Source organism: Suncus etruscus, chromosome 13 (genome assembly GCF_024139225.1).
Source record: "Suncus etruscus isolate mSunEtr1 chromosome 13, mSunEtr1.pri.cur, whole genome shotgun sequence".
NCBI classification, from domain to species: domain Eukaryota; kingdom Metazoa; phylum Chordata; class Mammalia; order Eulipotyphla; family Soricidae; genus Suncus; species Suncus etruscus.
Window position 1 is genome coordinate 44,476,950 of NC_064860.1, and position 144,179 is coordinate 44,621,128.

General features: G+C 44.3%; 3 protein-coding genes and 1 pseudogene across 4 annotated transcripts; 3 read left to right on the top strand and 1 right to left on the bottom strand.

The window, feature by feature from the left end:
* The first annotated feature begins 9,885 nt into the window (after positions 1 to 9,885).
* On the top strand, positions 9,886 to 10,285 carry LOC126026120 (ribonuclease P protein subunit p14-like; annotated as a pseudogene).
* Positions 10,286 to 10,414: 129 nt separating this feature from the next.
* Positions 10,415 to 11,161, top strand: LOC126026117 (hydroxyacyl-thioester dehydratase type 2, mitochondrial-like). The gene is given in 2 exon segments (XM_049785830.1): positions 10,415 to 10,507; positions 10,510 to 11,161. Coding segments are annotated over 2 exon segments (408 nt in total). The 5' UTR covers positions 10,415 to 10,462; the 3' UTR covers positions 10,873 to 11,161.
* A 32,183-nt stretch (positions 11,162 to 43,344) lies between these two features.
* Positions 43,345 to 106,741, top strand: SCAF4 (SR-related CTD associated factor 4). Of its 2 annotated transcripts, none has more exons than XM_049785748.1 (20): positions 43,345 to 43,392; positions 60,177 to 60,260; positions 60,725 to 60,769; positions 63,210 to 63,371; positions 65,558 to 65,693; positions 66,640 to 66,779; positions 68,059 to 68,235; positions 71,538 to 71,707; positions 72,693 to 72,814; positions 76,173 to 76,327; positions 77,008 to 77,093; positions 78,223 to 78,413; positions 80,912 to 81,012; positions 81,422 to 81,535; positions 82,261 to 82,417; positions 84,219 to 84,376; positions 86,494 to 86,659; positions 86,745 to 86,831; positions 86,984 to 87,175; positions 105,407 to 106,741. In XM_049785748.1, the coding sequence occupies exons 1-20, from the start codon at positions 43,363 to 43,365 to the stop codon at positions 106,396 to 106,398; spliced, it is 3,465 nt and encodes a 1,154-aa protein (XP_049641705.1). In that variant the 5' UTR covers positions 43,345 to 43,362; the 3' UTR covers positions 106,399 to 106,741. The 2 variants fall into 2 exon arrangements, with proteins under 2 accessions (XP_049641705.1, XP_049641706.1); XM_049785749.1 differs by having other exon boundaries at positions 77,008 to 77,081.
* A 2,329-nt stretch (positions 106,742 to 109,070) lies between these two features.
* SOD1 (superoxide dismutase 1) lies at positions 109,071 to 118,417 on the bottom strand. Its single transcript, XM_049785829.1, has 5 exons — positions 118,252 to 118,417; positions 113,790 to 113,883; positions 111,018 to 111,087; positions 110,170 to 110,287; positions 109,071 to 109,269 (listed from the first exon to the last, which is right to left on the bottom strand). The coding sequence occupies exons 1-5, from the start codon at positions 118,321 to 118,323 to the stop codon at positions 109,162 to 109,164; spliced, it is 462 nt and encodes a 153-aa protein (XP_049641786.1). The 5' UTR covers positions 118,324 to 118,417; the 3' UTR covers positions 109,071 to 109,161.
* Positions 118,418 to 144,179: the final 25,762 nt, after the last annotated feature.

Here is a 144,179-nt window from a genome sequence, read left to right on the forward strand (position 1 = left end):
GATTTGAACCACTAATCTTCTGCATAAAAGGCAAATGCCTTACCTCCATGCTATCTCTCCGGCCCCAGAAGCAATTTCTGAGCACATAGCCAGGAGTAACCCCAAAGCATCACTGGGTGTGGCCAAAAAGCAAAAAAAATAGAGTAACCCTTGAGCACTGCTGAGTGTGGCCCCAAATAAAACTAAACTAAACTAAACTAAACTAAAAGATGCATAGAAAGGGCAGAACCATAGTACAGCAAGTAAGGAACTTGCTTTGCAGGTGACCTGGGCTCCATCCTTGGCATTCCATATGCAGTGATCCCACACTAGGGGTGATTCCAAAGCACAAAAGCAGGAAGAACCCCTAAGCATCATCAGGTGAGGTATTAAAAAAAAAAAAAAAAAGCAGGGCTAGAACAATTTCACAGCAGTAGGAAGTTTGCCTTGCACACGGCTGACCAGGGCTGGATTGGTTTTGATCCCTGGCATCCCATATGGTCCCCTAGCCTGCCAGAAGCAATTTTTCAGCACAGAGCCAGGAATAACTAACCCCTGAGCACTGCCAGATGTGGCCCAAAAATTCAAAACTAATAAACAAGTTTCTGGAGCAATGGCACAACCAGGTAGGGCGTTTGCCTTGTACACAGGCAACCCAGGTTCGATACCCAGCATCCTATAGGATCCCTACAGTCTGCCAGGAGTAATTTCTGAATGCAGAACCAGGAGTAACCCTAAGTGCCACCGTTGTGACCCTAAAATAATTTAAAACAATTTTTTTAAAAGATGCACAGGCAATATAGGAACATGATCTAGGAACAGACCAAGCAGAAAAGAGACAGAAAGGAGGGAAGCAAGAACCTTCTAGAAAAAAACAACACCTTGGTGTAGAAAGTGGACCAAACTTCCCCCCTGCAACGCAGCTAGGCCAGTCCACGCTCTGCCGCCCTGTGACCTCCTCTGGGTCTTGACTGTGGTCTGCAGGCCCCCAACTAGTTCAAGGGCATTGGGAAGAATATGGGGCCGGTAGGGCTGCATATGGGTGTTGGATTTGTGGTTTCGTCTTATTTTTAAAAGCCTGCGCTGCACAAGCTCGGGCTTCTGCAAACATGAGCTAATTAGGCTGTACTCAGAAGTGGGTGCGTAGAAGAATCATTACCACTTAAGCTTGCAGAACCGCTTAGCTTTGTCACACTTCTTGTAGCAACACGCAAAGGAATCGCGAAAAAAACCTCTCTGGGTTTAAAATACCTGCGTTTCAAGAAATAGTGCCGAGTCTCAAGGAAGCCACGTGCGCTTCATGCAAATAAGAATGCTCGCTCTCTGGTGCTTGCTCTTCCTGGCTAGTCCTATGTTGCTTGCTCTACGCTGCTTCCTCTCCCAGGTTCCCTCTCCCCTGCTGGATCCTGGAGACCATCTGGTTCCAGACTTCCCCATCCACTCACTTGCCTCTTACATCTGCAGTGCCATATCCAGGTGACCCTGCTCAGTAATTGATTCTTCCCAAAAATAACCAACTTCTCCTCTTGCCCATGGCTGTCTCTATTTTTGTTTTCTCTTTGTTTGTTTGTTTTGTTATTTGGAGGGCACACCTGGTAGTCCTGAAGGGTTACTTCTGGCTTTGTGTTCAGGAATTTTCTTCAGTCATGTGCAAGACAAGCACCCTTTCAACTGTCTGTCTCTTCAGTCCCAATACTTATGGTTTCCATGTACACAATCACCACACGTCACAATCACCAAACTGCCCAACCCTCCACCGTAATCTTTATGTAACTTCTAATTTGACTCTTCACCAACCTTCCCCAGCTCTGTCCCAAGATAGCTGTTCAAAATTTAAAAAAAAAGGAAAAAAAGTCTGTTTTTTTTAACCAGGGCTGCATGGGGGAAAAGATGTCTCATTTTCTCCTTTATCTTTTGACCAGGGATTATACACATATGTTGTGGTGTGTGCACACTTGGTTGCAGTACTCTGGAGATGGCAATTCTGATGTGGCTCTGGGGAGACCAAAAACAGCACTGGCACTGGGATCACAATTTGCATGTGAGGGGGGGCGGGGGGGGGGCGGGGAATCAATCTCACAATCTCACACCTACAAGGCAAGCCTAAGTCTAACTAAAGATCTTGTCTTCATATCCTGGCTGGGCAGTGACTATTTTGATAACCAAGAAGCACTGGTCGACTTTATCTCTTTCAATGCCACCTTTTTAGACAAAATAAGACATCTAAAAGATTCTAGTCTCCAAAGGCCAGAGTCATTGCTGAGTTGTTTTGTTTTGTTTTGCTTTGGGGGAGTTGTTTGTTTTTGGTGTTTGGGCCACACCCAGCTATACTCAGGAGTTACCCCTGGCTCTGCATTCAGAAATTACTCCTGGCAGGCTTGGGGGACCATATGAAATGCCCGGGATTGAACCTAGGTTAGTCATGTGCAAGGCAAATGACCTACCCACTGTGCTATCACTCCAGACCCTAATGTCTTTATTGTTTTTGGAAGCTTCCCTAGCAATGCTCAGAAGACCTAAGGTTCTCTCCCAGCTACTGGCAGCCAACCCAACCTATGTAACCATCCTAATCACTATACTATCTCTAGCCCCCTGAAAAATATCTTGGGACTACAGTCGACAATGTTGAATGACTGGAGCAACCCTTCTCAGAGTATCTCTAGGATGTTTGCTAAAATGTAGATTCTTGAGTCCTGCACAAGTCAAGACATCAGTGCCCCCTGGTAACAAGAAAATAAGTGCTATGGAGACCAGAGTGATAGTACAGCAGGTAGGACACTTACCTTGCTCATGGCTGACCTAAATTTGATCTCCAGCACCCCAAATAGTGAAGAGTAGAGTCAGGAGTAAGCCCTGTGCACAGCCAAGTGTGGGGAACACACACACACACACACACACACACACACACACACACACACACACACAGATTCTTACTGAATCAACCCTAGTTTGATTCCTGGTATTGCATCTGGTTCTGCAAGCACTCCTGAACACTACTGGATGTGAGCCCAAACCCAACTATGAGCTCAACTGGGTGTGGCCCAAAACCCACCAAAAAAATGTTTTTATTATACTAGAAAATGAAGGGACCGGAGCAGTAATGAAGTAGGTAAGGGCTTTTGCCTTGCATGTGGCCGACCCAGGTGCTGACCCTGCACAATATACATACCCTAAGTCCCACCAGGAGTCATCCCTGAGCACTGCTAGGCGTGACTCTCCCCCAAATAAATAAACAAAAAATAAATAGGACCAGAGTGATAGAGCAAGTAAGGCTTTTGCTTTGCACACTGCCAACACGGGTTCAATCTCTGGCACTATATATGGTCCCCCTGGACACTGTCAAGAGTAAACCCTGAGTGCAGAGCTAGGAGTAAAACCTGAGTACCTCCAGGAGTGATCCCCGAGTTAGGTTTAAGACCTAAGCACTGTTGGTGTGGTCCTCATATCAAAAAGTGCTCTAAGATACTTAGGCTGTTGACTATGTCTCAGGCTGGAGAGTTGAACTTGGAAAATCAGTAACAAGGAGGTTTGGGGAAGTGTGGGATAGGCATCTAAAACAGTGTCGAGGGGCCAGGAAGGTGGCGCTAGAGGTAAGGTGTCTGCCTTGCAAGCGCTAGTGTAGGATGGACCATGGTTCGATCCCCCGGTGTCCCATATGGTCCCCCCAAGCCAGGGGCGATTTCTGAGCACATAGCCAGGAGTAACCCCTGAGTGTCAAACGGGTGTGGCCCAAAAACAAAAACAAAAACAAAAACAAAAAAACAGTGTCCAAAGGGAATTCACCAAAGGATCCTCACTCCACAGAGAAAGGCGTTCAAAGAACCAGGAGACAAGGTGTATCAACCCTTATAACTATCAGCCAGTTTCCTTCCCAGAAACCCCACTGACTGCCCAATAGATTCCCGAGCAAACTCTCAAAGACATGAACTTCCCTTCAACAAGGCTAATCTGACTTTTTCTTGCTCTGAGGCCCAATTTGCAAGCAGGTGGCCCTAGTCTTTATTTGATGGATCAGTCTGCCCCCTGGTGGCAAATTGTGTTAAATATTTTGTTTTGATCTTCAGCACGAGATACTGCATCAAGAATGTAGATACTTTTTTCTTTTTTTTTTTTTTTTTGGAGTATAAATACTTCTATTTTTAAATTTAATTTCTGTTTTTGCTATTCTTTAATCAGCATTAACATCTGCCATATATATATGTATGTATGTATGTATATATATATATATATATATATCAACCACTTTCCAAAGGAAAAAAAATGTCCACATATGTAATTCATTAACCCTACATTATACATTTTTATCCAAAAGTGACTTTGCAAACAGACCCCTCACCAAAGAAAAATAGTGGGAAGTGGTTGGAGAGGTAATATAGTGGGTAGAATATTGGCCTTGCAATTATCCAACTCAGGTTTGTTCCCTGACATCCCATATAGTCTCTCGAGCTTTACCACAAGAGCCAAAAGTAACCTGTAAGCATCATGGGGTGTGGCCCCCAAACAAACAAACAAAAAAAAAACCCAAAAAGTGGAAGAAAGGTGTATTATTGGGGAGATCTGATTGTTTCTGACTAAGAGAAATTGAGCTGCATGCATTACTATACCTGGATCTTTGAACTGTTTCCTTATTTTACTCCAAGCAAAGCTAACATCAGTGAAAGACAATAACAACCCTATTCAGGCATGGCCATAAAGTGTAGAGCCAGAGGCCAGAAAAATAGCATGCAGAAGGACAGTGGTTTGAATCCCAGCATTCTATATGGTCCCCCAAGCCTGCCAGGAACAATTTCTGAGAGTAGAGCCAAAAGTAACCCTTAAGCGCTGCTGGGTGTGACCCAAAAAACAAAAAGAAAAAAAAAAGTGTAGAGCCAGGAGTAAGCCCTAAGCAATGCTAGGTGTGCATTCCTCCTGACCCCTCAAAAAAAAAAAAAAAAAGAATTTACAATAGGGGGGCTGGTGAGGTGGTGCTGGAGGTAAGTTGTCTGCCTTGCAAGCGCTAGCCAAGGAAGGACCACGGTCCCCCCAAGCCAAGGGCAATTTCTGAGTGCTTAGCCAGGAGTAACCCCTGAGCATCAAACGGGTGTGGCCCGAAACCCTCCCACCCCCCAAAAAAAAGACCACAAAAAAAAAAGAATTTACAATAGAAACATTGATTTTAGCCCAGTAAGAGTCATTTCCCACCTCCACCCTTCAGAAGTGTAAGATTCTTTTGTGTTGTTGGTACAGATGCAATAGATGTTTGTACCCATGGATACCTCTGCGACAGTTTTAACTAGAAGCAGTCACCTCTGCACCAGGTGGCATTCACCAGCACATTCTCACACTTCAGTAATCACACTCAAATGCATTGTCCCACTCACACTCTTCTCTACACACCTTTGGTGTATTGAAGAGACACACACAAACCCACACTCACATCCACTGACAAGTGTGCACATAGCTGCACAAGGGGTCATATAACAAACATACATGCAACTACACATGTGCCTTTTGCTGAACTGATCCATTCAACAATTCTGGATTTGAGGACCACCAGAATAATATGCATGGATTTGTGAGTGCCCCCCAACAGAAACCTTCCAACACCTTCTAAATGTTCCAAGAAATAACTTGCGACAAAATAAAATATGAAGTATGATTTTTTATTTTGCTTTGCTTTGTTTGGGGTGGTGCTCAGGATTTACTCCTGGCTCTTCACTCAGGAATCAACTTGGTGATGCTCAGTGGACCCTGTGGAATGCTTTTTATCTAAATGAAATGAAATCCAAATGAGAAATGAAATCCAAATGAGTCGGCCAGGTACAAGGCAAGCAGCCTACTCCCAGCTGTACTATCTCTCAGCCCCCCAACTATTGAATTTAAGAGTATCTCTGACAAGCCCAATTACCTCCGACCACACACACACACACACACACACACACACACACACACACACACACACACACACACACACACACGTTCTAGACAACCTTGCCCTCTTCCCTGAATTTCAGCTCTTTTCCTTAGGCTTGACCCAGGCTCCCTCCGTTAGTTCTAGAAGGAAGCATTGCCCTGCCTCTCAACCTAGTGGACAGTGAAGAGGAGACAGTGTCCAGGCCAGAAAACACTGGTTGCAGCAATGTCCCCTCTGTCACTCTTTCCTCTTCCCACAGGCTTCCAGCACGACCTGACCTTTCAGCACCCAGCACCGGGTGGTGATCTAAGACAGCAGTTGGGGTGGTGGCGGGTGGGGTGGCAAGTGTTGTCAAGGAGAAGGGACAGGAAAACACTGAGCGGGGAGTCGAGTGTTTGCTGGGCAAGTCCTGGCATATCCTGTTATTTTGTGGTCACTTAATCACACTATATGTTCCTGGCCGCAAAGTCAGTCAGGCAGCTTTGACTTTCCAGCAGGGTTGTTTCCGCGTTATTCGTGTTTGTGTTCTGTGGGAACATTCCACCACCCCCCCTCCGAAATGAAAAGCTCCTTCTGGGCAGGAGTCAAGCCTCTCTTTATTTTTGACTCCCTCCCACACCTAGTTAAATGCATCCTGTGGGGATCCAGGAAACAGGGGTGGGGGCTTGATGGTGGGGTGCAGAAGCAACAAGCTTGATGTGGGGCAAATACCACAGATTGTGAACCCGCAAGGAAGAGAGAGCGCTCTGAAGCTCAAGTTTGGGGCTCCTGTGTCTGTCTGACTGTAGGTCTCGGGATGATCATTATAATGATCTGGATCTATGAACTGGGGCTAGAGTGATAGTACAATGGGGAGGACGCTTGTCTTGCATATGGCCCCAGGATTGATCTCTGGAACCCCAGGAGTAATTTCTGAGTATATAGTTAGGAGTAAACCCTGAGCACGGCCAGATATGCTCCACCCCAAAAGAGAGAAATATAGGGGCCGGAGCAATAGCGCAGCAATAGGGCATTTGCCTTGCACGTGGCTGACCCAGGATGGACCTAGGTTCAATCCCCCGGTGTCCTATATGGTCCCCCAAACCAGGAACGATTTCTTGAGTGCATAGCCAGAAGAATCCCTGAGCATTACCAGGTGTGCCCAAAAACAAAAAATAAAAATAAAAAAGGTAAAAAAAAAAAAAAAAAAAAAGAGAGAGAGAGAGAAATATATGTGTGGGAGACCTAACTTTCAGCATGTTACAAAAGTATTAGAATCATCCTATAATTATACTTCAAATCCATTTTTTTGGGCATCAACCCAAGAATACAAAGACACTCATTCATAAAGATACATGCACATATCTGTCCATGGCAACACTACTAACAACAAAGTTCTAGAAATAAGCCAAGAGCCAATGGCAGATGAATGGATAAAGAAGACATGAAAACTTGGGCATAAAGCCTTTATCTTTGTTTTCAGGCTGCTCTATCAGTATACTGTGTGGGACAGGTGGCTTACCAACAGCTGAAATTTTATTTCTCATAGTACTAGAGGCCGGGAGGTCCAAGATCAAGGCACTAGCCTGCCCACATTGGCTGAAAACCTGCTTCCTAGACAACTATTCTTTTGCACCATCTTTCTGAGGCAGAGGGGTTCTCTAAAGCAGTGTTTTTCAACCTTTTTGTGCAAAGGCACACTTTTTTTATGGAAAAAAATCATGAGGCACACCACCATTAGAAAATGTTAAAAAAAAATTTAACTCTGTGCCTATATTGACTATATATAAAGTAATTCTCTTGAATAGGAATCAAATAAACACAAAGAAATTATTTTCTAATTACTTTATTATGAAATAAATCATTAGAATCTAATGATTGGTCTATTTGTGAGCTGAAGCCGCATGTTACGGATGAAATTGGAATTTTTCCCATGGCACACCAGACAATATTTCACGATACACTAGTCTGCCGAGGCACAGTAGTTGAAAAACGCTGCTCTAAAGTGTCTGATAGAAGGGCACTAATCCCTTTTATAAAGGCCCCACACTCTGACCTAGTTACCTCCAAACACTAGTCTCTTAGGGGTTGAACATCAACTTAAGGGCCAGATAGAGAGTACAGTGGTAGGGCATTGGCCTTGAACGCAGCCAACACAGGACAGACGGTGGTTCGATTCTCAGTTTACCATATGGTGCCCCACGCCTGCCAGGAGCGACTTCTGAGCACAGAGCCAGCAGCAACCCCTGAGCGCTGCTGGGTGTGACTCAAAAACAAAACAAAAAAAAATCAATTTAAGAATTGGGTAGGGGTCTGAGTGCTAGTACAGCAGGGAGAACATTTTCCCTGTAAACAGCCAAGTAGGGTTCCATCCCGGGCTTCCAATATGGTCCCCCAAGCACCTCCAGGAATTAATGCTGAATGCAGAGTCAGAAGTAACTCCTGAGCATCACCAGGTCTGCCTCCCCCCAAAAAAAGAAAGAATTGAGTAGCACATCAGTCCACTTAAGTCTCTAATCTTTTCTTCAATCCAATTGAGGAAGGGAGTTTTTAAGACCAGATGCTTGACTTGTCTTAATGAGTTTCAAAGATGACATGACGAGCTAACATCTATGTAGTTCAACCTGGCTGCATTGTAGAAGATATCAGTAAGTAGCAAGTGATCTCAAGTGTGTTTCAAGTGTGAAACTCCAACATCAAAACAGCGTCCACTGCTAAGTGGTGGTGTTTCAGCTCAAATCCATTGACCAGGGCTGCCAGGGGAGATGGGAAGGGTAAAGCAACTCCTGGTCACATTCTCATAGAGTGAAGTCTTGTGTCATTTCAGGGTATGTGATTATTTTCCAGCTAGGATTCAAAGCCAATGAAAATTATAGTAAGACACAATCATGCCAATGCTGCATTTGGTGTTAATTAAATCTCATTCAAGAGTGCATGTCTATGCCAGTATTATAAAAACATTTGTGTTCCCTAGAAAGTAGAACTGAATTATATCACTATAAAGAGATCTCAGCCCACTATAAAGTGGTCTAGAATTAGATTGCTATGCATTAAATTATTCTCCTATGAGAATGGCCAAAGGCACAGTCACAGGCTCAGTGATCTTGCCTGCACCAGTTGCCCTATGCCAGAGAAATGTGCTCAGGCCACATGGCCAAGTAACTCAGACTCTGACAGCCCAAAGCCAAGATTCAAATCAAGCTCAGACCAACTCAACACCAACTCAAACTTCCAGTGGTACCTGGGTTCCATACAAAGGCTCCAGAATAAAGGCTCCTGTCTGCTAATGTGAGGATGAAAAGACAGGTTACCCCATCTTCATGGGACTACAGTCTTCCCGTGAAATTTGTACAAATAAATCTTAGGCAGGATATATTCAAAAAATTATAATTTTGTTTTGTTTTGTTTTTGGGCCACACCTAGAGGTGCTCAGAGCTTACTTTTAGGCTCAGTGTTCAAGGATTACTTCTGGCAGGACTCAGGGGATCGTATGGGAAGCAGAAGTCAGGGGTTCGGCCTGCATCTGCCATGTGCCAAGCAAACATCCTACCTGCTGTACTTTGACACCCATAAAAAATCTTTGTTGTTCTTTGAATTACACTCAGGTCACTCCTGGCTCTGCACTCAGGGAACACTCTTGGTGGTATTTGGGGACCATATCAGATGCCAGGGGTTGATCCAAGGTCAGCTACATAAAAGGCAAAGGCCCAATCCACTGTACCATCTCTCTGCCCCTAAAAAAAATTTTAACAAAGAGAAATATGGGGCCCGAGAGATAGCACAGTGTAGGGCATTTGCCTTGCATGCAGAAGGACGATGGTTCAAATCCTGGCATCCTTTATGGTCCCCTGAGCCTGCTGGGGGCGATTTCTGAGCGTAGAGCCAGGAGTAGCCCCTGAGTGCTGCCGGGTGTGACCCAAAAACTGAAGGAAAAAAAAAGAAAGATAAAGAATACTAAAATCAAAAATTAAAATAGTTTTGGCTAGAAAAATCACAGTTCGCTCGATGGAGCCTCTGGGGCTGCATTCCTGGGCTGAGTCAATGGCTGAGGTGTGATCAGCATTGAAAAATGTCAGTCCCAGCCACCACATATGAAAGAATAGTTTCCAAAAATTCCTCTGATTACCACTACATGAAATTCTACCTAGAATTTCAAGAGCCTGGTGTTGGACTGCATGTTACACAATTCAAACAGCTGCTTATTTCAGCCTGAGGGACCTTTTTGGCGAGGTTGGGGCTGCCTTACCCTCACCTATGAAGCCATCTTGAGAATCTGTAGCAGTGGTCTCGTCAAATTGTGGAGCTCTTTGACCTTACTAGTATCTTACAAAGGCAAGAAATGTGCTTTCAGAGTCATTCAAGTGTCTCCGTTTCTCCTGGCCTTAACTGGTAATAGCAGGGAACTGGTCTTGGATTGAACCGTTTCTTCGGATTCAGACCTTCTACCTTCTGATGCGAGTATAATGTTATAAGACTGAAGTCAGCTCAGCTCCTGCTGGTGGAGCTCGAGGTGCTGACGTGAAGATGTTCGCGGTAGTTTCGCCGGGTAGGCTTCAGATGAGAGTCTGCTGGAAGCACGCAGGCCTCCTCAGCACACCACACTCTCGGCTCATGCACGTGAAAGTCGGAGATCGGGCTGAGCTCAGCAGGGCCTTCACACACAGAGGGACGTGGCCACCTTCTCAGAGCTCACGGGGGATGTCAATCCTTGGCACTTAAATGAAGATTTTGCAAAACACACCAAGTTTGGAAGGACAGTTGTGCATGGAGTTTTGATTAATGGGCTTATTTCAGCTCTCCTGGGCACTGAAATGCTGGGACCCGGCTGTATTCTTATTTCCCAGGAAATTAACTTTCCGGCTCCTTTATATACCAGAGAAGTGGTTTTCGCAACCGCAGAAGTCAAAAAATTGAAACGATTCATTGCTGTCATGGCAGTCTCCTGCTTCGTTCTAGAAAGTAATAAGACTGTCATGGAAGGCTGGGTTAAAGTGATGGTCACAGAAGCTCCTAAATCCTGAACTGCGTTCAAACATGCATGTTCAGGGGCGGAGAGAGAGCTCAGTGGACTGAGCATCTGGACTGCTCCATATGGCCCCCAAGTACAGCAGAGCTGGGTAATCCATTAGCAGCACCAGGTGTGGCAAAAAAAGAGATGCAAGGCCAAGAGCTATAGTACAGCTGGTAGATTGTTTGCCTTACAGGCTGCCCACCTGGGTTTGATCCCTGGCATCTCATGGTCCTTTGAGTTCTACCAGGAGGGATCCTTGCGTGTAGATCCAGGAATAAACCCTGAGTAACACTGGATGTAGCCCCAAAACAAAAATGTTACTAAAAAAATAAAGACGAGGAGCCGGAGAGATAGCACAGCAGCGTTTGCCTTGCAAGCAGCCAATCCAGGACCTAAGGTGGTTGGTTCGAATCCGGCGTCCCATATGGTCCCCTGTGCCTGCCAGGAGCTATTTCTGAGCAGACAGCCAGGAGTAACACCTGAGCACCGCCGGGTGTGGCCCAAAAACCAAAAAAAAATAAAATAAAATAAAGATGCACACAAAAAAAAAAAAAAACAAAGAAAAGAAAAATCACAGTTCACTTACATCAATCTCCTCTTACTCATATTTCATAAAACATTTCATAATTTAGAGCCAAGAAGAAAGCATTGGATTTAAATATTCAAAACTATATAATTTTCACTGATCAAGAAAATTTCCTGTGACAGAGGAGGAAAAACAAAATGGCTCAGTAGACATAGAAGGCTACATGTGGGGGACTAGTCTGGAGGATTTACACAGGCTACACCAAAATTCTAAAATCATGTCAAAATTAACTTGAATTCCATTTTTCTTTCATAGCCTGCCCTCTGGTGATGGTCATACGCAGTAAACTCAGCAGAGGTTGAGTTAACTCAAGAAGAGAACATACGGGAATGAGTCAAGCTGCTGCCCTAAGACCTTCTAGTGATAGAGGAGGAAGCGGTGGCTTCTGCTGATGGTGATGCTGATAGGGAGGAGGAGGAGAATGGCAATGACACTTATGAAGTCAATGAAAAGGCTGATAGTGGTGATGAGTGGAGATAATAATGATGTGATGACAGTGATGATAGTGATGATAGTGGTTGTGGAATGGTCATGGTGATAATGAGGGTGGTGAAGATGAGAATAATGGTTGTGGTGGTGATGGTAATGGTTGTAGTTATGGCGATATTAATTGATGGTGGTAATGACAGTGATAATGGTGATGATGGTGATGGTAATAGTGATGAAGATGGTGACGATGCTAGTGATGGTCATGGTGTAATGGTGGTAGTAATAGTGGTGGTAACAACACAACAGTAATGATGGTGGTGAAAGGTAAGAACAGTGGTGACGGTGGTTATGGTGGTGACAACAGTGGTAGTGACGGTGGTGACAGTGATGGTAATGATGGTGGTGATAAGGACAGTTTGATGGTGATGATGGTGCTAGTTGTGGTCAAGGCAATTCTGTAATGGTTGCTGGTGGTTACAGTAGCTAACACAAACATCTTATTTCTCTTTACTTGGATTTTTTAATACTTTACACATATTAATTTATTTTATCTTCCTAACAATCTCTGCAGTTGTTTTTAATGACCCCTGTCTACTGATATATGAAAGAGATTATGTCACTTGCCCATGGAAACCCAGATGGTATGATAAAAAATGGAGAGTCCCCAACATCCTGCTCTAAAACATGTGAAGCAGTGCCTTAACTCTCTGATACACCTCTCTGATTCCTTCATTTCATTTTTATATTTTAGAAGAACCATTTGAAACAAGAGTACAGCAAAATGAAATACACTTCAAAAGTTAAATATATGGGGGCCGGAGACATAGCATGGAGTAAGGTGTTTGCCTTGCATGCAGAAAGACGGTGGTTTGAATTCCAGCATTCCATATGGTCCTTGGAGCCTGCCAGGGACGATTTCTGAGCATAGAGCCAGGAGTAACCCCTGAGTACTGCTGGGTGTGACCCAAAAAAACAAACAAAAAAAAAAGTTAAATATATAGACTATTATATTCAAATCCAAATGCTGATATTTTCCCTGAGGAAATAAGAGGAAAGGAGAGGAGAGAAGAAGGGATGGGAGGGGAAAAGAAAAGAGGAGAGAAGAGAAGAGAAGAAAGGAGAGAAGAGAAGAAAGGAGAGAAGAGGGGAGAGGAGTGGAGTGGGAAAGAGGGAAGGGAATAGAGGGAAGGGGAAGGAAAGAAGAGAAAAGAAAAGAAGAGTGAAGAATGGAGAGGAGAAGCGTGGAGAGGAGGGGAGAAGAGAGGAAGGAAGAGAAGAGGAGAGGTAAGGATGGGAGAGGAGAGAGAAAGAGAATATATCTATCTGTCCACAAGAAGAAACTGACCGACACAAACTACCACATAAAATGTTTCAGGTAATGGGCCAGAGAGATAGTACAGTGGTAGGGTGTTTGCCTTGCACACAGCTGATTTGAACCGATGGTAGTTTGAATCCTGGCATCCCATATGGTCCCCTGTGCCGCCTGCCACAAGTGATTTCTGAGTGTAGAGCCAGGAGTTAACCCTGAGTGCCACGAGGTATGGCCCAAAAACAAAAAAACAAACAAAAAATATTCCAGATAAGGCTGAAAAAATAGTACAGTGAATAGGAACTGGCATCTGGTCAACCCAGTTCCATCTCCTAAAACTCATAAGGTTCAGCCCTGAGCCCACCTGGAGTGATCCCTGAGTGTAGAGCCAGGTATATGCCCTGCTGAGTTTAGCCCCAAGCCAAAAATAAATAAAATAAAGTGTAGCTGGAGTGAAAGCACAGCAGATAAGGCATTTGCCTTGCATGTGGCCAACCCAGGTTTGATTCTCCAGCATACCATATGATCTCTCATCCCTCGAGCCTGCCAAGTGTGTTTTCTTAGTGGAAAGTCAGGAGTAATCCCTGAGCACCGGACACCAATAAAATAAAATAAAATAAAATAAAATAAAATAAAATAAAATAAAATATTTTATATAAAGCCCAAGAAATAGTACAGCTGCTTGTTTTGCATGCTGGCTCTAGGTATGTTTTGGAGCTAGCAAAAGGCTGACAAAGGACTCTCTTCACTCAGCCTTTTACCCCTTAACCCTCCTGTCTGTGTGGATTATTTGCTGTGGATAAATATTACCAAGATCTCCCCCAAAAGGGACAGGAGGATGGGAATCAATTTCTCATTCTGGGAGCTCTTTGCGGATACTCAGTCAACAAGGGAGTAAACAGGATCCAACAAATGGGGCAACAAATGGCACCCTAAATATGGATCTGAACTCTGGACCAAAGAATACAGCAATCATGGTGAGATTTCTGTTCTTGTGCTTGATTTTGGTTCTTTTCAGCTGGAGTGAGCCCAAAACTTTGGGCCACCACACGGAGCCATTTTCAAAGATGGCCGAGACCCTTTCTGGGGGCAGAAGGGCCAGTGAAACATGGAAGTTGAAAACTTGGATCACCCCCATCCGAGGCCCAAGACTGAGACTTTGTTGCAGAAAAATCCTTTTTCTAAAGACCTCGGCCTCCTCAAAGATTGATGGATGGCTTTGATTGGAAACAGACCAGGAAGAAAAAGTTCATCTAAATGGACTGATTTTCTGAATCATGACCTTCAGATCGAACTTGGATTTTGAATTTTGAAACTTCGGACTTTGGCTTAGATGACCTTAGCTTTGGACACCCAGATACACCCGGTGGAGAAACTGCAGCGGCAGCAGCAAAATCTGCTTCCAGAAAACTGCCCCGGAGGGCATAAGTGGCGGAAAGCTCCTGGTCAGGCCCAAAGCAGCGGGCTCCTACTGGGACCCGCCCTCCACATCAGGATAGTGAAACGAGACCAGGGGGCCAAGATCCCCCCAAACCTGGTGGGTCTTCAGGGCCACGCCTGGTTAATCGGGCCCTGGGGGGAGGGGGGGAGAAATCCCGCCCTATGCATCCCAAAACTGCAGAGGCACGGCTGGGCTCAGACCACTCCACATGCCAGGATTTCTGGGTCTTTGACTGGTATGGTGGGGGCTCTGGGCAGGACAGCTAGCCACAGGTCCCCTGGGCTGAACTCCTAGACCAGGGGCCAAGATCCCCCCAAACCTGGTGGGTCTTCAGGGCCACGCCTGGTTAATCGGGCCCTGGGGGGAGGGGGGGAGAAATCCCGCCCTATGCATCCCAAAACTACAGAGGCATCCCAAAACTACAGAGAGTAAGAGTATTCCTTACTGTTATGTTATGTTTTACGAATCCAGAATCTTTATTTTGTATCGTGCCCTTTCCCACATCCCTACAAAGCTCTTTTTTATTCCTTTACTCTCTATCCCCCCCAAACATCTCTAATCTACATTACTCTTTTTTTTTTTTTTTTTTTTTTTTTTGTTTTTGGGCCACACCCAGTAACGCTCAGGGGTTACTCCTGGCTATGTGCTCAGAAGTTGCTCCTGGCTTGGGGGACCATATGGGACACCGGGGGATCGAACCGCGGTCCGTCCAAGGTTAGCGCAGGCAAGGCAGGCACCTTACCTTTAGCGCCACCGCCCGGCCCCCTACATTACTCTTTTTAATCAGTAGTGTACAAGCCTTATCACAGACCAAAGCCGTGTATTGTGTGTAACAACCCCAAATTTTTTCAAGATACATAAAATGGACACGTATTTCTTTAGAATATTTTTTTTCTCTGACAGCTATAATTCTTACTAAATGTTGTCTTATATAGTGACGATTCTAACCGCTTTTCATCTTCTCTTTTTGAGCTGTTTAACAAGGAAACTTAGTGAAAGAGTCCCCCAGATTAATGCTTATGATTGAACCATAATTGTTCTTATCACCCCCTTATGGGCCAAGAACACCACGTGGCATTGCTCCTTTTTTGCATAGGCACATTAAAATGGGAAAATACTATACATATAAATAAGATCCTATCTAATAGAGATTGGTACAGACAAATCTTATAGTGCAAAGGGACCTTACACCCTGAACATTGACATAACGACCTGGCACAGACCTCAGAAGAAAGGACATTTCCCTGAACCAGGGAAGCCATCCACAAAACATCCAGGCTGGTCTATAGCATCACCTGGAAGCAATCCTCTACCAAGGAAGACTCTACACTGCTCAGACATTGTCCTGCTCAAAAGAGACTTCCATTAACACTGAGAAGACTTAACAACAACAACGATTTGCTTACAGGACAGGGCTCCCTGCATTGCCCTTTGATTGTAAGGTGAAACCAGAGGACGCTCCACATCCTGACTTCAATGTTGGATATACAGATTCCAGGATCTTAAATACAGAAGCTTGATACCAACAACAGAGACTGTGTGAAAAATATAAGTGTGTTGGCACTACAGACAATGTCTTGGATTGGACGATCTAGCTTGCCTGGAGCCTAGAGTTGGTCTTGTGCCAGGAACCTTCAGGGGTCGGGTCTTTTTGTATTTAGGCCAAGGTTATTTCTTTCCATGTCCCTCATATTTTGGTGGGCCTATGCAAACAACAATTGCCACTCTAACACCATTTTTGCTGTGCTCCTTTGATTCTAATCCTTAAAAAGAACCCAGTTAAGATTTGAGGTTAACTTAAGCTAATATGCATGAATATGGAAATGTAAAAAAATGCTATGCCTGTAATGTTTAAGGAGTTATGTAAGTTTTATGGCTTTAGATTGCCTGTGTGCTGTTAAGAAATATTATAGTGTGTTACAATCTTAATGTTCTTTGGATGAAATTTCAAAGTTGGGATATCAGCAAGGGGACTTCTGAGAATTATGTTATGTATTGTCCTTCCACTGTAACTTTACCTTGTCCTCTTTCTTTGCATCCTTGTTCTCATAATTAAAAATAAAAAAAAATAAAAGAGGATAGTGAAACGGCAGAAACGGACTCAGCTGCGGGGGCTGGGACCCCATAGAAGTGAAGCCACGTGGGAGAAGACCAGCATCTGGACAAATGGCTTAGGTGAAGGGATAAAATAGGAAGCCCACACATTTTACACGTCTGGACCATTGGTGTTGGTGATGGAATAAAATTAGGTAGCGGTGTAAAAATTTTAAAAAGGGGGAGAAATAACAGTGAAGCCCAACTGAGAAATTTCATTTCAAACAGCCTGCATCTAACTTTGCTTCAGGTGTATCTCTTGATCTATCTAAGTTATTTTCTTGCTTATTTAAATGTGCTTTATTGTTTTCCATAGTTAATGTTTCCAATGGCATAATGTTTTACTGTGTATTTTAATGTACTAGCCTGTTTTCAAAATGTATGTTCTGTATATATGCTTTTGTACTTTGTGTGTAGAGAAAGATTAATAGGAACATAAAAGTTCCAGGAAAATGGGTAAATGGCATAATAGGAACTTGAAAGTTCCAGGATAAAATGCTTGATTTTAAATAGCATTAAGAGGTATAGGAACTAGGAAGTTCCAGGATAGTGCTTGGTAGAAAGCATTAAGAAAATTTTAAGTTACGGGTGTATGGTGTATTTTGAAGAAAAGTTATGTTTTTGAAAAAGGCTGATATGTTAATTTTCACTTTAAACCTTGCTGCTTTGGAAATATTACCGACCTTTGGCTATAGGCGGAAGCCAGGAAAACAAAGGCTAACTTATGCTCTTTTGTTTTTATTTTAAAAAGGGGGAGAAGATGTAACCCTACTCTGCATTCTTCGTATTACCTTACCAAAAGACCCTTCTATTTCTGGGAGGGGTCTTGGGGAGGTTACAAAAGGTTTAGCCTCAGGAGCAAAAGGGAATTTACATGGATGCAGGATGGAGGAGGAAGCAGGAGGAGATCTCTGAGGGACAAGGTACAATGCAGGGCTGAATAGGAATCCAGTGTAAATGGTTATGATATAGGCTACACATGTTGGTCAAGGAAAATAAAGATGTTATCTCCTGAAGAAGCCTGCCTGTGAGTGAGTTTTCTACCCACCGCTCTCCTGAACTTGCAGACCTTCCGGCTGATGTTGGTTGAAGCCATGTGTCCTAGGCTGAAGGAGAAAGGCCTCCATCTCCATCCACTACCATCCAGCTCCATCCAAAGGGCCTTTTAATTATTTTATTCTACACAACCAACACTGGTTCAATCCCCAGAACTGAAAATGATCCCCTTAGCTCTATCAGGAGGGATTCCTGATCAGAGAGCTTGGAGAAGTCCTTGAAACCACCAGGTGTGTCACCCTCCCAAAAGAAAACACTCCAAAAGAGAAAATAAAATGTTCCTTGCAAATGCCTACCAGTTATATTATGTTTTAATAGAGGACTGTGTAGAGATGGGAGGGGAGGCAAGCCACAGGCACATGACTGTGGGATGACTGTGGGAGAGCTGACATTCGCCACATCTGGCAGAGCCAACACACAATAATTATTTGCAGTTAATATATAAAGGTCCAAGCACATAAACCATGCCAGGGCTGGCTCTAACGTGAAATCTGATTCAACACTGGCAATATTACCAATTTTGTCATTTCCTTGAATAACACAATCAGAATCACCTTTGGCATGGATTTTGGTTTTATGTTCAGAATTATTTTAGGAACAACATTAAAAGTATTATAGAGGGCCCGGAGAGAGAGCACAGCGGTGTTTGCCTTGCAATCAGCCGATCCAGGACCAAAGGTGGTTGGTTCGAATCCTGGTGTCCCATATGGTCCCCCGTGCTTGCCAGGAACTATTTCTGAGCAGACAGCCAGGAGTAACCCCTGAGTACTGCCGGGTGTGGCCCAAAAACCAAAAAAAAAAAAAATTATAGAGTATTATAGAGAATTTTTTAGTGGGGGACACATGTAGCAGTGCTCAGGGGTTATTCCTGGCTCTGCACTCAGGAATCTCTTCTGGCAGTGCTCAGAAGACCAAACCCAGGTGTGCCACATGCAGGGCAAGTAAGTGTCTTACCTACTGTACTGTCTCCCCAGGTACTGTGGAGGAATCATCCATTACATAAAATATAATGCTTTTGTTATCAAACTTTGGGGTTTTGATCACACTTGGGCAGTGCTCAGGAGGTACCCCTGGTTATCAGGCTGTACTGAAAGACAGTACTGGGAATTGAGCCTGGACTCACCCATGCAAAGCATGTGCTCCAGTCCTTTGAGTTATCTCCCTGACTAAACACTTTTGCCTTAAAAAGAAAACACTTTGGGCCTGGAGAGATAATACAATGCCCTGCATTGCCTTGCATGAACTTGACCTGGGTTCAATACCCAGCACCCCACCTAGTTCCCTGCGATCTACTAGATGTAATCCCTGAGCACAGAGCCAGGAGTAAACTTGGAGCACAGCTTGGGGTGTAAAAATATAATAAAACAAATTTTAGAAAGAAAACACTTTACCTACATTCTGTAACTTGAGAAGTCTAGTCCACCACTTTAGTGATACAGGGCATGGGAATATGCAATTCGAATCCTGATTGATTGGATTTGAATGTGAATGTTTTATTCAGGAGAGGATATGCCATGTGATATGTTCATCACTTAAGATTGGGGCAGAGGGCCCGGAGAGATAGCACAGTGGCGTTTGCCTTGCAAGCAGCTGATCCAGAACCAAAGGTGGATGGTTCGAATCCCGGTGTCCCATATGGTCCCCGGTGCCTGCCAGGAGCTATTTCTGAGCAGACAGCCAGGAGTAACCCCTGAACACCACCGGGTGTGGCCCAAAAACAAAAAACAAAAAAGAAATTACAAAAAAAAAAGATTGGGGCAGAGAGATTCTTCCCAGGGTGTTGAGAATCAGATGCATCAAAGGATCATGAGATGCTGAGAGAAAACAATTGGAACAATGACTCAAAGGGCTGAAGCACATACAGGATGCCAGGGTTCAATCTCCAGCACTGGTTGATCCCCTGAGCACCGTTGAGCTTAATCCCCAAACACTGAGTCAAGAATACCACTGAGTACCACTGGGTATTGGCCCCAAAACAATAACCTCCAAAAAAAGCTATGGGGGCCAGAGTGATAGCACAGCCAGTAAGGCATTTGTTTGTTTTGGATACTGTCAACAAGTATTTGATTCCCAGTATTCCATATGGTCCCCTGAGCATATTCCTGGTGAGGAGGAATTCCTACACACAGAACCCAGAGTAACCCTTGAGCACGTCCAGGCGTGGCCCAAAATAAATAAGAAAGCTATGGGTCAGAGAGATAGTACCAAGGTTGCACCTGCCTTGAGTATGGTTGACCCTAGTTCTATCTCTAGTCCAATAAACAGACTTCCCAAACACCACCTGGTATGATGCCTGAGCACAGAACTAGGAAAAGATTCTTACTTAGTACTGCTAGATATGATTTAGAGCTCTCCCCCTTCAAGAAAGAGAGAGAAAGAGAGAGACCTACATACAGAGTCCATGGAACAGGGGCAGAGGGGATGTCTAAGCAAGGTTGTTGAATGTCTAATCTTGGCTGTTGGCAGAGCAATGGAGAGGCCTTTGAGTGGAAGAAGGCTGGTTTAAGCCACGAAATGACACCATGCTATTTGTACTTAAAGAACATGCTGCCTGCAGAAATGGTTCAAAAAGACAAGAGTGGAGGACAAGGAGGAGGCTCCTGCAGGAGACTAGCCCAAAAGTCCAGCAGCAGAAGACACTATGCGGTGTTTGAGAGGGGAGCAGACAAAACTGGAGCAGGGAGAAAACAGCTGCCAGAGAGATCCAGGGATGAAAATCACGGAGACCCAGGATACACCATGGGCTCTTCCTCTTTGGGAAACAAGGAATGGTCAGCAAGCTCTGTTCCAGCCCAATGCAGTTGTAAATGCCTGTCAAGCAGAGCATTGGAAATGCAAGCCTGAAATTCCAGGGAGGGACTGGGCCTGCAGAAATACCTAGCGCCCCAGGCATACATGGCCCAGACAAGGGGCCTGTGTACAACCTCTGCTGGCCCCAGGCACTTTCTGGAGTCTCCCTATCTTGGCTCCAACAGTTCCCGTTGATGTTCTAGGGAAACAATGCTTTACATGGGTACCTGCTCCAAGTTACTTCCCCAAAGTAACTTTTAGCTCCTTTCCACAAAGCTGGGAAACGGAAAGAGCAAGTGGAAGGTGGCCAGGAAGTCAGTCGCCACCACTGAGGGCAGGTGGACCTAGAGAGCCACTTCCCACTGGCACTGGAAGGCTCTTTACAAGCAGGTAAAATGTTTTGTGATGTATATAAGAGCCCTCTGCTGTTCAGAGGGGGGTTATTCATTCCTAGGGATTTTGCTTTGAGTTGGTGTTTCAGGTTTTGCCCAAAGACTGTTGACGAGAAAGTCAGTTTGAAAAAATATTGACGGTTATGTATGGTCCCTCTGGGATGTGGCTTTCTGATCTCAGATTAAGGAATCGGAGCCAGTGGTTTTAATTGGAGTCAGTATAGTGATTTTTAACACCTGCATATTTGGAGAATCCAGTATGGTAGTACTGAGCCAAGAGAACAAAATTCTTTTCATAATTCAGATTGATTATTTTCCTCCACCATCAAGGACCCCCCTATCCAGATTTGATTCTCAAACTACAGTGGTCAAAGTCAAGGCAGACCATGGGGCTGGAGAGATAATACAGAATGAAGGGTATTTACCTTGCACACAGCCAACCTGGCTTTGGTCCTGGTCCCCCAAGCCCACTAGGAGTAAGTCCTGAGTGCAGATCCAGGAGTAAGCACTGAGAAATGCCAGGTCTGCCCACCCCACCCCCCAAAAAAACATAGTAGACTTAAGATGAAAAGCATCTGAATTTTGGAGGTACATAGGAAAGGAATACCCCAAGTTTTTCATAATACAATGTCTCTAATAAAAAATAGAGAAGTTTTGGGGCCAGAGAGACAATACAGTGGGTAGGGTGTTTCCTGTTGCATATGGCCAACCCAGGTTGAATCCCTGGCACCACATAAGATCCCCAAGCACCACCAGGAGTGGTCCCTAAACACAGAGTCAGAAGGAAGTTCATCAAAGAGGCCATGCCATATTTCCCAGCATGTTCTCCTCACTCACTAAGAAGCCAGTTCTTGAAGACTGCAGGGCATAGAGAGAAGGAGCAAAGCAGTCCTTTCCCCTTTCCTTAAATCCTCCCCTCTGAGGCGGGAGCTATGGTGCAAGTGGTAGGGCATTTGCCTTGCACATGCTAACCTAGGACAGACCTCAGTTCGACTCCCAAGCATCCCATATGGTCCCCCAAGCCAGGAGCAATGTCTGAGTGCATAGCCAGGAGTAGCCACTGAGCACTGCCAGGTGTGACCCAAAAACAACAACAAAAAAGTGTTCTACTCTTAGCTTCACTCCTGAGACATAATCTAGCTCCAACCAAACCCCTGGACCCACCTGGTGTGCTCTTCAGGATCAACTTATTTCTCTCTCTCTCTTTCTCTCTCTCTTCTCTCTCTCCCTCTTCCCCTTCTTCTCCTTCTCCTTGCCACTCTCCCTCTCCCCCACATACTCTCTCTCCACATCAGTGTTGTTCAGGGCTTACTCTTGGTTCCAGGGACCATATTAGATGCCAGGGATGGAACCTGGTTCAGTGCAAAGCAAGGTGAACCCTGTAATCATTGTACTATCTCTACAACCCTCCAACCTTATTCTCATCTACTTTATTAGTCTTGGCTGGAGAAAAGCCTGCCCAGGAGGGGTCCTGAGTGGCTGCTGAACTAATGGGGTTCTATTGGCCCCCTCATGCTAAAACCTCACTGATGAGAGCTGTAAAAAAAAGGATGGGAAAAAGAAGCTGTCCCTGAGTCTCAGTGTCTGGAAGCCAAAAACAGAGAAGAGCAGGAAGTGTCTAGAAATCAAATGCCAGCAGCTAAGAGACACTCGAAGGAACATGTTCCCAGGTCAAAGTGATAGCACAGTGGGTTAAAGCACTTTCTTTGCAGGAGACCAGCCCAAGTTCCATCCCCAGCATCCCAAAAGATCCCTCAAACCAGCCAGGAGTAATTCCTGGCTGCAGAGCCAGGGTAACCCCTGAGCACTGCTGTGTGTGGCCCAAACAAACAAATAAAAACAAAAAAAGAAGAAATAAAAGATGGGGAGCAGACAATCCCTGGAGGAAATAAACCCTCAGAAAGAACAGAACTGGGAATTAAGAAGGCAGTGGTGGTGGTGGGGTCATGGAACAGATGGAGAAATCTTGACACTGAGGTGGAGGAACTTACTCCTGGCTCTACACTCAGGTATCACTCCTAGTGGTGCTGAGGGGACTATATGGGGTGCTGGGATTGAACTCAAGTCTAAAATCCTACCCACTATACTATATCAGTCAATATATATATGCTGTATATACTCTCTTTATGTATTATATTATAAGATAATACCCAGCTATTAACCCCAAACAAAGGTGTTCCCTGACTTCCTCTTCATGGTAACCTCTATCTTTTTTTTTTTTTTTTTTTTGGCTTTTGGGCCACACCTGGTGATGCTCAGTAACTTTCTGGCTATGCACTCAGAAATCGCTCCTGGCTTGGGGGACCATATGGGATGCTGGGGGATCGAACCATGGTCCATCCTAGGCTAGCGTGCAAGGCAGACACCTTACTTCTAGCGCCACCTCTCCAGCCTCTGAAATACACATACACAAACACACACACATATTGTTTGATTATTTGTTTTTGTTTTTGGGTCACACCTGGCAGCGCTCAAGGGTTGCTCCTGGCTCTACACTCAGAAATTGCTCCTGGCAGGCTCTACGGAGGCATCTACATGGGATGCCGGGATTCGAACCATCGTCCTTCTGCATGCAAAGCAAACACCTTACCTCCATGCTATCTCTCCAGTCCCTGGATATTTTTTTTATTTTATACTATATAAACACAGTATATAACTGCTGGTGATGATTTCACCGGGGCTTTAGCATGCAAAATCTATGTGCTCTAGCACTCTGAGCCATTTACTGGCCCTAGAGCTTTCTGGCAAATCCCAGAACCAGAAACCTCAGAAGTTAACCACAGCCCATACCTGTTACCTTCCCAGCAGAAAAACCACCCAGCTCCTCCACCAAGCTCCAAAAGGAAATAATGGCCTCTGACTCTTCCCAGGTAGTCTTGTCTGAACTGATCCCTTTGGGGCCTCCTCAGAATGGGTGGGAGGCAGACTCCTCTTTTTTCATGAACCACAGCAGCCCAGCAACACACCCTGCACACCCCCACAGAAAAGGTCCAGCTCCACAACTTAACCTTTGTTTCAGATCTGTAGATCCAGGACCAAGCAACATCAAGCAGCCATGAGACATCTCAGTTTTTTTTATAGTAGTGACAGCCCAGTAGTACAACAGGAAATCTGATGGGAAAGTTACAGAGCTTAGTGAACCTGAACAGTAACACAAGAAGGCTCAGTCAGTACCAATCATAGCTCAGGAAATCCCTAGACTCAGACTAACATCATGGAAAGATAAATTATTTCAAATTTCAAATTGGCCTTTGTTGATTTAAGTTTTAATAATTCTATTTGCCTTTGTGTTGCAACAAGCAATTGCAACAATATCAACAAGCAAATTGATTTGTGCCTGCATGCTAGGATGGTGAGTGGGAGATTGCGGACACAGGTGAAGGGAACTTCACACTGGTGATGGGATTGGTGTTGGAACATCTAAGGCCTGAAAGGACTATATTACAAACAACTTGGTAAATCACCATGCTACAATAAAATTTTTGTTTCTTTGTTTGTTTTTGGGTCACACCCGGCAGCGCTCAGGGGTTACTCCTGACTCTGCTCTCAGAAGTCGCTCCTGGCGACTCGGGTATCATATGGGATGCCAGGATTCAAACCAGGATCCGTTCTGTGTTGGCCGCATGCAAGACAAATGCCTTACCACTATACTATCGCCAATAATAAAATTTGTTTAATTTACCTAATTTGAGAAAAAAAATCTTTTTTTGTTTTGGTTTTTGGGCCACACCCGGCAGTGCTCAGGGGTTACTCCTGGCTATCTGCTCAGAAATAGCTCCTGGCAGGCACGGGGGACCATATGGGACACCGGGATTCGAACCAACCACCTTTGGTCCTGGATCGGCTGCTTGCAAGGCAAACACGGCTGTGCTATCTCTCCGGGCCCGAAAAAAAATCTTGATATAGATGTCTATATATGTTATCCTCTCTCTCAATTCCTTCCTTGATTCAAATCATCTTCCTTCATTTTCTGGCTGTTTGCTCCAATTTTCTCACATGTAGACTCATATATCCTGCCCCTTAAATCTTGCCAGCACCCAGATATACTTTCTACAAAGGGTTCCACATCCTCTTTTGGTTCAGGGGTTCAGGCGGGAGACACTTGCAAGGTGCAAAAGCACATTTGCCTCTCACTCGCATCACAGAGCAAAAGCCGGGAGGGGAGTAACTGTTATAAACAAATAATTGGAGGGTAGAAGCACTTTGCAAAAAGAGAAGAGAAAATGCTCCCAAACACCTCTAAATATAGATCCAACAACTTGTACTGTTGAGGGGCAGAATACAGACCAGAGGTATTTAAGACACAATTCAGAGGACTGAGGTCATGCTTTGCAAGCCTCAGCTGAGATTTTTTTTTTTTTTTTTTTTTTTGGTTTTTGGGCCACACCCGGTGACGCTCAGGGGTTACTCCTGGCTATGCGCTCAGAAGTCGCTCCTGGCTTGGGGGACCATATGGGACGCCGGGGGATCGAACCGCGGTCCGTCTCCTAGGCTAGCGCAGGTAAGGCAGGCACCTTACCTCGAGCGCCACCGCCCGGCCAGCTGAGATTTGATCCCTGGCATCGCATGGGGCCCCTAAACACTGTCTCTCTACCACCAACAAAGAAAAGAAAATTCTTTGCAATCCTCTTTAAGACATAAGAGAAAAAGCCTCTGAGCATATACCCCCCCACCCCCCCCTTAACAGCTGGAGAGCTGAGAACCCCGGGAGGAGAAATCACACCCCAGGTCAGGTGGCTGTTAAGTGCTGGCTTCATCTCTGCCAACCAGCCAAGGCTCTTTCAGCTACCCAGTCTGTTTCCCCTATATTCCCCTCCTGCTCCCCAACCCTCTCCCTCCACACACACATTCAAGAAGGGCCAGACAACAACAACAACAGAAGCTTTCCCAACACTTCCCCTCAGGCAAATTAAGACTGCTCAGAGGAACAGAAACTTGATTTAAGATTTGCCCATTTACAAACAAGGTGGGGGAAAAAGTTTAAACCTCCCTTGTAGCAGAAGAATATGACCTCTCTCTCTTTCTCTCTCTCTCTGTCTCTGTCTCTCTCTCTATCTATCTCTCCCCTCTTACCAACCTTTATCTCTATTACTCTCTCTGTGTCTTCTCTCTTTCTCTGTCATTGTCTCTCTCTGTCTCTGTCTCTGTCTGTCCTTGTCTATCAGTATGTCTCTCTCTCCTCCAGCCTCTGTCTCTGTCTTTGTCTATCAATATGTCTCTCTCGGGGCCGGGCTGTGGCGCTAAAGGTAAGGTGCCTGCCTTGCCTGCACTAGCCTTGGACGGACCTCGGTTCGATCCCCCAGTGTCCCATATGGTCCCCTAAGCCAGAAGCAACTTCTGAGCACATAGACAGGAGTAACCCCTGAGCGTTACCTGGTGTGGCCCAAAAACCAAAAAAAAAAAAAAAAAAAATGTCTCTCTCCTCCAGCCTCTGTCTCTATCACTCTGTGTCTCCATCTCTTCTCTCCATCTCCTCTCTGTCTCTGTCTTTGTCTACAGTCTGTCCTTTTTTGTTTGTTGGTTTTTTGAGTCACATCCAGCAATGCTCAGGGGTTGCTCCTGGCGACAGGAGAGATAGCATGGAGGTAAGGCATTTGCCTTGCATGCAGAAGGTTGGTGATTTGAATCCCGGCATCCCATGTCCCATGTGGTCCTCTGAGATGCTAGGAGCGATTTCTGAGCATATAGCCAGGAGTAACCCGAGCACTGCCGGGTGTACCCAAAAACCAAAAAAAAAAAAAAAAAGGAAATTGCTCTTGGCAGGAATGGGATGCTGGGATTCAAACCACGGTCCATCCTGGATCAGCTGCGTGCAAGGCAAATGCCCTACCATTGTGCTATCTCTCCAGCCCCCTGTCTTTTTTTAAATAAATTTATTTAAAAAATTCATCACATAGTTGACATAACTGATCATAACACATTTGTTTCAAGATGACCAAAAGCAAAGTTATTTAAAAAAAAGAAAAAAGAAAAGAAAATAGGGGCCAGAGAGATAGCATGGAGGTAAGGCATTTATTTGCCTTGCATGCAGAAGGTCTGTGGTTAGAATCCTAGCTTCCTATATGGTCCCCTGAGCCTGTCAGGAGTATTTCTGAGCATAGAGCCAGGAGTAACCCCTGAGCACTACCAGGTGTGACCCCCCCTCAAAAAAAAAAAAGAAATAGAAAATAGAAAAACTAAAACAAAAATGGAAGAGAAAGGAAAGAAGAAAAAGTTCAGTAGCAAGTATATTTGTGAAAAATCTGTCTGTCTTTATCTTTCTCTCTCCAGCCTGTCTGTCTCTATCACACTCTTTGTGTCTCCACCTCCTCTCTGTCTCTGTCTTTGTCTATCAGTCTGTCTGTCTTTGTATGTTTGTCTTTCTCTTCCCATCCCAGCTTGGGAGCTGGCTTTAAGAGCTGGAGTACAGGGGCTGGAGAGATAGCATGGAGATAAGGTGTTTGCCTTGCATGCAGAAGGACAATGATTCAAATCCAGGCATCCATATGGTCCCCCAAGCCTGCCAGGAGCAATTTCTGAGCATAGAGCCAGGAATAACCCTGAGCGCTGCCGGGTGTGACCCCCCAAAAAAAGAAAGGAATAAAAAAGAAAAGAGCTGGAGCACAGGCTTTGTATACATGAAAATGGGGTTCCATTCCCAGCACCGCATGGTCCCTCTAATACCTCTGCAGTCACCCCCCAGCCACGGCACTGCGGACCATGACACCCAAACCAGAAAGAAAAGAAAAAGATCTTTCAGGGACTAAAGGGATTATTTCTCCTTTGGATTTGGCTAATTTTCATCTGGTCTATAGAGAGAAAGGAGAGCTAAAAATTAGGAAGCTTTAAATTTCATTCTGACTTGGCTGTTTCCTTCAGACCCAGAGCTTCAGCAAACCTACTTGAACAACTGGGAAAGAGAGAGAGAAATGCTTGCCTCACAGCATTGGCATGTGGACAGGGAATGTGACTGCAAGGAGTCCAGCCTGGTGACCCGCACATATTGGTATTGTTACTACTACATAAAGTTTCTTTTCTCTCTTTCCTGGCCAGTTGCACATGGCCAACCTAGGCACCCAAGAATGGTCCCCTGAGCCTACCAGGACGGATTCCAGATGGCCAGAGTAATAGCAATAGCACAATGGGGAGGGCATTTGCCTTGCATGCTGCAGACCTGGGTTTGATCCCTAGTATAATACACAGCTATCAACCCCAAACAAAGGTGTTCCTTTAACTTCCTCTTCCCCTGGAAACCTCTTCCTTTGGTATATAAAAGCTCACTGGATAGTTACTCTTGTATTTCACTGGTATGGGGAATTACTTTGAATAAAAAAAAAAAAAAAAAAAAAAAAAAGCAGTTCTGGTTTTTGGCTTGGGCCGAGGTAGCACATGGCAAAGAGAGAGGCCATGAGGCTAAAAGCAAACTGACTCCAATGAATCTTTTTTTCACTGGTGTGGTATTATTTCTCCACCACTCCTCAGATTCTTCAGACCTGTCTGCCTAAAAAGTTAGCAACATGGTGTTTGGGGGCAGTCTCACCATTCCTGGATTTTTATTTTACACCCTGGCACTCCATATGGTCCCTCGAGCTTGCTAGGATTGATTTCTGAGTGCAGAGCCAGGAGTAACGCCTGAGTGCCATTGGTGTGGCTCCAAACAAAACAAAACAAAAAAAATGACTGGTACCTGAACATGGAGCTAGGGGTAAGCCCTGAGCACTACCAGGTATGACTCAAAAACAAAACAAAACAGAAGAAAAGGTTAGTAAAATAATACAGGGAAACAGAAGAAATGAAACAAAGGCACTGTATGAATATAAACACACTTTAATATTTAGGGGGGCAAAAATGATAGCACAGCAGTTAAGGAATTTGAGCACAGAGCCAGGAGTAGCCTAAAAACCAAAAAAAAATTTTTTTTATTATTAAAGGGCTAATGAGAGGTACCAAAGTGATAGTACAGCAGGAAGGGCATTTGCCTTGCACAGAGCCAACCTGTGTTTGATCCCAGCATCCCATATTGTCCCCATAAACCACCAAGAGTATTCTTGAATGCAGAGCCAGGAGTAACCTCAAGCATTGCCAAAACAAATTTAATTAATTAATAAGCTAAGTTAGATCTCCAGCACCACAACTACATATCCAAAATACAAACCAACAGGAGTCACTCCCAAGCATAGAGATAGAAATAGCCCCTGAAAATGCCAAATGTGTCGTCCTACAAACTACACACACACACACACACACACACACATATACACACACACACACACATACACACACACACTTATAAATCCTATCAAAGACAAAGGAGCTGTGAGGATAGCACAAAGGGGAAGGAGTCTGCCTTGCTTGAGACTACCTGGTTCAATCACAGACACCACATATGGTTTTCAGAGGATCTCTAGTGATTCCTTGAGCATAGAGTCAGGACTAAGACCTGACCACAGCTGTAGGGGACTCAAAATTTTAGAAATGTAATTAAAAATAATATTTCTGCTCTGGATGGGTCAGAGAGATAATACAGCAGTAGGCCATTTGCCTTATACGCACTGACCAGGAATGAACCCAGGTTTGATCTCCGGCCCCATATGAGCCCCTGAGCCTGCAAGGAGCGATTTCTGAGCATAGAGCCAGGAGTAACCCGCGTGCCGCTTGGTATAGGCCAAACACCTGAAGAAGAAAAAAAATTTCTACTCACTTCAGGAGTAAGAGTGGGTAAGGCACTTGCATTGCACGCAGCAGATCCAGGTTTGATCCCCGGCAACTCCTATGTTTCCCTGGGCCCTGCCAGGAGTGATCCCTATGCACTGCCAGGAGTAACCCCTGAGCATCACAAGGCATGGCCTGAAAACCCAACCCTCACCCACAAAAAAAATAAAATTGCATGAAGGAGCTAGAGAGACAGCTTAAAGGACACACACACACACACACACACACACACACACACACACGCTTTGTATATAGGAGCCCAATCTTCAGTTCCCACTAGTATCTACTGAGTCATCCCCAAGAACGAAAAGAACAAAGTTGGGAGTAGCCCCCTGAGCATCATCAGGTGTGGCCCAAAAGCCATCAAAACAAAAACAAACAAAATCACTCAGGAGGCCCCCCCTTCCATAGCTCAGAGGGTGAGTGTTGTATTAAATATTAATGATTAAGTCCTTGATGGTGCATGGAGTGGATGAATGGTGAGGCTTTTCTTGTGCTGGCCCAGTGCCTACAGCCCTACAGTGGGTCTATCTGCGTGATGGTGAAGAAATGACCCACAGCCAGTCAGATTTCAGATTTTAGACATAAAGCTTTATTATAAGGCCCTAGCCACCATATGTGGCTCCTAAGCTAAATAGCCTCTCTGTACCCAATCTGTGTCTCTCTTCTCTATGCTGCTTCTCCCTCCTGAGTCTTCTCTCACCTACGGCAACCCCTTTGTTACCAATCACAGACACCTCCCTCCCATCCAGGTAAGATCCACAGGAAGTTAGGGGAGAGATAACAGGTGAGCTCTTGTCTTGTAGACTTGCAGCCTTGAGTTTGAGCAGGGCACAGCTGCAGGTACTGTGTGCTCTGCATGGCAGTGTCCTTGGTGATCCTCTGTCCCACATTATTGAAGTGCCAGATGACACAGATAAGTATGTGCAAACTCTGTTCCCAAGTGTGCAAGCCCCAGCCACTGTAGTCAGCAGCAACCACAAAAGGAAAAACCACAGAGGAGAAAAATAAAGTAAAATAAGGGGGGTGGGAGCTAGAGCACAGTGGGGAGAGCATTTGCCTTGCATGCAGCCAAGCTGGGTTCAATCCCCAGCATCCCATATGGTCCCCCGAGCCTACCAGGAGTAATTTCTGAGAACAGAGACAGGAATAACACCTGAGTGCTGCAGAATGTGGCCCCCAAAACAAAACAAAACAAAACAAAACAAAAATTGGCCAAAAGATCCCCTGAGCACTGTCAGGAGTGCTGTTAGAGTCCTCACTGAGCATTGCCAGGGGTTATCCCCAAACAAAAACAAACAAGAAAACCCAACCTCTCATAACATTGACATTATTACTATTACCTCATTTAATAGATGACAAAGCAGAACAACTCTGCCCAATTGATAGAGTAGGTGGCAGTGCCATGCTTTGAATCCTGCAGCCTAAGTTAGAATATGCTCCCTCACTGCATTCCAGGATCTTCCAGTCATTGCCTGGTCTCTGGGACTGGAGCAGAAATCAACCTACTACTAGTTGTATGTTTTTAGAGAGATCACAGTATCACTAAAAACGACAACAATGAACAGTTTGCTTGTCATTTTTTTTGACATTGCATGAGGGCAAGGGTATGAGACAAACTCCTTTCTCTCTCTTCTCTCTTTTTTCCTTTCTCTCTCTCTCTCTCTCTCCCTCTCTCTCTCTCTCTCACACACACACACACACACACACACACACACACACAAACACGCTCACACACAATCTGCTCAGACACATCTGCTTTTTATTAAGTATCTGCTTCTACTTCCTAAAATAAGACAACCCACAGCACCACTAAAGGAAACAGCATTCTCCTCCGTTTGTTTCCTCCAATCTGTGGAACCGTATGTGAAAGGTCTTATTAAAATCATAAAATAAATTCAAAGAGAGTCCTGACTGCCTGGATTGAAACCTAGATAAGTGTTTTGTTTTTTGTTTTGTTTTTTTGAGAATCGCTTTCGTAATTACAATTGATTGCTTCAACTTCAGTTTTATCTTCCTCTATCTTCATGGCTTACCTCATAGTCCTTCCTCTCTTCCTGTCCCTCCAAACCCAGTGCAAGTCTGTTTGTTAATCATGGTTCAGTCCAGCTTTTGCGAGTGTAGACATAGTCTCAGAGCTAGAGAGAAAGCATGGAGGTAAGGCGTTTGCCTCACATACAGAAGGTTGGTGGTTCGAATCCCAGCGTTCCATATGGCCCCAGAGCCTGCCAGGAGCGATTTCTGAGCGTAGAGCCAGGAGTAACCCCTGAGCACTGCAGGGTGTAACCCAAACAAAAAAAAAAAAAAAAAAAGGAAAAGACATAGTCTCAACTCTTACATTGATCAACATCAGCACCTGCTGGAAATTACCCAGACAGAATTACTTTACTTTGGGACCAAAGTTGATAGCACAGTGGTAGGGCATTTGTCTTGCACATGGCAGACCTGGGACAGACCTGGGTTTGATTCCTGGCATTCCTAATGGTCCCCCAAGTCTGCCAGAAGCAATTTTTGATTGCAGAGCCAGGAGTAACTCCTGAGCACCACTGGGTGTGGCCCCAAAACAACAACAAAATTACTTTACTTTAAACAATCTAGACTTTTTTGTGCTGAGACATAGTAGGGAAATAACTCAAGTCCAAAGACAAAAGCAGAAGTAAAGAGGAAGTGAACTGGTTTTGGTAGAAAGCTGGTCAAAGTGAGGAGAGAGACCATTACAACAATAATAAAGAGGTCACTGTGGATGGAACTGGGTGCTGAAAAAGAGTAAAGTGATATATATGCATGATATCCTACCATTAGTGTCAATTTATCATTATTATAGATGACAGTGCTTAAAAGGTAAAAAGAAAAAGGAAAAAGTGTCTATCATAGAGGCAAGCTGGAGGGCAGGAGGAAAACTGGGGATGGAAGTGAACACTGGTGAAGAGAGAGGTGCTCAAACATTGAATGCCTGAACCCCATTCATGAAGAACTTTGGAATGCATAATGAAAATTTTTTTGAATAATTTATAAACTTTCTTTTTTTTTGTTTTTTTTTTTGTTTGTTTTTTTGGTTTTTGGGTCACACCCGGCGGTGCTCAAGGGTTACTCCTGGCTGTGTGCTCAGAAATAGCTCCTGGCAGGCACGGGGGACCATATGGGACACCGGGATTCGAACCAACCACATTTGGTCCTGGATCGGCTGCTTGCAAGGCAAACACCACTGTGCTATCTCTCCGGGCCCGAATAATTTATAAACTTTCTTAAAGAAAATAGTTTATTAACTTCATCTCTGATTATTTTTGCCTTGTTATTCTTTCTCCATATGTCTCAGTTAAGAGTGAGTTATGATCAGAAAGAAAATCTTTCAGAAGAGAAATCTTTGACTTTATGCTTTGTGACAGAAAAGGGAAGGGGATAAAGAAGAAATTATTAATCATTTGATAAATGGATGGAGAAAAGCTCAGGTTTTAAATCTTATTCAGGCTGGGATGGCAATCAATAGTTATTTTTTTGTTTTGGTTTTTGGTTTTGGGCCACACCTGTTGATGCTCAGGGGTTACTTCCAGCTACAATATGGGATGGGGGAAATCTAACCGAGGTTCATCGTAGGCTAGTACTTGCAAGGCAAATCTATCGCCACCACTCCGGCCCTGGCAATAATGTTATTTGAAGGGAAAAGTCAATGAAAATGCCAGAGGTGGGCCCGGAGAGATAGCACAGCGGTGTTTGCCTTGCAAGCAGCCGATCCAGGACCAAAGGTGGTTGGTTCGAATCCCGGTGTCCCATATGGTCCCCCGTGCCTGCCAGGAGCTATTTCTGAGCAGACAGCCAGGAGTAACCCCTGAGCACCGCCAGGTGTGGCCCAAAAAAACAAAAAAAAAAAAAAAAAGAAAATGCCAGAGGTAATAAGGTTAAAGCATATCTTTTTGGATAGTGCACGCATTGAAGGAACAGAAAGTGACATCACTGCATTCCAGAATGATGGGGATTCTGTCTACAGGAGCAGGTTTGAGAGTGGCATCTCTGGCTTTGGCAGAAGAATAGGAAGGCAACTTGAAAATGCTTTCAAGACAAATTGCAGAAAATTATCTGTGACAGCAGTTCCACCAAAGGAAGTTGATGTCATCACTCTCATGCAGTGGCTGTCTAATAGGTTGTTTTAAAACATAAAACAGGACACCATTAAATCGAATCATCAATAGTGCTACAGGTACTTACATGGTCTCTTGTAAGATGACACCCAGCTATCAACCCAAAACAAAGGCTTTCCCCTATCTTCCTCTTTCCTTTAAACTCACCCCTTTGATAAGTAAAAGCCCACCTGGATCACTTGACCTTTCACTCCAGGTGAATTGGTATTGGTTTAATTAATAAAGGGCCAGTCTGGGGATGGAGCTATAGTGCAGTACTAGGGCTTTGGCTTTGCACGTGGCAGACCTGGGACTGACCTGGGTTCCATCCCTGCCATCCCATATGGTTCCCCCAGCCTGCCAGGAGTGATTTCTGAGCACAGGAGTAACCCCTAAGCGCTGCTGGGTGTGGCCAAAACAAAACAAAACAAAACAAAACAATAAAAATAAAGGGTCAGTCTGGCTTTGGCACTAAGAGACATCACGAGGCAAGGCACAGACTGACTTGGTTTTTCAATTCTTCACAGCTACCCTGCTTCTTCAAACCTGTCTGCTTGGGGATAGAAATATGGCATGTGGTGTGATTTCACAACATGTGATATATTTTACAGTCTCTGTTTATGCAAAGCCAGTTGTCAGGGCCTCCATCATGGAAGGAATCATGATGTATTTAACCTGATTCTTTTGTTTGGTTGTTTTATTTTTTATTTATTTTTGGTTTTAGGGTCACACCCAGAAGTGTTCATGGTTTACTCCTGGCTCTGTATTCAGAAATCACTCCTGACTGGCACAGGGGACCATATGAGATGCCGGGATTCAAATCACTGTCTGTCCTGGATCAGCTACATGCAAGGCAACTGCCTTATCACTGTGCTATCTCTCCAGCCCATTAACCTGATTCTTTTTTTTTTTTTTTTTTTTTTTTTGGTTTTTGGGCCACACCCGTTTGACGCTCAGGGGTTACTCCTGGCTATGTGCTCAGAAATCGCCCCTGGCTTGGGGGGACCATATGGGACACCGGGGGATCGAACCGAGGTCCGTTCCTTGGTAGCGCTTACAAGGCAGACACCTTATCTCTAGCGCCACCTTCCCGGCTAACCTGATTCTTGATGCAGAAAAGGAAGAGTAGAGAAAAAGGAAGAGTAGAAAAGGAAGAGCAGAAGAGGAAGAGTAGAACTGCTCAAAGAGTAGCAGTTCATGCAGTTAACTCAGGTTTGATCCCCAATTTCCCATTTTGTCTCCCAAGCCCCACCAGGAATTATTGCTGAGTGCAGAGCTAGGAGTAAGCCTGAGCACTGCAGGAAGTGCCCCCCCAACCCCCCAAATAGAAGAACCAAGATTAGGTGTAGGGTAGGGCCAGAATTAATAGCACATGGGTAGAACATATTCTTTGCATATGGTTGACCCAGATTTGATCTCCAGCATCCCATATGGTCCCCCAGCACCTTTAGGAATGATCCCTGAGCATAGAGCCAGGAGTAAAAACCTCGAAGCATTGCTAGGTGTGGCCCAAAAACCAAAAAAACGATTAGGTGTGGGGGTCATGAGGTAATTCTCAGGAACAAGCAGGGAATGGGACACTGAATATTTTGTTGCTATTGCTGTTTTGGGGATACACCCAGCATTACTCAGGGCTTACTCTTGGCTCAGAGCGCAGGGACCACTTCTGGTGGGGTTCAGAACTGGGTGAGCCAGACAAGAGCTTTGCCAGCTTTCCTACAGCTCCAGCTGGACCATAAGTGTTTCTATCCACGCTTACACTGGGAGAAGTAGCTGTCAGATGGGTGGAGGGGGCAGCATCAGACTTGGGGCCCTCCTTTTTGGCTTTGATTTGTTCGCAGGAGGAGCTGAGTTATTCCTGTGTTCTCAAGGGAGATCCTGGTATTATAAGACTTCTTTGAAGATGGAAGTGATTCTCCTCAAACACAGAAGGTCATCCACAAACTTTTGGCAGTCAGAGAAGTAAATTAGGGGGTTACTCCTGGGTTACTCAGCAATCACTTCTTACAGGCTCAGAGGACCATATGAGATGTCAGGATTGAACCCATGTCAAACTGCATGCAAGACAAGCATCCTACCTGCTATACTATTGTTTCCCTCCCACTCTTTTTTGTTTGTTTATTTTAGGGGAACCCCCCATGGAGCTCCGGGGTTACTCCTGGCTCTGCACTCAGGAATCCGCTCCTGGAAAGCTCGGTGGATCATATGGGATGCCGAAATAACTCCTGGCCTGCTCGGTGGATCATATGGAATGCCCTGGTCTGTCCCGTCGACCATGTGTAAGGCAAAATTCTACAGCTGTGTTATCATTCCGGCCCTCCCCTCCCATTCTTTTTTGTTCTTTTTGGTTTTGGGGCCACACACGGTGACGCTTGGTGGTTATTCCTGGCTATATGCTCAAAAATCACTCCTGGGTTGGGGGACCATATGGGACACCGGGGATTGATGGGTCTTGGGTCTTGCCTTGTGGCCCAAACTGCCAGGAGAGTGTCTTATCATTTGTAGCTCTGATCTGAAACAAGCAAATTAAAACACAAATGAGTGACTGAATGAATTAATCCAAAATATAAATTTTTTTTCTGGGACCACCCCCAGCAGTGCTCAGGGGCTATTCTTGTCTCTGTGCTCAGAGATCATCATACCTGTTGGTGCTCTGGGGACCATTGGTGGTGCTGGGGATCAAATCAGGGTTGGCCACATGCAAGACAAACACCCTGCTGCTTGCTCCACCACTCCAGCCCCCCATTCTTATTTTGTTTTGAGGCCATTCTTGGAGGTGCTCTCAGGAATTACTCCTGGTGGGCTATGGGACCATATAAGGTGCTGGGGATGGAACTTGTGTCAACTGCATATAAGGTAAACACTTTATACACTGAACTATCTCATCAGCCCCTCATTCTTATTTTGCCCCCAAGGAAATGCAAGGCAGGTTCAGGAAAGATAGATAGACCTTGCATGACATTGTGCCGGTTGAATTCCTCACACCTCATATAATCCCCCTACCCTACCAGGAGTGATTCCTGAATGCAGAGCTAGGATTAATTCCTGAACACCAACTGGTGTGACCCCAAACAACATATTGACTTTCCTAATTCAATGACACAATCAAACCTACATCAGTGTTGGTTTGATCCAGAGAAGCCAGTTCTTTTTGTCTAGGGTTCTCTTGGCTCTGCCCCCAATCTCTATAATGGCTTCACCCTCAAATCTTCAGAGTCATGAGAATCTTGGACTTAGTCTGATACTTAGTTCCTTCCTAGCTGGAAAATTTCTTTCCTTTCCCTTCTTCTTCCCAATAAACCTTTGTTGTTGTTGTTATTTCCAACTGTGGAAAATTAAAAAACAAAATAAAATAAAAATATCTCCAGAACTGTACAGAATATTCAGATGGCATCTTTCTGGTCTCATAAAAGACATCAAAGTTCTAAATAAAGACCAACACTCTTCAAATATCAAGCAAGCATTTGTGAGGTTGGAGAAATAGTATCAGGGTTAAGGTGTTTGTCTTGCATGTGGCCAACCCTGATTTGATCCCCAGCACCACCAATGGTCCCCAGAGCACCAACAAGTATGATGATCTCTGAGCACAGAGACAAGAATAGCCCCTGAGCACTGCTGGGGGTGGTCCCAGAAAAAAAAAATTTATATTTTGAATTCATTCAGTCACTCATTTGTGTTTTAATTTGCTTGTTTCAGATCAGAGCTACAAATGATAAGACACTCTCCTGGCAGTTTGGGCCACAAGGCAAGACCCATCTCAGTCAAGATGACCTTACAGAAACACACACACACATATATACATGCATACAACATGGACATACACAATCTGACTGGAACACTGAGACACACCAGTAGAAGTTCATGTGCCCACCTGAGGATGTGGGCAGAAACCAGGGTTTCTGGAGTAAAGGTACACACAGACACTGCACTTCCAGCCCCTGGTGCTGGGGTTCACTGGTTCAGGGTTTATTTCACTAGCACTGTAATGAATGACAAAGCATGACTCAGGGCCTTGTGTCACTTCCTACATCTCAGTCCCACAGTGTGGCCTGCGGGCAGCCGCAGACAGTTCTGAGAGCATCCACATGGCAGGTCACAATGTTCAAAGCAGTTCAAAGGACCAGATCTGGTCTGCGCAGTCCTGGATTAATGTTAACACCGCACCACTAAGTGCAGACCCAGGTTCAATCCCCAGGATCCCATATGGTTTCCACCACCATCACCATCAGGAGTGATTTCTGAGAGTAGAGCCAGGAGTAATCCCTGAGCACCTCTGGTATTTTTATTTTTTGTAGGGGTTTAGCCCCCAAACAAAACAAATAAAATTGCTAGTTGCTGGTGTTGGAATTGGTTGCTCACAACACCAGGAATCAGTCTTCCTGTGTTCTATGCCTTGTAGCTGATGCTGGAGACCTTCCTGGTCCTGATATCTAGCTGGGCACAGACGAATAGGTGGAAGGTGGTTGCTTGAAGATATTATAAAAAGTGCAAGGCAAAAGCTCTACCGGCTGTACTATCACTCTGTGTCCCTCTTTATTTGGGGGGAGTCATACCCAGCTGTGCTCAGAGCTTATTCCTAGCTCTGCAGTCAAGGATTAGTCCTGGTGGTCTCTAAGAACCCTATGCAGTGCCCAGATCAAACAGGTCTGTTGAGAGCAAGACAAGCATCCTACTTGCTGTACTATTGCTCCAGCCCTTGCCCTAAATTTTTTATTGGAAGATTTAACCTGTTCACCTGAAGGCAGTCCCAGAACACAGAGAAACTTGCGAGGCAAGAGAAAAGGCTGCTCACATTCTCCAGTCTTATTTAAAAGACTTCCTAGACATTATTATGCTGAGTGAATTGAGTCAGAGGGAGAGGGATAGACCTAGAATAATGTCACTCATCTGTGGGGTAGAAGAAGAAGAAAATGACAGTATGGTAATAATACCCAGAGAAAATAGACCCAAGGATCAGGAGGACCAATTCATGGTAGAAAGCAAGCCAGCAAGAGTGGTGACTGCAGTTAGAGTAGAGAAAGGTCTACTCTGACAGTAATAGTAGGAACTGATCCCTCTGGACAAGAACTGGGTCCTAAAAGGGAATAAAGTGACAAGCATGGCACCCCTTCATTAACAGTAGTGCAACTCATAGTTAAAAAAGGAGAAAGAGAGAGAGAGAGAGAGAAAGAGAGAGAGAGAAAGAGAGAGAGAGAGAGAGAGAGAGAGAGAGAGAGAGAGAGAGAGAGAGAGGTAAAATGCCTGCCCCAGAGGCATGTGGGAGAGGTGGGGGGGGGGAAAGCTTGGGACATTGGTGGTGGGAAATATCACTGTATGGCAAACCTAATTGTCTAAAAGGAAGAAAAAGGAATAGAGAGAAAAAGAGGAAAAAGATGTATGCCCTAAAGACAGGAAGGGAAGAGGACATGGAGAGGATGAGAGGGAAATTGGGGACACTGGTGGCAGAAAATGTGCACTAGTTGGGCCGGGCGGTGGCGCTAAAGGTAAGGTGCCTACCTTGCCTGCGCTAGCCTCGGACGGACCGCGGTTCGATCCCCCGGCGTCCCATATGGTCCCCCAAGCCAGGAGCGACTTCTGAGCGCATAGCCAGGAGTAACCCCTGAGCATTACCGGGTGTGGCCCAAAAAAAAAACCAAAAAAAAAAAAATGTGCACTAGTGAAGGCTGTTGTACATTGTATGACTGTAACTCAATCATGAACAACTTTATCTGTGGGGAAAAAAAACAACTGTATTATAATAACTTTATAACCATGTTTTTTGTTTTTTTTTTTTTTGGTCACACCCAGCAGTGCTCAGGGGTTACTCCTGGCTCCACACTCAGAAATCGCTCCTGGCAGGCTCGGGGGACCATATGGCATGCGGGGATTCGAACCAATGACCTTCTGCATGAAAGGCAAATGCCTGGGCCGGCGAGGTGGCGCTACAGGTAAGGTGTCTGCCTTGCAAGCGCTAGCCAAGGAAAGGACCACGGTTCGATCCCCGGCGTCCCATATGGTCCCCCCAAGCCAGGGGCAATTTCTGAGCGCGTAGCCAGGAGTAACCCCTGAGCATCTAACGGGTGTGGCCCGAAAAAAAAAAAAAAAAAAAAAAAGAAAGGCAAATGCCTTACCTCCATGCTATTTCTCCGGCCCCGTAACCATGGTTTTTAAATAAAAAAAATTATAAATAAATGACCTTCTAGGGCCAGAGAGACAGTATATCAGGTGGGGTGTTTGCTTTGCATGCAACTGGCCAAGGTTTCCATGCCTAGCACCATCTGTGGTGCCTCAAGTATTGCCAGGAATAAATCTTGAGCACAAGAGCAAGAAATAGCACCTGAACACTGCTTGGGTGTGGCCCAGGAGGTCTTTTATTTGTCTTCACTAAAAATATTTTAGGGAGGACTGGAGAGATAGCACAGGGGTAGGGCGTTTGCTTTGCAAGCAGCTGATCTAGGATGGATGTGGTCCCCCATGCCTGCCAGGAGCAATTTCTAAATGCAGAGTCAGGAGTAACTCAAGTGTTGCCGGATGTGACCCACAAACCAAGAAAAAAAATTAGGGACCGTTGCACAGCAGGGAGGGTGTTTGCCTTCCACACAGCTGACCAGATTTGATCCCCAACATCTCATTGGTCCTCCAAGCCTGTAATTTCTGAATGCAGAGCCAGAAGTAACTCCTGAGCACCACCAGATGTGGCCCAAAACAAAACAAAACAAAAAGCAAAAGACTTCCTGGACTATCAAGAACAATAAACAAGCCTATTCAGAAATGGATCTCCTGCTGGCAAACACTGTTGTTGTTGGTTTTTTTTTTTTTTGGGGGGGGTGGGGGGGGAGTGGAGGCAGACCCATTGGTTCTCAGGAGTAACTTACTGGCTCTGCACTCAGGAATTACTGGTACTACGGGCAGTGTTCCAGGACTATATGGAAAACTGGAGAATCGAACCTAAGTCAGTGGCAGTAGCATGTGCAACACGTATGCAAACTTCCTACCTGCTATACCTCTGCAAGAACTCTGAGCAACTCCCTAGCCCTCTTGCTAGTCTCATCTGAGAAACAAAGACACCATCCCTTTATCCTGCTTTTTCTAGTGATCTTCATAGCCAAGTACCTGTAAATCACATCCTGCACCTTCCTCTCTTGAATACCCACTGCTCAGGCCCAAGTGACTATTGAGGTCCAAATACTATCAGGACCGCCCACTTGACTACTTCTAGGAACATTCTCTGCTTCCTCTCCAATTCCAGCATTCCTGTGATCCCAGCCCTCTAATCTTCTTTTTCCTTTGGTGTTGTTAGGATCACTTTTGGTGCATATGGGACATTGACTGAGGATGACACTGGGGATGACCACATGGTGGCAAGATGCTCTTTGGCTGGTGCAGACTCCTCTGGCTTCAGGTCTGGGTTCCGATCAACTTCAGCTTCTCCCTCTACTAGTGGAGCTAATAACTCCTTACCTCTTCACAGCTGTCTCTTCTACACGTGTTTATCCAACTGCCTCCTTGACATCATTTATTTGCCCCTGGGGCAGCAGCTCAGACTTCCTGAAGGAAACTCTCTGGTCTTGGGCATAAGAAGTCTAAGTATTAAATAGCCACCTTGAACAGAAGTTGGTGATGCAGTTGAAAAGAAAATAGCACCAAATTGCACACTGAACAGCTCATGCTAAGGGACTGACTAGTCCCTTAGGACTTACTAGTGTTAACCATTAGTGTGCTTTCTTCCTAACCCTTCTCTCCCTCCACATACATTCCCTAAACTGATTTCCCCCACTTTGGTCTTTTGGACCACATCTGGCAGTGTTCGGGGTTCATTTTGGGCTGTCTTCATGGATCAATACTAGGGGGCTTGCGGGTCTATTTTGGGACCGGGATCAAACCTGGGTCGGCCACGGAAAAGTCAAATGGCTCCGTCCTTACTATCCTTACTTACTCCCAAACATTTTTTTTTTGTGTGTGGTTTTTGGGTCACACCCGGCAGTACTCAGGGGTTATTCCTGGCTCCAGGCTCAGAAATTGCTCCTGGCAGGCATGGGGGACCATATGGGGCGCCGGGATTCGAACCGATGACCTCGTGCGTGAAAGGCAAACACCTTACCTCCATGCTATCTCTCCGGCCCCCCCAAACATTTTTTTTAAATCCACCATCTAGGATGCGTATGAAGCCAGAACTGCTAAGCTTCCTGTGAGCACTTCCTCTCCCTTAACATCAGTAGTTCTTTCCAGCTGTTACTCTTCTGGATCCAGAGGCTACTCCATTTCCTTAACTCTCGAAATCCCCAGCATCTGAGTGACTCCACCCTTCCAATTTTGCATTTCTCTCTAGAGCACATGGTGCCCTTAGTAGCTCATCAGTCTGTGCTCATAGTTTACTCCAGTTCAGAAAAGTGAAAAAGGGGATAAATAAAGCGTTTACACCCAAACCAGACCCCCCCCCTTAAAAAAGTGGTTTGGGGAAGCATTTTTTCTAGAAATGGAGCGAATTCGTTTTCCTCTCGCAGCACATGGCTGGCTGCCCATGTGCGGGTCGCCTTCGTCCAGAGGTCGAATGATTCCGAGCTTCGGGGTGTATGCATGTAGCACAACTGGTGCAGGATCCACCGCGTAGTCACAGAAAAACACGTCCAAACCCTGGCACTGAGTTGCACTGGCCCAGCACTGCAAAAAAATGCAGCCCGGGAGCCTGCCGCAAACCTGCCCTGGAGGAGGGTGAGGTGCAAGCCAGCTAGCGCCCGACAAGGCTGGACCAGTGAACCGCCTCCCTACGTGTGCAGCACGTAGGCCATCCTGGAGGCCAGCCTCGAAATTCCCGGGTTCTCTTTCTCGCGCGCGCGCGCGCGCGCTCACTCCTAGACGCGCCCGTCCTTCACGTCAAGCTCCGTCCGAAACCCGCGTGCGCGTGCGCAGCCGCCGGCGGCGGCGGGAAACGGCGCGGCGCTTTGGCGTCACGCGCGCAGCGATTGGGCATGCGCGAGGGGGTGAGTCCCGGCGCGCCTTTCGGGGGCGGGGTTTAGGCGACAGGGCATGCGCTAGGGGCGTGTCTGCCTGAGAGGGCGTGTCTTGGGCGGGGCTTGACGCTGCTTTCGGGGGCGGGGAGTCAACGACTGGGCATGCGCGAGGGGGCGTGTCCGTGTTAGAGGGCGTGCCCCGGCGCGCCTTTAGGGGCGGGGCGACCGCCGGGCACCGGAAGCGCCGTGAGGGAGGCCCGAGCCGTCCCAGGGTGCTCCGCGCGGCGTGGCCTCGCGCTGCCGCCATCCCGCTGAGGAAAGGAGAGGAGAGGAGAGGAGAGGAGAAGGCGAGGGGAGCGAGAGCGAGAGTGAGGCCCGCCCGCCCGCCCCTTGCCGGCCGGGCCAGTGAGCGCCCGGGTCGCACCGCACCGCACCGCGCCGCGCCACACGGACATGTTGGAGCCCGTCGCCGCCTCGTCTTCCTCACGGGCCTGAGTGAGGAGGGCAAGGAGGCCCGTCGCCGCTTCCTGGCCGGCCTCCCTTCAGGCCGGCCGCCTCCCCGCCCGCCGCCCCCGCCGACCCCGCGCGTCCACGGCGCGAGCCGCGCTGGATGTGAGCGGAGGAGCAGCAGAGGCCTCGCCCGCGCCCGCGCCGCCTCCGCGCGAACATGGACGCCGTCAACGCCTTCAACCAGGAGGTGAGGCGGCCCGCTGCTCCGGGCCCTGCGTGCGAGTGTGTCCGTGTCCGTGTCCGAGTCCGAGTCCCGGGCGCGGGCGGGCGGGGCCTCCTGCTCGGGCGAGCGCGAAGGAGGCCTGGCCGGCCACGGCGACCCTCCGCCGCCGGACCCCGAACAGAGGCAGCTTCGCCCCCGAGGCCGAGGGCTCCCTCCGCCTGTTGCGCGGCGCCCGCTGGACTCTTGATCTCTGAGCCACTGAGCCCGGCGGTCGGGGAGACAAGCGGCCCGCGGGGGGGCCCCGCTTCCCTTCGCTTTGCTTCGCTCGCAGCCCCTGGGTCAAGGGGGGGCACTTCCAGGGTTTTCATTTGGGGGGGCTTTTTCAAAATTTCATTCTTATTTCGGTTCTGGGGGCCCCACCCGCCGCGCTCAGGGGTCCCTTCTACTCCTGGCTCGACACTCAGAAATGGCTCCTCCTGGCAGGTTCTAGCGGGGTGGGGGGGCCCCATGGGATGCAGGGATTCGAACCACCGGCCTTCTGCGTGCGTGCAAGTCCAGCTCATGACCTCCGTGCTACTTCTCCGGCCCCTCCTTTATTATTATTTATTTGCTTGTTTGTTTGTTGATTTCTGGGTCCCACCCGGCCGCGCTCAGGGGTTCCTCCCGACTATGCACTCAGAAATCGCTCCTGGCAGGCTCTGGGAGGGGACCTTGTGGGATGCCGGGATTCGAACCACCGTTCTTCTGCATGCGTGCAAGGCAAACGCCCCACCTCCATACTGTCTCTTCGGCCCTCCTTTTACTTATTTATTTATTTTTAATTCCTCCCCCCAGCCCGCTTCGCCTTCCGAGCCCAGCTCCTGCGGCCCCGCGGTGACTCCGGGAAAAGCTGTATGGGCGGGACGAGGGCGGGCTCCGCCTCCTTTCCTTTTCCCCTTCCCCTTCCCCTCCCCGCCTCCCTGCCCGCCCGACCTAATGCACCCCCCTCCCCGGACTGGAGCATTTCCATGAGAAAAAGGGGCTCCCAAACCGCGAACAATGGTGCTCCGCAGCTGGCGATCACCCGGGTTTTATCTCCACTTGTACCTGAAAGCTTTCCCCACCACCACCTCCACGCCTCTTCTTTTTTTTTTTTTAAATTTATTTAATTTTGGTTATAAATGCTCACTAACTTCGCCTTTTCTCGAGTCGAAGTGAGCGGGGACAGGGTTACGGGTGGCGGTGGACGAGCCCTCTTAGACAGTTTGGAAGCTGCAGCTTGAGCCCGACAGACTCTTGACAATCGTCAACCCGCGGCAGCCCTCTCTGCCTCTTCCCGAAGCCTAGGTCTAGGAGAAACCTCCCCGCTTGCCAAAAAAGCTCGGGTGTCGGAGAGCTGGCAGTTGCTGGAGCCTGGCATTTTCAGTGTGTGGCACCCCGCTGCTGGGGTTGCATCGAGACGCTTGTTAACAGTTTTTTCTTGCAGCAGCTTATGACCAGACCACGGCCACCTCCCCGCACCCTGGGGTTGAGACTGTTGATTGACCCAGGCCGAGCCTCGGCCCATATGCACGGAACTTGTCCTAGCTGCAGTGGTTGGGCAACTGGTGTTCGACAATACCCTGCTGAGAGAGTTCTGTAGGGATTTTCCAAACAGTGAAAATTTTCCTACTTTGGGGTCCCTAGAAGGATATGTGGTGATAAGTTGGAAGGTCTTCCAAAGTTTTCTGAAGACAGAAAATGTGGGCTCTGTGACGACCTGGCATTCATTAACTTTCTTGCACTTTGCAGCTGTTTGACAGATCCTTTATTGAGTTGCTGTGGGTTTGGTTTTTTTTTTTTTTTCTTTCTGGTTTTTGGTTTTTGGGTCACTCCTGGCTCTTTGCTCAGAAATCGCTCCTGGCAGGCTCAGGTGACCATTTGGGATGCTGGGATTTGAACCACCCACCCCCTGCATTGCAAGGCAAACGCTTAACCTCCATGCTATCTCTCCCGCCCCTATTGAGTTTTGTTTTGTTTTGGGGCCGTAGCCGGTGGTGGTGCTCAGGGGTTACTCCCGACTCCGCAGTCAGAATTCACTCCTATCCTAGCTGCTCCGGGGACCTGCCTTGCGTGTGGCCAACCTAAGTTTAATACTTGGTATCCCATAAGTCCCCACCATCACAGGAATAACCCCTGAGCATAGCTGGGTGTTAACCAAAAAAATAAAATCCTTTTCTATTTTTATGAAATATAATTTGGATTTTGTTAAGTGCATATTGTCAATCCCAGTTTAAACAAACTATTTTGAAGAGTTGGTCTGACATTAAATCTCACCTTTTTGCTTGATTTGTAGTGCTCAGTTATTTCTTCCCATTCATGAATAGTTACTGATTAGTTCCCTATAACTTCAAATCTCCCAGACTTTGACTTCACAAGTCTTTAAAATGCCTATCTGCTCAGCAGTAAAGCTATTCTTGGTACTCTGAGACTACCAAGGAGCTCCACCTTTGAGAAACCTTTTTTTTTTTTTGGTTTTTGGGCCATACCTGTTTGATGCTCAGGGGGTTACTCCTGGCTATGCGCTCAGAAATCGCCCCTGGCTTGGGGGGACCATTTGGGACGCCGGGAGATCAAACTGCTGTTCATCTTATGCTAGCACTTGCAAGGCAGACACCTTACCTCTAGCGCCATCTTCCCGGCCCCGAGAAACCTTATTTTAATAGAGGGCATAAAACATAAGCAAGTAACTTTTTGGCTTGAGATGGCAACACCCAGCTGTGCTTAGGGGTTTCTTCCAGATTTTTTGGTCAAGGGAATCATGGTACCTTGGACCAAACCTGGGCCACAAATATGTGCAGGGGTCCTCAAACTTTTTAAACAGGGAGCCAGTTCACTGTCCTTCAGACTGTTAGAGGGCCAGATTATAGTAAAAACAAAAATTATGAACAAATTTCTATGCACACTGCATATATCTTATTTAGAAATGAAGAAACAAAATGGGAATAAATACAATATGTGGCCCGCGGGCCGTAGTTTGAGGACCATTGATGTAAAGCATGTGCTCTGGTTCTGTGAACTGGCCCCAGAAGATTTTGAAGGGATGGGAGCACACCGTGGGTTGTTCAATTTTGAGGATATAACCAAGGGCTTCTGCATCACTCCAGCCCTCTTGAGCTAATGCTCTGGCAAATAACTTTTTGTGTTTTGGGCTACACTCAATTGTGTTCAGGGCTTACTCCTGGCTCTACACTCAGGAATTATATGGAGAGCCTAAGATTGAACTTGGGTTAGATGAGTATGAGGCAAATGCCTTTCCTGCTCTACCTTCTCTCTGGCCCCCTGGTAAATAATTTTAATATGTGATAAACCATCTTTCTTTGGGACCCTAATAAGATAGAATGGGATAGCCATAGAGAAATCAGTTTGAGAATTTTAGAAGGTACAGAGAACACTGTTTAAAGGTAGTGAGGGGTCACAGCCAGTCAGTGCTCAGGGCTTACTTCTGGTTTTGCACTCAAGAATCACTCCTGGCAGTGTTCACTTGTCCTGAAAGGTAAGTGCCCTCCCTTCTATACTATCACTCTAGCTCAGAGATCTCAAACTCGCGGCCGTTTACAACATTTTGTGGCCCTGCCTTAGAGGAATCTTTTTTGTTTTGTTTTGTTTTAGTTGTTTGGGTCACACCCCCCAATGTTCAAGGCTTACTACTGACTTTGCACCTGCAGCCCCCAGGTAAATTGAGTTCGAGACCCCTGCTCTAGCTCCTTGGCTTCACTTTTCAGCAGGGGTCTCAAACTCAATTTACCTGGGGGCCGCAGGAGGCAAAGTCGGGTGATCCTTGAGTGCAAAGTCAGTAGTAAGCCTTGAACATTGGGGGTGTGACCCAAACAACTAAAACAAAACAAAACAAAACAAAAAGTTCCTCTCGGGCAGGGCCACAAATGTTGTACGGAGGAGACCCCTGCTTTTCAGGCTGTGGATAAATGGAAAGTTTTAAATATTTGATTCATATAATCAAAACACTGTGTGTTGTATATTTTAGAAGGTATTTGGTAAAGGTGAGTGGTTTGGGGATTGCAGTAGGAAAGACATGTAAAATGTAAATTTGGTGTATTTTTAATAGGAATGGAGAAGAGGGAAGACTGGGTCTGGGGAATCCCTATCTTGTCATCTGTTGGGCTTATAAGCACTTTTGCTCTCTCTTCTATGTGCCAGGAGAGTTAGCGTAAACAAATGTAGTAAAGAAGAAAATATAGTTGATTTTCAGGGGCCAGAAAGATAGCACAGCTTTAGGGTGTTTTTGCTTTGCACAAACAGCCGATCCAGGATGGATAGTGGTTCAAATCCCAGCATCCCATATGGTCCCTGTTCCTGCCAGGAGCGATTTTTGAGTGCTGAGGCAGGAGTAATCCCTGAGTGCTGCTGGGTGTGATTCAGAAACAAAGTTAATATATAATACGAATATAGGGTTCATCAGGCACTTTATATACACACATTTAATATAATATTCCACACTATGCCTCCATTATAGACAAACTGATTTTTAAATAAGTTAAATAATTTACCCAAGGGAATACTGCTGGCTAATGGCAGAGCTGGGATTTGAATGCAAAGCTCCCTATCTTAATTATTGCCTCAAGACAATATTTTTATATAATTGAGGGTAGGGGAGTCACAGTTGAAAAGGATGCTAGAATTTAGGGTAAATGAGATATGAAGTTTAGTTCAGTGATGATATAGATGAAAGGTAGCAAATAGAATTTTCTTTGAGAGGTTTGGTTGCAAGGATTGGAGTTGGAGGAAATGGCTTAAGAATGAAAGGAAAGGGTTCAGAGAGATAGCATGGAGGTAAGGCATTTGCCTTTCATGCAGAAGGTCATCGGTTCGAATCCCGGTGTCCCATATGGTCCCCTGTGCCTGCCAGGAGCAATTTCTGAGCATGGAGCCAGGAGTAACCCCTCAGCACTACCCGGTGTGACCCAAGCCCCCCCCCCCCAAAAAAAAAGAATGAAGGGAAAGAGAAATTAATTGATAGTGTGCAAGGCAGGGGTGCCAAACTTTGCATCTTAATAGAGTCATGTATATAGTCTTATCCTTAGAATGATGAGAGTAAAAGCTTGAGCATGTCGGAGAAATGGAAATATAAAAAAAAGCTTAGTTTTGGGGCCAGAGTAATAGTTTGGGGTGTTTGCATTGCAGGCAGCTAACCTAGGCTCCATCCCAGCATCCCCTGTGATTCCCTCTTGATAATTAGGCAAATACATCCTTTAATTTTTTTGGTGACATGCAGAAAAGATTAGTTTTGTTTAGGGGCCACACTTGGCTATGCTCAGGGTTCACTCCCGGATGGGGGATGAGATGGGGGGGGGGGCATGTGTTGCCAGGGATCAAACTTAGATTGGCTGCATGCAAGGCAAGTGCTTTATTTGCTTATTATCTCTGACCCTGAATCAGTTTTTTATCTTGATTCAGAAGAATATACAGCTTCAATAATAAGCTTAAGAACAAGCCAGCTATAGCATATATTATCAGATATAAAGGAAAAGCACTTACGGACAGTTAAATTTTGGCTAATATTCTTTGATTAATGTTCCATTCCCTTTGAATCACAGAAAATACAAAAATAATTTAATTTTTTTGGGATGAGGCCATGCCAAGATCTATTGAGATTAGACGATAAGGCATACCTATATTTCTGTTAGTATTAAAAATATCTAGGGGCTGGAGAAATAACATGGAGGTAAGGCATTTGCCTTGCATGCTGAAGGACAGTGATTTGAATCCCAATATGGTCCCTTGTGCCTTCCAGGAGCGATTTCTGAGCATAGAACCAAGAGTAACCCCCTGAGTGCTGCTGGGTGTGACCCCCGTCCACCCCCCCCAAAAAAAAAAAAAAAAACTGGCCAGAGCCATATAGTACAACAGATAAGGCCCTTGTAGATGGCCAGCCCAGATTCAGTCCCTGGCATCCCATATGGTCTCTGAGCAGTCAGGAGTAACCACTGAGTAACCCCTGAGCACCAGTGGGTGGCTCCAAAGCAAGCAAAAAAAATTAAATAATTGTTAGTGTCTTTTTATTTTTTTCAAATTTTCACAGATACTCTAATCCAATTTTACTTTATTTTCTCATACACTTGGCTGGTGATCACTTCTGGTGAGACTTGGGGACATATGTGTTGGGTGCAAGGGGATTGGACCTGGGTTGGCAGTGTATAAGCAAGTGCCTGTCACTCTGGCCTCTTTTTTTTTTTTTTTTAATTTATTTGGGGCAGGTGAAGGTGGGGCAAGACACTTTGGTGCTCCGAGCTTTCTCCTGGCTCTTCTCAAGGGGCTTTCCTAGCTGTGCTGGGGCTGGGGAGAGGCAGATATGGTGCCAGAAATCAAGCTGGATAGAAATAACTACACAGTGGTGGGGTGGGTAAAAAAAAAAAGAAAAGAAAAGAAATAACTACACAGAGAACTACCATAATCATGTGAATGAATGAGGGAACTGGGGTGGGGTGGGATGGAGGAAGATTTGGGACATTGGTGATGGCAATGTTGCACTGGTGAAGGGGGTGTTCTTTACATGACTGAAACCTAATCACAATCATATATGTAATCAAGATGTTTAAAGGGAAAAAAAAGAAATTAGTCATGGCTCTACACTCAGGAATCGGTGTTGAAAAACAAAGAAATCAAGATGGGATTGACTGCTTTAGCCACCAAACTGTCTTTGGCTCCAGTAATTAAATGTAGACTGGGAATGTGGCTCAGTGGTACATTGCAAGCTTTTTGTGCATGAGACCTGGGTTCATTCCCTAAGAACACACAGAGACATACAAAAAGCCCAAACTATCTTTTTTCTGGGGGGGGGGGGCTAAATTTTAGTTCTTGATTAAAGAGCTTTATTTACTTCTGTAATGAAAACTTGTCTATTTGACTTTCATCTGTGCCTGCTTTGCAATTGTATTGTTTGAAGGCATCTTTCCTGTGTCTATCAATGGATAATTTAGGGGGCTTTTTGTTTGGAGGGAAGGGGTTGGAGGATTGTGGGTTTTGGGGCCAACACCGGTAAGTGCGTAGGACTTACTTTAGGTTCTGCATTCAGGTCAGACTCAGATCTGCCTCAAGCAAGTAATTTACCCTCTATACTATTATTTCATCCTTCAGTTTCCTTTTGTTAATTGAGTTATTTCTTTCTCCATTTCTCTGTATGCCTACTGTCTCACATTTTATAGATAAATTCATGTTTGATATCATGCTTTCAGATAGAATGGTGAATATTGTTTATTTAACCCCTCTATTCCCATATAAATGAAAGGGACAAAGCCTCATTTTTTGGTTTTGATTTTGGGCCACGCCTTTCTCTTGGGACAAGAATCACTCCTAGTGTGTTTGGTGGACCATATGGGATTCTGGGATTGAACCTGTATTGACCATGTGCAAGGCAAGCATCCTACCTGCTGTACTATTTCAAATTATCCAGCCCCAAGAACAAAGCATCTTTGTACAAAAGATAATTTGAAATGTGTGGGAAATCATGTGGTGGAAGGAATCAAACTGGGTCAGGCACTTGCCAGGCATATTCTTAATAGGCACTTTATAAATCTAGTCGCATGCTGTCCAAGGGTTTCCTTCCATTTTCTGATGGATCCAGTTAAAATTTTTCATTTGTCTTTTGTGTAATGACAGCTATAAATTAAATATTTCAGAAAGATTATTGTCATTTTATTATTAATTAGAAAAATAGCCTCAGAATTAGGTTGGCAGTGTCCATGAAAACCACATAAAATTATTTAATTAGTAAGTTCTGTTCTTCATAATTTAAAAATAGTGAGTTGGAGGAAGGCAGTTAAAATTGATTTTTAAAAAATGTTCTGGCTGGGCCCGGAGAGATAGCACAGCGGTGTTTGCCTTGCAAGCAGCCAATCCAGATCTAAGGTGGTTGGTTCAAATCCCAGTGTCCCATATGGTCCCCCGTGCCTGCTAGGAGCTATTTCTGAGCAGACAGCCAGGAGCACCGCCGAGTGTGGCCCAAAAACAAAACAAAAAAAATTTTTTTTTCTGGCTAATTAGAATAGCTTCTACATCAAATAACAGAAAATGGTTTCCTGTATTATAGAACTGTCAGAAATCACCATAAAGCAGAAGTCTCAAACTCGTGGCCCACGGGCTGTTTGCGGCCCTCCATACAACATTTTGTGGCCTGCGGCCCGGCCAGCCTTCAATATCGCAGTATCGCAATAAAAATCACATTAGTAAGAAAAAAATCGCATTAAACATTCTCATACCCTAAGCAGTTCCGTTCGGGGTATGCAAATGTTTAATGCAATTTTTCGCGATTTTTTTTCTTACTAATGTGATTTTTTATTGCGAATAATCGCGAATACTTTGCGCCTAGCACAAACTTCATTTCTGCAGCTCCTGCCCTTGTCGGAGGCCTAAGGGAGAGGAGTTTATTACAGAATTAGATTTTGTCATACCTTCATCCTGACTTCATGATGAAGTGAAGAGAAAGATTGATGACGAGCACAGACAATTTCAGGAAAAGTGGGAGATGCAGTATTTCTTTGTTGAGCCACAGGGGCATCCCCACATGTCTTATTTGCTCAGAGAAAGTTGCAGTGCACAAGGAATACAACTTGAAACGCCATTATTCAACTAAACATGCTGAGGAATGTGCAAAATATCAAGGAAATGAGAGAGCCAAGCGGGTTGCCAGTCTTAAAGCATGTCTAATGAGGCAACAAGATTTCTTCAAGAAAGCAACGAAAGAGAATGTTGCATTGGTCGAAGCTAGTTATGTGGTTAGTGAGATGATTGCTAAGGCAGGGAAACCATTCACAGAAGGAGAGTTTGTTGAAAAATGCATGTTATAGGCTGCAAGTATTACCTGTCCTGAAAAGAAAGGTCAGTTTAGCAAAATCAGCCTTTCTGCCAACACTGTGGCAGAGCACATTTCTGACATGTCAAGTGGCATCATCAACTGTGTGAGAAAGCCAAATGTTTTGATGCATACTCAGTTGCTCTTGACGAGGACACAGATATAACAGACACTGCGCAGCTCACAATTTATGTCCATGGTGTTGATTGCAATTTTGAATTGACAGAGGAGCTGCTCACAATAATTCCAATGCATGGCAAGACCACTGCTAATGAGATACATCTGTGTGATGCCATTGAGAATCCAGGTTTCCCATGGAGGAGGTTTGTTGGAATAATAACCGATGGAGCGCCATCAATGACAGGGAGGAAAAATGGACTGGTGGCACTTGTTCAAAAAAAACTTGAAGAGGAAGGGCGTAGAGAAGGCCATTGCTCTTCACTGCATTATCCATCAACAGGCCCTTTGCAGTAAATGCCTGCCATGTGACAACGTGATGTCTGTTGTTGTGAAACGCATCAACCAAATCAGATCGAGGGGCTTAATGTACAGGAGGTTCCGTGCTTTTTTAGAGGAAATGGAGTCAGAATATGGAGATGTACTCTATTTCACCGAGGTACGTTGGCTCAGTAGGGGAAATGTCCTGAAAAGAGTTTTTGAGTTGAGAGAAGTGAAAGCCTTCATGGAGAAGGATGGGTATGCTGTTTCTGAGTTGAGTGATCACAAATGGCTCATGGACTTAGCTTTTCTTGTTGACATCACACATAAGCTGAATGTTCTAAACAAGATGTTACAAGGCCCCGGGGCAGCTTACCAGTGCTGCCTATGACAGTGTGAGAGCATTTTCCACAAAACTTGTGTTATGGAAATCCCAGCTCTCTCAGACAAACCTTTGCCATTTCCCAGCATGCAAGGAACTTGTGGATACAGGCATACCATTCAGTGGTGAGAAATACGTTGATGCTATTTTTAAGCTAGAGAAGGAATTTGATCACAGATTTGCAGACTTCAAAAAGCACAGAGCCATTTTCCAAATGTTTGTGGATCCCTTTTTCTTTGATGTGCAAGATGCCCCTCCTGTGCTTCAAATGGAGCTCATTGACCTGCAATGTAACTCTGATCTCAAAGCCAAGTTTAGGGAGATTAGTGGAAAAGCAGACATGCATGGGCAATTTTTGAGAGAATTGCCCCCCAGCTTCCCTGAGCTTTCCCAAAAGTTCAAGCGCACCGTGTGTCTTTTTGGGAGCACATATTTGTGTGAAACGTTATTCTCCACATTGAACTTCAATAAGTCAAAGTACAGGTCTAGACTTAATGATGATCATCTTCAAGCCATACTGAGGGTCTCAACTGCTTCCTCTCTAAAGCCAAATGTGGTTCAGATTTGTGAGAAGCGCTGTCAAGTCTCTGGCAGCAATGAATAGGCAAAGGATGCCATGTTCAGAAGAACTGTTCATGATCTTCATTCAATATTCTATTCATGTTCAGAAGAAATAAAACTGTTAATGACATTTGAGGACTTTTTTTGTGTGTGTGAAATCCCTTATGCGGCCCTGCCTCACCCCTACTTTACCTCCTACGGCCCCCAGGTAAATTGAGTTTAAGACCTCTGCCATAAAGTCAACATGACTAAAGTTACTTTTTTTTGTAACTTATTTTGATTTTGGGGCCACACTTGGATATATGCACAAAGTCAGGAGTAAGCCCTGCAATCAGTGCCCATTCCTAGTAGTGTTTATCAATGAACCATATGGGCTAGTGGGACTTGAATCTGAGGCAGGATGACTGCTTCCAAGGCAAAGTTCCTTTACCAGTGGTTTGACCCCTAACTGTATACTGTTTAATTGTAATTGTTTTTTTTTGGGCTTTTTTTTTTTTTTTTTTTTTTTTTTTTTTTTGGTTTTTGGGCCACACTTGCTGTACTATTGCTCCAGCCCCCATGATAAAGTTAACAAGCGTGGCTCTATATACCACATTGAAACTAGATTCAATTTGTATAGAATTTAGCTTCACTGCAGTTTAAACTAGCTTCTGTACCCCAGGAAACTCAATTCTGTATCCCCAAGAATCTAGGTTTTATACCACATTGAAATGTGAATCATACCGTCTGGTGTATGCTCTTTGGCTTCCTTCTATTTCAAGTTCTTTCTCAACCCCTTGATGATTTCAATCTGTGACCTTTCAGCTTCAATTCCAGAACTCTCTTCTATATTCAGGATCCATATTTTAGACTTTGTCTAAACGCTTCATCTATTATCCCTAAGAGTAAAGTAGTCAAGGAGGCACGTGTGCCTACTTTATATTTTTATTTATTGTTATGGTCTAAAGAGCATCGTTTAAGAGTATGAATATGTAATACTACTCATGACTTGTAAGTTTTCAAAATAATCGTTATGGTTAGTTTTGGGGGGTTGGCCACAGCCAGTGGCAGTGGTGCTCAGAGGCTGTACACCTCCCAGATACTATCTGCTTAAAGGTTGCTCTCAGGGGTACTTATAGAACCATGCTACAAAGGAATGGAACCTAGACCTTCCTGACATAGGTATGCATTTAATCACTTGTTGCACTCTCTTTAGTCCCTGCTATTTTTGTTTGTTTGTTTGGAGGGGTGGGCACACCTGGTGCTCAGGAATTACACCTGGTGGTGCTCGGAGACCATTATGGGTTCTTGAGGACCGATCCTGGGTCAGCTGCTTGCAAGGCATGCACCCTACACCCCCCTACTTAGTTTTGATATGGCAATTTATTGATGAAATGAGTGCTCTTGGGGACATTAAATGAACAATTAGCTTATATTAAAATATGATCCTCTAGGGGCCGGCGAGGTGGCTCTAGAGGTAAGGTAAGCCTTGCAAGCGCTAGCCAAGGAAGGACCGTGGTTTGATCCCCCAGCATCCCATATGGTCCCCCCAAGCCAGGGGCAATTTCTAAGCGCTTAGCCAGGAGTAACTCCTAAGCATTAAACGGGTGTGGCCAAAAAACAAAACAAAAACAAAACAAAAAAATATGATCCTCTAATCCAGTGATAGCTAACCTTTTTGAGCCCTAGTGCCTAAACTGCCGCACAATGCCCAGTCTGGCACACTTGCCTCCTTATCTTTTTTTTTTTTTGGTTTTTGGGTCACACCTGGCAGTGCTCAGGGGTTACTCCTGGCTCTATGCTCAGAAGTTGCTCCTGGCAGGCTCAGGGGATGCCGGAATTCGAACCACCGACCTTTTGCATGTAAGGCAAGCGCTTTACCTCCATGCTATCTCTAGCCCCTGTGCCGCATATCTTAATTGCAGTCCCCTTCCCTTGTGCCAGCTGCAAGGCCTTTGAGTGCCACAACTGGCAAGGGTGCCATAAGTTTGCCATCGAGGCTCTAATCAGAGTTAATTCTTGATTGGTGCTCTTTTTTTGTTTGTTTGTTTGTTCTTTTTTTTGTTTTTATTTTGGTCACACCCAGAAGCTCTCAGGGGTTACTCCTGGCTCTATGCTCAGAAATTACTCCTGGCAGGCTCAGGGGACCATATGGGATGCTGTGCTTCAAACCATCACCCTTCTGCATGCAAGGCAAACACCTTGCCTCCATGCTATTTTTCTGGCCCCAGTGCTCTTTTTTTTTTTTTTTTTTTTTTGGAGGGAGGTAACACCCCTTGGTGCTCAGGGCTTCCTTCTTGGCTTTATGGTCAAGAATCACTCTTGCTACTGTACCACATACAATACCAAGTATTGAACCTAGGTAGCCCACTGTATCACTGATCTCTCTTACCAGTCATTTAACAAGTCATACTTTGAAATGACTAGACTCTGTGCATGGCAGGTGCCTTAACCCATAAACTGTCTCTGGCCCAGTAATGCTTATATTTTTTGTTGTTTTGTTTGTTTTTTGGGTCACACCCAGCAGTGCTCAGGGGTTACTCCTGGCTCTGCACTCAGAAGTCACCCGTGGCAGGCTCGGGACCATATGGGATGCTGGGATTCAAACCACCATCCTTCTGCATGCGACGCAAATGCTACCTCCATGCTATCTCTCCGGCCCCAGTAATGTTCATTGTTAAGAGTCCTTACAAAAGAAGGATCAGAAAAAGAAAAAAAGCAACATAGCACCTCAAAACAAAAAACTCCCCTTGAAAAGAAATAGAGCAATTGGATTTTTAAGTTTTGTGGATTTAAGTAGTTAAAAAAAACTGCCTTATAAATATATGCTGCATGTTTCATACAGTGTTGATTTGAAGGAGAGTGTGGGCCACACCCAACAGTGGTTGGCCAGGCTTTATTCCTGATTCTTTGCTCAGGCATCACTCTTGGCAGTGGTTGGGAACAATATGCTGTGCCAGGGGTCAACTCATAGTTGACAAAGTGCAAGGCAAGTGCCTTACTGCCCGTACTCACTCTATCCCCCACTGGTGATATTTTATTAGTAAATAGAATTGTAAATGAAATAACAATGTATTTTTCAGAGAATCTTTTATTTATTTATTTTATATTTTTGGTTTTTGGGCCACACCCAGTGACACTCTGGGGTTACTCCTGGCTTGTGAGATCATATGGGATGCCAGAGATTGAACCCAGATCTGTCCTGGGTCAGCTGAGTACAAGGCAAGCACCCTACTGCTGCACTATCTCTCGGGCCCCAGAGAATCATTTTTATTTATTTTATTTATTTTTGGGGGGTGGGCACACCTAGCAGCACTCAGGAGTTACTTCTGGCTCTGTGCTTAGAAGTCGCTCCTGGCAGGCATGGGGCACCATATGGGATTCTGGGATTCACTTTTTACAAATGATTCTTTGGGGACGGAGAGATAGCACAGCAGTAGGGCGTCTGCCTTGCACACAGCTGATCCAGGACAGACGGTTCTAATCAATTTATCCCATATGGTCCCCCATGCATGCCAGGAGCAATTTCTAAGCGCAGAGGTAGGAGTAACCCCTGAGCACTGCTGGATGTGACCCAAAAACCAACTAACCAAACAAACACAAAACAACTTAAAAGTGAATTCCTGAGGCTCAGAATAGTGTTGTGTGTAGCTGTGGCTGCAGACCCTAGTTTGAAATCTCAGTAACACAAGTCACCACCAGGGCGCGTTATTGGGTGTGACCCCAAAACAAAATTTAAAAAAAAAAATCAATCCTTGTATTTATTTCTTTCATTTTCTATATCAGTATTATCTATGGAAAATTTTTACATCGCTCTGCTTTAACAACTCCTGGTTTTTTAATATTGACTGAAATTTTATAAATCCTCTACATTTGTATGCTAGATTATTTTTCTGGGAACTTGTTTTCATTAGGAAAAGACGCCTTTTTTTCTCCCGGTGACACTTAGGGATTACTCCTGCCTATGCACTTAGAAATCACTCCTGGCATGCACGGGGGACCATATGGGATGCTGGGGGATTGAACCAGGGTCCATCCTAGGCTAGAGCTTGGAAGGCAGATGCCTTACGGCCTGCACCACAGCTCCACACACCCCCCCTTTTAAGCTTCTTAGTTATCTAGAAAAGCTCTGTGTTAGATTTTTTTTTACTTGCAGTGTCATTAGCCAGAAAGAAATTGTAATATGCTTCATATAAAGTTGCAAATGCTCAGAAAACCCTGAAACATATCAGGATATCTGAATAAGTTTTGCTCTTGGTTAAACAAGAAAAAACAAAAACAAGGGCCAGAGCGTTAGCATTAGTGGTTAAGGCATTTGCCTTGCCCACGCTAGCCTAGGGCGGACCATGGTTCGATCTGCTGGCGTCCCATATGGTCCCGCAAGCCAGGAGCAATTTCTGAGCACATAGCGTTACCGGTGTGGCCCAAAAGGCAAAAAGGAAAAAACAAGAATAGTATGTCTAGTAAGTTCTCCTTTAATATCCTGCTTAGGCTCATGGAGTCTGAATCTTTAAGTAAATGGCAAAATCCCTCTGTTAACAAAAGTCCTATGATGGCTTCTAGATAATTATTATGGTAACACGCACTAAATAAAAATCTCAAAATATTTAAAGAATAGCCTGTTTATCAATAATATTTACTTTTTTTTTGACCTTGATTATTCCAGTTCTGGATGGGTAGAGCTTTTCCTGGGATATTCCAGGCACAGGGCTTATCTTAGAATGTCTGTATAGTGTTATATATACTCTCACACGGTTTGACTCACTAAGGCAATGGTCCTCAAACTACGGCCAAAGGGCCACATATTGTATTCCCATTTTGTTTCTTCACTTCTAAATAAGATATATGCAGTGTGCATTGAAGTTTGTTCATAATTTTTGTTTTTACTATAATCTGGCCCTCTGACAGTCTGAAGGACAGTGAACTGGCCCCGTTTAAAAAGTTTGAGGACCCCTGCAAGGCTTTAACAATCTACATATGTACATCAGTAAACCTAACTTGTGGATCCTTGGGGGGGTGTGGCAGAGACTGTACCAAAGAGAGTACTGGCACCAACCAGGCGCCAATTGTGTTGTATTTTTCCTCCAACACTTTAACAGACAACCCACCAAAATGACGTTTTGGTTTTCATTGGTTTTAAGAAGTTTTGAAATACCAGAATTTTATCTTTATAATACTTTATGAGCTTTTATTCTAAGTTGGTTGAGTTTAAACTTTAATGGGGTGAGGTGGGGACTGGAGCAGTAGAACAGCAGATAGGACCTTCAACTTGCACACAGCTGGCCTGGGTTTGATCGCAGCACCCATTTGTCCTCTGAATCCAACCCAGAGCAATCCCTGAGTGCAGAATCAGTGAGCACCGTGCAGTAAAGTGTGTGTGGGGGGAAACCATTGATAGGAAATCTAAGAGTAAATTTTTGTTATTAGGGCGTAGGGACACACCTGATAGGGTGCTATTTGTTAATCCTATATTCTTGGCCAAATCGAGAAGTTACAAATTTTAGCTGTTTGGAAACATTTAAAATTTATTACTTGATTTTATAAATTGATTAAATTTATTTAGTACTTGATTTTCAAAATGAACTTTATATTTAAGTTCTTCAAAAATCTGATTTGGATTAATATCACATTAAATATTGATACTGTTGCCTCTTTTCTTCTAAGAACTTGATGCTTGTTTTCATGAGATCATTTTTGAGGACCCAGGGATATACCTTGCATATCTCAGGTTTATTTGCCCCAACTTCTAGCACCTATAAGTGGTATCAATCTTTTTCGAGTGGTTAAGTACAGCTTTGTGAATTTTCTACTGTAAGTTAGATGTTAATATTTTTACCTTTCCCTTTTTGTTAACTGGAATCTTTTGGGGTACTTCCTTGCACATCCCCTGCCCTGATTGAGGTGGGGGTGTAGGAGTACACGCATGCATGGTAGCATATTTCTTTCTGGGATTAAAGTTGGGAATCTCTTTTTGGGGGGAGGGGGTTTGGGTTTTTGGGTTACACCCGGCAGAGCTCAGGGGTTACTCCTGGATCTATGCTCAGAAATTGCTCCTGGCAGGCTTGCGGGACCATATGGATACCAAGATTTGAATCACCCACCATTCTTCTGCATGCATGGCAAATGCTCTACCTCCATGCTATCTCCTGGCCCTAAAGCTGGGAATCTTAAATATGCTGGATGGTGCTCTACCATTTGAGCTATCTTCTGGTGCCTCCTCTGTATTTTGTGGGGAATGTTAGGGTTTACTCCTGGCTCTGTACTCAGGAATCTCCTGGAGATGCTCGGCGTGGAGTTCTGGGCTTCTGGCCATGTGCAAGTTGCTGTGCTCTCTCCCCCTCCTTATTTTCCATTTTCTAAATATGAATTTTTTTCCTTTATCTCCTCAGCCCTTCCCCTCCCCACATCCCCATTCCTGATTTGGTGTGTGGGCGACCCAGAGGTGCTTGGGACTTCTTGCTCTGTGCTCAAGGGACCGTACAGGGTGCTGGGGATCAAAACCAAATGCCCTACCTGCTATAGTACCTTTCTGGCCCAAAAGATTATTTTACTTAATAGATTATAATATCTTTGTAACTAGGTAATTCAACTCAAATTTTACCTTAATTTTTGTTTTTAAAGCTCTTTTCACTCATGGATATGAAACCTCCCATCTCTCGAGCCAAGATGATACTTATAACAAAAGCTGCTATTAAGGCTATTAAGGTAAAAAAGTATATTAAACTTGAAAAATGTCAAAATTTTGAAAATATAATTGTGGTATATGAGAATTTACCATGCCAGTTTGGCTTGTATTATAGAGCACTAATCATTTTTTGTTGAAGGTATATAATTTTTATTTACGTATATGTATTTATAAAAATATTTTCCTCATTTATATTTCTGCTATATTGTAGTATCTCCCTCCCTTCCTCTGGGACCATATGTAATGTATCAGTCGTGTACAAGACAAGCACCCTACCCATTCTGCTATTGTACCAGCCCCAGTTTTTACAGTTTCTATTTTAATTTATTCCTCTGCTTAAGTTTTTTTCAGTTGTTGACTATAGATTTCTTTCTCAATGTATAATCTTGAGAACTATTGAAATTCTGATCATTAGCATTTAAGTGAAATTGATCATTTTTGAAAGGACTATGTAAGTTTAATCCTAATTTTCTTTTCTTTTCAGCTTTATAAGCATGTAGTTCAAATAGTAGAGAAGTTCATCAAAAAGGTAACTATCATATTATTTATTTGGGATTCATATATGTGATTTACCTTGTAAGCTGTAATTTGGGTGCTTTCTTCTGATGCCACTGCACAAAGTGGTTGCCACTAGATGGAACTGTTGGTTGAGCATTTACATGATGTTGGTTGGCGCTGTAAGCAGCAGTTTCGTCCAAGCCTGATATGCCTCCTATGCCCTTTGCCCTGTCTACTGCGGTGTTAGTTAACTCATTGCAGAGGATTTAAGATGAAATCACTTTGTAAAGATTTTCTACCTTTTTTCCATTAAGCCATTTTTTCAGTTTTACCATTTTATGCTGCTTTATAACTCTGTTGAGCACATGTCTTTTCTTGGAGTACTGAGTACTTGAAACTTAAACATTTTATTTTTTTTTCTCCCATCCAGGAATAGTTCAACAATGAACATGTTAATATAATGTGGAAATAAATGTTTTTTTTTTGCATGGTCTTTGAGTACTGTTGGAAAGAGGGGATATCCAACATCCAGTATCTAAAGCGGGAGAAGCAGGAGATGACAATGTTTGAATTTTGGGGGTTTTGTTTGTTTTTGCTTGGTTTTGGGGGCATACCTGGTTGTGCACAAAGGATTGCATCTGATGGGGAACTATAGGTATCTCCAGGGGTTAACACTGGGTTGGCCCTACCTGCCATACTAGCTCTCTGGTCCTAATGAGGAGCAGGGGACATAAATTACCTGCGTGCTGAAGTGATAGCACAATGGTAGGGTGTTTGCCTTGCACATGGCTGACCCGGGACCAACCTGAGTTCAAGCCGCAACATCCCATATGGTTTTTCAAGCCTGCCAGTAGTAACCCTGAGTGCTGCCGGGTATGGCTTCTCTCCTCCCCTACCCCAATAAATACAAAATGAAGAATATTTTCTTCTTTGTACATGAGGGAGATGGAGACATGTAATCCTTCAAAATTTATCATAAAAGTACATGAAGTATTTTATCACATGACTTTTATAATGATTTAAACCAGATTCTTTCACATTTTTGTTTGTTTTTGGGTCACAGTGGCAATGCTGACTGTGTATTCTGTACTCTAGAGTCATTCCTGGCAGGCTCAGGAGGAGATGCCAGTGGAATCCCAACATGGGATGCCAAGGAGCGAAGCTAGGTTGTCCCCATGCAAGGCAATTGCCCTACCCTGCTGTACTATCTATATGTCCCTGCATTTAGTTTTGTTTTTTTTTTGGGGGGGGGGCCACACCCGGCGGTGCTCAGGTGTTACTCCTGGCTGTCTGCTCAGAAATAGCTCCTGGCAGGCACGGGGGACCATATGGGACACCGGAATTCGAACCAACCACCTTAGGTCCTGGATCGGCTGCTTGCAAGACAAACACCGCTGTGCTATCTCTCTGGGCCCGCATTTAGTTTTCTTAATAATATATTTCTGGCTCTGACAGTAGTAGTACAGCAGTTAAGTCACTTGCCTTGCACATGACTAACCTGGGTTTATTTGATTCCTTTTCTTTTTTTTGGGGGGGGGGGGCACACCTGGCAGTGCTCAGGGGGTTACTCCTGGCTGTCTGCTCAGAAATAGCTCCTGGCAGGCACGGGGGACCATATGGGACACCGGGATTCGAACCAACCACCTTTGGTCCTGGATCGGCTGCTTGCAAGGCAAACGCCGCTGTGCTATCTCTCTGGGCCTTTGATTCCTTTTCATTGCATGTGGGTCCCCTAAGTGCATCCTGAATGCAGCAGACCCAGGAATAAACTACTTTAGTATTGGGAATGCCGCAAAATTAAAAACAGCTTTTTTCCTTAATTGCTAAATCATCTTTCATAAAGGTTTACCACCAAAAATGTATGTCAGTTCCTCTTACCTGTTATTTTTATATTCCAAAAATGGCACCTTTTTTATTTTATTTATTTTATTTTGGGGGGGGGGCACACCCGGCAGGGGTTACTCCTAGCTGTTTGTTCAGAAATAGCTGCTGGCAGGCACAGGGGACCATATGGGACACTGGGATTCGAACCAACCACCTTTGGTCCTGGATCGGCTGCTTGCAAGGCAAACACCGCTGTGCTATCTCTTCAGGCCCCAAAAATGGCATCTTTTGTTTCTCTTTACTATGATACAGATTTTCTTGGTAAAGAAAATGTGAAAAAAAATTCTAAAAGGTAAAAATTATTTTTTATTAGGATGCTATTATCACAATGTGTGGGTTGTATAAAAAGTTATGATTAAAATGTAATGATAGTTCTATGAAGTTATGTGTGGGTAGAAAATATTGGATAGAGAAGGATCAAGATGATTATAGTTAGATACAAATCTATGGGAAATTTTGCAAATTAGCCAATAACAACTAAATATTGAAGAAGTTTTGGAATAGACGTTACATGAAAGTGAAGTTAAAGGGTTTCATGTTTTGATTTTGCTTTCCTTGCATTATCTTTACAACTTTCTCTTTTATAGTGTAAGCCTGAATATAAAGTTCCAGGATTATATGTAATTGACTCAATTGTACGACAGTCTCGTCATCAATTTGGAACTGATAAAGATGTTTTTGGGCCAAGATTCTCTAAAAATATAACCGCCACATTCCAATATTTGTATCTTTGTCCATCTGAAGATAAGGTATCGTTATTTAAGAATTAAAATATGCTGTTTTTATTTTTATGATTGCTTAAGTTACATCGATTTAAATATTGAATCTCCTTAAATGTATATTAGATATTTGAAGTCTGCTTTATTGCTCAAAAGAGAACATAGGGGCTAGAGAGATAGCATGGAGGTAGGGTGTTTGCCTTGCATGCAGAAGGATGGTGGTTCGAATCCCGGCATCCCATATTGTACCCAGTGCCTGCCAGGAGCAATTTCTGAGCGTAGAACCAGGAGTAACTCCTGAGCACTGCCAGGTATGACCCAAAAAAACAAAAAAAAGAGAATCATAGTCTTCTGTGTGTTTGAAACAAAATCCAGTTCTTTTCCTGTAGTGATCACTTAATTGATCTGTCTTGGAGAGTCCTTCATAAATTCTGTGCTGGTGAGCTAAGAAAAGAACATTATGTTTTTTTACTTTGAGGCTATCTCTGCAATGCTCAGAGGTTACTCATTACTCTGCATTCAAGAATTACCCTACTGTACAGGGGCCATAAGGAATGCTAGGAATCAAACCCATTTTGAGCAAGTGCCTACCCACTGTGCTATCATTTGGTTTGTTTGTTTTTAGGTCACTCTGGGCAGTGTTCAGGGATTACTTCTGGCTCTGTGCTCAGAAATTACCCCTGGAAGGTCTTGGGGACCATATCTGATGCTAGGGATCAAAAGGCAAATGGCCTAATCACTGTGCTATTTGCTCTGGCTCCATGTCCCATTATTTTTTAATATTTATTTCTTGTTTTGGAGGGCCACACTTGGCTGTGCTCCGGTCTTACTACTGGCTCTGCTCAGAAATCACTTCTATGGGAGTGGGAGTTTGGGAGACAATGTCTAGTGCCATGGATTGAATGCAGGTTGGCTTTGTACAGAGCAAGCACCGTACCCCATTATACTGTTTTTCTAGTTGGTATCATCTTTTAAAAGACATCATGGAGTGATCTTTTTGCTTATTCCAGAATAAAAAGACTAATAATGACTTAAGTAACTGGTTTAACTGAAAACAAAAAGACATGGCAAACCAGTACATGATGGAAATGGCATTGATAACCATACTTAGAATAATTGTTAGAAAGATAAAAAAAAAAAAAAAGAATAATGAAGAGTTGAACACATTTGCAATAAACAACATAAATTTGAGGTTATGAATTCTGTTTATATTCTTAGAGGAATGCTATTGAGAGATAAACTAGAAAAGAATCTTTATTAGGAAATAAGAATTGTACCTAAATACATCTTTGGATTTTCCTCATACATAATGATTCACAAAATGATTTACCAGTACAGCCTAGTTAAATGCTTTAATTACTAAAATCAGCCTGAAGAGCGACTGGAGAGATATTATAGTGGGTAAGGTACTTGCTTTTCATGAAGCCAACCAGGGTTCGTTCTGGGCTTCACATATGGACCCTGAGCACCTCCTGATATGGGTCCAAAACAAAATAGAATCTTTATAAAGAATTGCTACTTCATTTACTTCTGAGATAGAACTTTTTTTCCCTAATCAGAAATCACTGTTAACAGGGGCTTGAACAGTATGGGGTGCCAGGAATTGAACTCAGGTACAATCTAACATGTACTCTCTTTTCAGTTCAGATAAAACTATTTTGAAAAGATATGATAAAAATTTAAATACACTTATTCTTAGTTTTTTTCCCTCTTTTTAAAATTTAAGATCACATGGGGACCAGAGTAATAGTAAAGTATGTAGGTCATTTGCTTTGCACATGGCCAAACTCAGTTTCAACCTTCAACATCCCATGTGGTCCCTCAAACCTACAAGTAGTGATTCCTGTGCATAGCCAGGAGTTAGTCCTGAGCACTGCTGGATGTGGCCCACCTATCTGAAAAAGTTCAGATCACAGTATTGAAGAATTAAAGTTGTTAACCAATTTGTAATTTGATGATGGTTGCTTTTGGTTTTGGGGCCACAACTGGTGATGCTCAGAGGTTACTCCTGGCTATGTGCTCAGAAATTGCTCCTGGCTTGGGGACCATATGGGACACAGGGGGATCAAACCAACCTCGGTCAGTCCTAGGTCAGCACGTGCAAGGCAAACGCCGTACCGTTTGCACCACTGCTCTGGCCCTAATGATGTTTTTCTTAAAGAGGTATAATGTAATCATGCAAATGTTTATTATATATTTATGCTTTCTCATAACAGAGTAAAATAGTTCGTGTGCTAAACCTCTGGCAGAAAAATGGAGTATTCAAAATTGAAATTATTCAGCCTCTTTTGGACATGGCAGCAGGAACCAGTAATGCTGCCCCAGTAGCAGAAAATGTGACTAATAATGAAGGTATGTATGGTATGTATTTCTGTGAGCTGAGGAAATGAGCCTGATGTTTTATCCATTTGATAGAATTTTTAGTACAGGGGGACTGGAGAGATAGCACAGTGATAGAGCATTTGCCTTGCATGCAGCCAACGTGGGAGGGACCCGGTTTGAGTCCTGGCATACCATATGGTCCCCCCAGCCTGCCAGGGGCAATTTCTGAGTGCAGAGCCAGGAAGACCCCTGAGCCCTTCTGGGTGTGGCCCAGAAACCAACCAACCAATCAGTGAATCAATAAATAAAGTTTTTTGTTTTGTTTTTGGATTTTGGGTCACACCTAGCAGCGCTCAGGGGTTACTCCTGGCTCTACACTCAGCAATCCTTGAGCTGTCCTAGGAATTCCCTAGTGCTCAGGTACTGAGAGGTCTTAGATCCTCCTCACATTGAAGTACCAGCCTGCCAGCACCATTTTGCCTAAGAATTGCCAGGTGGAGTCCTTGAGTGTTCGGGAGTCTCCCTTTACCATGTAACTTAAATTTGCTTCTTAAAAGGAAGAGTATGGTTTTTCCTTTGGATGGTATTCTGGGTATTAGACATAGGTGCTCATATGTGGAAAGGCATGAATGTTACCTTTGCACCATATCCCTTTTCACAATTCTTATAATAAAAGTTAATTTCCAGTTCTTAATATACCATGTACAACAACCTAATTTTTGTGTATAGAATTAGTTATATAAGAATCTTAGTTTAGTCAGGGAATTAAATGGATTTTTTTTTTTTTTGAGGCTACACTTAGCTGAGGCTGCTCCCAGCTTGGTGTTCTGGACATCATGTAGTGCTGTGGGTCAAACCTCAACCACTAGCATGCAGACAGAGCATGTGCACTCGCCCTTTGAGCCATCTCCCTAGCCTACTTAAGGAGAATCTGTGAGTTCCAGTTCTCTCAAAATTTTATTGTAATCTTTTCTAGGTTCACCGCCACCTCCAGTTAAAGTTTCTTCTGACGTCCCACAAACCACTACGAACTCTATAGCAGCAGTACCACAGCTGCCCAGTTCTGATGCTTTTGCTGCTGTAGCTCAACTGTTTCAGTCAACACAAAGCCAACAGGTAAACTACCTATAAGAAATTTAACGTGTGGCTGGAGAAATAGTACAGTGGTAGGCCGTTTGCCTTTCATGCAGCCGACCCAGGACAGACGGTGTCTCAAATCCCAGCATCCCATATGGTCCCCCAAGCCTGCCAGGAGCAATTTCTGAGCAAAGAACCAGGAGTAACACCTGAGCGCTGCCGGGCGTGAACCCCTCCCCCCAAAAAAAAGAAATTTAACTTCTGTCCATTAAGCACAATTGTCGGTTCTTAATTTCAGCCAGTTCCTAATTATTGAACTCATTCAGTGGAGAAGGTTAGTTTGCTTTTTCCAGCTAGAATTGCCTTCACTAGGAAAGGAATCAGTAACATATAGGAAGAATAGGGTATGTGTGGAGAAAGTGAAAAAAAAAATGAGAGAACATTACACTGAAAAGAAAAAGCAGTGGTTTTTTGTTTGTTTGTTTTGTCTTTGGGCCATACTTTGTGGTTCTCAGGGGTTACTCCTGGCTATGCGCTCAGAAATCAGCTCTGGCGGTGCTCAGGGGACCATATGGGATGCTGGGCGTTGCCCAGGTTGGCCACATGAAAGACAAACTCCCCACCCACTGTGCGATCTCTCCAGCCCCCCAAGAGCAGTGTTTTTTTTGAAAGGAGCTTCCAAGCTTATGCTGTGTTGTTGCTCACAGTTAGCATTTCCAATTGGTTCCAAAATTATTCAAATTGGAGATAACTTTTATTTATTTCTTGGGAGATAACTTTTAAATCTCCCTAGGATATACATATAATGACTTTATTCACAATTTCGTGTATTTTTTCTTGTTTTTGGTCATCATTTTCTATCATTGGGTCAGCATACATTTAATGTGTATTGTATTCTTGATATATTCACAACAAACTTATTTTTTGGTGCTTGTTTTGTTTTTGTTTTTTTGTTTGTTTGTTTGTTTGTTTTGTGGTTTTTGGGTCACACCCGGCAGTGCTCCGGGGTTATTCCTGGCTCCAGGCTCAGAAATTGCTCCTGGCAGGCACGGGGGACCATATGGGACGCCAGCATTCGAACCTATGACGTCCTGCATGAAAGGCAAAATGCCTTACCTCCATGCTATCTCTCCGGCCCCATCTTTTTTCTTTTTTTTTTCTCTTGGTTCCCATACCCCGAGGGAGTCGAACTCAGGCCGCCTGGGTGAAAACCAGAATTCCTAATTTTCTGGTGTTTTTGTTTGTTTATTTTGGTACATCAAAACACCTTGGGGATTACACTTTGTTCCATGACTTACCAGTTTTCCCATTCTTTAAGCTTCAGCAGATCCTTCAGACTTTTCAGCAGCCTCCAAAACCACAGTCTCCTGCTATTGACAATGCTGTGATGGCTCAGGTTCAGGCAATGACAGCTCAGTTGAAGACAGCTCCTGCACAAACACCAGACCAGAAGGCTGCTCTCCCTGCTCCTGAACAGAAAACCACCTTTGACAAGGTACACCTCTCTCATGTAATCCACCCTGCTGTTTGTACCATTCAAGCAGGCAAACCCTTTCCCTTTTCTAGCTTCTTTGTATTATGGTGTATAGTTTGAGGCATTTTTCACTCTTCAACATCCAAATACTGAATAGTCAGTTGAATCTGGCATTTCATTCAAAGAAAAAAAAATCACCGTAAGGAAAATAAACAAATCTTTCACCATTAACACACAAATTTGGAAGTGACCATTGTAACATTTTGCTGTTTATCTCCTCTGAATTTATTTCTTGCTATTTTATTTTCTTCAGTTGATCTTTATGTGTAGATAAAGGTGTTTGTTTACATGTTGCTTCACTGTTAGGACAAACAGGTTTAGGGCTACTTTTTGCTTTTGTTTTTGGTTTTTGGGTGACACATGGCAGCGCTCTGGGGTCACTCCTGGTTCTGTGCTCAGAAATCGCTCCTAGCAGGCACAAGGGACCATATGGGATGCGGGGATTTGAACTGTCAGTCCTGAATCAGCTGAGTGCAAGGCAAATGCCCTACTGCTGTGTTATCTTTCCAGCCCTAGATCTGTGTTCAGGTGTATTGCTATTAAGTATTTATAGAAGGAGTATTTATGGTTGGTTCATTGTCTTCCAATTGCTCTGTTGGCCTTACACTTATTTTAAGGATTATCACTAAGAATATAACACTCAGTAACCTGTTGAGTATTAATTCAAATGACTTCACTCTTTTCTGGGTTTAATTTGTTTTTGTTTTATGTTATTTGCTTTTGGTTTTTGAGTAATACTGAGCACTCTTCATAACTTACTCCTGACTCTGCTGTCAGGGGATGCCAACTTAGAAGTTGTCTTATGTGTTAGAATTCTCCAGAGAAACAGAACTAGTAATTGGGGTGAGAGGAGGGAAGAAGAAATTTAGTTTTAAGGAATTGACTTACATAATTATAGAATCTGGAAATTAACAGTGATTATTTAGAGGACTGCAGTAATAGCATAGCAGGTAGGGAGTTTGTCTTGCACACAACCAACTCAGATACGATCTTTGGCGTTCTGTATGGTCCGCAGGGGACCATATATGGCCCTCTAGGGGTAGCCCCTGAGCACTGCCAGGCATAGCCCCAAAACAAAAAAAAGTGTTTGATTAAAAATGAACAGTGGAAGGGCGGCTAGAGCGATAGCACAGCAGGCAGACATTTGCCTTTCATGTAGCCAACATTCTTTACGGTCCCCCAAACTTGCCAAGAGTAACTCCTGAGTGCTGCTGGGTTGGCCCAAAAAAATAACAACAGAAAGGTAGGGAATACTGGCAGACAAGAAATTATGTTAAGAGTTTATATTGTTATCTTGAGCAAACCTACGTCCTAGTTCTTTAAGCCTTCAGATAATTATGATTCACCCATGTTAGAAAATAAAATTTCTTTTCATCTCTCCCCACTTCTTCCTTCCCTCCTTTCCTTTTTTTCCCTTGTTCTCTCCCTCATGCTCATGTCAAGCCGGGGATTGAACCCAGGCCTCTTGGCATTCATAAGCATGCACTTCAGCTCTCTTATCTTTCTCTTCATTTCTTTATTCAAAGTCAAGCACATGAAAGTCCCCCCTCAGTAATTAGGTAAATGTATGACCATTTTTTATATCTCATGAACCAACGGGGTGGCCATAATCTATTCAACTTGGCATATAGATTTAACCTAAAGTATGTGGTAGCGTGCTTTCCAGATAAATTTGAGCAGAAATTAAAAAATGTGTGAATCTATAGGAATGGATAGAATCTATAAGCTAGGATATACTGATACAAAGTCTCAAAGACTTTAAAAATATATACATTTTTGTTGTGATAAAATCTGACTTATTTAACAATATCTTTGACATCTTTTTTTGTTTATTGGATCATGCTTGGCAGGGCTCAAGAGTTTCCCCTAACTGCATTTAGGAGTTAATTCTGATTGACTTAGACTATATGGTGGATTAAATTTTGGCCTGCTGCATGCAGGGCAAGGGCCTTACCTGCTCTGTTAGTGCGCTAGCCCCTCCTCTGAGAATATTTTTATCTTGTAAATGATCATGGTATAGATTCTTGGTTCTAGTTGACTCTAGGTAACTAAATTTGATGTGCCCTCCATTGTGGCTTTTCTTGTTATGTGTTTAATTATAGTGGTAATTAGGATTTGTGGAGAAGTTATAAATAGCAATGTTAGTTACATCCTACCTAGTTAATTTGAATTTAATTTCTCTGGTGTTTTACCTTAAGCAGATTTGCCAAGATTCTGTGGTCTTTTTCTGACTAAAATATTTGGTTGCTTTTTTATTTTTAACTATTTATTTATTGATTGATTGGTTTTTGAGCCATACCCAGTGGTGCCCAGGGGTCACTCCTGGCCTTGCACTCAGAAATAGCCTCTAGCAATGTGGAGAACCATACAGGATGCCGGGAATAGAACTGTCCCTCCCCAGGTCTGCCTCATGCAACTCAAATATCCTACTACTGTGCTCTCTCCTGCCCCTAAAATGGTTGTTTTAAAGTTAACAATTTGGGACAATTTTTTTTGTTTTGTGGGGCAGTCCTAGGGATTGAATTCATAAGAAGGAGCTCTTAGCCCTTAGGACTACAGACTCTACCATTTGTCAGGGGAGGGGGGGGTCTTCTTAGAGAATAATGTTTTGGCTTCTAAAGGATAACTGAAGAGGCAAAGGCAAACACTTCACCCACCACTACCACCTTTTTGTTTTAATTTTTTTTTACCTTTTTATTTTTAATATGGATTTTCTTGAATGCTCAATACAGACTTTTCCTGTAGGTATTTATAGTGACTGTCATAAAGCTGACTGAAAGGGAACACCATTTTCCTGTGTACAAAACTTATTAGTGGTTCAGAAAAATATTTTTTATTGCCAGATTACCTGAAATAAACATAAACATGAACATGAATAACAAAGAGAAGCATAATAAAAAAATGATGTCTTCCAAGTTATATGAGTGTAAAAGTTGCCCATATCTGAGTCACAGTCCTAAGGAATAGAGTATGTTAGAATAAGATTGTTAGGGGACTGGAGTGATAGCACAGCGGTAAGGTTTTTGCCTAGCATGTGCCCAGCCTCGGTTCATCCCCAGCATCCCATATGGTCCCCCGAGCCTGCCAGGAACAACTGGATGCAGAGTCAGGAGTAACCCCTGAATACTGCAGGTTATAGCCCAAAAACAAACAAAAAGATTATTAGAAAAGTGACAGTAAATGCTTTCTTTGGATTTTAGTTGTGTGTGTGTGTAAATCACAATATAAATTGTTTAATGGTCTATCGATTATTTCTCTTCTAGAAGCTACTTGATAGGTTTGATTATGATGATGAGCCAGAAGCTATGGAAGAGTCCAAGAAAGAAGATGCTGCTGCCAGCACTGCGCCTGTTGCTACTGGGCCTCCTGTTCTGGCGACTGCTATGCCTGCTGCTGCCACAGCACCTGCCACTTCTCCTCCACAGGCACCATAGTACGTTCTTGCTTCTGACTCAATAGCAGAGCTGGGAGTTTTTGTAAAACTGGGTGAAAGAAAAATTCAGTATAGCTTTTTTGTGTAGGGTTTTTATCTCCAATGGAGAGAGGGGAATCTTTCAGATTTACAATTAAGCACTGTGGATAGGGCATTTGCCTTGTAGACATCTGAGGTTCAATTCCCAGCATCCTGTATGGTCACCATAACCTGCCAGGATTAGCTTTTTGTTTTGTTTTGTTTTGTTTTTGTTTGGGGGCCACACCTAGTGACACTCAGGGATTACTCCTAGCCAATGGGCTCAGAAACCGCCCCTGGGGGGTAGAGAGATAGCATGGAGCTAGGGCATTTGCCTTGCATGCAGAAGGACGATGGCTTGAATCCTGGCATCCCATATGGTCCCCCGAGCCTACCAGGAGCTATTTCTTAGCGTAGAGCCAGGGGTAACTCAGTGCTGCCGCCGGGTATGACCCCCCCCCCCCCCCAAAAAAAAAATCGCCCCTGGCTTGGGGTACCATATGGAACGCAGGGGTATTGCACCACAGTTTGTCCTAGGTTAGTGCATGCAAGGCAAACACCCTGCAGCCTGCGCAGTAGGCTCTAAACATAGAGCCAGGAGTAACTCCTGTGTGCTGCCAGGTTTGGACCCCTATCACCCACCCAATCACTCACTTCCAATAAAAAGGTTTGTGGGGCCAAGGTGAATAGCACCATAGGTAAGACATTTGCCTTAAATGCTGTTGACATGGGTTTGATCCTCAGCATCCCAGATGCCCCCCCCCCCCAAGCCTGCCAGGAGTAACCCCTGAGCATCGCTGGGTGTGACCCAAAGCAAAAAAATTAAAACTTTGGTGATAATATTGAGTATAAGTATGAGTCTATAAGTGTTAATTACTAAGTGTTTCAACACTTTCTCTTTCTGTAGTATAGAAATGGTAAAGTCAAATAATTTTTGAACAAATAAAAAGAATTCATTCTTTGTCAGTGGGTTTCCTGGAGATGGCATGCAGCAACCAGCATATGCACAGCCGCAAGCTATGGATCATTTTCAGCCTCGAATGATGCCGGTACAGCAGGATCCAGTACACCATCAGGTATGGGAAGTGGCTGAGGTTTAATAAATGACTGGTCATTAGAGCATGGTTTTATGGCTGAGGTGTAACACACACTACTTATTAGGATGTATGTATGATTATACTTTTTGTGCCACTATTTTGCTCTGTGGTTGGTTAAGTAGTATAGCTCCATAAAAACTGGTAAACACAAAGCTGTTTTTGAGGTGGGTTTTGTAATTAAGAAAACTCACATGTTCCTAATATAGTAAAATTGGCATTTTAGATTTTAGTTAAAATGATGTACAGAAGTCACATTTCTGTTGTAGGAAACTGGTCTGTGCAGTTGGTCTTAGAAGAAACTTATGTGGATCACTGCCTAAGGGAACTATTTGTTCTCGTGTTCAGTGTTGCAGTTGGAAATCTACAGTAAAAATACTTCAGGACAATGAATAATTTCAGCAGTCAGCAAAGACTTGTTCATTGCAACTATTTAAGTAGATTTATTGAGAATTTTCCAACTTGACTATTGAACTATAGAAATGAGGACAGTGCCTGTTTTTAATGTCTGTTTCCTTATACTTCAATCTAGAGGATCTATGTACTTTTTTCAATTGTGTGTTAACTGTTGTGTAACTTTCATTACAATTGTATGTCTCAGTTGTGTGAAGACACACCCTTAGGAGAATACTACTTTTTTTGTTGTTTGTTTATTTGTTTTTGGGCCACTCCAGGTGACACTCAGGGGTTACTCCTGGGTATGCGCTCAGAAATTGCTCCTGACTTGGGGAACCATATGGGACAGAGGGGAACGAACTTCGGTGTCCTAGGCTAGCACCAGCAAAGCAGATGCGCCACCGCTCTGGCCCCAGGAAAATACATTTTTATAGCCTTAGTTTAGAAAGGTACTAAAAGCTCTCATTTATTTTATAAATGTTTTTTCTACCATTCAAATACCATTAATTAAAATAGCATAAAACAAAGAAAGGATTGCCATTAATCTTTGGCAAAACTTTCACAGATTACTACACTCAAAAGTAGCCTAAAGTAACAAGTAACACAGAAAACCTAAAATAGGATTAAAAGATGATAGTAGACCACACAATCCTTACCTGTCTGAGGCCCTGGATTTAAACCCTGTCACTGAGTGGAAAAATTCACACAAACTGACTAAGATAGTCGTGATCAGATAAATATACAGTGAGTATATGAAAAAATGGTCCTGGGAATGAACACTGGGAAATACACTTATAATTATTTTGGGGGCACAGGGAAAACTTCAAAGCTGATAGTAAATAATATCATTTTTCTTGTCTTTAATTGTAAAAGTGAAAGTACTTAAAAATTTCTTTTGGCTAGTGAAAACTGTTACTCCCATTGATCTTTCTCAAGCAAAGTACTATTAACACAAATTGAATAGCCCTTTTAATTTGGTAATAAATTATAAAAAATATCTGTGTGATATAATTAATTACATTACAGTTAGTTGGTGTTTTTTTTATTATTATTGTATTGACGGTGGAATGGGACATGCAGAAATAAGTTAGGGCTAGAGCAAGATAAAACATGTAGGGTTCTATCTTGCACACAGCCAACTGGCTTCAATTCTACCACCTCATATGGTCCCCTGAGCACCTCCAGGGATGGGTCAGAAGACAAAATAAATATATTAAGTTGTGGTTTCTGTGATTGTTGTTGTTTTTGTCATCCAAATCTTAAAAGAGCATGTATAGACTAATTCATTGACCACAATTGGTGGACAAAATGAAAGAGGAGCTGGGGTCCTTGGGTAAAACCAGGTTCACTTGTTATGGTGTGGTGTTGGAATTATGTCCATGAGAAATCATTGACAGTATTTAAGCCAAAAATAGTAATTTTTTTAAAGGGGTGTGTAAGGACTGAGGCTCGGGGAAAAGCACAAGCTTTTCCCTGAGTATCACCAGTTGTTATCCAAGAACAAAACCAAAGAGGATGCTGTAGAAGTTCAAATTTCTCTTGAAGAAAACTTAAGAAATATGAACCAGTTGGGGCATGGTGGTGCAAGCGGTAAGGCATCTGCCTTGCCAGTGCTCACCAAGGACGGACCATTCCCCGGCATCCTATATGGTCCCCTAAGCCAGGAGCAATTTTTTGTTCGTTTGTTTGTTTGTTTTTGGGTCGAACCCAGCAAAGCTTGGGGGTTACTCCTGGTTCTACACTCAGAAATCACTCCTGGCAGGCTCGGGACTATGCGGGATGCTGGGATTCAAACCACCATCCTTCTGCATGCAAAACAGATGCCCTACCTTCATGCTATCCAGAAAGATAGTACAGTGGGTAAGGTAGTATTTTTACAATGGCAGCCAGGTTCAATTCCCAGTATCCCATATAGCCTGCAAGGAGTGATCCCTGAATGTTGCCACAAACCCGGTCATGTCCCCCGCACCTCCAAGATGTAGGTCGAGTATTAAGTCCAGTTTGTCACATTGCTTTGTTATATATGCAGATATGTTTGGAAATACGTAAAACATCTGTGTGTTTATAATTTTATGGTGGGTGGTGGTTTTTGTTTTTGTTTTGGGACTTGTTTGTTTTGGGTGTTGGGTCACACCCTGACAGTGCTCAGAAATTGCTCCTGGCAGGTTTGGGACCATATGGGATTCCAGGAATTGAACCATGATTCGTCCAGGGTTGATCACGTGCAAGGCAAATGCCCTACACTGCACTATACCTCTGGCCCCTGTGTTTGAAATTTTGAAGTGAGTTACATAGGGCTTTTATTTTAAACTTGTCTGTATGACAGTTATTTGGAAATTCTACCTTGGATGTTATCAACCAATGTCATTGTTGCCTTTCCTTGGTCAAATTCATTTACTATATATTAAATTTGTTTGTTTTGTTTTTGGGCTACACCTGGTGATACTCAGGGGTTACTCCTAGCTATGTGCTCAGAAATAACTCCTGGCGTGGGGGACCATACGGGACGTGGGGGGATTGAACTGCGGTACATCCTAGGTCAGCCTCGTGCAAGGCAAATGCCATACCGCTGTGCCACTCCTCTGGCTCTTAATTTTTTTAATATCTTTATTTAGACACCTTGATTACAAATATGATTGTGGTTGAGTTTCAGTCATATAAAGGACACCCACCTTCACCAGTGCAACAGTCTCATCACCAATGTCCCAAATCTTCCTCCTCCCCACCCACCCCTCCTGGCCCTTAACTTTTTTTTTTTTGGCTACAACAACACACTTTATTTCTTCTCAACATCCTGCTCTGCTGCTTCCTTGGCCCTTTTAGCTCGGATGCCAAAGAGTCGGGCATTAGCTCGCCGGCCCTTAATTTTTAAGTAGAATTTTTTCTAATTATTTTTGGTAGCAATTAAGATTTACATATGTACTTTTTTTTTTTTTTTATCTTATGGAAGGTTCCACTTCCTCCTAATGGACAGATGCCAGGGTTTGGCCTTCTTGCAGCACCTCCATTTCCTACCATGGCCCAGCCTGTGATTCCCCCTCCACCTGTGCAACCACCTTTCCAGGCTTCTTTTCAAGCACAGAATGAACCACTTACGCAGAAGGCACATCAGGTAAAACATCTATTCTCAGGCTTTCTTTTTTTGCTATGCAGTCTCATATACTGATTATGCTTTGCTCATGGTCTGCCTTTGGCTGAAGGCCAGGGGAGGGGAGGGCCTTAAACATCTGGCATCACTCAGGGGTGACTCTTGGCTCTGCACTAAGAATATCTCCTGGGGGCCAGAGAGATAGCACAGTGGTAGGGCATTTGCCCTGTACTCACCAGCCCAGATGCTTGGGGATCATATGGGATGCCAGGAATGGGAACTCAGGTCAGCCACATGCAAGGCAAGCACCCTACCTATTGTACTATTATAACTCGGGCCCTAAAAGACAACTGTTATTTTCTGTTTCTTCTTTTGTTTTTTTTTTGTTTTGTTTTGTTTTAGTGGTGCAAGGGGGCACACCCAGCAGCGCTTAGGGGATGTTACTCCTGACTGCGCTCAGAAATTACTCCTGACAGACTAGGACTATCCATATTGTATGTCAGGGATCGAACTTGGGTTGGCTGTGTGTGCAAGACAAACACCCTACCTTTTATGCTTTTGTTCCAATCACAGATAACTGGTGTTTAAGAGCAAGCTATGTATGACTTAAAATGTTTTAGAGTTTATCCTGTTTGCCTTCTTACTTCTACTTCCATATTAGTTGATGGGGTGATTTATTTTTTATTTTAACTTTTTTTTCACAGGAAATGGAAGTGGAACAACCTTGCATCCAAGAGGTTAAGCGACATATATCTGATAATAGAAAGTCAAGATCTAGGTCAGCATCGAGGTAATTTATGGAAAGTTTTCTGATCCCGTCTCCTTTAGAGGAGACAGAAGATTAAAACCAACTGTTAATTTCAGATCTACAGTGGTTCTTCGGTAACTTAGAGGTTGCAGAGATGAGGCTTACTGTAAAACACATGCCTTGCATTTAGAAGGCCCTAGGTTTGGTCCTTGGCACCATCCTACCAGGTGCAGTCACCAGTACAGCAATAACAACATAGTGACACTTGGTCTGTGGACATGCGTGTAGAATGGGGCAGAATTTCAGTGCTCTCTTGACTGTGCAGTTAGTATGGAATTATAAAAATAACATTCGAGTTTATGAGCAATTTTAATAAACTAAGGTGGAAAGAAAATAAGTAATATGATTAGATTGTTTTTATTACTAAATAAAAGAACACCAAGAAGAAGCTGATGATAATAATAGCCATCTATCTCAGTGCTGACAATTAGCTTTATACACTACAAGGAAATTACTTAACACATTAGTGTCAACATGTACCACCCCTGGCTCGTACTTAAATGTCTAATGTTGCAAGCCAGCCCTTGATGGGGCTGGATGATGGTGGGATGGAGGATGAGGTCTTTCTCCTTCAGCTTGGACCACACGTCTGCCACTGGGTTCAGGAGAGCAACAGGTAGAAAACTCATAGGCAGTTAGGCTTCAGGAGATAACAACTTTATTCAGTGGATAAGGCTGAAGAATCAATCCCAGAATTAGTCCCAGCCTTCCACAGACCCTTGCTTTTATACACAAGAATCAGGTACCACCCTAGGGTGGGAGCAGAATGCAAAGTAAGAAATAATCTAATATACTATTACCAGGTCACACCCTAGGGTAGGGCACAATTATTGATTAGGGTAGGATCAGTAACACAGTTGTTGCATCAGCAATAGAATGTTAATACTGGAGCAATGGCCTGAAGATGAGATGCATTTTTATAACTAGCAACTTTTCCAAAATATTTAAAACATATTCTAATTTTCAACCTAGTTTACATCTTAGGAATACATTTCCTGCTATTGAAATCTTAGCAATTAGTAAATGAGTTTTTCTCTTTCAGAATAATATATATTTATTTTCCACATTTTTCCCTTTATGTGCTATGTATGCTTTCTTATAAAAATACTAGGTCACCAAAAAGGAGGCGGTCCCGATCAGGTTCTAGATCACGAAGGTCTCGACATCGACGTTCTAGATCTCGATCCAGGGATAGACGCAGACATTCTCCTAGATCTCGATCCCAAGAAAGACGGGATCGAGAAAAAGAAAGAGAACGCCGACAGAAAGGCCTTCCTCAAATCAAACCAGAAACTGCTAGTGGTAAATTAGTCTTTATATTCTAACTTACTGTATGTTTTACTTTTGTCACAGGTATAGAAATATTCTTTATGGGCCCGGAGAGATAGCACAGCGGTGTTTGCCTTGCAAGCAGCTGACCCAGGACCAAAGGTGGTTGGTTCGAATCCCGGTGTCCCATATGGTCCCCCGTGCCTGCTAAGAGCTATTTCTGAGTAGACAGCCAGGAGTAACCCTTGAGCACCGCCGGGTGTGGCCCAAAAAAAGAAAAAAAGAAATGTTCTTTATGTCAGTGGAAGAGTATATCAATTTGGGCGGGGGTGGTTTTTGGGGCCATACCCCGTGACACTCAGGGGCTTCTCCTGGTTATGCGCTCAGAAATCACCCCTGGCTTGGGGACAGTATGGGATGCCAGGGGATTGAACCACGGTCTTTCCTGTGCTAGTGTGCATAAGGCAGACATCTTACGGCTTGCGCCACCACTCCGGCCCTAGAAGAGTATTTCTTGTATGTTGTAAGTCCCTGAGTTTCATGCTCAGCACTGCAAATGCAAAAACATTTTTAAAATGTACATTCATATTTGTTTTTTGTTAATGAGTAAAGGTTAAATTTTTTTATTCATTAGTATTAGTATTGAGTTAAATAATATTTTATTACCTAGCAAAATCCCACTTGTGTTTTGCTGGTGCTTTGTTGTACACCCTTGAATTTACTTTTGTACTCTGAGCCAGCTATCAGCAGTATGGAGTGCACAAGAGTAGCATAGATATGCAATATAATCTGTCTTGAATCTATATGAAACATAAACTGTGAACACCACTAGCTCTTCTGTACATGCTGAGAAGGTTATATGCCACTGCCTTCACCCCCATGTGCTCCCTATAATTCATACTTCATTTTCCAAAGATACATAATAATAGAACATACTGATTAACATTATGAAGTAAATTAACTTAAATGCGTGTTGAATCTCATTTGTTTTCAACATGTTGATTTGCTTGTGTTACACAGTCTTGATATATCAGTGGCTATTGTAACTAATTTGTTTGGTTTTTCATTTTGGGCCTCGTCCTGCAGTGCTCAAGACTTTCTCCTGAGAGGATTGGGGGACTCTGGGATGCGAGGGATTGAACCCAGGTTGGCCATGTGCAATGCAAAACCTCTACTTTGCTGTGCTATTACTCCGGCCTCCTTTAATTAAATTTTTCTTTATTGCCTTTTTTTTTTTTTGGTTTATTGACCACACCCGCATCTGATGACGCTCAGGGGTTACTCCTGGCTATACACTCAAAAATCGCGCCTGGTGTGGGGGACCATACGGGACACCGGAGGATTGAACCTCGGTTCGTCCTAGGCTAGTGCACGCAAGGCAGACACCTTACCACTTGTGCCACTGTTCTGGCCCTCCTTTAATTAATTTTTAATTTGGCTAGGGCACATGTAAAACTTTAGATAATAACCTAACCTAACAGCACACAACAAAAAAGTAAACTTGCCTCTTGACCCTTGAAAACTGTTAAGTGAACAGAGAGCATTGAGTTCAGCTTAGTTAGAATTAGTTTTTCCTTTGTTGTTTACTCTCAGAATAACTTTGGGCAAGTTTTTTTTTCTTTGTTCCCAGAAAAATAAATAAATGTATATTTTTGTTTTGGGGGGCTACATTCAGCAGCGCTCAGGTTATTCCTGCCAGCCTCTGGGGACCTTATGGGATGCCGGGGATCAAACTCTGGTCACTTACAAGACAAATGCCCTGCCCAATATGCTATGCTTCATATCACTTGGCACATACATACATACATACATACATACATACATACATACATACATACATACACACACATGTATGTATATGTGTGTGAGTGCGTGTGGGTGTGGGTGGGTGTTGGGTGTTGGTTGGTTTTAGGTGGCACTCAGGTTACTTCTGGCTCTGCACTCAGAAATCGCTCCTGGCAGGCTCAGGGGACAATATGGAATGCTGGGGAATTGAACCCGGGTTGGCCACTTGGATGGCAAATGCCTACCTCGCTGTGCTGTCACTCCAGGCCCCCCCCCCCATTGTTTTTAAGTCTGTGCCTACTAAAAGCCCCCACCCCAATCCCCCCCTTGTCTGTTTTTCTTTCTTCTTTATTCTAGCTTTAGAAGTATACTGTAATCTTGTTTGTAGAATTTTTCAAAATATCTGGGATTTGGGCTTAATCTTGTGGAGTCAGGAATCAGTGTCATTCACACAAATTTCCACAATAATTATTTTTTTTTTTTTTTTTTTTTTTTTTTTTTTTTTTTGGTTTTTGGGCCACACCCGGCGGTGCTCAGGGGTTACTCCTGGCTGTCTACTCAGAAATAGCTCCTGGCAGGCACGGGGGACCATATGGGACACCGGGATTCGAACCAACCACCTTTGGTCCTGGATCGGCTGCTTGCAAGGCAAACGCCGCTGAGCTATCTCTCCGGGCCCCACAATAATTATTTTATGTAAGTACATTGCTGCTTATTTTCTTGACTATAATTTTGTTTTCTTTTAGTGTGTAGCACTACACTTTGGGTGGGACAGCTGGACAAAAGGACTACCCAACAGGACGTTGCCAGTCTATTGGAAGAGTTCGGTCCAATTGAATCAATTAATGTGAGTATTTATTAAATTACTTAGTGATTTTAATCCCCTTATCGTTTAAAAATCTTTTTGTTTATCCTTTTGTCTTATTTTGGGCCACATGCCTCTCAGGAGCTTAAGGCTGTCTTTCAAAGTTGTATGAAGAGCCCAAAATGTGCTGGACTCATTGAGCCATCTCTCTGTACCTAATTTGAAATCATTACTCTAGAAAAGTAACATAGCTATGATAGAGAATTCTAAGTTGGTTCATAAATAATTGAGCAAACTTGAATTTCCAGTTTGCAGGATTACTTAATTTTTAACATATATAAAACTGTGTGTATGCGTGCACACACCCCATTGTTTGAACTAATTGCTTGGTTTACCTTGTTTGTCCTTCGCTTTTGTTATGTTTTATAATACTGAAATTCTTTTGATGCAGATGATTCCTCCCAGAGGTTGTGCCTATATTGTTATGGTTCATAGGCAAGATGCCTATCGTGCCCTGCAGAAATTGAGCCGAGGAAATTATAAAGTGAACCAGAAATCTATAAAGGTATTGTTTAATTCCTTATCAATGTAATTTTAAAATATATTACATAAAATTATTATATGTATTGGTTGCTTCAAAGCTACATTCTTGGGTTTCAAAAATGGTTATCTCTAATCTGTTGACATGTAATTTGGAGTGTTAGGTATGTATTTGAAGTTTTTCGTAGCTAGATTAATGGTATTTCATTTAAAATTTCAGTATATCATTTGATAGATCATTTTATCTTGTCTTTTTAAGTTTGAACTTGCTGCTATTTTTAAATTTTGTTAACACACCTCATATAGACTACCATTGACAGAAAGCTTTAAGTTCATAGGAATCCTATTCTGCCCTTACATTATGCCACAAAATCTGCTCATCTAATATTAACTAATTGTTGAGGTACCCAAAACTTTTTAAAGTGATCCACAGTATGCTGAGCTTTTAGCCTTTCCGAGAAAAAAATTAAAATTAATATAATAGTTTTTCCCCAATAAGCTGGGTTGAGGGAGAAGGTTAGTTGAAGGAGTAAGGATGCTGATGCCAGTCAATCAAACATCCTCTCGGACAAAGTGGGATCAAGGTAATCTCTTTCCTGGTGCTAAATGAAACTGATATCTAGGGAAAAGGCTTAGCCAGATTTCCCCCATTGCTGCCCAGATCTGATTAGAGTATTGGGGAACAGTTAATTCACAGCATGTAATATTCTTCTTCATTTCTTTCTTTTGTATTAACTAATGATGAAATAGATTGCCTGGGCCTTAAACAAAGGAATCAAGGCAGATTATAAGCAGTATTGGGATGTAGAACTTGGTGTTACTTATGTTCCATGGGACAAAGTCAAGCCTGAAGAACTGGAGAGCTTTTGTGAAGGAGGAATTTTAGACAGTGATACACTTAATCCAGGTAAAGAAACATTTCCTATTTTTTTAAAATCACCTGTTTCAAGGCTAATAGTGTTTATTTGTTGCACTGTGACTTTTTAGATTTTGTTTTCTCAAGTACCCAGTGTTACTCAAGTACCCAAATGTCTCCTGCTAGTTAGTGTATAGTGGGAAAAATGTAGACATGTATGAAATGATAAATAATTGTGTTTATTTTTTATTATTATTATTAAATATTTTGTTTGGGGGCCACACCCTGTTGTGCTGAGTGGATCATATGTGGTATCAGGAATAAAACCCAGGTCAGTTGTATGCTTGGCAAGTTTGGTTTTTGGGTCATGCCTGACTCTCTGAACTTTTTCCTTTGCACACATGAAACATTTCTGGCAGGGTCAGGGACCAAGCCTAGGTTTACTGCTTGCAAGGTAAGCACCTACCTGCTGTGCTTTCTTGCCGGAACCAGATTAATTATTATAATATATGTAAATCTTATATAGAATACTTTATTTAAAATGATCAGATCAATTGAATAATTTGGGGATAGAGATAAAGTACAAAGATTAAAGTGTATGCCTTGTATTATCTGACTCTGGTTCACTTCACTATGGTCATCCATTGTGCTCTGATATTTGAGACAAGAGCCTTAACTTCAGTATTGTCTCTAGCCCGACTGGGTCTGACATGAATATGTAAAATGAGAAGTTATGTTTTTTTGTGATCATGAGCAGTTTGAAATGCTAGAGTAGACATTGGTGGGCAGATAACTTTATATGTATAGGCATGGCTCAGACATAGATACTCCGTTCCCAGGACAAGGAGTGAGCATGGCATGGCATGGCATGGCATGGTCCAATTGAGTACCAGCAGAGTAAGGGTTTGAAGTGAAACAATACTAGATACTTCTGTATTTACTTCTTCCCTCTCTACAACATGACACTGGACTTAAAAGTTTAGAAATTGGGACTAGAACACTTGTGCAGTAGGGAGGACATTTGTCTTGCCTGCAGACAACCGGATTCAATCCCTGGCATCCCAGATGGCCCTCTGAGCACTGTCAGTAGCTAGTAGTACAAAGCCAGGAGTAAGTTCAGATTTGTTTTAAGTGAATTTACATTGGCCACCTACTATATGCTAGGCTTTCTGGCATATTGTGGTATGAGAATTCTTCCTCCCAAGTTTTTAAATTCAAAAGCCACAAATTGCAGTTAAGAACATAGACTCAATGGGGCCAGAGAGATAGCATGAAGGTAAGGCAAAAGGTCATTGGTTCAAATCCTGGCATCCCATATGGTCCCCCAAAGCATTCCAGGAGTGATTTCTGAGCATGGAGCCAGGAGTAACAACCCCTGAGCGCTGCCGGGTATGACCAAAAAAAAAAAAAGAACATAGACTCTAGCCAGGTGTGCCTGAGTTTGGTCTTATTTGCTACTAGGTATATGGGCAAATTTTTCTATATTATCATGGAAATTCTAATAGGACCTACTATTACTGGGTTTGAGTAATAAGTAGTGCTTAGAACTTTGGGCCAGGAAAGATAATACAGTGAGTAGGTGCTTTGCTGGCACACAGCCAACCCGGTTCCATTTCTGACGCCCTATATTGTCCCCTGAACATGTCCAGGTATGTACCCCTACCCAAGGCAACAACTTTGGCATTTAATATGAATTCTTTTGCATAATTGCTATTGTTACGCATAAATGCTATAAGTAGCATAGGAATTTATGCTGGTTTTTTACACACTCAATATTTCAAACATCATTTCTAGATTCAAAATGATCAACTAAACATAGTAAACTTTTACTACTTTTCTTGGCTACTCGTAGATTGGAAAGGAATTTCCAAGAAACCCGAAAATGAGGTTGCTCAGAATGGAGGAGCAGAACCCTCGCACACTGAACCAGTATCACCTATCCCTAAACCTTTACCTGTGCCTGTCCCTCCTATCCCAGTTCCTGCACCTATAACAGTCCCTCCTCCACAGGTGAGCATGTGGGGCTATTGTTGTAACTTCCAAGTATTTGGTATGTGTATGTGTAGCTCTAGTTCTTACTATAGGTTTGTGTCTAAAATCATAGTTAAAGTAAATGGTAACAAAAGCAAAATAAATTCCTATTGCTTCACAATTTGTCTAGATTAGTTTAGTCCTTTACATTATAATATTTCAGCTAGTTTCTTGTATTGTGCCTTTGGTTAGGGACTTCATATGTTGTATTAGACCCAAACGAAGCCAGTTTGAGGAAAAGAATTATCTTGGTTTTCAGTTTGGGAGGTGCTATCATGAATTCTTTTTAAAGAAATGGCATTTATGGGTGGATTGATGTATTGGTGTGAAGTCTTCATTATTTGATGGACTAGTGAATTAAGAATTAAAAACCCTGGGGGTCAGAGTAATAAAATCTGAATTATTATAATAGTGATTTTTCTCAAAGTAAGGGGATTATTACTTTCTTTGAACCTGGGCCCGGAGATATAGCACAGCGGTGTTTGCCTTGCAAGCAGCCGATCCAGGACCTAAGGTGGTTGGTTCGAATCCCGGTGTCCCATATGGTCCCCCGTGCCTGCTAGGAGCTATTTCTGAGCAGACAGCCAGGAGTAACCCCTGAGCACCACCGGGTGTGGCCCAAAAACCAAAACAACAAAAACAAAAAACTTTCTTTGAACCTTTCCATTGCTGGTTCTAAGGAAGACTTTCATATCTATCAGTACTCTTTTGTTGTTTGTTTGTTTGTTTGGGGGGGCCACACCGGTAGTATTCAGAGTGACACCTGGCTCTGCACCGAGGAATTAAACCCGGGACTATCTTGAGTAGGCCGCATGCAAGGCAAATATTCTTACCACTGTGCTATTGCTACGGACCCTCTATCAGCACTCTTAAATATGCTAACGATCGGTCATACCTTTTATTTTAAACCATAGTTAATATATATTAAGCCTTGTATCATCATAGGTAAGTGAATTGGGCACGTTGCCTTTTTACAGATTGCTAAATAGATTCTTGCTTAAGGTCACACTAGTCATTAAATGGGAGACCTCAGACTTGCCATCTCTACTGCTGTGTGAATTGCCAGATAACTTTTCTAAGGGTGTTACAGTTTGAAAGTTTATTCTCATCAGACCATCATGTGTTGAACGTTTAATGAGCATACTATGTCAAAAGACTAATAGAGGGACCAGAGTGCTGGCGCAAGCTGTAGGGTGTTTGCCTTGCACCTGCTAACCAATGACAGACCATGGTTCGATCCCCCAGCATCCCATATGGTCCCCCAAGCCAGTAGCAATTTCTGAGTGCATAGCCAGGAGTAACCCCTGAGCGTCACTGGATGTGGCCCCCCCCAAAAAAAAACAAACAAACAACAACAACAACAAAAGACAGACAGTTTCTGAGCAATATAATACTGTGGTTAGGACGTTTGCCTTCCATGCAGCCAGTCTGGGTTCTATCTACAGCATGCTATATGGTTCCTCAAGCCCCCCAAGAATGATTTTTGAGTGCAGAGCCAGGAGTTAACTCCTGAGTGTCGCCAGATTTGGCCCAGAATAAACAACCACCACCCCCTAAAAAAATTCATGTTGGTTGGGACCAGAGAGACAGCACAGTGGTAAGGCCTTGCATGCAGAAAGACGGTGGTTCGAATTCGGGCATCCCATATGGTCCTCCGAGCCTGCCGGGGCCAATTTCTGAGCGTAGAGCCAGGAATAATCCCCGAACACTGCCAGGTGTGACCCAAAAACCAAGAAAAAAAGAAAAAAAATTGTGTTGGTGAAATGTGATTTGAATTTGCTGTCATAAAGAGCTAAATTGTGATCACTCTCTCATTTTAAGTACAGATTACGACTTGGTATTGAGGAAATTTATCTAAGAACAATTTTAAAATACTTTTTTTCATCAAGAATGTGTTTTCTCCTGGGGCAGGAAGATCTGCAGCCACCCAGTAATGTTGCTCAGACCTACCCCAGTGGTATTTTGGGGTTCTTTTGGGGTAGAACTTGGCAGCTTGTGCTTTTGAGCTGTCTCCTGCCCTATAGTCATGTACCAGATGGGTGAAGGGTAGTAAGATTCCTGATTTCACTTTCTTTTTCCTTCCCCTCCCCCTGTAGGTCCCACCACATCAGCCAGGCCCACCTGTCGTTGGTGCTCTCCAACCACCAGCTTTCACGCCTCCAATGGGAATTCCCCCTCCTGGCTTTGGCCCTGGTGTCCCTCCGCCACCGCCCCCTCCACCATTTTTGCGTCCAGGATTCAATCCAATGCATTTGCCACCAGGTATGCTAATTTGTTTGAGATGACATTCATTAAGAGCCTGAAATGAAATGACACTAGTACTTTGATGTTATTTTTCTTATTCTAGGTTTTCTTCCTCCTGGACCCCCACCTCCTATAACTCCACCAGTATCCATTCCTCCTCCTCACACTCCTCCAATAAGCATCCCAAACTGTAAGCACGTTTTTCCTTTGTGTTCACTTACCCTCTGGAGTTGAGAGTAGGAGGGAGACTGGACCTATGATAAGGTCCGTAGTGTGGCGAAATAATGTTGACCAGGGAAATAATTATTCAGCTTCACATGTTGATGTAATTATATTCCTTAGCCACTATCGCTGGTATAAATGAAGACACTACAAAAGACTTATCTATTGGAAATCCCATTCCAACAGTGGTATCTGGGGCTAGAGGAAATGCCGAATCTGGTGACAGTGCGAAAATGTATGGTTCTGCTGCGCCACCTGCTGCACCCACGAATCTGCCCACCCCGCCTGTAACCCAGCCTGTTTCGCTTCTTGGTAAGTTCATTTTTATATCATTAGTTTCCCCTGTCCAAGTTAGCTTTTTTAAAGCAATGCTGCTAATTATGGTAAATGTTCTCTGAGTCAGATATTTTTCTTTGAGGAATTTTTCCTCTTGTCTCTATCCAATAGAGTAGCCCTGATACAACCTCGAAAAGGATACCAAGTTTGTTTTGAATAAAATATGGGAATTGATGCCTAAAAATGTGCTTTATGTAAAAGAATTAGTAGAAACTCCTGATTGCCAAATTCCCAATCTTCCAGATTTATATGAGAAATAACATTTCTTTGACATGATAGATTGGCAGGGGAGGAATCTATACCAATTTTATGTATTTAAATTGCCCCAGGACTTTGGTTGTGTTCTCTGTGGGCTAGCCAAGAAATTATCTTAGATATAGCACAATAAAGTGGGCTTGTGATCTGAGTGACATTTTGTATAGTTTGAGGCATATTTTTCCTTGGTCACTCAGTTTTCTTTGATATAGGTTATTTTTTGTTATTGTTGAGCTCAGCCATTTTACTGCTACCTTCATTGGAAGTGTGATTGAGTTACTTTACATCCCCAAGAGGCCTTGCCTTTGCTTGCTTGAATTATTAATATGTTTACTTCCTACAATAACCATTATTTTTCTATCTGAAGTGCTGTTCCCAAGTATATAATACTTGAGTTTCCTAGCGAATAGTTAGTTTTCCTTAGCTAGTTCGTAAACCCACTTTATTTTTGAGAGGTGTATTTGTATGCATGTTTCCTTCCTTAATCTTAGATTTATTTTAGGAAAGAGTCATTGATTACCTTTGAGGTATAGGATTTGGGGGTATTGGTTTGTGATATAGGACTTTTCACATTTTATCTAGACCTGCTGGAAATTTTTACTTTGTGCATGTACTACAATGTAATAAAAATTTGTTTTTAAATAGCATGTTGTCTTCTACCCTCTCTAATATTGAGCTTAGCCTGACAATAAACTTAAATTTTACCTTCTCGTAGTACACATGCTAGGTGTAGAGAATTTGAGCTTAAAATTTGGCACAGGTGGGGCTGGAGCAGTAGTGCAGCGGATAGGTTATCTTCCTTGCACGTGGTTCATCTTGGTTCAATCCCCGGGTCCTCATATGGTTCCCTCAGCATCACCAGAGTGGTTCAAAAAGCAAACAAAAGTTTGACACAAAATAGAAAGGGCCGGGAAGGTGATGCTAGAGGTAAGGTGTCTGCCTTGCAAGCACTAGCGTAGGACGACCGCAGTTCAATCCCCCAGTGTCCCGTATGGTCCCTCCAAGCCAGGAGCGATTTCTGAGCACATAGCCAGGAGTAGCCCCTGAGCGTCAAATGGGTGTGGCCCAAAAAAAAACAAAAAAAATAGCAGTAGTCATCTCATAATGGGGAATGATTTCTATGAAAATTGTTCAGTAAGTCTTTATCCTAATAGAAATCACATGGTAGATGAATTGTTGACCTTACGAGCTGGAAAATGCTAATATTTTGGGGGAGATCACTTTAGGTGTTGTGTTCTATCCTGTCCTATCCCCCCTGGATCTGTCTCTTTTTCTCTCTCTCCCTCTCTTGCAATTGAAATAAGATCATTGCACAACACAGCATTTTAAGCCTTAGAGAATTTTCTGATCACATCGTTCCTTCACTTCATACCCTGATTATTAATTCTCTGTAATGGAGTTATCCTTCATAGTTAAAGACCAATTGAAATTATTAAGAAGCTGTATTGCACTGCTTACCTGGGCTTAGTAAGGTGTTTGATGGAGCCAAAAAGGTTTCATCATCTCTAAAGGTTTAATGGCAACTACTTTCAAATATTTTGAAATAGTAGTGTGCCTCTGATTCAGCGCTCGGGCCTCAAAAACCCTGCCCTGTATTTCATATCACTACAATAATGGTGTGTGATTTAAATCTGCACAACACTTGAAACAGATGTAGGTGAGCTTGAAGAATTGACTTTAGTACTAGAAAAATGTCAAATTCCTTAATATATATTGTTACCTGACATATTATTGGATATCTGTCTCCCATAGAGTGGAACTCCAGAAGAAGTACATTTACTTTATGAGTAAGTGGGTGGAAGATTGGTTAGTTAGTTTGTTGGTTTTATTACAGGGCTGTTTGTATCCTAATGATCATTTTCTATAACTTTTGAAGCAAAATTTAGGAACTCAAGGCTGATCCAAATCTGAAGGTTAAAATTTGGTGTGACTTTAGAAAGCACTTAGAACTGAAGTACAGTTAATTTTGTGTAATTTTAAAAAGCACTTAGAGGGGTCGGAGCAGTGACATAAGTGGTAGGGTGTTTGCCTTGCACGTACTAACTTAGGACAGACCGCAGTTCGATCCCCGGCATCCCATATGGTTCCCCAAGCCAGGAGTTACCCTTGAGCATCACTGGGTCTGGCCCAAATCACTTCCCCCCAAATAAAAAAAGCACTTAGAACTGAAGTATATTTTAGTTCCATTTAAGTATAACCTTTTGTTGGGCCCAAGTATCAAAATTTCAAATGTCAATTAGTGGGCCAGGCCTTGTGGGAATCCCTGTTTCCTATGTCTTAGCTCTACTGGGGGTGATCCATATTTACCAGAAAACACTTAGAAATCCGAGAAATCTGAAAGAGACTATTCTGTGTATTTTGACCTTGTAGAGAAATTGTTTTTGAATGTATGTAAGTAAAGGAGGACTTATTCAGAAGTCCAAACCCAGCTACATTATTTTGGTAAAGGAATGTAATCAAGCCCAATAAATAACTACAGCTCTGAAAGATGGGCAGTTAGAGATGTTCTGGGTGTCAGCCAGGTTATGGAATAATAAAATTCAGATGTCCCCAAATTTCCCTTTGGTGCTCTAGTGTGTCCTCTTCTAATAAACAAAAAAAAAGTTAATTTTACTCTAGAAAACTTGATGCCTAAACAGTAATGCACGACTTCAGTTATAAAGATTATAAAAACAGCTCTCTCAGAGGTTACCTTGGGGTTAGCACACAGTGAGTGAGTGGTAGGAGCTTAGTAAAAATAAGGAATAGTAGAAATCTTTATAATATCTCAAGAACATCTTATTTTGGGGCTGGAGAGATACTACATAGAGAAACTACATAGCAGTAGTGCATTTGCCTGCACACAGCCGATTGAGGACAGACTGTGGTTTGAATCCTGGCATTCCATATGGTCCCCCAAGCCTGCCAGGAGCGATTCCTGAGTGCAGAGCCAGGAGTAACCCTTGAGCACTGCCAGGTGTGACCCAAAAACCAAAATAAAAAAAAAAAGAACATCTTATTTTAATTCTGAAGTCATTTATTTAGCTATGATTTGGTTTTGACTGTTTTATTTAAATCTCAAAAAGAGGAAGCAAATTTTTTTTTTGCCAGGAGAGGGGGAATGTTGACATAGTTGTCTCAGGTATTTTTATGACAAATTAATTAGAACAAATTATATGTTCCCACATATATGTCATTATTGACTTACTGTGAAAATATGTTGGTCATAGTGACATTTTGCTTAAATAGTTCAACCTGCAGTGTCTTATGCCTATAAATAGTACTCAGTTTTCGTACAATGATAGATTAATATATCATTGAGACTCAACTAAGTTCTTGGGTCTTAATGTCTGAAATGTGACTGACATTTTTAAAGTCACAAGGAGCTAAACAGATGTTCAGCGGATCTTCCAAAATTCTACGAGGAACATAATTACTATATTTAGGAGGCGAGGGAGTGCTTTAAATATATTTTTTTAAAGAATTTTTGGATGACAAGACTTTTGTGTGCCTTATTTTGAAAACGAAGACTACCTATATCTGGAATTAGACTGAAGTGGTCCATATTGCAAATTTGTAGAGAACTGGACTTCCATTTTGGGGGAAAAAACTAATTATTTTAGTAATTGATGAAAAAATAATCATTTGACTCAAAAATAATTCATCATTACTTAAAACTCTTTTTAGTAACTTGCACTCCAAAATAACTAGCAGAATAATGGTGATTTCATTAAAGCTAAAGGAATAATCTTTTGTTGTTGATCATTTAGGAGAGGAATATTAAAGATATAACAATTCAGCTCTTTTTACTGTATAAGTGTGTGTACATTTTAAAGAACTTGTATTACATGTATCTAATACAATGTAAAGTATTTTTTATTAAAAAGAAACGTTTATTGTAATGTGGATTTGGGTTACTTCAGTGTTCTAAACAATAAAAAAATACGCAAAAAAGTTTGTTTGTGTTACATATCTCTACTGTGTTATCAATATATCCAGAATACCTTTTAAAAGAAAAATACACTAAGTTGGACTCAGCCCTTTTGTGGAAAATTAAAGCTGCTGCTTTTGCCAGATACATTGATTCATTATCAACATGCAAAGATTCTCACCATTTTGTTGCACTGTCATAAGTGATGGTGAATCAGTGGTTGAGAACTAAAAATACTTTCCTGAATTTGGTTACTAGGAATTTAAAACAAGTCACAAATTGGTCATTTGCAGGTTGTTATTAGTTAGTGATTAATCTTTCCACATACCTGCATGGCTTCACTACGCTTTTGTGTTGACGCTCCCATATGGACACTTCAGGAAATGATGTGGACAGAATTGGTTTGTGGATTATATTTAAACAGGTGTTTGTGCTTTTATGCAATACTTACAATATTAAAACTGCCTAGAAGATGAGTAGTTTCACTATTCATTTCAGTAATTGCTTTATAACTGGTATTTGATTTGTGGTTTACTTAGGCTTAAGTTTTTGGTTTTTTAATTTAATAGTTGTTAACACTGTTTAGAGCACCAATCTACTAATGCAAATTACATTCAAAGGAAACCTGAAGATAATTCTAAAAAGTCAAGGACTGTTGTTTTTTTTTTTTTTTTTCATAACATCTGATATTTTTTTAATGCAGTTTCACAGCTTTAATATTTTTTCTTACTGTTAACTAACAGTTTAGATATGTTAAATTTGATAGAGGACACTGAGCTATTTGACTTGATCCCCAAAAACCAGTTAGTTGACTTTGGTTATCCTCAAAAAGTGTTCTACTCTGAAAGTTCTTAAATACTTCATATTCTTGAGCTGGAGTGATAGCATGCAGCAGCCAACTCGGTTTTGTTCCCCAGTATGCCATATGGTCCCCTGAGCCTACCAGGAGTGATTTCTAAGTGCAGAGCCAAGAGTAACCCTGAGCACCTCCAGGTGTGAACAAAAAAACAAATATTGAAAAGCCAATAACTTGGGCCTGGAGAGATAGCACAGCAGTGTTTGCCTTGCAAGCAGCCGATCCAGGACCAAAGGTGGTTGGTTCGAATCCCAGTGTCCCATATGGTCCCCCGTGCCTGCCAGGAGCTATTTCTGAGCAGACAGCCAGGAGTAACCCCCTGAGCACCGCCGGGTGTGACCCAAAAACCAAAACAAACAAAAAAAAAAAACCAATAACTTGATATTCTTAAGTATTGTTATTCCACTGGTGTTTCGTAGTAGAAGTGGTTCCCCATTAGACTTTGTAATATCATTATCCTGTGGAGGTTATGTATAATTAATAGTGATGACTCCACCACTGTCGTTTTCTTTTGACCTGGATTTCTGCATGAATACACTACTTTCTCAGAAGGTGAAGAAGCACTTCAGCCACGAGGAAGGGCTTGGGCTAAAAACTGAAACAGCTTATAATATTGTCTCCATCTCCCCTACTTCTGAGGTTCCAGAATTCCAGTCTTAAAAAGTCTCTTTTGAATGTAAATCTTTCTTGGATGGACATGTTTTGGGGCTTGAGGAAGGGCAAAGGGGCAGGAATTCTGGACACTAGGAGGGTTTTTTTGATTGACAAAGATTACAGTGAAGACTTTCAGGTAAGATTTGCCAGCAAATAATTTTCTACTGTAATGTTATGTTACATATATTCTAAAACTTTTACTGTAATAGCAAAGTTCTTAAGTAAGTCATAGCTCCATTTGCCAAATTGGAGTTTAAGAATCCTGCAAAGCATATATAAATGAAACACTGAAAATTAATGACAGCCCATTGAACATTATTTTGTAAAAATGAAAAGGTTATTTTTAAAGTGATCATTGATTTCTTACTTCCTTTTGAAAGTCTCGTTTTTATTATTAGACATTTCATTTTTGTGTACCTCATATATATATGTATCAAAAACTCATTTCTCAAATATATCTTACAATATACATGCCAATATTTTTATGTAATTTCAGTGTGTGTGTGGTACAATTTTAAATTGCTCTTAAAACTAGTTCACTTCTTAATATTTTTTTTACCATTATTGTATTGAGGCCATACCCTGTTATTCTTTGGGGGCTACTACCTGCTCATCAGTGGTCACTAGTGCTCGGGGTTCGACAATCATATTGCATTCCAGGTAGTCCTGGGACTCTAGGCCATCCGCCTGTTCACTCCCCCTTGAGCCAGCTCCCTGATCCTATAGCCCCCTTAGGTTTTGTTCTCCTTGGCTCCTAACACAGCACTACTCTCAAAATTTTGAGTTTCAAAATTATTATGCCATAAATACAGTAGGTGGGCCTAGACAAAAGCAAATACATGTATGAAGCTGTGCTCCTCATGATTGAATTTTTTTTTTTTTTTTAAGTCTAAGGCAGGGTCAGGGTTGTCCTCACTGGCCCACCCAGTGTTTTTTGCCATTGCCTGTCCTGCTAAGCAGCTGACTCATCTCAGGCCCCACTGTGCATATGTGTGGGATGTGCACCACACTCTGGTTCCCCTCCTCTCTGTTTCTCAACTTCTTTCAGTCTCGGGCAGGGGTCCTCAAACCAAGGCCCACCGAAAGCAGGTCCATAGGTCCCATTGAAATACATCTAGGTTTGTTTACATTTAAATTTACTTGTTCTTCATTTTAAATATTGTATTTGTTCCCTTTTTTTTCTTTAACTTCAAAATAACATATGCAGTATTCATAGTAATTTGTTCATAGTTTTGGGGGTTGTTTTCTTTTTTAACTATGGTCTGGCCCCTCCAGTGATCTAAGAGACAGTAAACTGGCCCTCTGTTTAAAAAATTTTGAGGACCCATGGTCTAAGATAAATACTAAAGGAGTGTGCGTGTGTATGTGTATGCGTGTGCGCGCGCACGCTCTATGCCTAATGTCAGGGCATTGATGGGAGAACTAAGAGTGATTGGAAGATTTCGTGTGTGTGTGGTGTGTGTGTGTGCGTGCGCACATCTATGCCTAATGATGTCAGGGCATTGATGGGAGAACTAAGAGTGATTGGAAGATTTCATTTTGGATTCATACCAAAGGCTACGGTGACATTGTATTAGGAACAAAAACATGTAACTAGAAATGGAAGATTTGTGAAAAAAAATTTGCAAGTGTAAAAGTGTTTCGCTTTGAAAAACAATGAAGTTGCAGGTCTTCATAAATGGACGACTCACCGCCCTGGGGGAGAGACCTGGACCGAGTAACCTCTGCTCTGGCCCACTAGAGGAATCTACTTGGTACATTGGTTCCACTCATTCGGACTATCAACATACATTTACTCAGTTCTCTTTGCCCAGCACCCTTCTGGGGACTGGAGATACCTAAATAAACAAGCCAGTCTTGGAGCCTACTTTTTAGATTTAGATGATGGGTTGCACTACTGAGTTATACCAAACTTATATCATGAACTTAGAGGAGAACTAAACTAATAAGTGTCATGTGGAGATAGATATTCTTAGGACAAAAGTAAGGCAGAATAATGGAATATCATGGAATGTGCCCCCTTTTTTTGTTTGTTTTTGTTTTGGGGTCACACCCAGCAGTGCTCAGGGGTTACTCCTGGCTCTACGCTCAGAAACCGCTCCTGGCAGGCTTGGGGGACCATATGGGATGCCAGAATTTGAACCACCGTCTTTCTGCGTGCAAGGCAAATGTCTTACCTCTATGTTATCTCTTCGGCCTGGAATGTGCCATTTTTTAATTTGGGGGCGCACTTGACTGTACAGGGCTTACGTCTCTGATGTAATGATCTTCTCAGAGATCATTATGGTTCAGAGGGACCATATGGGATGCTAGGGATCAAACTCACGTTAGCTGCATACAAGGCAAGCACCATACTATCAGGCCCAGAACATGCTCTTTGAAATAGGATAATTAAGGAGACCATCTCATCTTGGTATCTAATATGAAAATAATCATGCATAGGAGAAAAGACAAGTAGGGTTGCAGGATTAAATATGGAATTGTTAAAGGAAATGTGATGCTAGGGGGAATTCATTTGGGGAGCCAGAATGAGCCAAAGGGAAGAGGCAGTGGCTGACAAGGAAGCATTTTGAACAGTGTTCATGAATTTGTGTTTTTAAAGGATGACTGGCTACTATTCGAGAATAGTAGGCATTAGTAAAAATGAAAGTGGGCTATGAAAGTGGTTCTCCTATGGCAAATGGATAGATAATAGGGTATTGGCTTGATACTGATGCAATTAATAAGTTGACTGGGTTCTGAATTGATTTAAAGAATAAGAGCAATAGTGTAGTGGGTAGGGCACTTGCCTTGTATGCGACCACATGGGTTTGATGACCAGCAGCCCCTATGGTCCTTTAAGCTCAGGCAAGAGTAACCCTGAGCACTGCTAGGTTTAATACCCACCCCCACCCCCCATACACTACTCTCCCCAAAAGAAGCTTATGTCTGGGATGTGGGAAGAAGAGAGTCAAAAATGGTTAAGCTAGGGGGACCGGAGCTGTAGCACAGTAGTATGGCGTTTGCCTTGCACGTGGCCTATCTAGGACGGACCTGGTTCAATCCCCAACATCCCATATGGTCCCCCTAGCCAGGAGTGACTGCTGAGCATCACCAGGTGTGCCGTTTCTCCCCCCCCCCCCCCAAAAAAAAAAAGGTTAAGCTAAGGGCCAGAGAGATAGCACAGCAGTAGGGTGTTTGCCTTGAACACAGTCGAATCAGAACAGACTGATTCAAATCCCAGCATCCCATATGGTCCCTGTGCCTGACAGGAGTGACTTCTGAGCGCAGTCAGGAGTATCCCCTCCCTGAGCACTACCGGGTATGACCCACCAAATTGTTAAGTTTTGGGCATGAGCATTTTATAGAATGATACTTTTCCATTATTGAAGTACTGGGGGGGGGGGAGTAGGTTTGGGAGCAGGATATCAGTTTTTAAACCATCGGATTTGGTTTTTTGGGGAAGGAGGGCACACCCGGTGCAACTCAGGGGTTCTGGCTATGTGCTCAGAAATTGTTCCATATGGGGGACCATATGGGACGCCAGGGGATCAAACTGCAGTCCATCCTAGGTTAGTATGTGCAAGGCAAACGCCCTACTGCTTGCACCACTGCTCTGGCCCCAGCATTGGATTTTTAACTTTGATATTTCAGTATAGATGTCAGATTTAAAGACACTCAAACCTGCTAGGTTTCTTGAGATAAACATACGAAGAAAAGTCAGGAGAATATGCCAGCAGTTAGGAGCTTATAACAGCTGGTCCCATATAGTGCGAACTCGTTTATTTAAGTGTTACAAGTAACATTTTGTACACGGGAGATTAAGCCATCAGAGTTGCTTACATCCTGGCTACATAATGACCAACACAGTTTTGTATCACTCTACTCCAACATCTTTAACAACTGGTTTGTCTGTTGGCCAGCAGTGAAATGTTGCCACCAGTGGGTTAGGAGACAGGTAACCAGACAGGAAGGAGATGGAGGTAACACTAATATTGATGCTGATGAGTCAGGGAAAGAGCTCTAAGACCTGTCTTAAGACCTGACTGGGCTAAACATTCACCTTTGATTGCGGCCTGAACAATAGCACAGCAGGTAGAGCATTTGCCTTGCACATGGCTGGCCGGGGTTCTTTTTTTGGGGGGGGGTTGGTTTTGGGGTCACTCCCGGCAGCACTCAGGGGATGCCCCTGGCAGGCACGGGGGACCATATGGGATGCCGGGATTCGAACCACCGTCCTTCTGCATGAAAGGCAAATGCCTTACTTCCATGCTATCTCTCCAGCCCCTGGCCTGGGTTCTAATCCCAGCATCCCACATGGTCCCCTAAGTACTGCAGGTGTAGCCCAAAAATAAAAGAAGCCATGCACTATTAAGGCTTCGGGGTGACTGAAAAACAAAAGTGATTTCATTGAAATGATGGTTCTAGAAACCTGATTTATGAGATTAGAATAAGATAAAATTTGAGATTCGCTATATATATATTAATGTTCACTTCCACACCTATATATATATATATATATATATATATAGGGGTGGTTAGTAGAACAGTAGTTGCAAAGATGGATTATGTTCAAACATCAAAAAAACTGACATCCATTGCTGGCATTGCCAATGGTGGGGGGGAATGTGCAAGAAGAGGTATTTGGAAGTTGGAGAGATAGTACATTGGTCATTCCACTTGCCTAGGTCATGGCTGACCCAGGTTCAATCCCTAGTAACACATAGTATGTGAGTTCCCCAGGAGTGATTCATGTGTGCAAAGCCAGGAGTAAATCTTGATCAGTACTGTCTGTGGCACAAAAGAACAAAAAAAAGAGCTTAACCATTGGGACACATGTTACATGGATTGTCATATTTAGTAGGTTTGCTGGTAGGGTGATGCAAAGGTTTGTACAAAGGTCTTTTTGTTACTTTGATGGTAAACCAACTAGAATAAATAAAACGTGATAGTCACATGAAGAACTGAAGCCCTTCTGTGTTACGTTTCCAACATGGCTCACACTCAAGAAAACACACCATGAACAGAGGCGGCGGTCTCAGGGCCACACGGATTCCGCTCCTATGGAAAGGAAAGAGCAGGCTAATGTAGACAGAGTATTTGAGTCGTTGGAGATGAGGGCATGTGGTGGAAATGGGGAGTGGTCATGGAGAAGGGAGATTTTTTTTTTCCTTTGAGAAACTAGATAGTTACCATCTCCAGATATATTAAAAGCTGTAGTTTATATGGGTGAGTTGTTAGCTATGTTTTTTTTTTTTTTTAATCACTGAAGTTAACAATGAAGCACGGACAGAGGATTAAGGCAAACCATTAACATGAACTAGATATCTAGGGATAGGAATATGTGAATTGACTTAAAAGGATAGTACAAGGATTAAAGTGCTTGCTTTGCATGAGCAGCCCAGTCCTGCATAGTCTGTAAGCACTGCAAGGTGAGTGACTTCCTGAGAACTGGTAACCAAAAAAAAAAATTTGGCCAATGCCACACAGAGTCTATGTAACAGTGCCAGTAACTGAGCTCTGGGCCTTCCACATTCCATTCTTTTTTTTTTTTTTTTTTTTTTGTGGTTTTTGGGTCACACCCGGCAGCGCTCAGGGGTTTCTCCTGGCTCCATGCTCAGAAATCGCTCCTGGCAGGCACAGGGGGACCATATGGGACGCCGGGATTCGAACCGATGACCTTCTGCATGAAAGATAAATGCCTTACCTCCATGCTATCTCTCTGGCCCCCACATTCCATTCTTGTGCCCCTGCACCTGAGTGTTTCTCCCTGACCCTGTGGTTATGAGTTTAAAGTATGTACCAGGTAGGGGCTGGAGCAGTGGGGCAAGCGGTAGGGCGTCTGCCTTGCCCGAGATAACCTAGGTCCTAGGGCAGACTGCATTGATCCACCTGGCATCCCATATGGTCCCCCAAGCCAGGAGCGATTTCTGAGTGCATAGCCAGGAGTAATACATGAGCGTCACTGGGTGTGGCTCACCCCCTCTCCCCCCCCCCCAAAAGAAAGTATGTACCAGGTAGAATCACCACCACCCTTACTCCCCAACCGCGTTCAGGTATAACTTAGCTACGAGATTTGCCATGAAAACAAATACTGAGGGTTTTTCAGGTAACTGGTGAGGAAGAATCATGAGTTCCAAGCCAGGTAAGGAGAACAGTAAAAATATGAAGGGTGTCAGGGCAAAAACGTCCTAATAAGATTGCAGACTTGGGGAGAAGGGTCAGGGAGTAGGGGCATCTGTAGATGTGAACTCAAAAAGTTGCTTCTATGGTGAGGTCCTGGCAAGGGGCTTTGTGAGGTGGGAGACAGGACATCTGGCAGAGAACGCTTTGAGGAAGAACATTCCCTTTTTAGAGGTCCCTTTCCCTCTTCTCACACCTTCCTTCACTTAGATTGACATCCTGAGAAAGCTTCCAGCCCATTTCTCTAGCCACTCCCTCAACCTTGTGATCTTTAGTGTCTATCTTCTGCCTTCAGACACCAGAAGTCTCTTCTGGACAGAGCATGCCTATTTGAGATTCTTACAGCCCTTACCATACTCCTGCCTATCTGTTCTTTATCTCGCCTAATTCTAAGCTTCTATAGATAGCAATACCATTACCCCTTCTCTTTCTTGGCTTCTATTTTTTCATTGTGCAAGTTTTACTTACCATAGGAAATGTCCACAGTTCAATCTTGGTTATTTTGTGCTGTTGCTTTTTTTTTTTTTTTCTCCTTTGTTCTAGTTTACTGTTTATTTAGGTATCCTATTTCTCTGTATTTTCCCCCCTAAGTAATCTAAACATGCATGATGTGGCATTGCATTTACCATTGCACCACATCTAAAATACTTTATATTCTGGATATTTTAGAGTAACTTCTCTAAAAATATATTTCTCTAGGTTTCTTTTCATGTTCTGATTAACATTTTGTCTTCATTCTCCCTATATAATTTCTGAGTATGTATAAAGTCAGTCTCTGTATATTTTATTTCCTTCAGATACAATCTAGGCCCTTTGGTCACCTGTTTCCAGAGATTCCTCTTAAATTTCTGTTTTGGCGCTAGTTCCTTTGCAGCCATACAGTGGAGAGCAGTGTTTCCCTGTGTTTTGTCAGTCCTCTGTACCAAATGTCTTGAATCCGTTGCTTTTCTGTTATAGCTCCTCTGATTCAGTTGTCTCAATTTGACTTTAGAGCCTAGGGCTCTCCATTGTCCTCCCGAATTCTAGCCCAAAGGGTGGAAAACATGAACCCAATATCACCTGCCTGTGCCAGAAATTTTCCAGTAGTTTTCTCAAACTTCCTTCAGAATCAAGTCCCCATTCCTGTTCACATAAGACTTAGAAGACCTCTGAATTGACACAGCACAACTGTTGGGCATCATGAGCCCATGTTTCTTAAATGGTTAAGAATTTATGCAAACCTCGTTGCTCATCCTCTGTAGTTTCAGAGGATATTGTCTTGTAGCTCTCAGAGCAGCGCTCTGATGAAGCCTTGAACTTCATCAGTAATGTCCTTCCTTACTCCTGTTGGCTCCTGTTTTTCCTTGAGAACCAACTCAGACATCCCCTGGGACTTCTACCTTTGTCATCATATGATTGTGCCAATCATAAAGCAGTCAAGATCTGTTTCTCTACGAGCTGTCTTATTTGGAGGAAAGAACTCTGACTCAGCTTTGTGTCAACACGTTAGATATGTTAGGAAATATAAGTCGTTCACTCAGTCTAAAAATAAGATTTTTAGTTTGAAAATGACAGTAAACATACTTGCAAGTAAATGTAATGTTTGAATGCCCTTTGGACCTAGATTATTCACTGTATATTTCATAGGTATGTGCATGTTAGCTTTTTTTTATTTGGGAGAAGGGCTATACCTGACAATGCTCTGGAAGCTACTCCCCAGCTCTGTTCAACAATCAGTTCTAGTGAGGGGTTCAAGGGATTCATGTATTGGGAAATAAGCCAGAATGGCCACATTCAAGGCAGGCAAGAACCTTGACCCCTGTACATAATACAAATTAAAATGGGTTTGCATATCAAAGGCTCATGCCACTGGATTTTTTAATATTTTATTATAAAAGCAATATTCATTGTAAAATGTAAACTGGAGTACTAGTACCTCTTTACTTATCAAATTACATAAACTATAGGTCAAAAATTTTTCAGCACTTCTGTGGTCTGAGTACCAGTTTGGCACTATGGGGTTACTCTTCCAGGAATTTTGATGGGGGGACACATTTAGTGGTATTGGGATATCATGTGGTACTAGAAATCAAACCCAGGCCCTTTGAAGCATATGCTCTGCCCCTTAGAGCCATTTTCTGCAACAAAGGAACTTAGAGGTTTTGCTGGTTTTAACCATTTATAAGTAAAAATCTACTTATTTCTAAAAATCAAGTAAAAGGTTTGTGTATACAAATGATCCCAAGAATAAGTATCCACATGATTGGAACAAATAAATGAATATTTTTTCTTAATTAAGAATATGCTTGGGGCCGGCGAGGTGGCGCTGGAGGTGGGGTACCTGCCTTGCAAGCGCTAGCCAAGGAAAGATCGCGACCGCGGTTCGATCCCCCGGCGTCCCATATGGTTCCCCCCCAAGCCAGGGGCAATTTCTGAGCGCTTAGCCAGGAGTAACCCCTGAGCATCAAACAGGTGTGGCCCGAAAACCAAAAAAAAAAAAAGAATATGCTATAAGGGCCTGGCGGTAGAGCATTTCCCTTTTACGCAGCTGACCCAAGATGGATGGTGGTTCAAATCTCGGCATCCCATATGATCCCACAAGCCAGACAGGAGCAACCTCTGAGCACCACAGGTGTGACCCAAAAAAACAAAAAATAAAAAATAAAATCTACATAGAGCCAGGAGTAACTAATCCCTAAGCACCACAGGGCCTGACCATAAATAAAAATATTGCCTCTAGGAGTTGGAAAGAGAGATAATGCACCTGATAGGACACTTGACCTACACATCATCAACCCAGATTCAATCCTCAGCACCCCATTTGGTTGACCAAATCTTTCCAGGAATGAGCTCTGAGCACTGTAAGGTTTATCCCAAAAAGATTTAAGTGTGCTTTGGTGCTGGAGAGCATATTTTCAATGCGGGAGGTCCAGATTGAACCCAAGCAGTGCCAGATGTGGCCCCAAAGCTAGTACTTTAAAGGAGTTTTAAATGTGACCTCAGAGATAGATGCCTAAAGGCTTGTTTTTCTTGAATGAAATCTGCCTGTTTTATGTCTTCTGGACAACATTGAGGGATGCTTTTGTTCATTGGCCAGTGTTCAGTTGGTAGTTATAAAAACAAGCACCAGGAAATTGGAAGAGGTCCGCCCTTCCCGTTGTTTCATCTTAGAGGCTTCTGCATGTGACTCTTAAGAAGACTTGGATCGCCTTCCTTCACCCTGACCTCTGAAACTTAGGTCCTTTTCACCTTTGAATAAAAACCAACAGGGAGGGTCCAGAGAGCACAGCACAGTGGTAGAGTGTTTGCCTTGCAGCAGCCGAAGCAGGATGGATAGTGGTTCGAATCCCTGCATCTCTGCCAGGAGTAACCCTGAGTGCCGCTGGTTGTGACCTAAAAACAAAAATAAAAACGGTAAAATCAAGTTAACTTTCGGAGTTTTCGGGCCACATCTCATTCTAGGGTTATTCTTGGGTTACTATATGGGATGTTAAGAGATCAAACCCAGGTAAACATGCAAGGATAATGCCATTCCCTCTGTGCGATCACTCCAGCCCTCCAGTTGCATTTTTAAATATAATGTGTGTGTGTGTGTGTGTGTGTGTGTGTGTGTGTGTGTGTGTGTGTGTAAACACTGGAGGAAAAGTACTCAAGGTATATTCATTTTGGGTTGCTTGTTTTGAGTTGAAGTCTACAGTTAGGACTATACCAACAATTTCAACTTTGAGGTGATTTTGTAAAACATCCAGTAATATTCACTGAAGGTTTGATTTGGTTTATTTCCCACTGAGATAGAACATAGGGCATGGCTCTGTGTGTGTATCTTATGGGTTTTTTTGGGGGGGGGTGTCATTTATTTTTTGAGGAGACACGCCTGGCTCTGTCTGGACGGGGTGAGGGGTGGTCACTGAGCAGTGCTCCAGGGCTTTAGCATAGTGTGCCCATTTACTCAGCCCTTTTTTTATTATTTTTATTTTTTTTTTGTTTTGGGGTCACACCCTGCAGCCCTCAGGGGTTTCTCCTGGCTCTATGCACAGAAATCGCTCCTGGTAGGCTCGGAGGACCATAGGGGATGCGGGGGTTTGAACCTCCAACCTTCTGCATGCAAGGCAAATGCTATCTCTCTGGCTGTGCTCAGCCGTTTGAGCCATCTCTGGCCCTGGGATTTTCCCAAGACTAGAAGGAGCTTGTGAAAAGAGCAAGATATATGCCAGTTTTACACAAGGTTCTTAATGATTAGAATTTTGTTTTAGAACCACACCTGGCAGTGATGGAGCTGGGGGGGGGGGGGTAACTCCTGGCTCTCTACTGAGGAATTCCTTCTTGGGACTACATGAGATGCCAAAGATCAAACCTGGATGGTTGTATCCAAGACAAGCATCATACCCACTGTACTGTTTCTCCAGTCCCAATGATCAGAATTTTAAATACTGTTTGCAGGTTTAGTTTTGGGGTATTTCACAACTGTTGAAATAGAAGTGGGGTAGAATTTTAGTTTTGTGCTATGTCAGTATTTTTATATTGGGAGCCAGTTCCCCACCACTACCATACATTAAGTCTGCAAACCCTCCCCCCAGGATATTCCAAGGGACACCAGTGAAAATTGGGTGTTAGTAGGGCACAAGATTAGGCGATAGTTGATAGAATACTTGGGAGAGGGCATAGGAAGAAATCAAGGTAAAGAAAACAGAAATTGTTTCTAAGAGGGAAACATGCTCCTTCTTAGGTATTTTGTCCCATTAATGAATGTCAGATTAGTAGCCTCGTTTTTTTCTGAGACATGGGTTAGGACCACTCTTGTGTAAATTGTTATTTTCACCAAACTTGTCCTCAAGCATTCAAAATGAGATTTCTTGAGGGATGGGGTGAAGGGTCACTCCTAATGGATTCTTGGGACCTTATGGGGTGCCAGGGATTAAGCCCTGATTAGTGCAAAGCAAATAAATACCCTGCCTACTGTATTAGCTCTATAACCCCCAAAAAAGGTCTTTTATTGACTAAAATATCCAAAGTGGTTAGTGCCAGGTTACATTGTGAATGTGTATTGCATTCACAGAACAGTATTGGACTACATGCTGGGTTCTGCAGATATAGAAATTGAAATAGTTTGTTCACTCTTGTCATTTCTATAGAAAATCTCGGGATTCACAACTCAATCCAGGCTAGCAGGCAGGCTTGAGTGGAGAATATGAGCTAGCATGCTGAGGCACCCTGGTGGGTGAGGTTGGGAATGCAGGGTGCTCAGCTGGCTTCGTTTGAGCTTTGTCTTCATGTTCCAAGTTTCCCACTCGGGTTCTAACAGCCAGGCGAAAGAGGCCTGGCCTATCAAGACATGGCATATTCTAACAGTGTCGAGATGTTCCCTTTATAGAGGCAGCCCTAGTTGACGGGAGTGTTTGTCCTGTGATATTTAAGTATGCAGAGAAGGAAATGGGTAACAGCACTCCCTTTCCACTCCTAAGGTGGTGCTAAGTGGCCATCCTTCCTTCCTGTGAGCAGTATCCACGGTGTGTGCTTGAGCTGCGCCTACAGGAGTTTTAGGCATAAACCCAGTGACTTCATTGCTTTATCTACTTGCTGGGCTTCTGGTGCGCTCAGGTGGTTGACCAGGTGGTTGACCAGGTGACTGTCTTTTCTGTAGCACAGGGGTCTCAAACTCGCGGCCCTCGTACAACGTTTTGTGGCCCGCAGCCAGCTTTCAAATATCGCAGTATTTACGATTATTCGCTTACCGAATAATCGCAATAAAAATTGCATTAGTCAGAAAAAAAATCGCATTAAACATTCGCATACCCGGGGCTGGAGAGATAGCACAGTGCTGTTTGCCTTGCAGCCGATCCAGGACCTAAGGTGGTTGGTTCGAATCCCGGCATCCCACATGGGCCCCCTTGCCTGCCAGGAGCTATTTCTGAGCAGAATAACACCTGAGCATAGCCGGGTGTGGCCCAAAAACCAAAATAATAATAATAATAATAATAATAATAATAAAATTAAATTAAATAAACATTCGCATACCCCAAGCAGTTCCGTTCGGGGTATGCAAATGTTTAATGTGATTTTTTGCGATTTTTTTTTCTTACTAATGAGATTTTTTATTGCGAATATTCGGTAAGCGAAATCCCTTATGCGGCCCTGCCTCACCCCGACTTTGCCTCCTGCAGCCCCCAGGTAAATTGAGTTTGAGACCCCTGCTGTAGCATGTTTGCTATTATCATACTTGCCACAAGCCTTTCCTGGGCCCTCAATGTTGAGTGGCCCACGTGTGTAGTCCAAGGTCTAGATCCTCTATCAGCCTCTCTTTCCCTTCAGGCTGCCCCAGAAATTACCGTGAGCTGACTACCCTTCTCTTCCATGGCTGTCTCATTGCATCTTTGCTGTGCTTGCCTTGCAGGTACTCAAGGAGTTGGACCTGGACCCGGACCCGGACCCGGACCTGGACCTGGACCCGTCGTTGGAATCCAGGCCCCATCTACCGGTCTTCTCGGTGCACGGCCTGGCCTCATCCCACTCCAGCGCCCTCCGGGAATGCCTCCCCCTCACCTACAGCGCTTCCCTATGATGCCACCTCGGCCCATGCCACCACACATGATGCATCGAGGTCCACCTCCGGGTCCTGGGGGCTTCGGCATGCCTCCCCCTCATGGAATGAAAGGGCCCTTCCCACCCCATGGCCCTTTCGTCAGACCCGGTGGCATGCCGGGGCTCGGAGGCCCAGGGCCCGGTCCTGGTGGTCCTGAAGACAGGGACGGCCGGCAGCCACCACCTCAACAGCAGCAGCAGCCGCCACCACCACAGCCACAACAGCCGCCACCAACTCAGCAACCACCAACGCAGCAGCCACAGCAACAACAGCAGCAGCAGCCGCCGCCACCACCACCACAAGGATTTCGAAATGAAGGCAGGCAGCAATTCAGTGCAGGGAGAGACCAGGAGAGGTTCGGCCGCAGATCATTCGGGAATCGGGTGGAGAACGACCGTGACCGGTATGGGAACCGGAATGATGACCGAGAGAACAGCACGCGTGACCGGAGAGAATGGGGAAGGCGGACCCCCGACCGGGACAGGCACAGAGACTTGGAGGACAGGAACAGACGCTGTAGCAGCCACCGAGACCGAGAAAGAGATTCGAGAGATCGAGAGTCTCGTAGAGAGAAGGAGGAGAACCGAGGGAAGGAAAAGTCAGAGGTGACAGACAGGGCAGCTGCTAACAAAACCCTCGAGCCTCCTCCTCGCCCAGCAGGCCCTGTCGACCCTATCCCTGAACTGGCCAAGGGGGAGGCCGAGGCGGCGGGTGTCAAGCCCACCGAAGAGCCTCCTGTTGCGGCTACCTCCTCCATTGATCCCGAGAAGGATTCCAGTTCCGTAGCTGAAGCTCCACGCTAGGGACTGGGATTTGTGGAGGGGAGAGTTTGACGTGTACAGATGCTGTATGATATTTGCTCCTGCGATACCACAGCCCCACTGTAGCTGGTGGGGAATTGTAAGCAATTTGATTGCTTCCCTTCTATTTAAAAATAGCCAGAAAAAATAACAAAAAATACTGAAAAGATGAATAAATATTACCCTTTTTTTGCTGTAACTTTTTAAAAGTTTTGACTTTTAAAAGTTTACAAATCGTAATTAGAAGTGCTCTCTATTTTTTTTTTTTTAATTTAAGACAAGGTAACGGTGAAAGCTCCTCAAAAACAATAGGGATGTTTTTAATAAACTCTATTTTCGTAACAAACTTTAATGTGTGCTATTCTTCCTACATTGCTTTAAGGATTGTTCACCATGGACGTTTGAGCTGTTGATACTGTATTTGGAGTCTAAATTAGACTTGTTTACTTGATGGAAATAGACATCTTTATTTTCAGACATGGTTTCATTTGTAATACTTTTTTTTTAAGTGTTTCAATCATAAGTAAAGGTTCGAGGTTTAATGTTAATTGAAAAGCTCGTTTTGCAGTTCACTCAGTTTTCTTTTCTGACGTTGGTTTTCTGGTTGCCCTAATCTGTAAAGAGAAATTTTTCTGAGGGAAAATTGGATTCCAATATTACCGTTGTACTGTAAATTATCTAGCTTCCTGGGTTATTATTTATTCAGGAGATTTGTGCTTTGTCACCCCGTTAAATTCCTCAAGAGTGAAAGAAACCAAGATGAACTTTTGCAGCCCATAAGCTTTTATGTCATGTAAAGGACTTAGATGTCATTGGCCTGCTGTTCCTAGAAATACCTTGCCTGTTGCCCTTACCATTAAGCTCTACTGCTAGAGAGACGGAGCCCTTTGCCACCTGAAAATTAACTTAATCTCTTGTGCTTCAGTCTGCTGAAGTAATAGAGAAGATAGTTGTAGGTTATCTATTATCAGAAGACATCAACCAAAATTACCTGGCAGAAGTAGCACAAACAGCAGGTGTCTTGGACTACCCACTCAGTGCCAAGGAAGACCAGCTCTGCCCATCAATCTACAGTGCAAGTAGCCCAGGCCTTGAAGCAGTATTTCTTCTGGACTGACCCTTCCCAATTTCATTGTGCCTTGGCCTCAGCCTCACATGAAGCCACTTTTCACCACTTTTTTTTAATTTAATATCACTGCAAAAAAGTTGTGTGGGGAAGATGATCTAGAAAATGTGCTGACTTCAGATAAAAAGACAAAATCCCACTTCACCATTGTAGTTATGTGTCCAAGATGATGTCCAAGTATTTTAGGTTGGCTCCCTGAAAAGTTGGCAGATCGAACATGCTTCTGGAAAGGACGTTATTGTCCAATTTCCAGGACATCAGTCCGTATTTCCACTGGACAGTATTACAACCACACTATCAGCTCTTGATTAAACTTCAAGTACTGAGTGGCAGTGATGCCACACACACAGCTTTGGAGGGCACTAGCAAGCCCGGGTTTGTAGCAGAATACACTCCCAACTGTGGTCTGAACCGTTGGGAACACACTGTTCTTTAGCACCAACATAAGAACTTTTCAAACACTGAGTTTTTCCAAACAGCTTTTCCTTTCTAAATAGTTTTCACATGATTCAAGTGCACCACATATATATGGTTCAGAATTGTACATTTCACGTCTCTGTTAAAAAGAACATATCCAGCAAGTCTGAACCTCAAATGACTAATCCATAGTCAAGCCTGAAGCATTCTCTTTTAGTGTTTCTTTAAACACCATCTGGAAATCAAGTGACCTCTACTTTTATTAACTAAATCCCTGGATGTGTCATTGGGCAGGTAGGTAAATCAATCATTATTAGTTAACTGAGGCTGGAATGCCCTCTAAGTTATCACTGGGCTCTTAAAAGCAATTAGTATATTGGCTCAAAATGCTAATAAATACTTGGGCAGAGAATACTTAGCTCTCTAAAGCTAAAGGCTAGCCCTACATTGAAAGATTTAAGCTAGCAACTAAAAACTGTCCTACCCTATTTAAAACATTCCAAAGTGCTGTGTTGAGGCTGGAGACAGTATAGCAGGTAGGTGCAGCACTTGCTTTGCACGTTTAATCTCTGGTATCCCACATGGCAGGTACCCAGCACTGCCAAGAATGACCCCTGAACATCCCTGGGTGTGGCCCAACAACAAAAGAAGCCCTGCAAAAATGGCAGTGTTAATAGTGCCAGCTAATTTAGAATTTTAATAAGCTCAAAATAATTGTGCTTGGAGGGCCGGGCGGTGGCGCTGGAGGTAAGGTGCCTGCCTTGCCTGCGCTAGCCTAGGACGGACCGCGGTTCGATCCCCCGGCGTCCCATATGGTCCCCCAAGAAGCCAGGAGCAACTTCTGAGCTCATAGCCAGGAGTAACCCCTGAGCGTCACAGGGTGTGGCCCAAAAACCAAAAAAAAAAAAAAAATTGTGCTTGGAGGGTATTTGTTTATTGCAGGCTTGAGTGGGAATTGAAATGAGGACAATTTAATACCCCATAGGTTATTAAGTCTGGCAACATACAGAGTTCATTAAAATGTATGTTTTAATTGAGTTTTATAAAATTATACAAATCTTCCAATCGTTCATAATCAGTTCTCATTATAGGCACACTTAATGCAATTTAAAAAAAGTCACACCAATTCCACTTTGATGGTTACAGTGTTTAATGTTACTGAGTGGAATTTCTACAGAGCAGGATAACAGTTTACTAGGACAGAGCCATGTCCCAAGGAATGTTTATTGGGCGATTCCAATTACACCACAAGCCAAGCGACCTCCGGCATTTCCTGTCTTTGTACTTTCTTCATTTCCACCTTTGCCCAAGTCATCTTCTTTTTCATGGACCTGCAAAAAATGAAGTCAAGAACATGTCACTCAGGGCCATCCAGTAATTACCACCTCTTAACAAAAATAGCCAACTACCTGAAAATTAGAAGTGACATTAAAAAAAAAAAAGAAAAGAAATGGCATTATAATCCTAAGCAGGAATAGACTAATGATGAAAACAATCAGCAAACCTTTCTCTTAATTATGCAAAGACAGGTTATATTAGAGGGCTGAGGGTTCAGAAACACTAAAGCTGAACTCTGCTCGGCCTGAGGGAGGCAGCAGTTGTCCTTTCACAGTGGGGAAAAGAAAAAGGTCAACTAAAGGAAAACTCAATGGTGCCTAAGGAATCAATTTCTATAAATAAGTATCCTAAAAAGATTGAGCAAGACTAAATTCTCATGATTCCATCCTTTATCAGCTTCACGTCCACCAGCTAAAAGAACAAGGCAGATGGGCTGACTGGAAGCTACTTCGAGGGGAGGGTGTAGGCGCCAGCACTTGAGAGTTCTGCATTGATCAGCCAGTTGCTAATCCCCGTCCAAGCCCAGAGTAACTAGCAACTGCTTCCCACACTAAACAAGGGGTGCTGACCAGCAGCAGTCAATGGGTGGTGTTCGGGTCCTCTTCAGCCCCGCCTTCTTCCAGTATCAGACTGAGGGAACACAACTGAGGGGAACAAATCCTGGTCATGAAGTCATCAAGGTGACAACAGACTGGCTGTTTCCACAATGTAGATGTAATGTGATCACACATCTGCTTCCCAAGTGGGTCTCAGGTGTGCTCACCGACCTCAGCGTCAAGAGAACTACGCTAATGAATCTGAAGGGGATTCATGCGGATCACAGAAATCTGGATCAATAGTCCTGAGGCCCTAAAAATCCCCCTCACCCCACCCCAGAGTCCGTGTCCACTTACCACCATGGTGCGGCCAATGATGGAATGCTCCCCAGAGAGAGTGATCATGGCATCCTGGATAGACACAGTGGCCACACCGTCTTTGCCTGCTGTCACATTGCCCAGGTCTCCGACATGTCTGAGAGGGAAGACATCAGAGATGAGCAGGATTCCCATGTCACCCGAGTCCCAACTGTTTATGCACCATGAACTACAAGGGCAGACCAGCAACCTACATGACAGAACACCTGTTCTCATGATGAAGTTTTGAAAAAACAAGACTTAAAAACAAGTGTGCGTCTGAAACAAAAGGCTCTTCCAAAAGGTTTTTAAAACCCTCAACAGATTGCAGGGGAGAGTCGGGGGACAGGGTGCTACACCTCTTAGTTTGGTAAATGACCAAAGGGTAAACTCTCAGTTATTGAGTCAGGCCTACTAGGCCCCCAGGCCTCTCTCAGAAAAATTAATCTGTGCCCTTAAAAACAATATTTTCCTGAGGACCCTTACCCATAGAGCATCAACCAAAATTTCTCAAACATATTTCTGCAAAGCTTCCTCTGTCTCCCAATGATGGTTTATCTTTGTGCTAGTGGTGCCATTACTGTTATTCATGACATTTCCTGTATCAGTTCCTTTTGGCATTTGTATTCTGAATTCAATAAATGCTATAAAGCCAAATTCTCTTTAAGTGTCTCCATTTGTCAATTCTTCACCAGGAAGTAGTCACCAGCACAGTGGAGAAACAGCATAGAGTGGAGGGGTACAGCAAGAGATGAGGGACTTGTCCCAATTCTTAGCATGCTACCTGCACACAATCTGCCCAGATGAACCCCCACAATTTCAGGGAAAGCTTAGTGGCAGCCACTCACCTGTCTTGGTCCTTTGGCCCACCATGCTTTTTGGCGAAAGGATTAAAGTGAGGTCCTGCACTGGTACAGCCTAGTAACCAAAAAATGTAGCCAAATTAGGAGTCAAGTTCTGAATTAACTTCTACAAAGAAACTGGTAGAGGCTGGAGCAATAAGGCATAGTGGGTAAGGCATTTGCTGTGCATGTGGCTGACCTGGGTTTGATCCCCAGCATCCTATATGGTCCCCTAAGCAATCACCAGAAATGATTCTTTTTTTGTGTGTGTGTGGTTTTTTTGGGTCACACCCAGCAGTGCTCAGGGGTTACTCCTGGCTCCATGCTCAGAAATTGCTCCTGGCAGGCACGAGGGACCATACGGGACGCCGGGATTTGAACCGATGACCTGCATGAAAGCCTTATTACCTCCATGCTATCTCTCCGGCCCCCAGGAATGATTCTTAAGTGCAGAGCCAGGAGTAACCTGAGTATCACCGGTGTGGCCCAAAAACCAAAAAATAAAAGACTGCAAACAACGGTACCACTTTGACAATCAGAAAAGGGCAGCGTAAAGGCTGGAGCGATAGTACAGCAGGTAGCACACCTGCCTTCTAAGCAACTAACCCGGGTAATTCCCAGCATCCCATATGGTTCCCTGAGCCCCATCAGGAGTGTTTCCTGAGCTAGGAGAAAGCCCTGAACATCAGAGAATGATCCATAAACAAAAACAAAAAGAGGGTGCGGCATGGAGACTTGAGTTCTAGAATGCCGCCACCGCTGCTGGCAAAGCATGAACTCTCCATGGACCTTGGCTTCTCTACTTGGCTCTCAAGAAACAAGGCCCAGCCCAGGCCCCTTCTTCAATGTCTTTCTTTAGGTTTAGGATCCACACCTAATAAGGCTCAGGCCTTTCTCCTGACTCAGTATGCAGAGTGGGGAACCATAAATGGCTCATATCACGCTTGGGTTGGCTGCAGAATAGTAATATCCATCTTCTATAACCCATCTACTATCTCTCTCGCCCCAAGGCTCTTCTAATGTTGCAGCCACGGTTAGGATCTTGCCAGGGCACAGCTCTGAACGGAGGACACTATCTCCCTACAATGCTCTTGGAGCCTGCAGCCTGAGCCTGGACTCTGCCCGTGGCTGCTATCCAGAACAGATAGAGGTCGCCGGACAGAATGTTGTGTGAAAGTGGCCCTCTGAGCTCTGGGACACTATTAATTTAGCATTCCAAGGCAACAGAGACATCCACAGCATGGCCTTTCCTCCCCAAGATGTGCTAGTGGTGACACTCCAGGGCCACACTGAACCCTCCTGCCAACCAGGGAGAAGACAGGAGGTACACTGAGCATGCACCCCAGAGTACTAAGCCAACCAAGCACAACACAGTACATGTCACCAGCTGGTGAGCAAATCAGCACTTACAGGAACCAAACTAGAAAACATCTAAATGGGCCAGAGCGAGAAGACAGTAGGTGGGGTGTTTGCTTTATACACGGTGAACCCGGATTTAATCCTCAGCATCCTACATTGCCCCGAGCCCCTCTAGTATTCCTTGAGCACAGAGCCAGGAGTAACCCCTGAACACTTCAGAATGTAGCCCCAAAACAATATACCAAGAAAATCCTTTTGGAGGGAGGTTTGACCACACCTGGCGGCGCTCAGTGGTTAATCTTGGCTTTGCGCTCAGAAATCACTTCTGGGGGCCAGAGCAGTAGCAGAGCAGGGCATTTGACTTGCACGTGGCCGACCCAGGACGGACCTAAGTTTGATTCCTGGCATCCCATATGGTCCCCCAAGCCTGCCAGGAGCGATTTCTGAGCAGAGCCAGGAGTAACCCTGAGCACTGCCTGGTGTGGCCCTAAAACCTAAATAAGTAAATAGAAATCACTCCTGGCAGGCTCAGGGAACCATATGGAATGCCGGGGATCAAACCCAGGTCCATCCCTGTCTGCCATGTGCAAGAAAAATATCCTACAACTGTGTTATCAGCCCAAAAAAATCCTTGTAAAAGCTTATCTACGGTAAAATGCAACTAACGCTCACCACAGATCAGATCAACTATGACAAATGTTTCTTTTTGTTTTGGGGCCACCACTAGTGGTGCTCCAGGGTTTCTCCTCTCTCTCTACTCAGGTATCATTCCTGGCACTGTGGGGACCACAAGGGAAGTTGGGGTTCGAATTAGAGTGCTGGCCGCATCAAAGCAAAATGCCCTTCCCTATACTATCAATGTGACCCAACCAATATATATATATATATTGGGGGGGCCACACCCAGTGACACTCAGGGGTTATTCCTGGCTATGTGCTCAGAAATCATTCCTGACTCGGGGACTATCTGGGAGGCCAGGGAACAAACCAAGATCTGTCCTGGAAAGCCACATGCAAGGCAAATGCCCTACTGCTATGCTATCTCTCCGGCCCCAATATATATATATAATTTTTTTAAGCACTAACTGCATTTTAGCCAGCTTCTATCTCCCCCAAATGAGGGGACACTTCAGCCCCAACCCAACCAGTTCCACACTGTCCCCCACACTCCATGCAGTCTCCAGCTATCCTAGAGGGAGCCCCTGAGATCACTAATTGTCTTCTGCTGTTTCCTTAGGCTCACTCTGAAGACTCTCAATCAAATATCACTCATGACAGAACCATTCTCTTCCCACACTGGGGAGGCTAAGCCAGTGCCAATTCCGGGGTCGAGGTGTCACTGCAAGGATCCTGCGGGGTACTATGTGTAGTAAGGGGCACTTCTAGCAGTCCTCCTGGTGTGTGTGGGACCCACACCCACCTTGTGTGTTATCTCCAAACTGATGCACATGGAACCCGTGCTGGCCTTCAGTGAGTCCAGAAATGGAGCCCGACACCGTCACAGGTCCATTTCCCTGCAGGGGAGAGAAGAGAAGGGTGTGAGCAGGGTCAGGAAGGGAAGACAAAGCAGGACGATCCCAGAGCCGCCCTCACAGCACCTCACCTGCCAGCCAGCCAGCCCAGGAAGATGACAGAGGGTCTTAACTCAGGAACTACGGGGGCCAGGCAGACAGTGAGAGGCACGGAAGGGGCCAGAGGGGTGGTGCAGTAGCACAGCAGGTGCCTCTAGAGTAAGGCTCTTCCAATGCCGGCAGTGCAGACACACAGACACACACAGCACTAAGACCAGCGGTGACCAGTAGCAGTCACAGTGGACTTACTCGCTAAGTCTGGACTCTCTCAATGCACGAGGGGTAAGAGCACCTGACCTGAAATACTTTTCTGGCACTCTGCATACTAGCAGGCATCAATCTCAGATGGTTTTGGGTTTTACTATTGTTTTTTTTTGGTTCTCTGGCCATATCCAGCAGTGCTCAGAGGCTGGCACCTGCTTGTTGCTCCCCCAACTGGGCTCTTGCTTCCACATGCAATGGTTTAACCAAAAAAAATTTTGGGGGGTGGGTCACACCTGACGGCACTCAGGGGTTACTTCTGGCAGGGGTCAGAGAGATAACACAGCAGCAGGACGTTTGCCCTGCACACAACCGATCCAGGACAGACGGTGGTTCGAATCTTGACATCCCACATGGTCCCCCGAGCCTGCCAGGAGCGACTTCTGAGCACAGAGCCAGGAGTAACCCAAGTGAAACCCAAAAACCAAAAAAAAAAAAAAAAAAAAAGGAAATCACTCCTGGCAGTCGTGAAAAGATCAAATGGGATGTTGGAATTCGAACCGCTGTCCATCCTACATCGGCTGCATGCAAGGCAAACACCCTACCACTGTGCTATCTCTATGGTCCCTCAAATGCTTTCTTCATGCATGGCTCACATGTGCCTGGAAACGGTCCTCCTCTCCCCCACAAGGGGGGAGAAGGCATGAGTTTCTTCTAGCAGAGGTAGTTTTGACTTAGTCAACCCACTGCCCCCTGGAGCCAGATTCTAGTCAGACAAACTTTAGTGGTGTTTTTCGTTTTTGTTTTACCCAGAGGTGCTGTTTTCTAAAGACTGAAAACACTGAAATCATGGCCACAGACTTCAGCGGGTACACTCAGCCCAACAGGCTGTGATTCCCTGAACCCTTGTAGGAACCCCTGAACACAGATCTACAAGTGAACCCCCATCACAAGCCTTTCCACTCTGACCACCAGTGGGTCACCAGGCAGGCAATGCTGTGGGTTGCCGGATACCAGCAAGAGACCAGCTTGGAAACCAGAGGAGACTCAAGCCCCAGGTAACAGACAAGACTTAGTGTGTCTTTGTTTTACCTTGGCTCATTTCTGTGGTATTGGGGGGGGGGGGGTGTTTGAGGAGTGTTTAGTGTTTGAACAGCAGGGGCCAGAATAATAGATCAGTGGGTCGGGCACTTGCCTTGCTCTCATCGGACCCCAAATTTGATCCCCCACAGAGAACCCCATCACCAGGGATCCTAGAGTGCAGAGCCACGAGTACACCCTGAGCACTGCCTGACGTAGCCCTCTCCAACCCCCAGGCCCCTCCCCAATCGAATAGCTAAAGCAAATAATCAAAATAGGTGAGGTGACCTCTCTCTTGCACCACTTGTTTTTTTTGGGGCCCCACCTGGCAGCACTCAGGTTACTCCTGGCTCTGTGCTCCGAACTTGCTCCTGGCAGGCTAGAGAACCATATGGATGCTGGGGATCTAATCCGGGTCTGTCCAGAGTTTACCGCAGGCAAGGCAAACAACCTATCACTGTTGCACCACTTGTTAACAAGTGACCTAGCCTGGAAAAGCCCTTCCCGAGGAATCAATATCTCTGAACCAAGACTGCCTGGTTTTGCTTTCCTTTGAGCAAGTAAGTTTATCTTAAGTTTATCATGATTCTTCCCACTTTGAATGTTTGGAAAAAACAACTGTGTGTGTTATTCCTCCTCCCGGCAAAGCCATTAGGAGCAGAGAAAGCGATTGGGCAGGTTTTACCAGGTCTTCATTCAACTAGGAATGCCTGCAGGAGCAGACTTTAGTAGCAGCAACAGTAAACCTGGCACAACCCTCCCAAGCGGGGATAAGACAGGCAAGAAAGACACAAACAAGTCTTGTAGCTGACCGGGATTCCATCTCTGGCTGGGCACCACCAGCTGGAATGATCCCTAAGCACACAGCCTGGAGTAAGCCCTGAGCACCATCAGCTGTGTTCCCAAACGCTCATCTCTCCCCCTCACCCCCCCAAAAAAAGGAATATGTACAAAATAGGTAACAAGGGTCTAGCTCCAAATTAGTGAAGGCTCAGGAAGGGCACAGCTCCCAATATCTCCAGGAGACTCAGGAATCTGGCTTTACAGGAGAAAGCTTTTATTTATTTTTAATTGACAACCTCAAATGTTCAACCTTCCACAGGCTAAAAGCAGTTGGATGCCAATTTAATCTCTCTGAAGAGCTATAAGGCATAACGGACCTAGGGTCTTTATCAGGGAGGTGCAAAGGGCGGTGCCAAAAACCGACTTCCTGGGGCCAACAAGAGTAGATGAGCAAGTCCTGGAGTGGGAGTGACATTTCACTCCTAACTGGGCACATGTCTCCCACATTTGTTTCCATCATGCGAGGCCAGAGACACAGTCCAGCAGGTAAGGAAGGTGTTTGCCTTGCACTGGGCAGACATAGCACCTCATGTGGTTCCCCCCAATCTCACAAGGGCTGATCCCTGAGCACACAGCAAGGAGTAAGCCCTGAGCAACGCTGAGTGTTAATTAATAAACAAACAAAAATTAAGTTTGTCTTCGATCTTGATGCTCTGGGTAAAAGGCCGACTGAGGCAGCAGTAAAGTGGCTTTAGGGAGAATTCAGAGAGACAATTCAGAGAGCAAGTGAAAATCCCACGCAGTGGCTATGACACCCATGGTGGAGGGGTGTTGGAGGGGGGATTCATTTCCAAACCATTGCCTGCACCTCCCGAGCTAAAGAGCTTAATCCTGTGCCATCCCCAAGGTGCCACTCTGAACATGGAAATGCACAGTGCTGTCTGCAGGCACCAAGGTACCTGGGTACAGAACTGGTATCCATATTTTTCAACCCTAAGGGTTTAAAAAACAACAACAGAAACAAGTAACCTTGTTCTGGGGCCACAGAGTTGGCGCACTGGCCAGGGTTTACCTGCCTTGCAAGCAAGTGAAGCCCTAAGTTCAATTCCTGGATCAATTCTACCTCCATCCACCCAACCAGGTGTAAACCTTGAAGCTCCAGAACCCCACAGAATGTGACCCCCCCCCCCCTAAAAATCCCTTTTCTGAAAACTAAACCCCTCACGCTCAAGGCCATGCTCTTTGCACTCCTGGGCAGAACCAACCATGTCAGGGCACAGGGATGAAATATCAGGGGTAGGGATGACAGGAAGTCCAGGACAAGACGGGGCCCATATCCGCGCCTTTCACCACCACCACCCCTTAAAACACGCAAACACCCACAAACTTAAATCTGGAGGAAAAACAAAAAAAAAAAAAACAAAAAAAAAAAAAAAACACCGAGATGGCGCACTGGGGCCTTCCGCAAGCATCCCAAGAGGGGCTGAATTTTGGCGGAGGCCCTAGTTTGCAAAAAATAAAATAAAATAAAATAAAATTAGGGGCCGGAGAGATAGCATGGAGGTAGGGCGTGCGTTTGCCTTGCATGCATGCAGAAGGACGGTGGTTCAGAATCCCAGCATCCCACATGATACCCCCTGAGCCTGCCAGGAGGGATTTCTGAGCGTAGAACTAGGAGGAACCCCTGGGCGCTGCCGGGTGTGACCCAAAAAGCATGCATAAATATGGGGCCGGAGAGATGGCATGGAGGTAAGGTGTTTGCCTTGCATGCAGAAAGAAGAACGGTGGTTCGAATCCCGGCATCCCATAGAGTCCCCCGAGCTTGCAAGGAGCGATTTCTGAGCTGAAAGCCAGGAGGAACCCCTGAGCGCTGCCGGGTGTGACCCAAAAGGCATGCATGCATAAACAAACAAGTAAATAAATTAGAAAAGCAGAGCCCCCAAAAGGACGGACACCCCGATGCTCGCTCCCCCCCTGGTGCGCCAGGGCCCGCGCCCAAGGCCTGGCTCCGGGCCTGGCCGGTTCCACCCCGCGATGCGCATTGGCAGCTTCCCGGGCCCGGCTCGGCCCGACCCGGCCCGCGCGGTGACTCAGCAGCTCGGCGGGGCGCCGGGCACACTCAGGCTCCCGGGGGAGTGCGGGGGGGAGGGCGCGCTCGGGGGCGTGGCCCGAGCGGCCTCCCGCGGCCTGCGGGTGGGACGCAGGTTGGTTGGCTGGCTGGTGGGTGCGCGCCTCCGGAGCCCTTGCCTGCTGCTCGAAGTGGATGGTGCCCTTGACCGGGCCGTCGCCCTTCAGCACACACACGGCCTTGGTCGCCATGACTCGTTCGCGCCGCTCCCGCCAGCGGCTCCGACGCCACCACCGAGAACCGTCGCCGCAGGAAAGAGACGCCGACGCAACGCCCGAGCGCCGCGCCGCGAGTTTCTTTTATACGCCGAGGCGGTGCCCCGCCCATCACTCGAGCCCGGAACCAATCATCGCGCGCGCCCTCGGCCCGCCCACCAGGGAACCTCGGAACATGAGTGGCGGAGAAGAATTAGGGGCGTGGCCTAGGACCTCGTTAAGGGGGCAGGGCGGGACTTTGCCCCCCGGCTCCCGGCAACCGCTGGCTTCCTCCGCCTCGGGCTATAAAAAGCCGCTGTCACCTGCCACGCTCCAAAAAAAATAAGTCCCGCTGGGGGCCGCAGCGATGGCGCAAGCGGACGACCGCGGTTCGATTCCCCATCCCCGCGTCCCATATGGTCCCCTAAGCCAGGAGTGATTTCTGAGCGCAGAGCCAGGAGTTAATCCCTGAGCCTCACCAGATGTGGCCCTGCGTGACCACAGAGAATGACAATCTAAGTTGCCTGGAGACCAGAGTCGGTCTTAAGCCAGAGAACTTCAGGGATAAGGAGGGCTCCTTGTATTTAGGACAAGTTCTTTTTTTCCATTTTACCCATATTTTGCTAGGCCTATGCAAACAGCACTTGCCACTCTCATACCGTTTAGTGCTGTATTTTTTTAACACTTACCCTTTAAAAAAATAAAAGAGCTTACTAAAGTTTCATTGTGAGCCAATAATTTTCGAAAATATTCTTTCCTTTCTCTTCCATCTCTTTAGTTTTTCTTTCAACTTTCTATTTAAAAAAAAAAAAAAAAAAGACATGTTGCGGGACCGGAGAAATAGCAGAGCGGCGTTTGCCTTGCAAGCAGCCGATCCAGAACCTAAGGTTGGTCCGATCCTTGCCTCCCTTATTGTCCCCTGTGCCTGCCACGAGCTATTTCTGAGCAGATAGCCAGGAGCACCACCGGGTGTGGCCCAAAAACAAAACAAAACAAAAAAAATGTTGCTTTTGGTCTTCTTAACAATGTATTGTTTCAGTTATGTCAACTATATAATGCATCTTCTTTATTTAAATTTAAAAATAAAAAAAAGCTCTGAAGTCGCACCTGGATTTGTTCTGTCCTCATTTGAGTCTCACTTGTTTATTTGAAAAATTGGGCCTTTTTTTTTTCCAGATTTCTCTCTTAAATGGGCATGTTTATGGGTTTTCCTGAGAGTGCATGGATGAAGTTGATATGTCTCAGTCCCTAGCCTCACTGTTTTTATCCCCGTGTTGCTTGCTCTTTTCTTTTATCCTATATATTTTTGGTGGGGATTTGGGTTTTTCATCAAGGGTGTATCTGATGAGCAGGTTTTTGTATTCTTTCCCCCTTCTATTTTAGGTTTCTTCCCCTCTTTTTTCTGACGACTTCATTAAAGAGTGTGCAGAGACAGCGTGGCTGGCTGCTGTCAGGGAATGGGGGAAATAATGTGTAATGATGCCCCCGTGAGAAATTTTACCCAAAGTCAATACCACAGCAGCATTATGAAATGAGCAAACAGTGCAAACTACTGATGTGGCTAGGGTTTTGGTTTTTGTTTTTTTTTTATTTTTGGGTGGGTATTTTTGGTTTGGTTTGGTGTGTGTGTGTGTGTGTGTGTGTGTGTGTGTGTGTGTGTGTGTGTGTGTGTGTGTTTATGAGGACTGCATACTTTGCTCAGGGAATCACTCCAGGCCATGCTCAGGAAATTAAACCCAATGGGTGACCTGGAAGACGAGCACTTTGCCCGTTGTACAACAAGGTTGGGGGGTTAAGTATTAATGTTTTTACTTGTTTGCTTAGAATTGTCTAGAAACAGCGTGTGAATTTCAACAAAAATCTAAAGTTCTGGAGTTTAGGGATGGAAGGGTTGGTATTTAGTTTTAGGGCCACTGACAACAGTGTTCAGGTTTTACTTCTGGTAGGGCTCCAGGAACCTTATGGGTGATGGTGATGTGATAGAACCCAGTGTATTGCTCTCTGTACTTTCTTCAGCCCCATTAAGATTTGTTGTTGTTAACAATGAGGTACCATCTCACACCACACAGACAAAAGAACAAGAACAATCAGTGCTGGCAGGGATGTGGAGAGAACGGAACTCTCATTCACTGCTGGTGAGAATGTCTAGTCCAGCCTTTATGGAAAACAATATGGAGATTCCTCAAAAAACTGGAAATTGAGCTCCCATTTGATCCAGCTATACCACTTCTAGGGATATATCTTAGGAACACAAAAATTCAGTACAAAAATCCCTTCCTCGCCCTATATCCATCGCAGCACTTTTTACAATAGCCAGACTATAGAAACAACCAAGATGCCCTTCAACAAATGAATGGCTAAAGAATGGTATTTATATTAATATAACAAATATACACAATGGAATATTATGCAGTCATCAGAAAAGATGAAGTCATGAAATTTCCCTATACATGGATGTACATTGAATCTATTATGCTGAGTGAAATTAGAGGGAGAGAGAGAGACACACAGAATAGTCTCACTCATCTATGGGGTATTTTTTGGTTTTTTGGGGGTTTTTGGGGGTTCACACCCGGCATCGCTCAGGGGTTATTCCTGGTTCTACGGTCAGAAATCACTCCTGGCAGGCTCCGGGGACCACGTGGGATGCTGGGATTCGCACCACCATCCTACTGCATGCAAGGCAAATGCCTTACCTCCATGCTCTCTCCAGCCCATTATGGGTTTTAAGAAAAATTAAAGACAATAAAATAATTCCCAGAGTTGAGGGTCGGAAGGACCAGCTCAAGATATGTAGCTTACCACAAAGAGTGGTGAGTGCAGTTAGAGAAATAACTATGCTGAAAACTATCATAACAATATCAGTGAGTGAGGGAAGTAGAAAGCCTGTCTTGAATACAAGCAGGGGAGTGGGTGAAGGAAAAGATGGGGGCATTTGTGATGGGAAGGTTGCATGGGTAAAGGGGGGATGTTCTTGTTATACTGAAACCCAACTACAATTATGTTTGTAATCACAGTGTTTAAAGAAATTATTTAATTAAACAAAAGATTTGTTGTTGTTATTTTAAGCAAAGCATTTTTTTCTTTGGGCCACACTCAATGATGCTTGGGGTTACTCCTGGCTATGCACCCAGAAATCGCTCCTGGCTTAGGGGACCATATGTGACGCTGGGGATCAAACCCAGGTCCATCCTGGGCAACCGCATGCAAGGCAAATGCTGTACTGCTGTGCTATCGCTCTGACTCATGAAGCTTTTTTTTTTAATTAAACTAAATTTATTATAATGAGAGAAAAAAGAAAACCGTGATCAAAAGAAAACACAGGCTTCTCCAGAGTGAAAAAAGTAGAAAGAAAGATACGTGTTGAAAGGCCAAAGTGATAGTACAATGGGTAGAGTGCATGCTACCAACCCTGTTTGATCCTCAAAATGGACTTAAAAGAGCACTGCCGGGTATGACTGTAGGAAGGAAGGGAGGGAAGGAGGGAAAGATGTGTCAAAAGGCTTAAAAGAGCAAACCGGAGTTCAAGAGTAGGACTAGAAAGGTCAAATCATCTTTGAGTATTTTTTCAATCAGTTTGTGTTTACCTTCTTGGACTGAGAATCCTCCAGGTTGGCCAGCCCCCAATCATCACTTTTGTTTGGAAACTCCTTTGAATTTATTTGGGGGAGGGTGCCCACACCAACAGTTATTAGATGCAACTCCTAGCCTAAAACTGGTGGCAGGATGGCAGTTGGCAATGCCCAGGGAGCCTCTGCCAAACAGGATGAAACCCAACCTCCCTCAGGCAAAGCACATGCAAGAATCTTTGAAGCAATCACTCACCCCTTTCCCATTTTTTATTCCTGGTGAGAAGGTTTTTTCAGCATGTGGCCCTGGGGCTGGGAGCACAGGGGAGAAGGGACCACCTCTTTGCCAACCCCACTGTAAATTCTCACTCAGGAGACTGTTTCTCTTTCAACCTGGGCTGGAAACCCCAGATTGGCAATCCTGGCCAAACTGACAGAACCTAGCATCTGGGTGACTTTCATGCCCAAGAGATATGCCAGTTTGGGGTTGAGGGTGAGAACTGGAATTAAGGGAAAAGGAGAGACAGGAGATAGGGTCCTGATAAGAAGGTGGGGGCAGGAGATTAGAGAGGCATAAGAAGGGACTAAAGAAGGACAACCTGCAATTTTTGCTTTGGGCCCACACCCACACCCACACCCACACCATTCTCCTGGAGCTATGCTCAGAAATCATTCCTGGCAGTGTTTGGGACCCTATGGAGGGCCCGGATGGAACATGGTCAACCACATACAAAGCAAGTGCACCCCCCACTCTGGACTCCTCAGCTCTAATTTCGGTTCCTCTGGCTTTGTGGGGTTTTTATCCCAGAAGAAAAGATTCCCTTTACAGGAGAGCAAAATATTGAACCCCAGTACAAAGCCAGAAGGAGATAAAAGAAAAGGGGGGGAGTCCTCTTCTGAGCAATAGCACAGTGAGGAGGGCGCTTGCCTTGCATACAGCCAACTCAAGTTCAATCGATGGCATCTCATATGGAGTGATTCCTGAGCACAGAGCCAAGAGTAACTCCTGAACAATGTGCCTCATTCCCATACACACACAAAAAGAAGGGAGTCAGCTTCTGCTCTATCTGTTCCCATCCCTCAAAGAGCTCCACTTCGTTTCTACAATTTATTTAGACCTTGGAGTCCAAGTTCTTCCTGTCAGGCTGACCCACTTCGTATGTTCTCACCTCATCTCTCAAGAGGGCCAGTTGTCACTTTGCACTTTGCTCCCTCTACAGATTATTCACCCATTATTGGTCCAGTGCTAGGCAGTTGTGTGAACACACAAATGCCAAGCCAAAGGCCTTTGCTCAAGGCCGAAGAGTCTTTGGGCTCTAGGAAGTCAGATTGCAGCTGAGTGCCAGGAACATGCCAGCAAATCAGTGGTTCAGAGAACCTTCTGTTTTGAGACCAGGAAGTGAGTCTTTTGAAACTCAAAGACAAGCCTGGACAGCACCATATCTGGGGGGTTGGACCTGCCCTGTAGGATGTAGGACCCCTGGGGTTCCTTCTCACTATTCCTTTCACCCCTGAGCCACCCCAGCTCTAGCTTGAGAACCACCTCCAGAAGCTATGTGAGACTTGGGGACAGACTCTGGAGCTAAAATGTGCTTCATCAGGACTTTACCTCTCCTTGAATGCAGGGGTGAGGGGTTCTGGGACATTACTTCCCCCGCTAAGTCTGCATAATGGCCTCTGCCCTACTGACTTTGGAGAATTCCTAGTTGGAGCCAACTATACCTGGCAGAGTTAGATTTGGTTTTGTCTAGCAGTAAAGGAGCTCAAACCCAGGGCCTCACATATGCAAAGCAGATGGTTGTACACTAAGCTATATTCCAGGTTACAATAGATTTTGACCCATATTTTGTTTTGTGGGAGGCAGGAATGATAATAATACTACAGGTAAGGCCTTGCACATGGCCAACCTGATTCCCAGCACCCTTATGGTCCCCTAAGCCACATCAGGAGTGATACTTTTTTTTTTTTTTTTTTGGTTTTTGGGCCACACCCAGCAGTGCTCAGGGGTTACTCTTGGCTGTCTGCTCAGAAATAGCTCCTGGCAGGCACGGGGGACACCGGGACTCGAACCAACCACCTTTGGTCCTGGATCGGCTGCTTGCAAGGCAAATGCCGCTGTGCTATCTCTCCGGGCAGGAGTGATACTTGAGTGTAGAGCCAAGAGTAAGCCCTGAGTACTTCAGAGTGTGGCCTAAACCTGCACCCCCCAAAATTGGATTTCTGGGCTGTGTTTTGAGCTTACTCTTGTCTCTGTGTTCAGATATCACTCCTGTCACTCCTGGTGGTGCTCAGGGGACTCTATAGGATTGAACCTGGGTCATCCACATGTAAGGCAATTAAGTACCTGAGCCCTTACCCCCTCAAGTCTATTTCTAGTCCCAACCTATTGGGGATTTTTGTTGTTGTTTTGGGGTTTGTTAGTCATTTGTTTATTTGGGGACCATACCTGCCAGTGCTTAGGGGTTACGCCTCGCTCTGTACTTAGGAATCATTTCTTAAATTGCTTAAGATGCTGGGGATTGAATTCACAAGGCAAGCATCCTCCCCACTGTGCAATAGCTCTGGCCCCAGACAGATCTATTCATTTCAGCCTTGAGATTCTGGGACAGAGTGTGGCTTTGGGCTACTCCAACCCCATAATTTAGTTGCAAGTCCATATGCTTCAGTGTAGGGTGTGACCAAAGGACTCAGGCATATAATTTTTATAAATTCGTCATTAAACCATGGAATCTTTATCTCCTGGTGTCAGAAGAATCCCAGGGGAACTTGAATTTGTCTTGAGTCCAGGAAAACAGAGGAAATCTTGAGTCAAAATGAGGAACCCGGGCCAGAGAGAAGGCACAGGAAGTGAAGAATTTGCCTTGCATGTGGCATCTCTTGGCCTCATACCTGGTTCAGATCCAAATCCCCAGCACCACCTAAGGTCCCCTGAGCACAACCAGGTGTTCCCTCAGACCCCTACCAAAAGAAGAAACTAGGCAATATGTTTGGCACATGGAGACAAAGTGAAGGTTCAGAGGCCTGGAGCACATGACTGGTACACTACGGCCAGCACTAAACAATTGCTGCCAGGCTGAATATCTCCAGGAGTGCCACCAGGTCCCTTTGAGTACTACTGGGGAATGATTCCCTCAAATAAAAAGTAAAAAATAGGGTGGGCAATTGTTAGTACAACGAAGGCACTTGCCTTGCATGTAGCTGAACTGAGGTCGATCCTCAACAGCAGTTATGTCTCAGAGCCCTGCCAGGAGCTGGGAGTAATCCTGAGCACTGCCAGGTATGTCCCCCAAACAAAAATAAACAAAGAATATTATTTCACAAAATTTAATGCATTGCAATTTTCAAAAGTTGCTTTTGATGGGGCCGGAGCGGTGGTGCTAGATGTAAGGCACCTGCCTTGTGCGCACTGGCCTAGGACAGACCTCTGTTCAATCCCCCACCCCTTCAGGGTTCCATATGGTTCCCAAGCCAGGAGCAATTTCTGAGGGGATGGCCAGGAGTAACCCCTGAGCGTCATCAGGTGTGGCAAAAAAAAAAAAAAAAATTTGCTTTTGAAAAATGGGATGGGAAATAAGTAAAAGTGAATTGAGATTCTTTCTAAATGATAGTAAAATAACCTGAAGTCAGAAGTTTCCAGCAGGGCCAGAGCAATAGCACAATGGGTAGGGCATTTGCCTTGCATGCATGCAGCTGACCCAGGTTTGATCCCCAGCACTCTATATGGTCCCTCGAGCCCTGTCAGGAATGATTTCTGTGCACAGAGCAGGAGTAACCCTTGAGCCTGGCCAGGTGTGGCCCCAAAGCAAACAAACAAACAAAAAAGTCCCCTTCCTGTTTGACAGATAGGCAGGGGCTTGGAGTAGGGAAGAGAAAGGGGAGAACATAAATGTTTGGAAGACCACACTGGTGAAGAGTGGTGTACATTCTATGACAGAAACCCCAGTAGGAAAATTTTGTAAACACAGTGATTAAATGAAAAATTAAAAATAAATAAATAGGGGCCAGAGAGATAGCACAGTGGTAGGACATTTGCCTTGCATGCAGCTGACCCAAGTCTGACCTAGGTTCGATCCCCAGCATTCCATATGGTCCCCCAAGCCTGCCAGGAGTGATTTTTGAGCACAGAGCCAGAAATAACTCCTGAGCACAGCCGGGTCTGGTCCAAAAACCAAAAAATAAATACATTAATAAATAAATAAAACTATAAAAAAAGAAATTACAACACAGTGATTATAGTTAACAAAACTGCATTGTATTTAGGAAAGTTATGAGAATGACACCTATCAGTTCTTATCACTCTTATCACTAAGAAAATAAAAACTTTCTTTTCTGTACCTATGTGATGATGGATCTTTACATAATGTCAACATACTATGCTATTGTCAACTAAAATAAACAATTTCTACACTTTGGGAATAAAAGAAAAAAGTTTCTAGTAGAGATTGAACCACACAACCTCCCAATGACTCTCTCTCTCTCTCTCTCTCTCTCTCTCTCTCTCTCTCTCTCTCTCTCTCTCTCTCTCTTGCTTTCTCCTTCCTCCAGGCACATTGCTCAGAAGACCATGTGGTATTGGGGATTATATCCAAATGTTTCCCCTTCCCACATACACATGCACCCCATTCTTTGTACCATATTCCTGACCCCCTCTCTCAAATAGGTATGAGCTATACCAGGTGGTGCTCAGGGCTCACTCCTGGCTCTGCACTCAGGAATCATTCCTAGCAGTGCTCAGAGGACAATATGGGATGCTGAAATTTATACCCAGGCAAGTAAATACCCTTTCTGGTGTACTATGACTCCAACTCCAGGGACTTGAATCTTTTTTGGGGGGCAGGGCACATCCAGAAGTGCTCAGTGGTCCTCCTGACTCTGCTCTTAGGGATCACTCCTGGAGGGCTCAAGGGACATATGCCAGGAATTGAACATGGGTTGGCTGCATGCAAGGCAAATAACTACCCTATCCACTGTGCTATCATTCTGGCCTCAGGAATTTAAGTCTTAATCTTCAGGTTCAACTCTCTGCCTGAGGTGAATGTGTGTGAGATGACAGGGGCCACTACAGTTATTCTTTCTCCTTCTTCCCTTGTTGTAGTTGTTATTATGGGGGGGGGTCTCTATTCTTGATTGCAGTGTTGAGAGCTCACACTTGCAGTGCTGTTCAGATACCAGAGTCAGAGGCTCAACAATGTGGGCGGTGCATGGGATTGAATGCACATCTTCATGCCTGCCAGACAGGAGTCAACTGGTCCATTATTACCTGTTTTGGTTGTGGGGAGTGACACATCCAGTAGTGCTCAGAGCTGATGCTCAGAGCATCATATGCAGTGCTGTGAATCAAAGCGGGATCAGTCACAAGCAAAGCACCTCAATTCCTGTATACTCTCCGCCCCCCACTTTTTTTTTCTTCTTCTTATTATTATTTTGTTTGTTTTTTGGCCACACCCGATGATGCTCAGGGGTTATTCCTGGCTATGCGCTCAGAAGTCGCTCCTGGCTTGGGGGACCATATGGGACGCAGGGGGATCGAACCGCGGTCAGTCCTAGGCTAGCGCTGGCAAGGCAGACATACCTCTAGCACCACCGCATAGAACCCTTTTCTTATTATTTTTGAGCCACACCTCCTGCTGCTCTGGAGTCACTTCCAGTGATGTGGGGTTGATCCTGGAGATGCTCAGTGTCTCAGGGACTATATAATGTGGTGAGGAGATGGAATATGGCTCCTGCATGCAAAAGATACACCCCTCTTCCACCCTTATTAGTATCTTTTTTACTTTCAGTGTCTCAGAGGACTCGGCTATGGCCACAGTGGAACCATGCACCCCGGCACTCCTCTCACTACAGTACCCACAGTATTCACAGACATCTTCATTGATAATAGCATCAGCCCAAACTCTCAATTCTGGTCTTACCATTTAATTCTTGCACCCACGCACCCTCCTAGCTATCTGCAAGCCTTATATTTGTTGGGGGGAGTTCTGACTATGCCCAGCAAAGTCTGGGGGACATGCAGCCTGGGATCTGAATGAGATTGGCTACATGCAAGGCCCTGAACTATCTCTTTGGTTTCAAGTCCTATTAGAGTCACTTACAGAACCAGGTTCTGGAGCTGGAGAGATAGGACAATGGGTAAGGCCTTGTACACAATCAACCTAGGTTCAATCCCTGCAGACCCATGTGATCCCTTATGCCCCACCAGAAATGATACCCAAGAGCCAAGATAAGCCTGAACACTACTAGTTATGCTTCAAAATAACAACATAAATTCTCTCAACAGGATCCCAGAAATCAAATTTGGCAGGAATTTTGGAGGAAGTTTCTGCATAAAACCCAGCCAGAATTCTCAGAAAGGGGGAAATGGTAGGTTCCCCTTTCTGCATAAACTACAGCAGCCCAGCACCACCCCCTACAACCTCCCACTGAAATGGCCCAGCTCCATGATTTAACCTTATCAAACCTCCAAACCACCAAATGTGTTTCAGATCATTAGATCCTGGACCATACAGCTGCTTGACACAAATTTTATAGTAATGTTAGTTTAGTAGGGTGCCAAGAAATCTGATGGGAAAGTTCCATAGGAATCTCCCAAACTCAGTGAACACAGAAAGCTCAGCTAGCACTAACTGCAGCCCAGTAAATACTCAGATACTGACTTTAATAACACCAGGAAGAGATAGAACAATCATTTCAAATTGACCTTTGTTGATCCAAGTTTTGATCATTCCATTTGCCTTTGTGTTGTCACAAACTAGATAAAGTCAGTTTATTTGTGCCTGCAAGGGGACAGGCTAGGGTGGTGGGTGGGAGATTGGGGACACTGGTGAAAGGAAGGTCACACTGGTGATGGGATTTGGTGTTTGATTATTGCAATGCCAAAAATGACTTGTTATGAACTGTATGATAAATCACTGTGTTAGATTAAAAACTAGGGAAAAGAGCCCGGAGAGATAGCACAGCGGTGTTTGCCTTGCAAGCAGCTGATCCAGGACCAAAGGTGGTTGGTTAGAATCCCGGTGTCCCAGGGCCGGGAAGGTGGCGCTAGAGGTAAGCCTAACAAGTGCTAGCGTAGGACGGACCGCAGTTCGATCCCCCGGCGTCCCATATGGTCCCCCCAAGCCAGGAGTCTGAGCGGATAGCCAGGAGTAACCCCTGAGCGTCAAACGGGTGTGGCCCAAAAACCAAAAAAAAAAACAAAACAAAAACAAAAACACAGGACATCCACTCACACTAAAGGTTCAAAAAAAAAAAAAAAAAAAGAATCCGGTGTCTCATATGGTCCCCCGTGCCTGCCAGGAGCTATTTCTGAGCAGACAGCCAGGAGTAACCCCTGAGCACCACCGGGTGTGGCCCCCCCCCCAAAAAAATTCAAAAACTAGGGAAAAAACAAACCAAAAACCCATCCGGAGGCTAAAGAGCATCCACCTGCCTAACAATTTCTCTCTCCAGATGGATGAGGGAGGACGCAGGAAACCACAGAAGAGGAAGAGTGAGTGAGAGCAGCAGGCACTGCAGCCAGAAGCCTGATTTATAGGTTAAGAGAGCTGCTGCTTAGGGTTGCTCTAAATAGAAAAGAATAGGGGGGCAAGGAGAAGTAATGGTTTCCAATAGAACAGGTGGGGACTTTGCATCTGTGTCTGGGGTATGAGGTACTCAAAGTCTCTGAAACCACAGGGATGAGAAAGGGGTGTCTAGGAAATCAGGGACCCAGTGGGTGTATTTTTTCTGCTTAAATCACATCCACCACCCGTGATGCTCAGGATACAGAAGCAACAAGAGGAGGCAGGAAAGAACCCCCATCTAAGAAAGGCTTTATTTTGTTGCTGTTGTTGTTTTTTTCAGGTCACACCCAACAATGTTCAGGGGTTCCTCCTTGGCTCTGTGTTCAGGAATTGCTCCTAGCAGTGTTCAGGGGACCATATAGGATGTCAGGGACCAAACCTGGGTAGGCCATATACAAGGGAAACGCCCTACCCACTGTGCTATTGCTCCAGCTTCAGGCATTTTTTGGGGGGGAGAATTTACCCAGTGGTGCTCAGTGGTTACTCCTGGCTCTGCACTCAGAAATCACTCCTGGCAAAATTAGGGGACCACATGGGATGCTGGAGAACAAACCTGGGTCAGCTGTGTGCAAGATAAACACCCTTCCCACAATGCTATTGCTCCAGCCCAGCTCCAGGCTTTTTATAAACAATATTTTTGGGCCCAGGGAGATATACAGTAGGTAAGGTGCTTACCTTATATATAGCTGACCCAAGTTTGATGCCCAGGACCCAATTTGGTCCCCTAAGTCCACCCGAGTGAATAACTTGTGAGCACAGAGCAAAGAGTAAGTCCTAAATAGCCATATATGGCCCAAAAACCAACAAGGAAAACCTTTTCTCTAAAATCTGGTACAAGACAAGGCTACCCTATCTCACCAATCTTATTTAACATAGTACTGAAAGTACTTGCCATAGCAATTAGGCAAGAAAAAGATATAAAGGGCATCTACATAGGAAAGAAAAAAGTTAAGCCAAAAACCAACAAGGGGGGAGGAAAAAAGCCAACAAGGAAAATAAAGTATACATTAAATAAATAGAAGCCGGGGGATGGAGAGAAAAAAATAAAAAAAAATAGAGGTCAGGGGCCGGAGCAGTGGCGCGAGCGGTAGGGTATCTGCCTTGCACACACCAACCTAGGACGAACTGCGGTTTAATCCCCCGGCATCCCATATGGCCCCCCCAAGCCACGAGCAATTTCTGAGCACATAGCCAGGAGTAACCCCTGAGCATCACCGGTGTGGCCCAAAAAGCAAGATTAAATAAATAAATAAATAAATAAATAAATAAATAAAGGCCAGACCAATAGCACAGCAGGTAGGGCATTTACCTTGCACACAGCCGACCCAGATTCAATCCCTGACAACCCATATGGCAGGGGTCTCAAACTCACGGCCTGCAGGCCGTTTGCGGCCCTGTGTACAACATTTTGTGGCCCTGCCCTAGAGGAATCTTTTTTTGTTTTGGTCACACCCCCCAATGTTCAAGGCTTACTACTGACTTTACACTCAAGGATTACCCCGACTTTGCCTCCTGCGGCCCCCAGGTAAATTGAGTTTGAGACCCTGCCATATGGTCCTGTGAACACTGCCAGGAATAGTTCCTGAGTGCAGAGCCAAGAATAATCTCTGAGCACCACAGGGTATGACTCAAAAAGAAAAAAACAAAAAACAAAAAAAACTCTTTTATAGGGAGCTGGAGCAGTGGTGCAAACGGTAGGGCATTTACTTGCATGCGCTAATCTAGGAGGGACTGCGATTCAATCCCCCTGGCATCCCATATGGTCCACCAATTTCTGAGCTCATAGCCAGGAGTAGCCCTTGAATGTCACCAAATAAGACCCCCCAAAAATACCCCAAAATTAATCTTTTATAAATTTAGGCACTGAGGGTAGAGAGATAGCACAGTGGTGGGCATATGCCTGCAAGCAGACAATCCAGGACAGATGGTGGTTCGAATCCTGGCATCCCATATGGTCCCCTCTGCCTGCCAGGAGCAATTTCTAAGCACAGAGCCAGGAGTAACCCCTGAGCGCTGTTGGGTCTGACCCAAAACCCAAAAATAAATGAATAAATAAATGTAGGCATTGTGAGTTACAATAGTGATAATGGCTGGGTTTCATAAAAAACAACAATGGCAAAACATTCCAGCACCACACCCTCCACCAGAGTGTCAACTTACCTATAAAAGTTTTAATATAAAAAGTAGGGACCATGGGGGTGGAGGAAAAAAAAAAGTAGGGACCATGGGGCCGGTGAGGTGGCGCTAGAGGTAAGGTGTCTGCCTTGCAAGCACTAGCCAAGGAAGGACCGCAGTTCTATCCCCCAGCGTCCCATATAATCCCCCAAGCCAGGGGCAATTTCTGAGCGCTTAGCCAGGAGTAACCTCTGAGCATCAAACGGATGTGGCCCGAAAAACCAAAAAAAAAAAAAAGATAGCATGGAGGTAGGGCATTTGCCTTGCATGCAGAAGAATGGTGGTTCCTGTCCCAGCATCCCATATGGTCCCCCAAGCCTGCCAGGAGTGGTTTCTGAACATAGAGCCAGGAGTGGCCTCTGAGTGCTGCCAGTGTGACCCAAAAAACAAACAAACAAACAAACAAACAAAAAGTAGGGACCACGTCCAGAACAATAGCATAGTGGGCAGGGTATTTGCCTTGCAAACAGCAGAACTGGTTTCGATCTCCAGCACCCCATATGGTCCCCGAGCCTTCTAGGAACATGTCTGAGCCAGGAGTAACCCCTGAGCACCTTTGGATGTGCCCCCCCCCCCCACAAAAGGGACCAGAGAGATAATACAATAGGTAAAGCACACTAGCCAACTTGCCTTGTATGCAGCCAACCCAGGTTTAATTCCCAGGAGCACCACCAGGAGTGATCCCTAAGTTCAGAGCTAGGAGTAAGTCCTCAACATTGCTAGGTTTGGCCTGAAAACCAAAATAAATAAAGAATAAAAAAAGAATAAAAATCTGGCACACGTGTCTGTTGCCTTGGCATATGGTGGCCAAGTACTTGTCACCTGCATCTCCTTTCCTGAGTTGTGAACTTCCATGCTTTAACACTGGGACGTGTACTAGGGCTCTCTCTATACTCTTGAGAAGCTGTGTTTTATGTTCTTTCTATTTTGTTGTAGTTGTTGCTATTGTTTTTGGGCCATACCCAGTGGTGCTCAGGGATTACTTCTGGCTCTTCACTCAGAAGTCACTCTTGTCAGGCTCGGGGGACCATAAGAGATGCTGGGAATAGAACCCAGGTCTGTCCTAGGTTGACTGCATGCAAGGCAATTGTTCTACTAATAAGCTATTGCTCTGGCCCTTGTGTTCTCTCTTGAGTATTTTAGTTTAGATTCTTGGTGTTGCTCAGGAGCTACTCCTGGCTCTTCACTTTGGTGTCACTCCTGAAGTGCTGCGGAACCTTGTGGTGCCCAGAATTAAACTACAGTGTCTGATCTGTAAACAATGTGCTCTAGTCCTTGGAGCCATGTGTATAGTCCCAGAAAACATCTCTGAACATGGCTGTATTACAAGTTATGCCCCCCCAAAAAAGTTATGTCTCTCCAAAGCCATTTAAAATAAAACTGAAAGTGTGGTCACAGTGAACTTAGGGGCCGACAGATGGCTTGACAGACTGAGGGTGTGTTTTACCTGTTGGAAGCACTGAATGGACCTCTAAGCAAATTACTCCCCCCCCCAAATACCTTCTCAGTTTCTCTAGGTCAGTGGTCCTCAACTTTTAAACAGGGGGACAATTTACTATCACTCAGACCATTGGAGGACTGGACTATAGTAAAAACAAAAACTATGAACAAATTTCTGCACACTGCATATATCTTTTGTGTGTGTGTGTGTGTGTGTGTGTGGTTTTTGGGTCACACCCGGCAGTGCTCAGGGATAGTCCTGGCTCCAAGCTCAGAAATTGCTCCTGGCAGGCACGGGGGACCATATGGGATGCTGGGATTCAAACCAATGACTTTCTGCATGAAAGGCGAACGCCTTACCTCCATGCTATCTCTCCGGCCCCACTGCATATATCTTATTTTGAAGTGAAGAAACAAAACAGATAAAACATGTGGCCCGTGGGCCGTAGTTTGAGGACCACGGTTGGGTCCTGCCTAGCTGTCTCTCTCCCTGCTGCTGGAAGCTTGTGTGTCTGGAAGAGATTCATATAATTTAAACCAACCAGGGTCACCCCACTCTCCTCAGCAGTGGTGAATCATTGGTTAAGTCCAAGTTGGCACCCCCCGTCTTCAGCCCTGATCTGATCTTGTTCAAAGGGATGTTACTTGAAAGTTTTGGGGAAATAAACACTCCCCCTCTCTGAAAAAATATTTATGAAAAATAAAAAGACATTCTGGTTTGTTTGTTTGTTTTTTTGGACCACACTCAGTGGCACTCAGGGGTTACTCCTGGCTTTGCACTCAGGAATCACTTCTGGCAAGCTTGGAAAAACATATGGGATGCCAGGGCTCAAACCTGGGTTGGCCACCTGCAAAACAAACATCCTACCTGCTGTGCTATTACTCCAGCCCCATACTTTTTTTGGGTTGGACAGGAGAGAGAGGACAGCAGCAGGCCTTGCCTTAGATGAAGCCAATCCTGGTTCGATCCCCTGAGCATGTCTAGGAGTGATCCCTGAGCACAGAGCCAGGAGTAAGCCCTGAACACAGTCCAATTGGAAAAACATAAAGCCTGGATCAGCAGTTTCTCATTCAGTCTCAGGCCTCCATCTGCACAGCCCCAGGGCGGCTCAGCACAGCCAGGCAAGTGGCAGAAGGTCAGTTTCCAGCCTTACCCCTTTTCTCACAGGAACCCCCTCCTTCTGCTGCTCTTCTTCTGGCCAGGCCCTCTCCCTTTCTGGCCACCTGGTCTGTCCAGGTGTGTCCTAGCTGTGGTACAAAGAGCAGGGGACCAGGGGCGTGGTTGAAAAAGAAACCACGGGAAGGTTCAAAGTTCTGAATTAAGAGGAAAGTTCAAGGCAAAGTGAAGCTTCACAGTTGCTTAGAACTGAGGTGAGACCATACAGGAAGGACGGTTTCCGGTGCCAAAGGGTGGACCTGGTTATGCACTTAAATGAGAACCTGCTGGTTTGGTCCCAAACCTGCACCTTTGCTTTGCCTGTAGGGGGCTGGGTTCTTCCTGAGAAGGCATCTGGTGCCCAGCGTGGGTCCCCCTGAATCCTGAACCTGAGATTGAGAGCCAAAGGCAGAATTGGAGCTGCTCCCAGCTTAGTGCTCAGGATTCCCACAGTGGTAGGTATTGAATGTGGTTCTCCCACACGTGAAGCAGGAGCACTCCGGGCCACCAAGCCAACATTCTGGCCTTCCTCACACACACTTATTAGGGGTCAGGCAGATATCATGAACAGCCCTTTAAAATTTAATTATTGGGTTTGGGGGCCACCCCAGCTGTGATTTTTTGGGGGGCCACATAAGCAGTGTTATGGAGTTACTTCCTATCTCTGCACTCAGAAATCTCTCCTGGCGGGCTTGAGGAACCATATAGGATGTCAGGGATTGAAGCTGGGTCTACTGCTTGCAAGGCAAATGTCCTCTCTCCTATGCTTTTGCTTCAGCACCCCTCCCCAGCTGTGATTTCTTTTTCTTAGTTGTTATTATTATACATTTTTTTGGTTTTCGGGTCACATCCGGTGATGCTCAGGGGTTATTCCTAGCTATGCACTCAGAAATTGCTCCTGGCTTGGGAGACCTATGGGACACAGGGGGATTGAACCACAGTCTTCGGTCCTAGGTCAGCCACGTGCAAGGCAAACGCCCTACCGCTGGGCCACCACTCTGGCCCCATTAGTTGTTATTATTGTTGGGGGAAGAGTGTCATATCCAGTGGTACTAAGGATTACTCCTATCTCTGTGCTCAGGTATCACACTCCTGGTGGTGCTCTGGGAACTATAGGTGGTTTCAGGGATTGAAATTGAGTCGGGGGGCCGGAGAGATAGCATGGAGATAAGGCATTTGCCTTTCATGCAGAAGGACGGTGGTTCAAATCCCAGCATCTCATATGGTCTCCCAAGCCTGCCAGGAGCGATTTCTGAGCATAGAGCCAGGAGTAACCCCTGAGTGCTGCTGGGTGTGACCCAAAAACAAAAACAAAAAAAAAAAAGAAAAGAAAAAAATAAAGAAATTGAGTCGGTCATGTGCAAAGCAGTGCTTAAAAGTTCGAACTATGTCTGGGCCTGAGCTCCCCTTTATACACCAGGAATTAAGGCCTTGTGAATTGAAGAATTAAGGCCCTAGAAATGGTAAAGTCCAGACCAGCACTCAGGTGTTGTGAAATCCAGGCCAGGACACTCAGACACAGAATTTTTCTTCAAAGGCACAATGAAAGCTGAGAACTCAGTAGTCTGAGGGAAGGCTCTTTGCATGTATGAGGTTGGGGTTCCCATACTTGGCCCCTAAACTTCACCTGGAGTGATCCCTGAACACAGGGTCTGAAGTTACCCTCAAGCACTCTAGGTGTGGCCTCAAAACTCAACAACAACAAAATAATAATAATCAAGTCTATGAGATCTTATCAGAGCTCTGATCTTGTCTGTCAAGTATGATTCAAGTCTGATGAAGATTTCCAGGATCCTTCAAGAATTTTCCTTTCCCTTTTCCTTTTCTCAAAAAAAAAAAAAGAAAAAATTAGGAGCCGGAGTGATAGTACAGCGTAGGGTGTTTGTCTTTCATGCAGCCAATCCAGAATGAACCCTGGTTCGATCTCCAGTATCCCAGATGGAATCCTGAGCCAGCCAGGAGAAATTTCTGGGTGCATAAGGAGTAACCCCTGAGGGCTGCCAGGTGTGGCCCAACCCCTCCCCAAATTACATTTTACCTCCCTGTTCATTCAAAAAAAAACCTCTTCTTCCTCTTAGAACTTTCTTAGACCAATGTCTCAGTCACTCTTTTTTTGTTTGTTTTTGGGCCTCACCTGGCAATGCTCAGGAATGACTCCTAGCTTTGCACTCAGGAATCATTCGTGGTGGTGTTCAGGGGACCATATGGGGTGCCGGAGACTGAACCCAGGTCTATTGAATACAAGGCAAATAAATGCCCTACCCACTGTCCCATTACTCCTGCCCATATTACATTCATTGTAAAAGTGGGCTTTCATCTTTCTTGACAATGAACAGAAATCTTTTTTTTTTCTTTCTTACTTGAGCTTTTGGACCACACCTGGTGTTACTCAGGACCTACTCCTGGCTTAGTGCTCCAGCATGTTCCCAGGGGCCTCACCCACTCCAGGAAAATATTCTGCCAACCCAATAACCGCCCCTGCTACCTCTGAATAGGCAAGGGCTCAAGTCAATCACATCTTTCTCCATTTGCATTTGCTGTGCTCGGAAAACATTAGTCTGTTTTCTCTATGCAAAGCTCTTCCTTGGCAGGGGCCAAAACTGGCTTAAAGTGAAAAATCGGGCCCAGTTTAATAAGACCAGTCAAACCAGTTCAGCTGGGTGAAAAAGCCCAAAGGTTCTTCAAAGGCTGGAGAGTGTGGCTGGAATGTCACTGTTGACTTGTATTTTCCAGATAAATGATGTTCAGTGAATATAAAGAAACTGAGTGGGTCAAAGAGTGAATCGCTCTGAAAACCATTCCAGGGAGGGACCAGGAGCTAAAGGTGCTCCCCACGCCTGCTAAGCATCCTGGTTCAATTCCCTGGCACCTCAGAGGGTCCACAGAGCACCACCAGGGCTCAGCCATGAGCATGGGGCCAGTAATAGCTCCTGAGCATTGCCAGGTGTGGCCCAAATCCCACTCCCAAATGTTCTGGGGAGGTTTGATAATAAAAAAAAACATATAAGAAATAAATGAATGTTTCTCTAATTAGTGTGTGTATGTGTGCGTGTGTGCGTGTGTGTGTGTGTGTGTGAGAGAGAGAGAGAGAGAGAGACAGAGAGAGAGAGAGAGAGAGAGAGAGAGAGAGAGAGAGAGAGAGAGAGAGAGAGAGAGAGAGAGAACACAATGATCATCCAAGAACCTGGAACCTTCCATGCAAACCCTTTTTAGATCTTGGATCTGTGCCTAATGATTGGTTGGAAAAGCAAGAGAGATTTTTTTTTTGGTCACACCTGGGTTTACTCCTGGCTTTGAGCTCAGGGATCACTCTTCGCAGTACTCAGGGGACCATATGGGATGCCGGAAATAGAACCCAAGTCTACTTCGTGTTAGGCAAGTGCCTGACCTGCTGTACTATCCAAGACAAGTGAGTTTCCATCATTGCTGTGACCTATTACTACTACTTAATAAGGGTTTTTTTGTGTTTTTTTTTTTTAAGTTTTGTTTTGTTTTGGCACTAAACTTGACGATGCTTGGGACTTCCTCCTGGCTCTGCACGCAGAAATCACTTCTGGCAGTGCTCATCGTATGAGATGTTTGGGATCAAATCAGCGTCTGCCCTAAGCAAAGCAAGCACCTTCCCTTCTGTGCCATTACTAGGCCTCTACATTTTTTATTTTCTTGGCATGCCCGTCTGCATTTCTGGGCTTCGAGCCCGCGGCAGTCCCATAAGTCTCTCTTGTGTTGACTCACTCTGACATGGGTTTTGAGCTTCCCTCTCCCACTATATTTATTTACTTATTTAGTCTGTTATTTTAGGGCCACACCTGTTAGTGTCACAGCAGATCATGAATTTCGGGGGATCAAACCCAAGTCCAGCCCATTGAGCTCTCTGGCCCTCCCTTTCCCAGTTGTCCTTGTGAACTTTTCATTTTGGTGGATGCTTCCTAAGTAATACCCACTGGCAATTCTCAGCCTCCTAAGTGGTATTCTCAAGATTGAGGAATTCTGGGAATTCTCAGTCAATCATAGCTGTGTTCCAGGAAAGGGCCTAAGAGACCACCATCTGCTGCTAAAAGGCAGGCAGCCTCCTCCAAAGGGAACACAGAGCTAGGTGCATGCTTTGTGGGAGCTCAGAGGCTTTTTTGGGGGCACAGGGAATCACATTCAGCAGTGCTCAGGGATCACTCCTGGCTCTACGTTCAAGAATTACTCCTGGCAGTGCTCAGGGCACCATATGGGATGCTGGGGATCAAACTCAGAACCAGGTTAGCCATTCAGCTGTGTGCAAGGCAAGCACCCTCCCCACTGTGCTATTGTTCCGGCCCATAGTCCAGGCTCTGCTCTTTATCTCATTGTCTGGAGCTCGAATGGTACCCCAGTAGCCTCCAAACCAAGTCAAAGATAGCAACAAATAAGCAAACAAACTTGTATATCAAATTCTAGGGAAGGAAAGGAGAGAGTACAGGTTAAGCCACTTGCCTTGCATGCAGCTGACCTGGGTTTGTTTCATTCCTGGCATCTCATATGGTCCACCCAACACCACCAGGTGTGATTCCTGAGCACAGAGCCAGGAGTCAGCCTTGAGCACATACTTTACTTAGATGAGGCCCTGTTTCACTTCCCAGCACTCAAGGCTCCCTCCCTGCTTTCCTTCCCTTTAGAGTGGCAGAGATGTTTCGCATATGTGAGGCCTTAGGTTTGACTCCTGATGATGTACAATTTAAAAATGTAAAGATCCAGGGCTGGAGCGATAGCACAGTGGTTGAGCACAGACCCAGGTTTAATCCCCTGCATCTCATATGATCCCCCGAGCCTGCCAGGAGCAATTTCTGAGCGCAGAGCCATGATAACGTTTGAACACCACTGGGTATAGCCCAAAATCAAATAAGCCAAAAAAAAAAAAAAAAAGAAAGAAGAAGAAAGAAAGAAAAGAAAGAAAGAAGAAAGAAGAAAGAAAGAAGAAAGAAAGAAAGAAAGAAAGAAAGAAAGAAAGAAAGAAAGAAAGAAAGAAAGAAGAGAAAGAAAGAAGAGAGAGAGAAAGAAAGAGAGAGAAAGAGAAAGAGGAGGAGGAAGGAGAAAGGAAGGAAGGAAGGAAGGAAGGAAGGAAGGAAGGAAGGAAGGAAGGAAGGAAGAAGGAAGGAAGGAAGGAAGGAAGGAAGGAAGGAAGGAAGGAAGGAAGGAAGGAAGGAAGGAAGGAAGGAAGGAAGGAAGGAAGAAAGAAAGAAAGAAAGAAAGAAAGAAAGAAAGAAAGAAAGAAAGAAAGAAAGAAAGAAAGAAAGAAAGAAAGAAAGAAAGAAAGAAAGAAAGAAAGAAAGAAAGAAAGAAAGAAAGAAAGAAAGAAAGAAAGAAAGAAAGAAAGAAAGAAAGAAAAAGTAAAGAATTGAAACCAAGAACCAAAACTTTGAGTCCTGCATGGAGTGGTATATCCATCCAAGACAGAGTTCCAGAGCCAGAGAGATAGTACAGTTGGGAGGGTACTTATCTTTCCTGGTGCTGACCTGGGTTTAAGGTTCCCCAAGCACCACCAGGAATGATTCTGGAGTGCAGAGCTGGAATAAGCCCTAGGTAAGCACTGGATGTGCTTTAAAAAAAAAAAAAAAAAAAAAAAAACTCAGTTTTTAAATTTTATTCCTATAGTGATTGGTTTGGTGGACATACTCCATGGTGATCAGGGGTTACTTCTGGATCCTGGTTCCAGAACACTCAGAGGACCATATGCTATGCCGAAGATTGAACCAGGTCAGCTTCATGCAAAGCAAATACTCTACTCACAGTACTATCTTTCTGGTCCCCCCAAATCCCAGTTCTGTGGTTCTTCATACTATCCCACCAACTTTTATTTGCTTCTTTTTGTTGTTGTTTCTGGGCCAAACCTGGTGGCACTCAGGGGGTTACTCTTGGTTCTGCTCTCAGAAATCACTCCTGGCAGGCTCAGCATATGGGATGCTGGGAATTGAACCTGGGTCAGCCATGTGCAAGGTAAACACCCTACCCACTGTGCTATCACTCCGGCCATTTTTGTTTGCTTCTTAACCTGTCTAAATCTGATTGCTAGCTATTTCTTCCATTTTACTGCTGTTCTTACTCGATTTTAAGCCGTTTTAGAGACTGTAAATGGATTATTTTATGGGGCGGGGGCCCCCCTCTGATTTTGGAGGTTGTTGTTCTCACCTTTGAACGGAACTTGATCTATTCCATAAAACCATAAACCGAGTGCAAGAGATTGTCTGAAAGCCGATACATGCAATGAAACAGCATCTCCACTCACTGTTGAAATTCTGATGCAGCTGGAAAGGAGGAGAGGGAAGTATTTAATCCCTTTGAGGTATCCAGCAGGTACAGTTTCTGGACACACACACACACACACACACACACACACACACACACACACACGGTGAGAACACAAAAATGTTACAGGGCCAGAGAGATAGCATGGAGGAAAGGCATTTGCCTTGCATGCAGAAGGACAGTGGTTCAAATCCCGGCATTTCATATGGTCCCCGTAACCTGCCAGGAGTGATTTCTGAGTGTAGAGCCAGGAGTTAACCCTGAGCGGCACCTGGTGTGACCCAAAATAAACAAACAAGCAAACAAAAATGTTGTTACAGGGGAAGAGTGCTTGCTTAACATATACCCAACCTGGGTTTAATCCCCAGGACCTCATATGGTCCTCTGAGCCCTGCCAGGAGCACACGTTGTATGAAGTAACACCAAATCACATCTGAGTGTGTCCCAAACACTAAAATAAAATTTATTATATGGGCCAAAAGATAGCAAAGTGGGGAAGTGCTTGCTTTGCTTGTGGCCCACCTGGGTTGGATCCCCAGCATCTCATATGGTCACCGAGCCCTACCAGGAGTGATTCCTGAGTGCAGAGCCAGGAGTAACCCTTGAGCACTGCATGGTGTGGTCCTCCAAAATTATTCCAGAAATGGCATATGTCAGAACACAGCTTTATAGAAATCGACCTGGAGAGCTAGTTCACGGGAAGGCAGTTGCTTTGCATATGGCCACCCCCAGTTTAATTCCTGGTTCCCCAGTACCTCCAGGAGTGTGGTCCTTGAGCATAAATCAATGAGTCAACCCTGAGCACTGCTGGGTGAGACCTTAAAGCCCCCTCCCCATGAATAGAAATTAGGAAGGAAGTGTAAATCCCTTCCTGGAATCTCTCCTCCATTCCCTCTGTTGATGTGACTGCAGTGCTCATTGGTGCTTACACAATCACCAGCGATCACAGTCAGTTTGGAGATTGCTCAGTGCAGATGCTATAGTGCTCACAGGTGCTAGCTGGGAGTCACACTCTTGCTTTCTTTTCCAGTTCTCATAGTACTTGGAGTGGTGCCCTTGGTTGTGATTCTCTCTCTCTCTCTCTCTCTCTCTCTCTCTCTCTCTCTCTCTCTCTCTCTCTCTCTCTCTCTCTCTCTCACACACACACACACACACACCAGGCAGCATCATGTCTGGAAATCCGTTATAGTGCTGAGGGAATCACAGACAGAAGAGCTACCAGGATAGAGCTGGGCGGACGTCCTATGTGATGGCACCAGGAATCAGGACCTGCAGCCTCCCTCTTACAAGACAGGTGCTTTAGCTTTTGCAGTGCTTCCCAGCACCCCCTACTGTCTGTTCAGAGGCTGTGTCTTGATTTCTTTCTCAGGTAGGTGGGAACCAGCCAACAAACATTCCGCCTGCCCTTGCTGACTTCTCTGCACTCCCCATTGTTCTTCATTGTTCTTTCTGTCGCTGGCAGAAGCCAGGCAGGCAGGTGGTCTCATCTCTTGCCTGCAGTGGAGTCTGGGGGGAAGCTAGTCTGCTGATAGTATCCCCCCCTCAAGGGGATGGCATCTTTGACTACCGAGCCACCTTGAAATATCCCCCCGACACCTGCTATCCCCAAGGCTCTCCTCTGAGCAGCTGCTCCAAGCTTCATTCCTTGCAGCCCATGCATGAGGGCTTAGAATGCAGTCCTGCGCTGTCCATAACTCTCCAGCCATCCATGCCCTGCCAGCCTGGACACACTGGGAAATGGATGCTGTGGAGGTCGCATGTTTGCACCATCCAGACCTGGTGCTCTTGGACACTGCTGAGTCACAGCAGTGAAGTGACTTACCCACTGCTTAGCCCTTATCAGCAGGGGTTCCACCCAGGTCTGGGGAAGTGGTTGAATGTTCTTTGGTGGTTGAAGGTAAAGTCGAAAGCTTCAGAGAATGATAGAATTGTTTCACTTCTCTTTATTTTTCCCCTTTCTCCTTTTCTTTTTTTTTTTTTTTTTAAATTTTTTGGGCCACACCCGTTTGACGCTCAGGGGTTACTCCTGGCTATGTGCTCAGAAATCGCCCCTGGCTTGGGGGGACCATATGGGACGCCGGGGGATCGAACCGCGGTCCGTTCCTTGGCTAGCGCTTGTAAGGCAGACACCTTACCTCTAGCGCCACCTTCCCGGCCCTCTCCTTTTCTTTCTTTCTTTCTTTTTGTTTTGCTTTTGGGGTAGGGCTTACTCCTGGCTCTATGATCAGGGGACCATCTGCAGTGCCAGTAATTAAACCTGGGTTTATCTAGTGCAAGGCAAATGCCTGTATTATCCAGTCACCTGTTATGCTTCTTTTATTTTTTTTTTTTTTAGTTTTGTTTTGGGGTCACAGCCAGTGGTGCTCAGGGATTACTCCTCTGCACTCAGAGGTCATTCCTGGTAGGGCTCAGGGCACCATATGAAATGCTGGGGACCAAACCTGGGTCAGCTGTGTGCAAGACACTCTACCTGCTGTACTATTGCTCTGGTTCCTTGTTTTGCTTCTTTTATTTATTTATTTATTTATTTATTGGTTTTTGGGCCACACCCGGCAGTGCTCAGGGGTCACTCCTGGCTGTCTGCTCAGAAATAGCTGCTAGCAGGCATGGGGGCCCATATGGGACACTGGGATTCGAACCAACCACCTTTGGTCCTGGATCGGCTTCTTGCAAGGCAAACGCCGCTGTGCTATCTCTCCGGGCCCTTGTTTTGCTTCTTAAGAAACTCAGATGGGACTGGAGATATAGCATGGAGGTAAGGTGTTTGCCTTGCATGCAGAAGGATGGCGGTTTGAATCCCGGCATCCCATATGGTCCCCAGAGCCTTCCAGGAGCGATTTCTGAGCATAGAGCCAGGAGGAACCCCTGAGCACTGCCGGGTGTGACCAAAAAAAAGGTCACTCCTAGGGATATACCGTAAGACAGTGGTCAGCAACGTTTTTTTTCAACTGAGCCAAATCTCGGCAAAACCACGACTGGAATTTATTTTTGAGAGCCACTTTTTTACTTTTTTTTTTTTTTTTTTTTTTTTTTTTGGTTTTTGGGTCACACCCGGCAGCACTCAGGGGTTATTCCTGGCTCCATGCTCAGAAATCGCTCCTGGCAGGCTCAGGGGACCATATGGGATGCCGGGATTCAAACCACTGACCTTCTGCATAAGAGGCAAATGCCTTACCCCCATGCTATCTCTCTGGCCTCGAGAGCCACATTTTTAAAACCAAAAATACATAAGATGGTACACTGTTTTTAGTTTCAATAAGTTTTTATTGAGAATATTCTGTATGCAAATATCCACATAGGTCAGGAGGATACAAATAACACAACTAATAAAACAAGAACTTTAGAACGATATTATTTATTGATAACATTAAATTCCATAACATTTGCCTTACAATGTGAGAAAATTACATCCTGACAATGACTGACAAAGTCACAAACACTAATCTGAACATTGGCCTTGCATTTCTTTGGATAGTTTGAGTAAGTCAGGTTTGTATATTGTTGTTTTTTATTTTAGGCACGATTCCAGGTTCTCATCGATGAAACGATTTCTCTATTTACTCTTGATAAGATTCATGCTTGACAATGATTGTTTGCATAAATATGTAGACCCAAACAAGGAAAGAACAGCAAACACTAGCTTTTATTTTTGGTTTTTGGGCCACACCCGGCGGTGCTCAG

Excerpts from the sequence above, each read along its gene's own strand:
- SOD1 (XM_049785829.1), bottom strand. The coding sequence starts at position 118,323 with ATGGCGACCAAGGCCGTGTGTGTGCTGAAGGGCGACGGCCCGGTCAAG. Across the intron at positions 111,088-113,789 it reads GTTTGGAGATAACACACAAG|GCTGTACCAGTGCAGGACCT; the intron begins GTGGGTGTGGGT and ends TTTGGTTACTAG. Across the intron at positions 109,270-110,169 it reads TCATTGGCCGCACCATGGTG|GTCCATGAAAAAGAAGATGA; the intron begins GTAAGTGGACAC and ends CATTTTTTGCAG.
- SCAF4 (XM_049785748.1), top strand. The coding sequence starts at position 43,363 with ATGGACGCCGTCAACGCCTTCAACCAGGAG. Across the intron at positions 76,328-77,007 it reads TTACGCAGAAGGCACATCAG|GAAATGGAAGTGGAACAACC; the intron begins GTAAAACATCTA and ends TTTTTTTCACAG. Across the intron at positions 77,094-78,222 it reads AGATCTAGGTCAGCATCGAG|GTCACCAAAAAGGAGGCGGT; the intron begins GTAATTTATGGA and ends TAAAAATACTAG.